At 45.1% G+C, this 144179-nt stretch overlaps 1 protein-coding gene across 11 annotated transcripts; it reads right to left on the reverse strand.

Moving 5' to 3' along the window:
• Window positions 1-9966: 9966 nt before the first annotated feature.
• Window positions 9967-107372, reverse strand: BCL11A (BAF chromatin remodeling complex subunit BCL11A). Of its 11 annotated transcripts, none has more exons than XM_028515298.2 (5): window positions 105579-106143; window positions 98410-98739; window positions 25842-25943; window positions 18271-20165; window positions 9967-10473 (listed from the first exon to the last, which is right to left on the reverse strand). In XM_028515298.2, exons 1-5 carry the CDS (start codon window positions 105631-105633, stop codon window positions 10372-10374), a joined length of 2484 nt encoding a protein of 827 aa, XP_028371099.1. In that variant the 5' UTR covers window positions 105634-106143; the 3' UTR covers window positions 9967-10371. The 11 variants fall into 11 exon arrangements, with proteins under 11 accessions (XP_028371099.1, XP_028371103.1, XP_028371105.1 ...); XM_028515302.2 differs by having other exon boundaries at window positions 18423-20165; window positions 105579-106142; XM_028515304.2 differs by having other exon boundaries at window positions 20023-20165; window positions 105579-106116.
• Window positions 107373-144179: the final 36807 nt, after the last annotated feature.

Raw genomic sequence — 144179 nt, forward strand, 5'->3', positions numbered from 1 at the left:
GAAGCATGTTTTCCTGGGTGTGTGTGTGCTGGTGGCACACACAAAGTATGAATATGCTTTTGCTGCAAATAGGCGGATACATAAGAAACTACAAGTGCAACTGTGTATATGTATATACTTCCTGAGCATACAGGGAATGCTCAGGAATCCACAATTTTGATTCACAGGGAAGCTACTGGGTTGGCCGAAAAGTTCAATTAGTTTTTTTCTGTATGATGGCTCTAGTAAGGCTTAGTTGTCTTTAACTTCATGTGAAACAATTTTGTTAAATCATATTGTGACAGCTGCCATATCAGTGTGCTTTAAAAAAAAACTTATCCAAATTGGTGAAATTTTGTGCAGCCATTTTAATATTGAAGATGGAAGAAGATAAGCAACATTTTTGGCATATTATGCTTTATTATTTCAAGAAAGGTAAAAACACAACTGAAATGCAAATAAAGATTTGTGCAGTGTATGGAGAAGGTGCTGTGACTGATCAAACATGTCAAAAATCATTTGTGAAGTTTATTGGTACTATTGACATTTTGTCCACGTAATTCTTTGCTGTGGAGCCATCTTATGCATTGGAAGATGTTTAGCAACTTCCCTGGCCTCTACCCACCAGAAGCCAATAGCAGAATATGGCTGACATACTCAAAATATCCAAATCAGTAAAGTTATTGGTGGAAATAAAAAGTGTGTCTTCTATTTTACGAAAAAAGCTAAACAAACTTTTTGGCCAACCCAATATTATATTAAACAAATCATATGGACACTCATATTTCCTAACAAAGTATGTATGACTTTCAGTGATTGTCATTTTCCTGTGGTGTGGATTGAACCCTGGGCTGACATGGAAGATGGGTGACCAGCTAGAAAAGGGAGCTTTGTCTTCTGCTGCACAGAGGCCTGACTTTCCTCCCTGTCCCCCACCAAGTTCTGTAGGGAACACAGCAGTCCCACCTACCTGGGGTTTTGATTTCTCCCATGTCAGTACTGAGCACCGCGCTGCTCTGAATGGCAGGATGAAATCTCGCGCTGTTTCATCAAGAAGGTGAAGCATCCCTTCGGCCAGGCTTTCTATGCTGTAGAGGTTTCCTATGCTGTGGGTCACTTAGCATCTTAGTTATCACATCAGCTGTTGCACTGCGGCACTGCTTATGTTCAAGTAACCCTGTTTTATGGAATAATGGCCTCGAGGTGCAAGAGTAGTGATGCTGGCAATTTGAACATGCCAATGAGAAGTCATAAAGTGCTTCCTTTATGTGAAATGCTGAGAACAGTACAGTAAGATTTTGCGAGACACCACATTCACATAACTTTTATTACAATATATTGTTTTAGTTGTTCTGTTTTCAGTTATTGCTAATCTTCTCCTGTGCCTAATTTATAAATTAAACTACCATACATATATATGAATAGGAAAACAACAGGATATACAGAGTTTGGTACTATTTACAGTTTCAGGCATCCACTGGGGTCTCGGAATGTACCCCCCACAGATAAGGGGGGACTTCCATACTTAACTTTTTCAGTTGTACTTTACTGTATTTCAGTGGAAAGGAAAACATGGGCCATGCTATTACAGTGTTTTCACACCTCAGGGAGCATCTCCACTTGTGTTGAAACCCCTGGGCAGTTCCCAGCCATCTGCTGATGACTGATCCTTAGCATGTATTCGTGTCCTACACAGTCCTCCTAATGGGTAGGGCCAGTGCTGAGGTTTGTGGCTGTGGACATCACAGGAATAAGGAACGGGGCTCTAGGAGAAACTCAAAAAGTAATTCTTAATGCGCCTTAAATGTTCTGACTTATGACACTGGACAGTCGTAGACCAGAATTCCTTCCAGGAGAAAGAGGGTGATGGGCAGGGAGAAGGAAGGTATAGAAGGGTACCAGGTGACATGGCTGCAATGCAAAAATCCGAAGATCTCTATTTTTTAAACAAAAGCTCCAAGAGAGGGAACCCAGGTATGCTCAGCCTTATTTTGTGCATGGAATCTTTCTCTAATACAGTATAAACATGATAACTTACTTTCAGTTCATGCTTTCATTATGTAATTAATCTGATGCTGTGGCCAAATGACACTAAAATTGTGTTATAGGACCTGGAATGTATCAATAAGTATACAACAAAGAAGAAAGCAACATGACATAACTTTTACAAATAATCAAGAGAATAAAAAAATTCTTAAATCTCCCCCTACCCCAAGAAAAAAACAGGAATCCTTGGAGCCCATTGACCTACAAAGCTCTAGTAGTTTAATGTTCTTTTGCCAGTTAAGTTTATCATTATGCTTGAGACTTGATGCTAAAGTGTTAAAGGCTTGATGAGACATGATGTTTTCCTCTGTACTATAAAAATAGTCAATCTCTGGAACTAACTGACCTGTTTGGGCCTCAAGGTTTTTATCTTTAAGCTCTTCATTGTGTGGGCTTCTAACAACAGTCAATATGTAAGGAAGACCTTTTGTTGGCTTCCATAGACTGTCTGGGGTTGGATGTGGACCAGGGCAAATGGGGAATTTAGACATACCATCGAACAATGGAATCATTGTCTGCTTGAATGTGGTAAGGGTGACTACATAGTCTGACCCAAATATTCATAGCAGAACCCTTTCTGCAGGAAATTGCTAACACCTGCCAGGGGCAGCCTCCTATTGGTCTCGGTCTCTTTTGAGTTTGCCTTCAATCCATTGCAGACCCTGTTATGTTCTTCCTAAAACTTTTCTACTGACATGACTTTGAAAAACTATTTGGCTTATAATCCCAGCCCATTAGCTCATCATTAAAGGACCTCCATAATATGTCTCCAAATTAGTTTTCAGCCTTACCTTCTGTGTAGACAACCCTTTTTTTCCTGCTACACTGGGTTGGCTGTTGCCCTCCAAAACCACGGCACTGCCTTGCACCGGGTTTGTCCTCATGCTTTCTCTTTATCATCTAAATCTTGGCCTGCCTTGGGTAACCAATTAAAAGTCCAAGACTTGGACCCCTGAGTAATTACCTTCCTTCACATTCCTGCAGCTTGTGCTTCTCACTTCTGAATTAATCTATTACATCTTTCTTTGTTAATTATCCACTTCTATGCTTATAATCTTACTTCACCCCATGTGGACCAAATGTAATCCCTACGAGGACAGGGGTTGGGTCTCACATTTCTTTACAGTTGCCCACAGTCCCTAGAATAGGACCTTTTTGCACACTGTAGGTGGGGAAGACAAACCTGGCTTATGCCGATGATCTGAGAGAGATCACAGGACTGCACATAGAAAAAGTAAAGTTTTTTTGTCATGTCCCATTTAGATTAAATTGGCAGCAGGTAACCAGTTACAGATCAGGTCAGGGGGTTGAAATACATGGGTTTACCCCATATGTACATCACTTAGTTCAAACATAGGACAAGAACTGTGTTTTTGTTACTACCCTCCTTCTAAATCGTCTGCTGTTGTTTTTTAAAAGGACTGGGCCAAATGCATGAGGAAACATCAATGTATACTCATCCCCACCATTTGAGAAACAGCTTTTAAGTGTGAGTCCTATGGATAAGATATAAAGAATAACATCCCCATTCATTCAGTAGCTCCAAAGGCCCTTGCCTGAGACAGCTATGTACATTGGCAAAGTGAATTATATATTAGCATTTTAGAGGGCCCACTGTTCTCACCACATCAGCTTAACTGAGACTAGTTATTTAGGAGGATTCTAATTAATTTAATTCTCCACTGGTGGCAATTTCTGATGGGCAATGACTGTGCCTTTTACCTCTTTGCATTCCTTCCCCAGTACTTAGCTCAGTAGGTTACATATAGCATAGACCTAATAAATATTTGTTGATTGAACAAATGAAGGAGCCTTACTGCCGATGGAGAAGATGCAGGAGTGAACTCAGACACGCCTCACAAAATCAAACTCCCAGCACCGAGGATGCACAGAAATGCAAGCACTCTGGGAAATACTGACTCCAGACTTGCTCAATAGCTGACAAGAGCAGAACCCTCAAAGCCAAGCCAGCTTGAGTATGCTTCCTAATCTACTTAATTAGCACTGTTGTCATTGTTTTCACATGGTACCGCCAACCTTGACAATACATATGGTGACAAAATTCTTGAGTGAGAACAACCCTGGAAGTCAATATGTAGAAGTTAATAGAGAGAATTCTGGAGTCACATTATAGTGGTAGTACCAGTTGTATAACCTTGGACATGTTGCTAAGTCTCTCCAAGCTTCAGTGAAATGGGAATAATCATAGTACCTACCCCACAAGATGGTTACAAAGAAGAAATAAGAACAAACATGGAAAACTCTTACCACTGTGCCTAGAATATAGTAAATTCTCAGTAAACATTAGCTGATATTATTATTTCTACTTTAACCTATACCTTGCTCTTTACCAAGCTCTAGGCAGTCTAGCAGCTAAGGATGGGAAGGGTTAGGTGTTCAATCAGAGATCACATTTCAGACACCTGCTGACCCTCGCATCTCCAGGCAGCAGATGTGTGTTTTGCCACTCCTAGTGAAATGCGTGAGGTGGGGCTCTGTGGGAAAGGGCCATCCCCCAGGGCTACCCTCCAGCAGAGGGAGGGGTAGAGAGGGACCTCCAACCTGAAAGTGCATCACAGTGATAAAATGTACCCTACTGAAGATGCAATGTTTTAAAAAAAAAGTGAGCCTTTTTAAAACATGATGACAACATTAGATGCCAAACAAAAATCACTACAGCTTTTTTATTCTATGACTCAAACTTATAAAGAAAATGGGCATACTGACCAAAAGCAAAGGAAAGCTCACTGTTAAGATGGGCCACAACCTCACTTGCCCACGGCCATCAGGGCTGGATGTCAATGCCCTCAAATCCTATGTGAGGTCCTGGGCATTCGAAGGGCGCATGCTGTTTTGACTGTTGTGTGCTGCTAGTTACTAGGTAGGCAGGAAGGAGGGTATGTCCTTCCATTCTCAGAGGGAGTGAGGGCCTTGAATGGGATCTACTACCGACAGAGGGGCATGAGGTGGATGAGCATGCATTACAACCCCAAGCTGCCGGCTCAGACACAGCACCATTTCCTAGTCGAGACTAAAAAGCCTCGGAGTCCACCCCCAGCACAACCTGTCAGAGGAAAAGAAAGTGTAACCTCAAAAAGGCTAAAAAATAAAAAGCACTCCACAAAGAAGGCAATGTGGCTACAGGCAAATCCACACAAAGGGGTGCGCTTGAAAGGCAACTGTCTCGAGCTCCTGAGTTCTGAGCTGTGGGTGAGTTTCTGAAGAGGAATATTTGCATTTTGGTTTCTCTCCTTTGTGCGGTGAAGTAAGCAACAGGTGAAATAGGGCACTCTGAAACAGGGGTGTGAGCAACTCTGCCAGTCTTAAAGCCGAAAGGCAGATAATCTCCACGTGCTTCTTCACAGGGTTTCAAGGTATCTGAGCAGAGAGGACACATCAGCAGGGACAAAGGAGCAGAAGAGACAGCGAAGGCAGCAGGCACTGCCTGTTTGCATTGCTGTCTCAGGAAATTCAGGGAACTATCACTAGGGGGGAAAATCAGGCAAATGACTTCCTCTCAGACCATCCTCAACAGGAATATTTGATTTGCTGTTGCTGTAGGAAGCTTCTCGCTGCCCTGCTCCTATTTCAGGAATGACTTCGCCCGTGCAGGCTCTAAACAACTGCTACACGCAGCAACTACAGCCCTGTGCAGCCCCAAGATATTAAAAGTCAGCCCATGTCCATACAAAAAAGTACACGTGAATCAAAGGGTGGCTGGCAAGAAAAGAAATGGCAGCAGAAGAGCTGAACACAGCAGATCTAATAAGGGTGAGGCCAAATCTGTACATTTCTAAACAGAGCCAAGGACCCGATCAAAAGGGAAAATGAGTATGATTTCATTTTGCGCAGAAAAAGACTGTGCAACCTAAATAGGATGTTAAGTGGAATAATTCCCACAACTGAGAGTTGTATACCATTTCGATCAATCCTCCCTTTAGTTCTTTGCTACTCAGCACCCTGGAACTCAGAATTAAATATCTCCAATAACAAGATTCAGGTCATGCTATTGGCTATATGGATTCTCTAACAGGATGTGATACAGCCTCAAAATTCATATTAAGTGGGAGCTCCTCTTAAATCCTGACTAGAGAATGAAGCAGATTGTGAGATCTATTTAAGTCCTTTAAGATAAATTTGGTTTGATGAGTAGCTCTTTTTTTTAATGCCCTTTTAACTTTAAAGTTTGTCTCCCAGCAATCCTGGTCCCTAAGCTTATTTCTACCATCAGAGGAGTGAAAAAAGGAGGAATCCTCCCTGGTAATGACCTAAATGTTTGCTGTCATCAGGATGCTGCTTAGAAACCCTTGAAATACTGGACATGCTTACAGGCTCCCCATTAGGACTATCACCCAAACAAGCTTTTGACTTCATTCTTAAATCTTTCTATAATGCACACCTTTCTGCCATTCCTGCTTCTGAATTTAGTAGGCCACAAGGGAGAGGTCCGCAGCTTGAATTCCTTTGCACAGGAGCCGGAGGCTTGGGTTCCAGTTCTGTATCAACCACTGTGTGGTTCTACACTAGGCTCTCACTCCCCACCCCACCCCCCCAAGCTGTGTGATCTTAGGTTCTTCACTTACTCTTTCTTTGGGTCTCTGTTGTCCTGGCCTGTAAAATGAATGATTGCTGTGTTTCCTTTCAGCTTTAGTCTCTCCTTGTCCCACCTAATTTCTAGAATCACTAGGAAAATTGAGGCTATAGTATCTATAAAAGTGCTCTACAATCTTAAGTATTTCCTGGGAGAATTTTAAAAACATAAAGCAAGAGGAAAGGTAATGTGATTTCACAAAAAGTATCTTAATTACACTGAGATGTGAAGGAAAGCAATTGCTGTTTCTGGATTTTGCTGGAAGTGAGAGGCTCTTTGGCTTAATATAACTCTGGGAAAACTACAACCTGAAGAGTGCCATCTTCACTAAGGAGTTGGAGAAAAGAAACATAACTTATTGTTTCCTGTTGGTTAAGAACTCAGACAAGGTGGATCCATTGAAGGTGTATTTGCAACATTCGTTGTTCATGACCTTCCAGTGGAGCGTCACAGGGACTTTGCAACCAATATGTCAAGTCCTCAAATCTGTTCCCTCACAGTGGAATACCCCTATAGAAGCCAAAACTATAAGTCATGTAAGTAGAACAACAGCCTACAAAATACTTCAATTCTGAACCTCTCTACCTCTACTTTCTGAGGATATTGATTTGTAAAATAAGAATTCTTGACAGTAGTAAACATTAACACTGAGAAAAATGTTAATGTTAATAATCATTTTCTTCAACATTAACCTCACTATCTAGACCTCAAAACAAACAAACAAAACCACATCAGTACATACAAAACTTGAAAGATATTCCTCACCCCTTCAAAAGCTTGGCTCTAATACAAACACTCTTGAAAACTCTAAACAAAAGTGACCAGGAAACATTCTGCCAAGATTGGGACCTCAATTAGGCCTCAGTAGAATCCAAGTTTCCTCTCCTTGCCTAAACTTTTTATTTAAATGACCAACAGTTTTTGGTGCAATCATTTATATTCAAAAGGCTGAGTGCTGAGCACTGCAGAAGCTACTGAGTCACTGTCATTACGAACCCAGAAGCCTAAGAGACCTTTGCATTTAGTGCAGCAATCTGGACAGACCACAAAATTAATGTTCACAGTCCAGGCTTGGTGGGGCAAGGGCAATACCCTGCATTTTGTCCCCACCCTCTCGAGTGCCCGAGACTATGTCCTCTAATCCGTGCTTGGTGCATGCTAGGCAAACAATTAATCTCTCTGCAACGGAAGTTCCAGTCTCAGGAGAGGGCACAGTGAGAACCCCAGCCAGATTTGTCAGTCCCTTCTGCTACTTCCACCATTCACAGATAACCATGACCTTGACATATCACCTGTGAAGACACAGGGAGATGTCTTCAGTGATCATCAGTCCTGTGTGGGTTTTCAAAAGCTCTAGCCCTAGGACACCACCATCATTTCATATGAATTTCACAAATGAATCTTTATTTTCTCTCAACTAAAAAAGGTATGGGGGGAGAGATAGTCCTTTTAAAAAATGACGGATCTTTTTTCTACAAAAGACAAAGGGGAAAAAAAGATATCCTCTACCTACTCTCTTCCCCCATTCCCACCCTCTAAAATCCCACTTCTAGAAATATCCATTTATTTACAAACCGACTCTGAGAAGAAATAAGAGGGGGAAATGGAAACACAGATGAGAAATGAAAGGGTAGTGAACACCCAGTGCATTTGCCAAGGTGAAGTTGTTCCCAAACCCATGTTTATTGTTTCAGTAGGGCCTCCCTTTTAAAGTGGCATCACTCTATTTATCAGGAAGGAGCTTAGCACATTCAGGGAGGAAGTCATCACAGAATCCCTTTCAGTCTTCTGTTTCAACAACACAGGCAGAGTAGGGGTCAGGGAGAGTGTTTCTCCACGAAATAACTTGTCTGGAAATACCCTCTTACCTAGGTTCGGGGAACTCTAAAACACTCATGAAAGCCACTTAGTCAATCAGGGTATTTATATGTCATGGAAAAGCCACTGGGGGGATATGGCAAGAAGGCACCCTTATTCCCAGATCCCTCTTGCAGTACATATAGCTGTTAGCAGGAAGAGACAACTTTGCATGCTCTGACCAAAGGACATCCTTGATCTGTGTGTGCACGTGACAACCATACATGCATGTACTCATGAACACTTAGGGCTTGTGTGCTAACACAGGGAGACACATTCCCTTTGATGATTTACAGAGTTCAGTGGAATTAGCTCTGGACTAGATACCAGAACACCTAGCTTTTCAGCTCTCCCTCAGCTCATTGGCGTGGCCTTGGGCAAGCCCTTAACCTTGGTAAGCCGCACTCTCTTCATCCTAAAGTGGAAGTTGTGAGCTGTCCCAATGAGGATCAGATGAAATAATGTACACAAAAGCACTATATAAAGTATAAGGCAGCACACTACCAGGAGTCATTGTTTATGGTGAATAAATAAGCAGGAAAGAACCCAGATGCCAATTATTTTATCTTCTCACAAGGCTAGGTAATCTAGCCAGAAGGTAAGTGGGTATGATTTTCCCCACTTATGTGCACAGCCAATGTGCAAATCTACAATACACAGGTTTATTATTTATAAACCTATTTTAATATGCTATATTGTTTCTAGTTTTCAGGATCTCCAAGCAATGGAAAACACCCAGTTGAGAAAAGTTCTTTGCAAATTAACTGGGCCAGAAAAAATTATCACCTGTCTGTAGACATAACTTATTTGTGTCACTGATTTCTAAGGAATGGGGCGTTACTATGATTACAGTAGTGTGTTCCGATCTGAACTTCTTTCCTCCTACAATTTCCCCCCTTATAAAATCTGCACCAAATTTCTTGATGTAAGTAATAAAGAAATTTTATGTTTGTTTGTTTGTCTGCATTAAGATATATTTGCCAAAGGTTTGGAAACCTAAAATTAGAATATTTAATAAGCAACTACTGACATTTATCACCTTCCTTGGGATTTACCACTAACCCAGTGATGTTATCTTTCTTGAGCTAAATTAAAAGACAAATTCAAGTCCTGCATGGTAGCCACCAAAAGCATATATTTGAAAAACAGAATTCAACGTGCCATATTATGCATTATTTAATGGTATGCAAATTATCAGTCAGACAGTTAGGAAAGCCACACTTCAGCATTAATAAACAGCAATACTACTACTACATGAATTATGATATTGCTATGATTTATTACCAAGTTTTGCATTTTGATTCTCCTTGAAAATTTATTCCATCTGATAAGCAATAACCTATTTCCCCTCCTACGCCTCCTACTCATTCCTCAGATCTGTCCCTCCGGCCCACCCAATGGGTGTCTGCAGGAAATGGGTACAGAAATACAAAGTCACAAGCAGCTGCATTGTCTTATAAGCATCAATAATTAAAGAACAAGCAAACACCACCTAAAGCTCCAACATTTATTGTGTCAATGTTAAGCACACTTTTTGAAAGACAACATAGAATGTATAGAAACAAGGGGTCGGGGACTCATGCTCATTTCCACAATACGGGTAATTAGGTTGGCTGGTTTCAAAAGGGCCAGGACGTCACTCGGGACAGCGGTGGTCCACGAGCCCTCTCTATGGGACTGATTCACTATTCCAATGTGGGTCTGTTTTTTTGTTTTTACATTTTATTAAAAAATATAAATAAAACGGCACTGCAGGCCCAGGCAGGAAGGACTCTGCAGGACTCTGTCTTCGCACACGGCTTCTTGGAGGCTACTGTCAGAAAACACCACAACTAGCAGGGCGACAGACCACGCAGATGTCGGCCGGGCGGCACGCGTCCACCCCGCCCCTGGGGGCTTCAGATTTTCTCAGAACTTAAGGGCTCTCGAGCTTCCATCCGAAAACTGCCACACATCTTGAGCTCTCTGGGTACTACGCCGAATGGGGGTGTGTGAAGAACCTAGAAAGAGAATGGAGACAGAGGAGGGGGGAAAAAAAAGTACAGGTGTGACTTGGCCCAGTGATTTTCTGTTCTCTAACTAGCTTTTTACAATTATAACTTAAATCAACCACAGGTTGAGCCACTGGCATCTTAAACATGAATTCAAACTTAACCTCCCCCCAAAATCTCTGACCTCTGAGTGCCTTTCCCATGAGCTCCCTCCCTGCCTTCCCCCAAAGGCCCCAGGCCCTCTACCGGATCATATGATAGTCCTAAGAAACTCGGGACACACCTGGAAGGAAACACTTTCCCTTATGACTGAGAAAACTTGAGTAGGAAACAGTCCTTTGGTTGAGGAGAACAGGGGAGGGAGGAGGGAAGGGGGACATTTCCTTAAAATAATAATAAAATTATAAAGAAACAAAAAATCAAAATTGATGTAAAAGCAGCACAACAAAAACATGAAATGTCATCAAGTTCAACGTCAAAGCAGCCAACGATTTACAAGAGGCGAACAAATCTCTGAAGAGGAAAACCAGAACCCAAAATAGTTGCTCCCAAATTGCACCAAAAACTGCCTGCAGTCTCTTTCAAACATGCAGTTTTCTTTTCTTTTTTTCTCTTTTGTAAGGGGGAAAGGCAATGGTGAAGGGAAGAAGGGAGTGGTTATTTTCCTCCGGGGCTCCTCCCTTGCTGTGTGTACAGACTTGAAGCAGCAGAACTGGGAGTCCGGATGTGCCGAGGAAGAGGGCTACCACTGTGGCATTCCAGGCCTCGTTGCCATGGTGACCTGAAGCAGGGGCCTGGGGCCTCCTCTCCCCTGACTTGGCTCCGCAGGAGGCCCAGGGTCTGGAGCTCAGCTGCTCTCAGGAATCCCCCCCTGAGCAGTGGAGACCTGGGCTGAGGGGCCTGCTGTGTCCAGGTGGGCTCTGGGAATCCCGTTCCCAGTCCAGCCCTAAGTCATTGTCGTTGAGGCCCCGTTGGATGATATCCCATCAAATCCCTTTGTGAGACCTGCTACCAATACTGAAAAGCCTAACAGACAAAGCATAGCATGGGCATGTACCACGTACATTGTTATTTAAAAGCACAGCCCCCTGTGGGTTTGGGGGGGGGTCCTGATTTAAAGGATAGACTTTGGAAAAATCACTTACATTGCCTTTTCTGCGGTCTGGTAAAGACCTGATATATACTCCCTTTAAGTAGTCTTTGCCATTTTACAGAAAGGAAAACCAGTATTCGTTTCAGCCATCGAGTCGTGTTCAGCCGAGTTTCAGTTTTGAGCACAATGACCCATGTGAACTACACTGGTCTCCTTCCCCATTCGAAAGGGAGAATGAATCGCATCCTATGACCATAGATGACACTGGGAAATAGAGAGAGAGAGAGAAACAGGCCCATCCCCCTAAAGGCTGATTCACTGGCCATGTTTTACTAAATGAAACAATGCGCTAATGGGATGACGAGACGACAGCACGCAAACGTGCGCCCCAACAATCCACGTCTATGGTTGACAGCTGTAGCAGTCCTGGAGTAAACGTATGTAACCCCAACTCTGCCTGTGTGTTCTCATGTCCATTTCTCTAAAAGTGAGCTAATTTACTCTTAATTGGGAAAGCTGCAGGGTCTTAGGAGACACTTAGGAAAATTTGCTAAGTGGCTCATGCCCTTTAAAAGTTAACAGTCTTTTTAAAAAAACATTTCTCCAAGCAGGTTTAAAGAACACTGCCAATCCCATCCTCATACCGGCAAAATTCCCAGCATTTTTCTTTTTTAAATGGGAAGTTGTCTGGAAAAAAAAAAAAGAGAGAACAGGATAGGTACATTCTTGAACACACCAGGCCCGGGGACAATGGAGCAACAGAACCATCATGAAGACACAAGTACAACACAGTCCTAAGAAATCACGTTTGTGTGTATGTATGGAGCAGGGGAAGGAGATTTAAAGAAAAGAAAATACTGTATTTCCTCCCTCACTCTCTCTGAGTGAAGTGTTTGAAAAAGGACAGACTGGGGCCTGAGGCTTCTCCGATCCTTTTCAAGAAGGCTTGCAATACCCCAGTACCTTTTAACAAACTTTGAGTGTCTGTGAATAAACCACCTCATTTCCGTATTTCTCCAAATGAAATGATATCTAACCCTCACCGCCACTTCCTTTCAAATTCTCACCTCACGTATTATGAACACACACAGTATATACTTATTACATATACAAAAATGGTATTTAAATAAACAGTGCTGTCACAAAATGCCCTGGGGAAAACTCAACTACTTCACACTTCCTGCCATTGCTGGCACAAATGAAGAACCCGGCGACCACCTCACTTCTTAGCAACCTTTAACACGTGTTCGTCAGTCCTGTAGGTCCTAAACAGACAGACAGTAAGTGGTCTCCAGGCGGAGGCAGTCCTTGCATTGGGAGAGTTTCTGCCAGTCTGTGAGAAATAGCATTTGCTGTATTCCTGTTAAGTTGTTCTCAAAATGAAGATGAAAAGGAACATTTTTAGAAGTGGCAGTTCAGGTATGGAGAGAACATTGCATCGACACATCAGGAAAGTCATAGAACTTTATTTGAAAATTTTGAAAAATGTTAATGTTCTTAGCATTTCCTCATTTTAAAAGGATATCATGAATTCACCCTACTGTTGAAAGTGATTTTTGTTATTTTACATTAATATTTTTAATTTTAGGGTTTTGGATACAAGATGTCATCTATAAGTTATATTCTTGTTGTCCAGGTTTTCATGCTTCCATTGTTCACTCAGCTTCAGAAACAATATTTTATAAGAGGGCTTCAGTAAGCCAGGAGACTAAGTACCCTGAAGAATCTGTCTCCCAATAAATTTATTTAACTTTGGGATCATGTAAATCAAACATAATCTGTGATTTATTACCAAATGTTTGCACCCCTCCCTATTTGCCATTTGATTTAAGAAATGTGAACATACAAGTATACAGTATCCACCATTAATTCTGTCAGGATGGAAAAAACCTAATTACACTAAAAGCATCATATACCAAGAAATTAATATGAATACTGTATATACAATGCACACCGCTGCACGCGAGCTCTTAAAAGAGTAATAGGGACACACAGCGATTTTAAAGACATTTAATATAGTGGAGCAGAAGTCACCATGTCTAAAATTGGCCTGGCACTGGGGAATATTTCTATCCATCTTAAACAGCATTCTAGATTCAGTTGTGAAGTAACCTAATCTAAAACACATATTGCTCCCCTCAGTTCACTGCCAATTATCAAGTTCTACAAGTTACCTCCCCTGCCCCATCCTGTCCCATCCCAGCTCTCCCAAGACCCCTCTTACCAGATTCCTCTCTGCTTCCCACCCAAACGGGCTTAAAAAAATAAAGCCTACTAGATTCTCTTTATTTTAGGAAGATAAAGCTATTCTTGCCTCAGATAAAAGGCTTTATAAAAAGGCCACCTCGTAGGCACCAGGGCATAAGAACTGAGCAACAACAACAACAACAAAAAAAAGCTACCACAAGAAGACAACAGAACAGCTTTTGTTTTGGTTTTTACAAGAATAAAAACAATGTTGTATCCATTCGTCTACACTGGGAACAGGGAGACAGAATCACAGAGGTATGTGTTATAATAAAGCAAAGAGATGCTGCAGCATGCAGTATTTGTAAAACTGACAACACAGATTCTGAGGAGGGGTGTTGAAAATAGACCTAACTTGCTTTTCAAAGATGATGATTCATTTCATAAATCTGTGAATTGGTCAAAAGATAATTAATTGAAGGGATATTCCCACTCTCATTTGCTATCTGCCAAGAAGACCCTATAGAAACATTTAAAAGATCTGTCCTGTCTAGGGTCCCTAGCATGTCCGAATGACAAGGCAAACCACCACACATCTCAGAAATCAGTGGCTGATTCCACAGATTGGCCACATGTAGCTAAACTCCTGGTTATTGCTTGCTTTCTTTTCTCTCTCTCTCTTTTTACCTGATGCCATCATTTCTGGATTTTTAGATCTAGGAGGTATGTTTATTTTTGACATGAGGAAAGACTCTTATATGGAAATGAAAAAGCTGATTACTTTAAAAAAAAACCTTGTTAACATTATGCTATAGGATAGGATGGGGATGTTAGAATAGAGAAGAACTTTTAGACAACAAGAACAGCAAAAAATCCAAAGGAAATAAAAGCTTAAGATGCTATTACCACTAAGTTTTTCATTTATAACCAAATGGATTACTGCTAAGAGATGGAGGGAAAGTTTTTAACATCAAACTGAAAATTATTCTAGAACTATAAAGTCTAAAAACTATTTGCATGATTTGAGATATATATATTTTACTATATAGTAAGTACTTTATGTTCCTTTAGGGTATAATACATACATCAAAATGCCCATAGAGATAATCCTGAAAAAGACTGACTGGCCTTCTCTTAAAAACCTGTTATTTTCTTGAAAGTAATTTACAGAGTGTGTCAAATGAGGACACAAGAAGCTTACATCGTGTACTTTAATTTTTTTATTTTTTTCAATAAAGGGACAAAATGGGTGTATGAACAGGTTAATGCAGACAACTGCCAAAAAAAACACAGACAGTGGTTTTTCCAATAGAACTTAACAAAGACCAGAAACAAATACAATAAAAAGCCAGGTTGTAATGACCTTTGGTCATCCAAATAAAAAAAATAAAAACAAAGAAAAATAAAAGATCAAATTAAGTGCCTCTGTTTTGAACAGGGCACATAAGCAATAATAAATAGTGACTCCCATAGTAAAAGATAAAATTTCAAGTTACGACAAACAGCTTTCATTACAGGAATAGAAAAGGCCAATAACAAAATATTCTGCATTGCCATTTACAAAAAAGTATTGACTAAAGCGGGCTTTCTCTTTAATATGCTTTGCATATGAAATTCTTTCCAATCTAAATATAAAGCACCATTTAGTTTTTGGCAATGAAAAAAACTGCAAAACATTGTGGGTTTTTTTTTCCTTTTTTTCTTTCTTTTACTGCATATGAAGGTAAGATGCTGGAATGTAAGGGTGATAGAAGGAAAGGGACAAAAAGCACACTACATAACAAACCAACGTTATTCGCTTGCAGTACTGCATACAGTATGGCAGCAGGAAAAAGGAACAAAAAAGGATATGTACAACCCCTATGACAGCCATCCGTGTGACATTCTAGCAGGCTCCCCCAAACCGCCATTATATGGCTTCTCATTTGTACAATGTCACACTTGTTTGTTTCTCTCTCTTTTTTTTTGAAGCATACAAATAATTTGCACTATATTATCCTGCCAAATTAAAAAAATATACTGTGGCAGCCTGTCTTTTTTTTTCCACTACCAAAAAAGGTACATTGATACCTTTTAAGAGAACAAGCAACAGTTAAAAATACAAGCTTCAATATAAATACTATAGTGCCTAACACTAGATGAACATTTAATTCAAATACCATTCTAGAAATACAGAAAAAAGACCATAAATGTGTTTTAGCATAGGAATCAACATGAGTGTGCATTTTCCTATATTTAAGTACTATATAATCTTAAACCTTTCCCCAATGTATGTTTTTTTTTTACAACCTGAAGAGCGGTGTGTATCCAAGGCATAGAATTTCCACTACCATTTTTAAATGGATAACAAGTCTTGTAACACCACCAAGACAATAGAACCCTAAAATGCAGTTCCCCCCTAAACATAATGAAGTGTTTTTTAAAAAATTTTTTTCTTAACATTTATATTTAAAAAAGTTTTGTACAAAAAATCCTTGCACTGTAGAAGCGAAAGCAATCATTCATTTCTATGTTAAGTGTATTCTGTTTTCCATTCACAGCGCTTGCAATGTTGAGTCCAAGTAAGTAAGCTCATTAGTCAAGTAAATGGCTGGCAAAGTTTTTTTTGTTTTTTTTTAAATGCTCATCAATGAGATTGTGTTCAATTTTTTTTTCAGCATTCTTGCAACTTTTCCCTTAAGTATAGACCTGTAAACTGGGAAAATTGTACAGTGCACTTAATTGTCCTATCTGAGCAGGTTTATTTTATACTCAACCTCTGTATCTCTGATTAGAGAAAAGATACAGATATTACAGGCAGAGTCAAGTGCTATTTGAACACCAACTGGGGCAGATGCTAGCTTAATAAAAAGAAAAAATTTTAAAAATAAAATAAAGACAATGAATCCTCTTCCATGTTAACACAAATAGCACACAGTGTATGGAAAAGAAATGAAGTACAACTTTTAGGGAGCACAGACATATATACTGCTACTCTTAAAATTCTTTCTCTTCCTTTTTTAAGAATGTCACATTTCAATGCGTCTTAAGAATTCATAGTTAATCATCATTGTATCAATATTAGCTTATACACCTGTTCTAGTTTAAAATGGCAAATAGTACTATGTTGTGCTAACAAATCACTTATTTTTTTCCTCTGTTACCCTCTGTCAAGCCTATTGTCAGCCTCTTCTTTTCAATATGGTATACGAGGTCTTGAAGTTTATCCTCTGATTGTCCCTTTGACAACCAAGTGGATCTGGATCTATTTCTTTTCGTGCCAGAATTTTTTTAAAAGACATTATTTAAAACAAGTATCTTCATGAAATGAATTCCTTCCTCATGTATTTAATCATGTTCCAGGGCTTTTGCACGTTGCACATTCAATGTAATCATCATTTTTTTAAAAAAGCAAAAACAAAAAACTTTGGGCAAAACAGCCCATTTCTTTTAAGCTCTCACCAGGAGCAAAACAGCTTTTATACTGGTATAATCAGTTTTGCTTAGAAGCTTAAACTAAAGGGGAAATGATGATTAACTAGGACATAATGGGTCATATTTTAGGTAGCCATTGTTGTGAGAAATACAATATAGAATTATATGATAGGTCCTAAGGTTTATTACCTTACCCAATGCTGAATTAAGCTACAAGTTTATAACAAGTAGAAAGAACCATCGACGTGGTTTTAATAGATCCAAGGCACTCATTTTAAAACCAAATGATAGAATAAACTTGTTTTGTTTTTCTATTAATTTGTCAATTCAAGGCCTTTTTTCCTCTCCAATTAATACATTTTAACCCTTTAGAGACAGACATTTAGCTCATAGAGATTTTCTTTCAGCACTACCTATTCTGTCTATAGAGGGTTAATCCAAAGACTGTTTTTCCTCCTCATGTTATAAAATAAAACTGTACATGATATGTATTACAGAATGTATGCAGCATGGTCTTTTTCTCTCTCTCTCTCTTTTTCTCTCAGAACGAAACTGGAAACAGCAACATTTTTGCCCAACAACGAATTGGGGACAATTTAAAATAGCCGTAACATACCATACATGCTGTCTAAGTTTAAAAAAAAACATACACAACATGTAAATTATTGCACAAGAGAAAAGGCTCAAAGTTTGCGTAAAATGCAATAGTATTGCCCCATACAGATCATGCATTCAAACGGTGAGAACATAAAGGAAAAAAAGAAAAAGAAAAAAGAAAAAGAAAAAGAAAAAACAGGTGTGCTGGTGACAAGCACTCTCATATTCTTAGCTTCCGATACTTGTTTGTTTGTCTGTCTGTTTGTTTGTTTAAATCACATGGGACTAGAAAAAAATCCTACCAGGAGTGGGGCTGGAGGGCAATGGGGAAGGGGGGTGGTGAAAAAGGAGGTGTCAGGTGGGAGTGAGGGAGGGGTATTAATATACCTCTATTCAGTTTTTATATCATTATTCAACACTCGATCACTGTGCCATTTTTTCATGTGTTTCTCCAGGGTACTGTACACGCTAAAAGGCATCTTACAAATTTCACATTTGTAAACGTCCTTCCCCACCTGGCCATGCGTTTTCATGTGCCTGGTGAGCTTGCTACTCTGGGCACAGGCATAGTTGCACAGCTCGCATTTATAAGGCCTTTCGCCCGTGTGGCTTCTCCTGTGGACAGTGAGATTGCTACAGTTCTTGAAGACTTTCCCACAGTACTCACAAGTGTCGCTGCGTCTGCCCTCTTTTGAGCTGGGCCTGCCCGGGCCCGGACCACTAATATGGGGCGTGCTCCCTCCACTTCCCGTGCCGCTGCGCCCCGAGATCCCTCCGTCCAGCTCCCCGGGCGGTGTGGAGAAGCGCAAGCTCCCGTTCTCCGAGGAATGCTCCGACGAGGAGGCGAAAGGCGATTGTCTGGAGTCTCCGAAGCTAAGGAAGGGATCTTTGAGTTGCCTGGAGGCTGCGTAGCCGGCGAGCCACTGCGAATACACATTCTCAGTGTTGGGCATCGCAGCTGGGGGCAGGTCGAACTCCTTCTCGAGCTTGATGCGCTTGGAGAAGGGGCTCAGCGAGCTAGGGCTGCCCAGTAGTAGCTTTTTGGACAGGCCCCCGGAGGCCGATTCGCCCGGGGAGCAGCCGCGGCCGTTAACAGTGCCATCGTCTATGCGGTCCGACTCGCCGGCCACCGAGTCTTCGTCACAAGTGTCCCTGTGGCCCTCAGCCTCGGCCAGGTGGCCGCGCTTATGCTTCTCGCCCAGGACCTGGTGGAAGGCCTCGCTGAAGTGCTGCATGGAGCTGAGCACCATGCCCTGCATGACATCGGGCAGGGCACGGCCCTCGTCGCCCACGCCCACCACTGCGCCCCGCGAGCTGTTCTCGTGGTGGCGCGCCGCCTCCAGGCTCAGCCCGAAGCCGTAGTCCACCCTCTCACTCTCTGTCAGCTCCTCCTCCTCCTCTTCCTCCTCTTCTTCCTCTTCCTCGTCGTCCTCCTCTTCCTCCTCGTCCCCATTCTCTGGGATCAGGTTGGGATCGTTCTCGCTCTTGAACTTGGCCACCACGGACTTGAGCGCGCTGCTGGCGCTGCCTACCAGGTCGCTGGTGCCGGGTTCCGGGGAGCTGGCGGTGGAGAGGCCGTCGTCGGACTTGACGGTCATGGGGGATGACTTGTGCATGTGCGTCTTCATGTGGCGCTTCAGCTTGCTGGCCTGCGTGCACGCGTGGTCGCACAGGTTGCACTTGTAGGGCTTCTCGCCCGTGTGGCTGCGCCGGTGCACCACCAGGTTGCTCTGAAATTTGAACGTCTTGCCGCAAAATTCGCATGACTTGGACTTGACCGGGGGCTGGGAGGGAGGAGGGGCGGATTGCAGAGGAGGGAGGGGGGGCGTCGCCAGGAAGGGCGGCTTGCTACCTGGCTGGAATGGTTGCAGTAACCTTTGCATAGGGCTGGGCCGGCCTGGGGACAGCGGTGGGCTAGACGTGTTCCCTGCCAGCTCTCTAAGTCTCCTAGAGAAATCCATGGCGGGAGGCTCCATAGCCATTGGGTTCAACCGCAGCACCCTGTCAAAGGCACTCGGGTGATGGGTGGCCAGGGCCATCTCTTCTGCCCCCAGGCGCTCTATGCGGTGGGGGTCCAAGTGATGTCTTGGTGGTGGACTAAACAGGGGGGGAGTGGGTGGAAAGCGCCCTTCTGCCAGGCCGGAAGCCTCTCTGGATACTGATCCTGGTATCCTTAGCAGGTTAAAGGGGTTATTGTCTGCAATATGGATCCCATGGAGAGGTGGCTGGGAAGGACATTCTGCACCTAGTCCTGAAGGGATACCAACCCGCGGGGTCAGGGGACTTCCATGTTCGCTTTCTAAGTAGATTCTTAATCCATGAGTGTTCTGTGCGTGTTGCAAGAGAAACCATGCACTGGTGAATGGCTGTTTGCAAGTTGTACATGTGTAGCTGCTGGGCTCATCTTTACCTGCAAAACAATACAACACCAACATCAATGTTTAATCACCGAGGAGGGCATCAGCAATTGCTTATTTATGTTCTGTCTCCAGCCTGCCCTGCCCCCAGCCCTCAGCCCAAAGGCCTGACCGACCCCTTCCTGACCCATCCCTTGTGCCTGGCACATCCAATTGTTGGTGCCCAATTAATATTTGTCCAATCAGTCTTCCTGACACTTAACTGAGTTCTAAAAATTTTAAATCCAGTCTCCAAAGCAGGAAAATCTAGACCAATTTGAGCTTGAGGATGATAATCCCTACAGTCTAGGGAACCTCAGCAAACATCTTCTGAACTTTCCAGTCTTCCACCAGCTGTCGTATGGGGAAGCCATTTCCTATCTGTGTCTCCGTTTTCTCATTTAAGTAAGAGACCTGGACAAGGAGACCTAAGGGAAACTTTTCTGCTCCCTAAATCCCATCATTCTATTCCCCCCTAGGTGGCAGGTGAACTTTCTAAATAGGCAATCATTTCACAGAGATATCAAAAAAGAGAAGGTCAACTCATTACAATTCTCTGTGGCCCCAGAGATGCTTTTCATCTTAGCCTGAAATACATTAATTGTTGATATTGTTAAAAATGAGAAGGCACTCAAAAACTAATTCCATGGAAGAGAAACTATCAACATTCTCACATCCCGGCCTGTGTGAGCGTCAATGAGTCCCAATTCTAGTTCCACAATGCCCCACGAGGACTCCCATTTTTATCTCAAGGGATGTTGTGAAAAATCTCAAAAGAGACATTTAATTCAGATTTAACCAACTGACCATGTCAAATCTTTAGAAGTTACCCCCAAACAAATGCAAGCCTAGAGTTAGGAGGAGAGGCTGGTGCCAACTTAGGCCAACACCGCATCCTAGCTTAAGAACAGTTAGAGCAGCCAGCGCTGTGACCGGCAGCGGGCTGAGAAATGCCACACTATCCTCCTCCTCATTATTTTGAGAGGCTAACAACGTGAACCAAATTATACAACATCCTGCACCCTCGGCTGCGCCTCAGCTCCAGTTGAGAAAGAAACAGAAAGATACAGTTCAGCTAGTCAACTCTTTGGCTAGTAGCCAAGCCGTCTGGAGAGAGGCCCTGCTTAAGTCACATTATTTCTCTCTCGTTGAAAAGAACCCGAGAGTGGTAAATGCCACTTTGGCAAAGTGGGGCCAGCTTGACTTTACAATCATTCATATTTGGAGATAGCTAAATTAAAAAAATCATATATACGCCAAGGGAGTAACTAACAGTTTACCAGTCAACTGCAGCATTAAAGAGGGTGCAACTGTTGGTGGCCAAAGGACAGGAGGAAGAAAATAGACAACTTCCCAGGCATTCCCAAAAAGACAGTGTACAAAACACAGATGAGAAATAAACTTTAGCCCCTCTCTTAAAAGAGGGGCCAGAAAAGTTCCTGAAAGCCTTAGCTAGTAACTTTTTTAAAAAGGAAAAAAATTCACCATGAGCTACAGTGGGAATGAGGAACTAACTCAATTATGATCCCTCTATTTAGCAAGCCTGAAAGAAAAGCTAGCAGGGTCTCTTCTCAGGATCCCCAAACACTCATATTCCAAAACAAGCCAGCCTCACTCAAGCACTTGTCTGAATAATGGACTCCCTGCCCTGACCTTGTAATTTACTTTACAATGCATTTATAATCTCACTCAATATATCCCACTCATGGGTAAATCTCTTTAACAAGATTAGATGATAAAATACCAAAATTAGGTTTTAAACATTTGCCTAATGTGGAGGGGGGGAAAAAGGCAGAAAGACTTTGAAAGAAAATGCTGACATGAGTATCACATTATCTGCCTATTTTTGTTTGCCTCCTCTCTTCCAAAGGAAATAGAAAGCATCATTGAGAGTATTTTCATAATTTTTTTTTTACCTGGGTCCTAAATAGGCAGGAAAAAAACTATCTGGTTCCAACTACGGTGACCCTCCATGGCTTTCTCCTTTGCCTCTCTAGGACTCTGTGTTATTATCATACATTTAGCCTGACAATCTGAATTGGGTAAGTGAAAAAGGAGATTTGCAGCTGAAGCAAGTCCTTAACACTTTCATCACTCCAAATGCCTTAAAATCATATTTCACCTTACAATATTCTGTTGAAACCCAGCACTGGACCCATGGCCATGAACGTGGCCATTGATAAATGCTGAGATCTGCAGAGAGCTACATCAAGGACCTCGTCTGTACCCTTTGCTTAGCAGAGAAAAGTCCATTTTATTTTGCTGCCCTGAGCTCCCTAAAATTTTGTTTTCGGAGCCCACATAATCACGCTACAGTATGTGAACACTGTGCTGTTACCCTCCCCTCTCTCCCATACATCAGGTCAGAGAAAATGGCATTTCATCTTCTAATGAGCGCACAACATACAGTTTTCACTATCGCGTTTTAGTGTTCCCATCAACTAGATATTCTGGACCGTGAGGGCAGCTAGTGTAATCATAATGTCAATGAGAAGGGCTGTTACGATTGAGACTAAAGATTACATGGAAAGAGCTGCTTTGAAACTGGTAATTATTACCAGTCCACTAATAGCAAATGATGCATTACAGTTTCCCCATATAATCTGTATTCACTCAGCTCATGCCAGTGTACCATATTATATTACAGTGCTCACAGATTCTAAATTCCTAAACTGCAGTCATCAATAAATGTGTTGCTTGCCATAATTTGTGAAATTACTTTGTTCATAACATCTTTGATGGTTTAGAAAGACCAGAATTGATTTCCTGCATGGCAAAATTAGGGCTACATTGATTTATTGACTTGTAAAATATAATAATATTCTTCATTTACTCTGATGAAAATCAACTTCTCAATTCGAGAGCCTCATTGGGCAATCACAGGGCTTGTTTTGATTTAGAGCAATAAGCTGAGACCTGGCCCCAAACACAGGAACTCGAGGCATGAGAACGGTTCAAATGCACTATTAGCTCACCTACTGGCTTTTATTTTATTTCACTTTATTGTATGGGAAGGAATGACCCCAGTTCTAGTTTGTCAGGTGATTAAAAAGTCACATGATCAAAGCCTCGGGATTTAAAAAAACAAGGAGATCTGATGCTGGACCCCGGGCTCTATGATGTACTAGTTTGTGGCTCTGGAACAGTCATTTAATTTCCCTGAGCCTTAGGTTTCCTATCTGTAAAACGAGCATAAAAACAGTACCTTAAAGAATTGTGAGGCTCAAATGACAGGCATATATAAAAGCCCTCTGTAAACTATCAGGTCCAACATGAATGTGAGTTTTCATTACTACCAGGCTTGACTGGTTACCTAGCATGATGACTAACCACATTACACACCCAGAAGGCACCCAGGGGAAAGTTGGAGTCTAAAATCCAGAATCCAGGTCTTACTGCAGGCCAAGGGGAAGCCAGATTAGAGGAAGGCTGGAGGGGGCTGTTTTAAGGACCATGACTGTGCCCACCAGAAGGGAGGCCTCAAGGGAAGTGCTAAGTGGTCTGAAATCCTGGTGAAGGCCACTGAGTGGCATGGGAGTCAGCTTGGCTCTAGAGCTTTCCAAAGCCCCACAACCCATTTCCACATACCTTGTTCTGGTCACTCCTAAACTCGTCCTGCCAGCATGGGCTCCAGCAAACTGGGCGCCCTCCCTTTACAGGGAACACAGGGGTTCCATATGAGGCTCCTACTTTCCCACCCCAGAGAGAACTAAACTGATTCCCAGGTCAGCAGCCCTTGGCTACTCAGCTCCACCCTCATCTCTACTGCCCTACTTCCCCACCTTCCTCTTCCCTCCAAGGGTGGCTCTGTTCCCACAGTCAAGTGTGGGGCCCCGGGCACCCCCAGCCAAACAAGAAGCACTCTCCCCACCCAGGACTTAGTTAGCATGTAGGGACTCGCAATCATGAATCTAACCTCCCAAATCTGCAATCTGCGACCTAAGCAGGCTTAGGCCGAGCTTGGTGTGGAGGGGATAAGGCAGGGGGTGAAACAGCCAGAGGAGGAGATTTTAGCCCCTGCACCACCCAACCCCCAGGACCCAAAGGCTCATGAAAGTCACTCAATAAATCTTTGTTTCCTAGGATGACCTAAGAGTTAACAAAAATAAACAACTGGCTGTGAGTCTGGTCTCAGGGTGCATGCCTGCCCTGCAGACCCCATTCATTGGTCAGTTTGCCTCCTGTCTAAAGTCCAGGTCCCTTTTGTAGCCTCGACTCCTGTGTCTTGCTCTTTGGTATTCTCTCCTATGACACTTTTCTTTTTTTCTTTCCACAACAGGTTACTTTTCATTTACTTTCAAAATAAAAATACATTCACACTTGCTTTTTTCTTGAACCTGCTTTTTCATGTGTTTGAGGTAGAATTGGCACCCCCCCATCCACCTTTTTAGCCCTGCATGACTCATACCATTTATTCCCACATAGAGAAGCAAGCTATGTGACCCTCAGAAACAATATCTTCCAAAAATATTTTATAAAGATACAAACCTAAATTTCATAAAAAGGTCTCCACTATAAAATTTAGCTTGAACAAGTAGTGGTGGTGGTGGTGGTGGTGGTGGTGATGGTGATGGTGATGGTAGTGGTGGTGGTGGTGGCAGTGTAGTAGTGGTGGGAATGGTGGTAGTAGTGGTGGTAGTAGTGGTGGTAGTGGTGGTGGTGGTGATTGTGGTTGTGATGGTGGTGATAGTGTAGTAGTGGTGGGAATGTTGGTTGTAGTTGTGGTTGAGGTAGTGGTAGTGGTGGTGGTAATAGTGGTATTAGTGATGGTGGTGGTGGTGACAGTGATGGAGGTGGCAGTGGTGGTGGTGGTGGTGGTTGTGGTTTTGGTGTGGTGGAGGTGGCATGGTGGTTGTGGTTTTGATAGTGGTGGTGACAGTGATGGCAGTGGTGGTGATGGTGGTGATAGTGTGGTAGTGGTGGGAATCTTGGTAGTAGTTGTGGTTGAGGTGGTGGTGGTGACAGTGATGGTGGTGGTGGTGATGGTACTGGTGGTGGTGGTGGTGGTGGTGACAGTGATGGTTGTGGTGGTGGTTGTGGTGTGAAGGTGGTGATGGTGGTGGTCCTAGTTGTGATGGTGATGGTGGTGGTGACTGTGATTGTATCTTTGAATTTTAGCCACAGTGCTGTGAATTTTCCCTAAAACTAGGAGAAAAACAAGTAGAAATTACATATGTATGCACATATATAATACACCACATATATATATATATAAATATACCATTTTAAATACACATGTAAATGCATATATAACATGCATGAAAATAACTTTGGAGTAACTCTAAACTGACTCCCTTCAGTTCCGGCCTCTGCTAAAAATGGATGCCCTGGAATAATTCAGTCTTAAATGAGGCCACGAGAGTGACTGTCCAGCAAGAAATGGACTCTGACCACGTAGACACAGGCAGTCACCAGCCATAGAGGCAGGCAAGACCCTGGGGAGGAGCCCCGCAGGGACAGGCTGCTCTGTGCTCCCTCATGCCCTCAGTATGGAAGGAAAGAAAAAAGGGGAGGGAGAAGCTGAGTGGAATGGCGGACTGGGTGCCAAGTGAGTAATGGAATAATACATATGCGGATGCCAGTCTATTTTGGAAGTAACTCCTTTCAGTATTTAAAAAGTAAGGGCAATTTCCAGAAACTCTCATTTCTATACACAAGTACATTTGAAAAAGAAATAATGCTCAACTTACAAATACCCTGCGGGGCATATTCTGCACTCATCCCGGGCGTGGGGATTAGAGCTCCATGTGCAGAACGAGGGGAGGAGAGGCCCCTCCAGTGCAGAAGTTTATCTGTGAAAGAAACCCAAAATCAAGCATGAAAGCTATAAACGATATGCACCGTAAACCACAGGATATCACATTTCAATTCCATTCAAATAAATGCACATCATTACAACAGCCTTGCAGATAGTTAGCAGGCCCAACGCCTGTATCCAAAGAATAGTGATGACTTATTTCCCACAGTTTTGTTTTATTGTTAATTTTGGTTTTTTTGACAAAGGGGAAGAAAGAGTTCTGTTCTTTTATTTTGGGGGCTTTTGTAGGTATCAGGGGTGGTTATTTCATTCATTTGCTTGTGGTTATTGCTTGATGACTGTTTTGTAATAAGACGTGAAGACAGCAAGGGGAAATTGGTAATATTATGGTTCTATTACCATAGGCTGGTAAAACGGGGGGTTTATCTGCAAGGCTGGTTTACATGCATACATTCACTTTACTTTAAAGACAAGCCCAAGCAAAAACAACTTACTAATAGGAAACAAGTGGGTTCATAAATCATTCCTTCTTAAAACAGAGTCCCACTCTCCCTTCCGTGTCCCACTGCCCCCTCTGCCTAGGTTGTAGTTATGACAGCACCTTCAGTGACAGGGAAACCTTAAGCATGTCAGGCCTAAATTGAGCTGCACTCCAGGCTTCCCATACAGGCACAAAGCAGTGGAGGACAGAGATTAGACTTCTGAAGTTAAAATAACTTCGGCCAATTCTCACCATGAGGGTGAGGAGTCCTCCCATTAAACGACAGGAGGAGAGAACCAGTTTTCCGATATAGAGGAACCTAGAAAAAGCGGCCGACCTTCTCCATTCTACTACCTTGTTGCACTCTGGTGAGGAAAAAGACTTCTCCCGCTAATAAAACATAAATCTAGCAGTAAATCAAGCATTTCAAGCACTGAAATTTTTGTGAGAAAAGAAATATTTGGTTTGTGCAACCTGGGGATTATATGGTTGATGTGGTAAATTCCTGGCTTTTCTAAGTCCACCTTGAGCTAACCAGGCATGCAGAGGTCAGCCCTCAGACAGAACGGAGGGCAAATGGAGCAGGAGGTGCTCAATGTGTTCTCGAGGTTTGGAGTTTGTGATGGTTGGGGAAGGCAGGAGAGAAGAAAAACCGACTTTGATGGTGAGTAAACAGAGTATGTTCTCCACTAGCTTACTACTAAGAGCACTTAAAGGTGTTGTTGGGCTCTCGGACAGCAGGTCTCAAGTGTAAAATGCACCCTGTTCTCCTTGCACAGATCACATCACTGAGGGCGGCCCAGGCAGGTGGCATGAGGTTTCCCTTCATGAGGACCTGGTGGCTAACAATGGCGTGGGGCTCATGGAAGCTCTTCCACAGATGAGACGGCAGAAGTCGGTTGTTCCCAAGGCTGCAAAAGGAGCCTGCTGCGGAGGCTCCACCCAGCCCAGGACCATCTATAGAGGCACATCTTCCCTGCCGTGCTGAACAAGATAAATGCCGCAAAATGAGCCAGCAGAAGTAGGATGACTGGACTCAAATAAGTATGTCTCCGTTTGACTGTTTGTGTTGAATGAATTGAAAGTATAGGGTAGAATTAACCACAGATTTTGTCATAGTGTTTTCGATGAGAAATCTGAGAATTCATTTTTCCACTTGTTCTTGCCTCGGCTACTTAATAACCATTTGTCACCAAGACTAAAACCCTTCTCTTAGGCAACAACTGAGGTACCTCTGTGACCCCAGCATGAAAGCATCAAGGTATCTGAACCCTGTATGGAAATTAGGGAGAGTCTAATTTCAAATTCCCTGTCCCTCACTCTGGGAAGAGACCCTGAGCTGACTCAAAAGGCCTCTACCCGGAAATGGGAGAACTGTGAACCTAATCCAGGCCTGACTGCTTGCACGTCTCTGGCTGGCAAACCTGCCCACAAGCCCAGTGGCCCTATTCTCCACAGCATCAGGCCACGAAGCGCCGTGGGGCTCATCACGGAGAGTGCCGAGTATCTGGCACCATGGTTTGGTTTGGTTTGGTTTGGTTTGGTGTGGTGTGGGTTTTCTGAGTTGTAAAAAGCCTGAGAGATCATCAAATCCATGCCTTTGTGTTACAGATGGGGAAACTAAGACCCTGAAAATCTAAGTGACTGGCCCATGGCTATACCGGTGTCACAAAGCAAAGATGAGAATTAGCCCCCTGATTCCTCGTCCAGTGCTCTTTCCTGGGATGTCCATCTATTTCCTCCCCTCTGCCGTTCCTGCCCAGATCTTCACTAACATGGGCCAGTGAGGAGGGCTCTCCTTCTCCTGACCCATTAGGAGAGACAACCTCTTGGGTGAGAGTAGCCCAAAGGTATCGAGTGGGCCTTTCAAAGGGTCCTAGTGAACTGACTTGGTTTCAGAACTGGACAATAACACCTGATCTGCTGCCTGCAACTCTTGGCTCACCCCCACTGCTTCCACCCTCGGCCTCTGCTTCCCCTGTAGCCAGCTGAAGAGAAACAGCCAATCCCGTCAGCCTAAGGAGCCTCTGGCATTGTCTTTGTAAGACAGACTCATACTGGAGTTTCTCTTCCTCCAGAACGTGTCCAAGCACAGGCAGCGGGGAAACCCAGCTGATTCTGCCGCCTCCCCCACTGAACATCACGGCCACAGCACTCTCCTTGGTAAAGGGAATCGATGTTCCCACAGGAACTAGAAATGCTAAACTGTTAACAGCCTCCCTAGGGTTTAACTTCTTGCTATGATGCTTTCAATTATTTCATCACAGTTTAGGTAAAGTCTCACAATTAATGCTTCTAAGCATCACCCTCGAAGTGCAGCTCTGCCTTCCCAGCCCACCCTTGACTGAAGGCTCTTCTCCCACCTGCACTGCCATTCTTCCCAGGCAAAGGTGGGCTCAGGCAGATGGCTAGGAAGTGGGTGGTCCAGCTATGCTGTCTGTTTCCTTGGTGGTACTCTTAGGGCAGAGGTTCTCAAAGTGCAGACCCAGGCCCAGCATCAGCATCGCCCGGAACTTGTTGCAAGTGCACATTCTCAGGCCCCACCTCAGACCTACTGAATCAGAAACAGTGCATAGGGTCAGAGGGCAGCACTCTGTGCTTAGCAAGCCCTCCAGGTGATTCAGATGCACAACCCAGCCTAACAGGCACCATCTCCGGGTAAAAGGAGGCATGGAAGCTGGAAGCTCCAATGTTCCTCTGGCAGAGACCCAAACTGGGAAGCTCTGTCTCTTCTGTCTGGGAATCACCTCCCTGGGCTGACCAGCACAGAAAAGAGGCCCTGGCTCTCTCCATCAAGCAGGGAATGCTCTTTGCATAAGACAACATCCCAACCAGCTCACTCCAGGCAGGTGGAGTCCCCACGGCTTCCATAAAAGCTGAAATGTTGGAAGCTGTGGCTCCTGCATGGATGGAGCAGGAACTGGACTCCAGTTTCCCTGCCTGGGCTCTCAGAGGTAGCGTGGCTCTCTTCTGAATCAACCTTTTAAATGCCTTGACTCCTCTGGTGAAAGGTGTTTTAACCTGCTCTGTTTCATAAAGGTCTCTTCAGACCCGGCATATCTGCCTGGGGCCTCAGAACTGCCTTATGCACTGTCAGGCTGCAGTGTTTCCTTATGGCTGAATAAAAAATTGTGAATGTTTTTTCAGGTCTCATTAAAAATATGCAACAAATTGGGTAGGATTTTTATTTAATGTTACACTTTGGTCCCTCTACATTTCTATATACACTGAGTCCCAACTTTTGATGCAGAGCTCTCTAAGCCCCATTGGATGTCCCTGGAATTTAAGGTTACTAAATCAAGTTTTAGGTTTCCTCGAGAACATCTCGAAGATCCCTTTATTATTGGCATACTATTCATTTTGGAAATTGATCACTGGGTGTGTAATACACCTAATGACTCTACTAATCACCACATAATACTGCTCACCTACAAATGTGCCTGAACAGTGAAGCATGAGCATCATTTTCCATACTAACAGCTGCCCTGGGTGCCCAGCTCTCAGCAGGCGGTAGAGCCCCAGGCCTCTCTAGGAGCACAGAGACATACAGAAGATTGCTCTTTACGAAAATGTACATGTATATACACATATTTTTTTCTTAAGCTTATATTTTTAAATAACTTCCCTATTTTTACAATGAAACAGGGCACAAAAGAAGTCAAGCTATCCCCAAGAGGAATGGCTACCTTCTGAAGCTGTGACTTCCTTTCCACCCCGGATCTTCAAGAAGAGAAGGGTACCAACCCACCATGATAGAGAGGGATCTCTACACTGGGGACAGGCCAAAATAAAGGACCATCGCCAGCCCTTCCAGCTCCTAGATTCTCAAGTCTTCTCCCCACCCAGCCAGGAACTAACTTCTAAACTGCACTTAAAATGCATCCTGAAAGTTTGTAAAGTTCCCTGAAAGAACCCATTCCAGTTCTAGCAATATCATTGGATGCAAGTCACAAAAATAACAACAGTGCAACTAGTCTGGATGAGAGAGGCTTCTTTAACCAAAAGCAAATCCACCGAACATCTTTCTAGCTCTTGACCCTCAGTTTACAATGGATGGCAGCTCTCCTTTCTCAGATGCGGTGACTCACCAAAGTCCTAGAGAGCACACACACACACGAGCTACGCCTGTACCTTGAGTCGTGTGTTGGTCTCAACTGAGCATGTGCCAGCTTTATGACTGCTAACAGACTTCTCAATCAACCTTCCATTATAATCAAAATCACTTTCCCTTTTGTCCTACACATGAACATTCCCATGAGCATTTTTTCTATCACTGCTTCTTACTAGCTAAGGTTTTACCAAATCATGGTGCTCTTTAAAAAGTGCATCCTGTACAAATGAAAGCGAGAAAGAACTCTAGAGACACCACACTGCAGAATTTCTGCACTGAAATGTGGCCATGGTTCTTATATTCCTTGATACTTACTTCATCAGTAACTGTAATTTCATCAACCACTCGTCCTCTCTTTGCCCAATTCTGTCCTCTCGGAGCCTTCATTATCTGAACAACACGTACTACCCTCACCTCAAGAGTTCTCACCCTACGCATTCACTCTATGAGGCGGGATGGAGAGACGACATCTTTCATGCCCCTTTATCTATAAAAATGCAAAAAATGCACGCCACCAATCTGTCAGGCCTAAACAAAATTTTCTGCAATCTGTGTCTTTAACATAAGCAAAGCATATAATTCAAAAAAAAAAAAAGCTTGCTTTTCTGAAGAATAACTAAGCCAGAGACATTGTGTTCCATCTTTGTGTTGAAATGCAGATTTCCCACTAAAAGGCAAATCCTTCATTTCAAAAGGTTGAATAGGATGCTACTTAAAAAAAGAATTCCAGCTGGTTAAATTTAGGGTGTTGAAAAAAGTTCACTCCAATAATATTCTTTGGCTCTGGGCCCAAAGTATTTTCACTTGATCGTGAATTAGATAAATTTTTATTACACATTACATGTTTGCCTTAGAATGGTAGAACTTATTGAGGAGACTGGAAGGGCAGCTGCATAGAAAGACAAATTGTCTTAAGACAATTTTTTTTCCTTTGTTTAACTGTTACTTTACTATGCAAAACATATGTACCCAGGATAAATTCCATTCGTTCATTCTTTCAAGCATACATCCAACAATTATTTACCAAATGCCTATACTGCCCAAAGCAGTGCGCCAGCCCCTGTGGTTAGTGCCAGGGAAACTCAAACCCAAACTACGGGAGCCTTCACCTCTCAGAGAAGATAAGGCCTGGACAGAACTCTCTCTACTCCAATGTAGAAAGTGTCACCAGAGAGGTACAGATAAACTGCTGAGCAAATTCAAAGGAAGAAAAATTACTTCCATTTGCAAGAGAGGAGAGTGGATATAGGGACGTGGTACCTTAGGAACCAGACCTGGAGAGTCAAGAGGAAGGACGCTCTAAACAGAAGAAAACGCAGGTATGGATGCCCAGAGGGAAGCAGAGCCCAGAGTGCGCACAAAGCCAGTGGGGCCCAACAGGTAGTGACACTTCAATCAGAATACTGTGCATTGATTCATTCAGTTGACAACAGAGGACGTGGCCATCTACATGGCCCTCCGAGGACTTCTGTGACATCTTCAGCTTTCTCAAGCTGCTAGTTTCAAATACCACGTTTTTCTTAAAATCAGGGACACAGCCATGTGGACTCTTGTGAAACTCCATGAAAGTTCGTCTGTCCTGCTTGGTCTTCCCCGACCTCGGTTTTCTTCCCCTGATGAACAGTGGTATCCAAAGGCGCAGTTCACTGTGTTTTATCCCTCTGAGTCAGACAAACAAGTGTTGATAGCCATGCTCTTCTTTGCAATACTGCCTCCCTGGCTTAAATAATCTATTTCAGATGTATCATTGCAAGTTTAGGATGGGCTTGTACTTGCTGACACATTTTCAACAAATGACTGTGCAAGAAATGTGGAGATTTTTCCTATACTGCTTTGTCTCTTCAATCATCAACTTGACCTTCCCTCCAAAATCTCCCTCTTCCTTCTTTCTTCTCTTCTCCTTGAGAGTGTGGGGCGGAGGGAGGGGAGAGGTGGTCACCTCACTGCTGCTGAGTCTTTATTTCAGGATTTTGTTTGTGTATGATGAAGTGTGCATGTGTGCACAGGCTTGCCTCTACCTGAGTTATTTTTCAGGTTATTTGTGGGGAAGGGAATTGGAGAACTACTTTTAAAGACGCCCTTGCCCAGTGCATTCCCCCATGAGTCCCATTGAACCTCACTCTCCAGATTCTTCTCTTCCTTTAGGATGCCAGGGACTCATTCCTCTGGAGAGACTGCTGGAGCAAAGTCAGGAATCCAGTTCTTCAGCCCCAGCTCTGCCACTCACTGGCTGGCTGTTCGTGACCTTGAGTAAATCTCTTCCCCTTTCTGGCCCTAAGTTTTCTCATCTTTAAAAAGAGAAGATTGGCTGAGGTGAATGACTTCTCTTTTCTGTTCCCCATACCAGTTACAATCTCCCTGGGACCAGATTGAGGGCAAGAGACTTGGACGATGTTAAGAGACTTACTATGGGCCATTCCAGAAGCAGGCCCAGATGGGCCTGTGCACCCTTGTGAACCTGCAGAGGTCATGAAGGGCCTACAGACATGTTTGGGCTGCGGTCTGCCCCCAGGTTCATTCTCAGATTCACAGCGTAAACCTGGTTGTGGACTTCGGGCACCGTCTTGAAAAGTTCACCTGTCTGGGTGTCAAGGAGGAAACAAACCTAAGTGGGTCCGGAGCCAAAGAGGCTGAAGGTCAGAGAGAACCAGGAAGAAACTTCCCACAAACTCAGGATAAATGTCAAGGGGAAAGGTGTCTGCTGCTCGTGCCCGAAGGCCAGTGGCAGAGCTCGGCCTCATGCCAGAGCCTGATACCCACTGCTCACGAGGGTACATGCTGGACTCTAAGAAAAGCCAAGAGTGCTGACCCAGCCACCTCAAACCAGGGAGCCAGGTCCCGGCATCATGTGGTCCTTGTCCTCAACCAACGTGCAGGGTTCCTGGAAAGTCAGGTGTGAAATGGGTGTCTATAAAGTGAATCACGTTGGCTAACTGACGTGATTTCAGAGATGTTTCATCACCCTTCCAAGCTCATCGAAAATTGGCAGGGCTTCTAACAGTTCACCTTTTAAGAGCTTCTTCCTCCACCCCCTCCCCAACCTCTCTGTCAAGTAGTTAATGATCTGTAAACAAACACTTTAAATTCAGTGGGGGAGCTCACTATTTAAAGAAACCCTGTGGCGAAACCTTTTGAAAAGTTAACAATCTTTCTGTAATGTGAAAAGTCACCCTCTAATTTACCAGTTTCCATTGGTGAGATTTTTGTGTGTATTGGGCTTTCTTCAGGTGGGGCTCAACTTGGAGGACCTCTGTGGTTAGGAGAAGGGGTGAGGGATGAAAGAAGTTGGCTGGGATGGGGTTTTTCACCCGAAATGTCCAGCCTCACACAAACATTCAAAGACTCCACACACGCCTCTCTACCCTGCCTGAGAAATGAAGAGAATGGTGGAAAATTATAGTCCTGGACACCTGGGAAGCTGTGAAAACCACACGAGTGTCTCCTGATTTAAGTATTATTAGATGCCTGTGGAATGAGCACTGTCAACTGGGGCTGAAAAGGCACTCGGGCTGTTAAGATGGGCCCCATGAGACTGACCATTGGCTCAGCAAACGTTTAGTTCTGATAACACCACCCAGGGCAGTGAAGGACTTTGTCTATCAAAGCCAACAGAACATGCAACTCCCAAATTCCTCTGAAGAGGCCACCCCGAGCCTTTTTATCAGCATCCACTCCCAACAAACGTAATTAATGCCTCTGTCTCACCATTTTCATCAGTCTCGAGAAAATACCAGAATAAGCTTCAGAGAGCCACGCTCAGCCCTTATAAAAAGACCCTTGATATTTCCAGGTGTTCTTGGTATTATGGGAGGCCATCGGCCAGGTGGGGACACTGGTGCTGCTGGAGTGAGTAGAGACAGGGAGGCGTGGTTGGAAGAGGGGAGCAGACCCAGGTGGCCCTGCCACCCTGTGAGCCGCGGGGTTTTCTGCTCTCATTTCCCAGAATGAACGGTCTGTGCAACCCATCCACAGCGAAGGGCCCAGGAGTCTGGGCAGCCTCAGGAAGGCTCTGTCAGGCCTCCAAGCCTGGCCCCTGTGGGAGGCTCTACCTGCTGCTTCCCAAAGCCTTTTCCTCACATTCTGGCACCACAGCAATCCTGTGGGGTGACGTAAGGTGTTATCCTCACCTCTCCAGCCATGAAGTGGAAGTTCTCAGGAATGTCCTACAGATGTCGTGAGGGCAGGGCTGGAACTCGGTGTCCTGCCCACCTTCCTGGGGAGCAAGCTTTGCCCCTCGTTGCCACTCCCCTCAGGTCCCTTGGGGTGGGCCACAGCAGAGTGAGCTGCCTGGGTGGCACTAGTCTCACAGACACTCATTTGCCTTCCTGGGACTATAAAGTGGTGTGTGTGCACCGGGGCGCATGGGGAAGGCACAGTCTACCGGCCTAACGCTCTGTGACAAGCTTAGCCAAGAGATTCTTAGAACTAGCACTGGCCATTTTCCAGAATGAAAATCTATTATGTCCTATGGTTAACACAGAACTGCTCAGAAATTATGAGAACTAATTTAAGGCTTCAAAGCTCTACACACTTTAAAAAAATGGTCTAGCAGGTCAGGCTCTGACATTTCTTCAGGAACAAAACTAGGCTGCCCTCTCGCCCGAGGTGCGATTGAATCAAGGAGGGTTTTGGTGATGTGAGGCCAGGCCTTGTCCCAAGGCAGCGGAGTGCTTCTTTCAGAAACAGGCCTCTGCCCGCCCACAAGCCCCCCCCCAGCTCTGCCTCCGTCCCCTCAGTCCCTCGGCACCTTCCCCCCTCCCGGGTACACAGCAGCCAGCTCCGGCCTCAGTCCTAACCTCTCTGACAGAGTCCCACAGAACAAAGGCGAGGCAGAGACAGCCTATTTATTTGAGGCCTATTTTCTTGGCTTCATAGTTATTTTCCTGGCTTTTCACCCCATTCCTAATCCTTCAAGTATACCACTGACCAACCTGGAAAGAGTTTCCTGACTAAAAAAGAAATGCCTACACACATAATCTGTAATCATTCAAGAGGCCCCAACCCAGCCACAGAATGGGTGCTGCTGGCTGTTCTCAGGTTCACTAATTCTGTTGATTCAATGGGGATAACCCCCTGAAGTTATCAGACACCCATCCCCCCAAGGTCCTCCAAAAGAGAACTCAGCTCCTTTCCGAGTACTGGCCAGGTCCACTGCCAACTCAGCTCACGGAGACCTGGCCTCACGGCACAAAGGGTCCGCATTTCCCCCTCTTCCTTCTCCACAGGCATCAAGGGGGCTGAAGGAACCCCACACTACAGAGGAGAGCCCAGGATCGTTTTCCATTTTGAGTCTCGCCAAGATTCAATGAGATTCTTCAATCAAGAGCTCTCACATCTACTAGGAACGGGAGACACTGCACTCTCCCTAACAAGCCCCTCAGGCTGAAATCCTTTTGCTTCCAGAACCTCAACTTTCGACTGCTGGGTAGAAAGGCCCGTCTGTCACCGGCCCCCAGATCTCCGCCGCCACCGCTCCAACCCTGTCAGGCAGTGGGGAGTGTGGACAGCAGGGCTGACACTGTTTCAAAGAGGCCGACCAGGCAAGAACCGTCCTGTACTCCTGCCCCGGCTCTAATGCAATAAAATGTCTTTTATCAGTGTAATTCAAGGCAAAAAGTCAAGGGTCTGTCACCATTTTAAAGAGGCTTATTACATGGCCACAAAAATTTGCCTCAGGCTCAAACCTGGCATGTAAGGTATCAGCGTGGGACAGGTTCTTTTGATTTGATTTTATTTTCTTACAAAATCCGAAAATGAAACGCTTCTGTCCCTCCCTTCCACCAACCGTTTTTTGATTTATGGAGAGGAGGAAAGAAATCTGAAGTTGACAGGTTGGGACAACTCCACTCAGCTTTCTTACTCAAAAGCTGCTTTTGTTAAACCATACTTTGCATTTATGGCCTGCGGCTCTTGGCCGACGCTGGGGCAGCTCCTCCAGTGTGGAGCAGGCTTCGGACTTCCCCCGAAGGAGGCCCCGCTGAGGTTCCTGGGGAGCAATGCAGCTCAGGGGGCTGGGGACGCGAAGGCTCCCGGTTAGACAATAGCTAGGCTGGCGAGGACATGCCACTATCTGTTTCCCACTCTCCACTACGTTTCTCTTGGGTCCGGGACTGCATGTGATCACCTTGCATCCGCCAGCACCAGTCCCCCCAGCTGAAGTCCAAGCCTTCTAAGAACCAAGACTGTACTGCCTACTTTTTAACTCCCGGCACCATTCTGGGCAAAGAGCCTTCAGTAAATACGCAGAAATGGAGGGCTGCTCAGTGGACTTTTCTTCCCACTAAAGAGCTGTTTATTCTAAGTGACCCAGCTGGAAGAGCGGCCACGCAGCCAGCAGTGACCAGGGGAACCTTCCTTTCCTGAAGTCGTTGAGGTCTCTTCAGTAAATGATTCACTAACCAAGGAACCTCCAGATCAGCCTTGACCCAAGATGTGATTACAACCCCTTGAAAGTGGCTGCTGGCCCGTCAGTTCACTGCACAGTTTTGGCACTCTGTAATTGTATGTGTACTCAATGGTTGTTATGGACAATCGGGTTGTTAATAATTCACTTTCCAAATGCTATGTAATTACACAGTTAGGAGAGTTACACTAGATGTCAAATTTCCTTGTCTTCTGATGAATTGGTCCCAGATTACCTACCTAGTCTGGTTCCCTTTCCTCTGACTCTTTCAAATTTTTTTAGAGTCCCTCATGCTTTTTCCTCTGTTCTTACACCCCACTACAACCCCACCTTTCTGCCCCAAGAGGAAGAATAATGTGAGGTCCTTCAGTTCAAAAATCCTATATAGAACTCATAGTTTTGCTCCACTAAATAGGCTTTAAAACAAGGCTAGAACACTATCCATGGCAGGTACACTAAAGGCTGGCTGGGTGGTCTCACCTGTCGCACTGCCTCAGTTGCAGGAGAACACCTGAGCCACCCACACCTCATCACCCAGGTTGCACCAGATGCCAGCACTGCCCAGCGGAGGCCCAAGGAGAAGGAATGGAAAGCCCTGCTGTGCTCTCTCTGTGAGGCCGGGGCATCCCAGCCAGGTCACTAGCAAGGGCCCTGGAATATAAAACCACATGGGCTTAGGAGACAACCCCAGCAGAGAATCTACCTCTGCTTGGGACACTCTGAAAACAATGGGGCAGGGATCCTAGGAAAAGTATGAACAGCTGGAGCCCAGGGCCTCCTGTCAGTCAGTCTCCCAAGGGTCCTTTGCACCTCTGCCCTGTGGTTTTAACACACACCCACCAGAAGCATACAACCTGCTTCCAAGGGTTAAAGCAATTTCTGCTCCCCAGTAGGGTAGTGTGGTCAGCTGACCTGGCTCAGTGCAGACTGGAAGTGAAGCCACCAGGCCACAAGTTGCAGGGCCTGGCAGGGAAACCCAGGCAAGACAAGGGTCCTTGAGCACAACTGCTACATGAGGAGAGGGAACAAAGGTGACAGGGTTGTCCCCACCCAGCTCCTGGCTAAGAATCATTGTAGCTAAGACAGTGTTTCTTCTCCATGCTAATAGGTTGCTATTTTTTTACCCCATTTTTACTTCCACCCTCTACATCTTTCTCTCTCCCACATCCTCCAGCACACATAACCCAGGGCTCTAGTAGTTTTAAAGGTGCTGGGATTTCCCACCTGCCCCCGCAGGTTAGATTAATTTTCTGACAGGCCCCCATGTATTTTTTATTGTGGTGGGAAGCAAATTGGGAAAAGCCTGGACAAGGAGCCAGCCACACAGAAAATTCTTGAACTCATGAAATCCATCAACATAGAATGTCTCCTGAACCTACAGTCCATCCTAAGCTCTGTGTCAAAGAACATGAAGGAACTCACATTTCCCAGCTGAAGGCTCGGCCGTCACTCTCACGTCTCCCAACCCCACTCACCAGGGGCACTCCTGTTGCCCAGAGTGGGGACAGGCTGGTTATGAGGGGATTTCTACATGTTTAGAAGATTTGGGACCATTCTCTCCAGGGCTTAGTTTGGTTGGCATTTTTGCATTGTTTACCCAGATTGTGCTTTCTTTTCCTCCACAAGAAAAATAAATGGGGAGCTGTATTTGTTTCCTGTCTGCACACAGAAGGAGGGAGAGCAGTGGAGGAGGTGTGTGGGGAGCAAGCTGATATGGAGCAGGGACAAGAATATCCGGAATTGGAGAAAAGTGAGAAATGGAGCTTTTTCTTGGCTTCCAAACAGTTGTAATTTCTACTGCCACTGCTTAGATCCTGGGCGGGCACCAGGCATGGAGAGTGGGAAAGGGGGCATGTGACAACGTCGCAACAATTCAGGATTTGGCATTTAAATCCACAGGAAAAAGAAAAATAGAGGGACATCTTATTTATAGATTTGCAGATGAGTTGAATGAGATAACCAAAATGCACTTCTCGTGTATGTGAGGAGCAAATTCCATTTTCAGACTTGGAAAGTTTCCCATAATTGAGTATCACCCAACCCTGGCAGCACGCTGCATCCCAAGGTTAAGATCAGCTTCCTCAAAATCGGGCAGAAGGCTGCTGCTGCGGTGGTAGCTCAAGAATTCTCCTTTGAAGGACAGGTTGGTACCATACTACATTTAACTGGATTCAGTTCATCTGATTATACAGTCCCTTGCTTTCTAGAATATGTAATCATCTCTTTCTGATGACATTTTAAATGTCCAAGTAGACAAATAATTGCAGCAATAATTGATAGCAGAGTCAAGCAGGAAGATCACTGATTGGCAGAGTCCCCACCGAAACAAATCTTTCTTTCAAACGTTATAGGAATGATGCTTAAATCTAACTTTTGCTAATAAATGCCCAAAATCTGATTTACTGATAAAGGCACTGAAAGAAAACCTGCACTCCAGCCTGTGATTACTTTGTGAGCTGTTGGAGAAGGATCAGGCAGCGTGATTTATATTACCTTCTTTCCCATGAATGATTGTAAGGATAGTGTGTGTAGTTTGAGGATAATCAACACGGGCAAGAGTAGCGTGTCTCCTGATGCTGCACCTCCTGAACAACGCTGAGTAACCATCAGGTTTATAGCTCTTTCTCCTTGCATGCATCCCTGGGAGAGAAATGGTCTGAGGTGGGAGCGAGGGTTACAAAGAAAGGAAGACACACAAGTGATCAGCTCAGCTCAGGTCTTCGAAAACTGGTTTCAATCCATACCTCAAACCAGGACTCAAATTCCCCTGCCCTGGACAAAGAGCCCTGGACATGGTCAGGGGGCCCTAGCTCAGACAAAGGCCCAAGTGATCTCGGGCAAGTCCTGGCAAACAGCCTCCACCTGCTTCAGCCCCGGGTCTGTTTCTACACCCAAGGTAGAACCCAAGTCGCTTGTCTCCATCATGTGTTTTGATTGTAATATTCAAGTTGTTAACAGTTTGGGGGACTGCTTTCAACAACTTAGACCCTGAGGATGCTTGTCTCTGGGAAACATCAAATGAACAAGCTGGCGTATTCGCAGGCATAGATTACAGGAGGAAAATCTGAGACAGGAGGTGTATCTGAATGCTTCAACTGGCAACAAAGGCAAGAATTCAGAGAAGGGGGGCTCAGCATTTGCCCAAAGCACTGGAATGAGGATATCCTTCCACTTTTCTCCTTTTTTCTTTTTTATTTCCTTCCCTCCCTTCTTCCTTTCTTTTTTTCCCTTCCCGCCTTTCTTTTTATCGAGGTGGAATGCTTTTTTCCCCCTTGAATCTGAACCATTATAGGTGAGTTCGTCTCATAGCTTCTGTTAAAAATCAGAAGCTTGTTAGATGTAATGATTATCTGCAGTGTGACACTTACCACATACAAGGGGGCTTGTCAAACAGCTTTACTCTAATTTAGAGCTCCTCCGTTAATTAGAAAGCCCTCAGATTTTCTGCAAATGCAGGTCACTATCGACAGCTCGTGCTTTTGATGCTTTGCCTGTGACAGTTGTTGGGTTGCCCTTCTAGGGGCTGGCAGCGTTGTCCAAGCTCTGACAGTGTCAGAAAATCTGGTCACCACGGCCGCTTCGCAGGAAGTTACATGCAAGGTGACTGTCCACACACAGTCTGTTTCTCCACAGCCAACAAACCTGATGAAATTTGCATTCACATTCAGCTAAAAATAGCTCCCACTTCAATACTCTCTCCCTTCTGTCTTCTCCTTTTTCTTCTCCTTCTCACCTCACTCTTCTCCCTTCTTCCCATCTTTTGAGCATCTCCCTTTTCTCACCTTCCTTCCCCCACCCTTCCCAGCCATCGGGGCCCTCTGCTAATGAAAATGGTCGTATTCACCAGAAAGGGAAGTAGGTCTCACAGATAAACCAAGTTGCTTTTTATTGAAACAGCAGTGATTGTGGAACAGAAACTGCCCCCCTCCTGTAAAAAAACACATTTCCTATTTTTTGTGCCAGTCAGCTGCTGCACCTGGTGAGGTGGAGGTCAAGTCTACACTTCCAGCAATGCTCATGTGTTTTTCTCTTAAGGGAAGGGGGACCTTGAAGGGGGTAAAAAAGGAGGAGGAAGGAGGGAAAGGTTGACAACTCAGGCTGAGGTTGTCCACTCTTATCACTCTTTCAATGTAAGACCTTAAAATTATAGGAATTCTCACTTAGGAATAACTTATTATGAGATACATGCTGGGAGGAGGGGACAGTGGTGATGTGTCCATGACCATATGTGTGAGTAAACTTGTGTTTATTTCATCAAGTTCAAGCCAGAAAGGAAATCCTCCGTGGCACTTGACTAAGACTTGTCCAAAATAGAGACCAGTATTTAAATCAAAATAAGAAATGGAAGCACTATTTGCACACTGCCCGCCCCCCACCCCCGCATAATTCCCAAGTTGACTCATCTCACCAAGCCAAATCCCAAGGCCCCTAGCAGACCCAATTCTTCCTTGAGGTCTCTGCGAACAAATGCAGGAGGCTGTAGCTAACGGGAGCCTGGCCTGGCAGTTGCTGGCCTATGAGATGAAATAGGCTGGGGTGGGGAGGGATGCCACAGGCTACAATTCACACAAACCCAGATTAGCTAAAGTCACAGCAACTGGGCAGGGTGGAGCAAAGTGACCCTAACAAGAATCACAACGACAGCATCCTCAACAAGGGGCCGCTAACCCCACCTCCAGCCACGTCTTGCTACTGACAGCTTGGTCATCAGCCTCCAGACATCAGTCCCAGGAGAGTCCTCGGTATCATTAAGCTAACTGAAAAAACAAAACAAACAAAAAACAGGATTATTTAGATCCTGCTTGTAAGGCAAGAATAAGAAAAAACCTAGACCCAGAAAATAATCTGAAAAGTGGCAAAAGCCGATCAACTCATTTCAAAAGAAAAACCCTCCATCCATCGACAAACTGCCAACTGTTAGGTTCCTGGGAAGCAGCTCCAGCAGCCTAGAGGTGAGAAACTACACTTGCCGCTCTGAGGTGAGAAGTGACCTTTCACTCGGGACTGTCAAACCTGGTCTTAAGTGCAAGTGCTGCCCATTGTGAACAATGGGGTGGCCTCAGCTCAGACAAGGCAAGTGTTCCCTTAACGTCACACAGCAATTCCAGGTCCCCCAGACAAACCACTTCACCAAAGAGATTGCTACAAATATATATTGCTATGCCTGGTCCCCATTATCAATAGGAGGGCTGAGGAGTAAAACTACATTTTAGTGTTTCTCTCCCCTACTTTCTTTCTCCTGCCTTCTGCTCTGGCTCTCTCCTCCCCTCCCCAACCTGCCCCCCCCTACACACACACACACGATCTGTTTAATATATTCAGGGATCTATTTCCATATCTACCCAATATTTCTAACACCCTTGTTTTGTCAGTCAGCCAAGAGTAGAGGACAGCGGCAAGCTGTCCTCCATTCTGAAATGAACTTGACTGAAAGGCAGCTGAAGGGCAAGACATCCTGTGGAGACCGGCACTTGCAGAGGTCATAGCCCTGTGGGTATACCAGGACTCCTTTCCAGAGCATGACTTGTGATTTGTTCTCTCCCCCTCACATCAAATGGAGACACCAATCACAGCTCTGATAGCCCACCTAGCCCCACTTCAATTTAGCCTTCTTCTCACACAATGAGAACAGGGTGGCCCAATGCAAGAGTCCACTTTATGCACATTCATGCAGTCAAGCACTGGGGTAAGTGAGAAATTCAAGAAACCTGTACATCACACACACACACACACACACACACACACACACACATACTTTAATTTTAATTTCTAAAGACCTACCAATCTGCGATATCGAAAGAAAATGGCTCCATCTAGCCCCGGAAAAGCCTTGAAATGGTCCCGTTCTACACATAAGCCCTATGGTAGACCTGGGGTCCTTGGGCTTTGAAATAAATAGTGCACAGAAATAGGCAGCTTGAGGGATTAGCTGGCACATTATGACCAGACACATGGAAACTCCAGCTCAGCATCAGGACTGGGCCTGGAATTTCTTTTAGGAATTAGACAGTTGGTCAAGGCATCAAGGGGTGACAGAGAGGCAGCCCATGCTCTTCACACGAGCACATCCCTTCACAGGACTTTGCACTCGATGTTCTGTGAATGGTGCTCACCCGCAGCCTGAGACCAGTCTCTCACTCGTCTCCCACACCTGCCCACAACCCCTCTCACGTATTATATTCGCCTTCCCCTGCTATCAGAAATGGAATTGGAACAAATTAACATTTAACTTTAAAATTACCATTCTATCAGCATAAAAGACTTGGGTAATTCAAAGCTAAGGCAAACACCCCTCCCATAAATCTAACCCAGCTATGCCTACAGTTCCTAGGTCCACAAACAGTCTTTGGGCCTCCTCAGTCAGTTCTGTGCAGGGGCCTCGGCCACAGGCAGAAGGGGAAGCCTGGCCTGCTACACCTCGAAGTGTGTGAAGTTCTAACCTTTTACCCATGTAATGATCTACTTAATATTTTGTCTTTAATCAGAGAAAGAGTAAGATAATTTGATATCCCATAAAACTCCCTAACCTATATTTTGCAAGTCAATTACCCAGCGTTTGCACATTAATGTCAGCACACCCCACAGCTGCACCTCCAGGCAGGCGTTCAGGTGCCTGCGACCCACAAGGCCACACACCACAAGTGTAAGAAGAAAACGCAGAGTGGGGCTGGGGGAGTCCTGCAGTGGGCAGTTACTTTTTTGTCATCTAAATGGAGATTGGGCAATTGTCTTCTCAAATGGAGATTATCTTCCCTTGGGGTCCTTCTGAAGGGCTATAAATACTAGAATATACCAACCAGCATTATATATTTAAAAATGAATACAGAATCAAATTGAATTATAAAACTAAGATATACTGTTATGAAATCCAAAGCAGAGAGGAACATGAAAAAGAACTCTTAGCTAATCCCCTTAAATTTAGCCCTATCCTCTGGCAGGCAATCCATCCTTAATAAGGGTATTCAAAGTAACCATGTCTCACTCCCTTATTTCTGAGCAATAGAATGCAAAAAGCAAGAGCCTTAATTTTAATGCAGTTCCAATCAACCATCCTATCTACAGAAGCTACAGAAAGGTGAAGACCTGAAATCTGGGTAAGAATTTGGTGGAAACCTATGAAGAGCAATGCAGACATGCAGGGCAAACAAAAAACACAGATTTTCCAACCCCAGCTGTCCAATAACGTCTGCTTCTGATGGTTTTATGACTCAGTTTCCCTTCTCTAAAATGGAATCGCTAACCAAATCTGGGGAAACATTTAAAAAATGAACAAAAAAAAGGACATTGCCCTGGCTCATGTGGCTCAGTGGGTTGGGCATCATCCCCACAAACTGAAAGGTCGCCGGGTTCAATTCCTGACCAGGGCCCACGCTTGGTGTTGCTGCCAGTTTCCTGTTGGGGGTGTGTGTGAGAACCAACTGATGTTTCTCTCCCTCCCTTCCCGTCTGTCTCTAAATAATAAATAAGATCTTTTAAAAATGGATGTTACACTCTCTTTCCTGTTACTTTTGACCTGGTTTTAAAAACAATAATAATACTTATACCACATTTTCATTATGCAGAAACATTAGCGTTTTTCCAGAAGAGTCTGTCTGACTGGCTGTTAAAAGAGAATGTTTCTTTCATTCTAGGAACATGAGTAAATCTGGCTACTTCATCAACGCTTGTAAAAGATACCTGAGTCATCGCTTTAACTGAACAACTCCAAGAATTCCACCTATGCGAGAAGGAAGAAGACCATCTCTGCAGTGTGTTGGGAAACACCACTGATGCCTCTCCTCTGTCCTTGGCAATCCAGTTACGATCTGACAGCATTTAAAGATGACAGTACTTGGGGTAATAGGACAATGCCATAACAGGATTACAGCAAATGTGAAAGAAAGGACACACGTAGGTATTGTCATTTAGGTAATGTCATCTATGATCAGTTTTTGTTTCACTTTTTGCTGACACAGAAGTCAGTATCACTTATACAATTCATTGTAAACCCTGTTATGGCTGTAAATAGTTTGCTTCTCCGATGAAAGGAAACATTTATTATACTGCAGGGGGATTTGGTGAAACTTTCTAGCTTGGCTGATGTAAAAATAATAACAAAATAATTTTCAAACCAATAACCAAAAATTCAATAATAGCCTGAAGTCACTACCACCCAAAATAAATTTACCTTCAAAGAAAGAAGAAAAATTTCTGTTGGTTGTAAACAGCAGGGGGCCAAGAGGGTTCTGAACAATGGCTGAGACCCCAATGAAACTGCTGCCTTAGAGACGCTGGGGAAGATCAGGTGGAAACACCAACTAAATTCACACTCGGGGCACCGGCCAACCCTGGTCTGCCCCCCAGCGGGGGCTCTGTCAGTCACTGACACCGCTCCTCGTCCACTTCCTTCATGTGATTTTGCTCACAGCACATCCAAATCCATAAAATACGAGCTTTTGGAAGTCAAGTCTATTCTCTCTCATTAATTTCTGCCACTGTTAGTTTTTCCCAAATCCACCACATCCCTAGCAACTGTTCTTCCTTTGCAGCGAACGCAAGGCTGCCCTGCATTCGGATGGCTTCCTCCGTGTCCGGGACAAGGCGTCTGCTGGCTGGAGGAGGGAGGGCCATGAAGGAGGCTGAAGGGAGGTTCTGACCGCTTCACATCCTGAGGGAGACTCGTTCCCTAGAACACGCTGGGCTCACTAAGGCTTTCCACTGACCTTCTGACTTTGTCTGCATCCCTGGCTGATCTCCTAAGCTCCCAGACCTCTCCTCTCCAAATGCCTATCTACCAGCCCTTTTTATCAACCTTTCTCCTACCCCATCTAAAAAAAGTTCATTCAAATTCGGGCTAGATTAATAACCTCCAGGGTAGGAGGGTTCTGTTAAAGAGCATTCATGAGGATATGAATTTCGGTGCCTGCCTCGTTTCATCACATGCCATCAGAATAACAAATGCCATCATTAAGCACTGTCCACACCCTGAACAATTCCCCGACACGCATGATCTGGAAGACAGGAGCAGAGGACAATGTGGAACTTGATCGACTCTTGCTTCCAAAATTCCCTGTCCACTCCCCAGTGAAAACTTTGCAAGACTTAAAATTCCCTCTGCATTCATAACAGACCCATTTGCTAGTCCCCTACAATGTTTGGCTCCATTCTACTTGTGAAAAGAAACCCTAAGGTCAATTAACTCCACTCTCTAGAATGTGTATTTCAACAGAAGGGCAAACTTGGCATGAAGGACATTAGGATCCCAATAGGCCACCCCATCCTGCCCCTGGAGAGACACTCCTTGATTTACATCTGCGAGAATGCTGCCTCGTTCTCTGCTCAGCACATGTCCACAGACTCCCATGGCCGGCAGGCTACAGTCCAAGCCCTTCACGCATCATTCCGGAGCTCTGTGATCCAGTCCCAAATTTCTATTCTAGGCTTAGTTTCTACCATCCACAAATGAAAATACTCTGCTCAATTAAAAATCCCTTCCATTCTCATTTCTGTTCTGGCTTTTCTTCTTCCTGCCTCACTTCCCGGGATCCTGTTCATGTTGAAGGCCCAACTAAAGGTCTCCTAGTCCCCTCCAAATGCTGACTCGATTTCTCGCTGTTCCAGCCTCGTAGAGTACTCATCCCCTGCACGGAGCTAGCCTCATAGCCCCAACTGCACTCACCACTTACCTCTTTCAGCCTCTACTCAATTCCATGACTTCCCCATGTACTTAAGAGCAGGCACTCTGTTTTCTACTTATTTTTATTTTACTTCGAAGTACCAGCATAGGATGTGATATGACACACACATCTCCTAAAAATCCAACAAAGAACGGTTGCATGAGTGCTTCAGCTTCCTAATTTTGGGGAAGTCATTTTGCCAAATATCACTTCTGTTCAAAATGGTAACTTAAACCATCTCTGTACCCACAAACAGTTCTGATACCCTTCTGATATCTGCTTGAACTTCTAGATAAAAAAGGCAAGTGGCAGAAACATGTTATGCTACCCAAAGATTAGCATTCCTATCCACCCTCTTTAAACAGCCACCCTACACCCTGGAGAAGAACAGTACATGCGCCAACCAGAACGTGTGCCAAGTAGATCAAGTCTGGGTGTCAGAGTTACCAAAAAAAAATAATATCTCTATGTGAAACCCAACTTCGAGGTTGAGCAACTCTCTTGCTGTACTCCAGTCATCTGCAAAGAAGTTAGGCTCAAGCAGGAGCAAATTCTGAAAGCAAAGGCTAGGTTCTGAAAACTATTTTCCATACGCTTTGAAATCTAGCACCACAGAAAAGGACTGCATTTTGATGCCAGAGAGCAGTGAACACGGATGGTGCTGGCTCCCTTCAGCTACTGGGTGTGGTAAAGGAAGGCCTCGCAAGAACTAAGGCAGCAGTTAATGTAACTACCATTTGACATGTTGCCTGCAACTCTCCAGGCTGGGCCGGCTGTTCCTATCAAAGCGCCCTGGGTAGAGTGGGGCGAGGCCATGCAGCCAGGTAGGACCCTACACTACGGGTGCATGAAGCCTTCCATGGTGAAGACCCAAGTCTACACAGCCTTACCACTGAGCTGGGTCAGAAAAGGCACTCCACGAGAGTCCACCAAATAAATGAGCAAAGTTCAGATATCATATTTATGCTGACTGAACTCTGCATGAAAGACAATTTGGAGAGAAAGATGTATGTTGAAAACAAACACAAACTCTCACTTTACAGGAATTCACCAGGCAGTGACACAGTTGGGATCTCCACACAAAAAGATGCATCAATGAATAAGACTACGCTGGGCATCCTCTCCCCTTTTTATTTTTTAAAGTCCCCTGGGCCTCTATGAAATCAAACCCCTCCCTTTACTTCCTCATGCCCTCACACACTTTCAGGCACTCGCACGTTTCTCACTCGGAGATGCATGCTCCGGTCATGGTGGACAACGCCACGTCAGTCTGCTTCTGCCTCTCTCCCAGTCATGACCAACTTCTACGAAATCTCCTAAAAATCCAAAGAGCATTCCAATGTCCCTGAAATGTACTTTGGTGCCCCCCAAACCTAGCACCCTCAGAAACAGCTGGAGTCTTGAGAAGTCGCAAACAGTTAAAGGCTAGAGATGGACACACAGACTTCCGTGATGGTCCACCCAGGTGGTTGGTTTTTATTTTTACTTTTTTAGCTTTATTGAGGCATAATTTGCATACAATAAATGCCATTTATTTAAAGTGTACAGTTTGATGAATTTTGCTAATTCTATACAATTGTATAACCTTGACCAAAATCAAAATATAGAACATTTCCATCGCTCTAAAAAGTTTTCTCACACCCCTTTGCAGCCAATGCCCTCCCCATCCCCTGACCCATTAGTAAATTGATCTTCCCATCACCACAGTTTTGATTTTTCTAGAATTTTATATGTATGGATTCATAAGGCATGTCCCATTTTATGTTCAATTTCTTTTACTGAGCAGGATGATTTGGAGATCCACCCATGTTGTTGAGCATACTATTTCATTCTTATATTGAGTATCCATCCCACTGTATGGCTGTACTACAATTTGTTTAAACATTCACCTACTGATTGACATCATGGTTGTTACCACTTTTCAGTGATTGTGAACAATGATACAAGGAATATTTGTGTACATGTGTTTATAAGAATGCATGTCTTAATTTCTCTTAGATAAATATCTAGGGCAACAAGTTTTGGGAACCCAGAAAGTGTTTTCAGTTTGAGAGTTCAGGGGTGCCCCATTCTGTCACTCTCCAGTCTGCCCCTGGGAGTTTGATACCAAAGCCTGTATACACCAGCCACCTGTTTGGCTCAATTATCAAATGTCATGTTACTCCACAGAAATTTCTCCATTACTCTAAGGAAATGATGGGAAGGGACCCCAAAGCTTTAGGATGGGAATTCAGTTGGACTGAGGCCCCTTCAGAGCCATGGGTAACTAAATGTGTTTTGAGAGCCCTAAGAGCCCCCACTGGGTTGGAAAGGGGGGTGGTGAACCTCTCCCATTAGCATACAGTTGAATAGCAGCCAAGGGCCCTGGAGATAACTGCTACTTTGCCAAAAGGCCTTGGGAAGAAAGACAACATCAAGGTCTCTCAGACAATCCCCCCACGGGGTGGGGGTGGGCTGGGGGGACAGCTGCTGTTCAGGGCTGTAGACAGCAGAGAATCAGGGAAAGAAATGAAGATTCCCCCTCTTTCCACCCAAGCCCCAACCTCAGGCCTGGAAGACAACAAGAGAAGAGGCAGCAAGAAGGAGCCAGAGCTGGTGACTGGAGCTGCAGGGGCAGAAGGGGAGTAAGGAAAGGCATGGGGAGGGGAAGGGAAGTGGACCAAAGAGGGGGCCTCCATCTTAAATGAAAAAACAGTAGCTCAAGGGGAAGAAGCTGAAGAAAACAGAACAGAGACTGCTATGGGTAATAAACTAAGAAAAAGAAAGTAAAGCCCCATGAGAGAGGCACACCTACATTACTTAAGACACCTGAGCAGATTCTGACTCCTGGGGCAATAGATCCTTTGGCTAAACAGACTGGGGAAGCACGGAGCAGGGAGAGGACGGTGCTGACGGAGTGGCATGGGAGTGTGGGAGGATATGGGGCTGGGAGCCCCGGCTTCCTGTCTGCATTGCTCCTAACTGGCTGGGTGACCACACCAGGCCTTAGCACCCTTCTGGACCTCAGTCGCCCCACTGAACACAAGCAGGTTGGAATAAATGGTCTCTAACACCCTAACGTCTCAGAAGCCTTGTGCCAATTTCGAAGGTCGTGTGTATGGGACAGAGGAGCAGGGGTGGCTCGGAGGCCGCTGAGATGAAATACTGAAGTGCTCCTCGCAACTGCCCAACCCCCTGGTTGGGGACGCCAGACTTGGGGAGACGTGGACCCACATCTCTGTGAGGTCAAATGACTGCTGCCTCACCCCTAATGTTTTGCCACCAAACTTTACCCCTTCAGCTAAAATTTTAAAAAAATGGACTTGTCTGTAAAATGGGAATAATAATAGTGTCTGCCTTGTAGGGTTATTATGAAAGGAAAACGAGTTAATATTTGTAAAGTACTTAGAACAGTGTAAGTGCTCTGTTTGTGAAATAAAACACATACTGCCTGGTATTTATTAATTATACCTCAGCAGAAATGAGGTCATCAGCTCCTTTCCCAAGAGTTCAAATCAATAGAAAAAGGAAGAGGGAGAGAAGGGAGGTAACGAATGTGAGGCTTGGGTGGGGAGGGGTGGGTGAGGAGGGTCAACTGGGAATACAGACTCGAGCACGGTAGCTGGGACCGGATAGACGCCTCTGTGTGACAGAGGGACAGTAGATAAAGGATGGCGGGTGGAGAGTGACGAGGTGGGGGCAGTGCAGATGGGGGAGCTTCCACCTCCTTCATAGTTTGGGGAGAGATGATCCAGTCCACCTGACATGGTGTACAACTTCATTTCTATTGAAAAGTAAAATCAAATTCACTGCTGACCAGAGACACTTCTGAAACAGGCCACCTGAGCGAACAGCCACAGACCTGGAGACCTGCCACTCCCCTCCCACCTACCCCAATCGGAGGCCAAACCTTTCATGGAGCCTTTGATAAAAGCAACTGTTAGCCTGCATCAGACCAACGTGGTGACCCTGGTGTGTCACGTCTGGGAGTGAATGTCACATCTCTTCTCTGGCCAGTGTTGGGGCGCTTCCCTGGAATCAGCTACCTGCTCTTACTTGTACACACCTGGGGCACAGACCCGGCCCTATCACTCTAGGTAGCTCCCAACTTCCTGCCCAGCCTCCCTTCTTCTCACAGGGACGGTGCCTCAGCACCTCAGGCCAGAACCCCGAGGAATGAGTCCAGTCAGTCAGTGGGGCAGTCGGGCTGTTGTCCTGGATGGGCTGCAGACATTATGTTGTAGTCCCTGTGGTTTGAAGAGTTTGGGGCCTTCCTGAAAGTTAAAATGTTCCACAGGAACCCTCAATCCGAACATATACATATAAAAGGTGTTTGGCAAACTCCAATTCCCTTCCTGATCAGAGATGGGCAATTCAAGACTCCTCCCCTCACCCAGATCCCCTGCCACCGTGAGGCTGGGGCACAGACGGCACACCCGGGGCACACTGGAACTGCGGGCTCTGAATGATGCTGCATGTCTCTGAGAGTCCGAATTACAAGAATGCTTCGTTCTTCTTTGAATACTTTTAAAAACACCTAAGAAACATACAACAGATCTTGGAAAGAGTGCCAGAAAAGAGATGGGGACACACTAAAAAGGAAGAGGCCAGGGTCACCCTCATAAGCGAAAACTCAAATAACAATGCAGGCTTTCACGATAACAAGAAGAGAGACAGTGGGAAGCTATCCATATAGAGAGGAAATGGATTAGGGGAACATGGACTTGCTCATGAAATCCCAGAATGCTAGGACCAAGGAAGATCCCTGGGAGCCTGGAAAACAAATTCTGACCCATACAATTAAAGCCCAGCAAATGCATCTACAGAATGCCTTGCCTGGGGAGGTGGTGCAGGCTGCCACGGCAGGGAGTGGGTGGCGGGACCATCCCAAAGGTGTTACTAAAGGGGCAAGGGCTAGCCCTCTGAGGCAGGTGTCCAGGCCAGAAGCAGGAGCTTTTTTAATCCATTTCCCAGGCAGACACAGGGCTGGTGCTGACCACAAGATGATAGGCCATTGTGCCCTGGTCAGCCCTGGACACAGGGCAAAAGTGAGCCCAGAACAGCAGCCCGAAGAAGAGCAGGAAGACAGAAGGGTGACATTCATCTTCCCCTTCGCCGCTGGTTTGAGAACAGACTTGAGCCAGTCTCCCCTTCTGGAAGAGCCGGCAAGTGCATCTTTCCCATCTTATACAGCCCTCTCTCCTCACCAGCTTCACTGTCCCAGTAGCCCGGGGACCTGGGCCATTTCTGGAGTACAAACCCCGATCCCACCAAATAAAATTCCAGGAGAGCCAGCCCTGCAGTCCATGCTCCCAAAAGGAGTCTCAGGACAACTCCTTCCTCAAATCCTCCTCACTTTATGCAAATAGCAGACAGGGAAGCATACTGAAAAGCATTATGTCAACTGAATTTTTGTAAAGCAGACACCGTTTCTCCATCAATCACCCTAAGAGATGAGTGAACACAACATAGCACCTAATTTCTGTCTTCACAATACCGTCTTCAAGATTACAAGAAACATGGATTCCAAAGGGACCGTAAGTTCTCTGAAGGAAGGTAGTTCTCTCCCCGCCTCTCTTCTTCCAGCGCTGAGCACGTGTAGGGTTCAGTAGACACCTGTTGTCTGACAGACTCTAATTCTCTTTAACTAGCATCCTCTAAGCTGAAGCTGCAAGTCTATTTTCCTGCAGCCTTCCTTGCTTCTATCAAAGCCCTTCCATGGAGTAGTTAATGACCTGTAAACACTTAGGGAGCTAAAGAAACATTCCATCAAATAGGAATAGCACTGTGGATACTTTGGTAGAGTAAAAAAAAAAAAATCTCCAGTAAAATGAAGCATCACCCTTTTACTGCTGTTTGGTAAATTCAAGGTTTTTCACAATAGGAATAACTAGTATTCAAGAATATGTAAGTTGTCTTCAAGTCAAACCCTTGAAACTAGCCATCAATTTAGTAAGCCAGGGAACTATCAGAGAGCTGTGAAGTCTAGACTTACATGCCGGCTCTTGAACTGAAGTGGAATGTTCCAGGTAGACTAATTCATGACCTCTAACAACAGGAATCAGCTGGAAACTCGATCAGTGCTCGCCAGTTACCACCTACCTCATTGCCATTACCTATAATGGTGATGATAATGACCATTACAACAATGATGATGATGATGATAGTAATAATAATAGCTTCCACTGAATGGCCCTTTGCAGCTTACAGAGCAATTTAACAACTTTACTTCCTTTGAAGGCCTCCCAGGCCAGTCTTGACTCCCACTGTCTCTGCTCTACCACCTGATCTTCAGCAGTGACCCCAGAGGACTCAGTGGCCTCTTTTGTCCCACTGTTTCCTTCGCCAGTGACAAGGCAATGGTCTAGTGTGGAAATGCTCGAAAGGGTCCTATGAATTGTCCTAAATGAAACCTCATCCTCACTCAAGGGCCACCATGAGAACCCACAAAGTTCTGGGTGTTGCAGAGATTGTTGTGCACAAAACCAGCAGGCCCAAGGAGGTAAGACACTGGGGCGCCCACAGGCAAGGAAGCACCTAGAGAATAGGGTCTGGTCCTTTGGGGGAAGGCATTGCTCTGAGCAGGGCTGGGCTGATCAACTGTCCCTGGGGGAAGTTGGTAGAGGGGTGGGGAGGGGGGTTGGGTCAGACTCTAAGCAAAAGGGGCCTCTTGGTAGATGGGTGTGGGGCTCTTCATGGGGATACCACAGCCCTGGGTGCAGAGGTGGTGGGTGGAGATAATGCCCACAGCGATAACCAGCAGGGCCCTGGCAGAAGAGGTCCTGGACACTGCAGGCCGGGCACAGCCTCAGGGACAGCTCATGGGACGTGTGGCGGTGTGCTCCACGGAGAACTCCTCCCCACCAGGGACCTCTATCAGTGCGAACCAAGCACACAAGATGCACACCCAGGCTGGGCTGGATGCAGGGGTCCCCACAAGGTTGCAGGGTGTATACCAAGGAGGCAGGGAGGTGACAGCGTCCAAGCGTTGCATCAGCCCACTACCAGAAACACTGAGCTGCCCTGTACTCATGTCCCTTCCCACAAGTGGCCTGGGATATTCATGACATAGCCACCTCTGGGAGAGCATTCATTTTTAATTTTAATAACAAATACATTTAGCATACCGAAAAAAATGGGCAGGGGTGATCTGATCTATCCAGCTATACTCACTGACACCTACAGCCAGGAAAGAGAGGGAAGCAGGCAGATGAGGGAGAAGGAGCCCAAAGCCAATAGGGCTGCTGAAGTCATCTGCAGGTTCAAGGTTGTCCCAGACCCACCCCATTGTTGGCCAGGCTGCTGACGTTCCAAGGAGCCTGTACACTTTGTTGCTAAGAGAAGCCCCTTGGGTTTATATACTAATGTATATGTACCTTAAACATACATTCAAAACACCCATAAACCTCGACTAGACTCAGATGACTGTCCAGCTCATGCAGAAACTGCATTTCTCTAACAGAACAGGAAGCAGGTGGGTGAGGGGTATGAGGCAGGAGCAGACTCTGCTCCCCACTTTCCCTTCCTCTGACTCTCTCGCACAGACCAGCAAAGGGGAAGAATGCTACAGTGACAAAACATTTATCTTTGCCTTTTCTGAGAGGATGACCCTATGGCATGTCCTCTGGAACTTGGGTTCCTAGGGTTGCCATCATCTTGTCCCATCTTTGGGCCCAAGCCAATGAGCTGAAGAATAATGTCTGGCCACAGAGCCAGGGAGGCCAGGGCAGCTCAGACTGGTCACACATGCAGCACAGGTCAGCAGACAGTGCCCCTCGGTGGGCTGCCAGGGGCCCCAGCACACGTCTTACCCCACCACAAAGTCTTCCCCCACCACAAAGTTCCAGCCACAGTGCTTCAGGCTAAAGTCAAAAGCCCCCCATTCCTTGTGCCTCCAGAACAATACCCCTGGAGAAGATGCCCATTCTGTAACACCTCTGAGTGGCAGTCAAGCAGAACATTTCTTCCCAGTGGACAGGAAAGGTAATTAGCTCCATTCTACAGTTAAGGAGCCTGAGGCTCAGTAGGGTTGATCAACTGGTTTCAGCCCACCCAGGGAGCAGGTGAAGGAACTCATGTACCTGGCTTTGGAGCCCAAGCTCCTTCAAAGTGCTGCCTTCTCAAGACAATGTTTGCCAACCACCCTGCACCACCTCCCACCAGCCCCAGGTACAGGTGTCAGTAAGCCAGAGGAGCCAATGGGCCCCGGGAACTGAAGGGTGGACTGCAATGAAGAAACCTGCTCAGCCCCGAGGACAGTGGATGTCGTGAAACAGGTCTAAGGCAACACCTGGCCACGGGCGTGGTGGAAAAGATGCATACCCAAGTTGTTTGGTGCTCTGCTATCTTGGTTCTTTCTTCTCTTCTCCTCCCAACTCATAACCTTCGAGACTCCCAGACCCTGTGCTCATGGCCCCACACACAGCACCAGCAAGGCTCAGCCAGAGAGAGCAGGCACCGGCCTGCCTCCTCCAGGGCAGGCCAGCCCGGGCCGGCCCTTCCAGCCGGGGCACCCACCCCACTGCCAGGCTGTTTGCTCCTGAGCTAGCTTTTGTCTCTCGTCTAGTCTGCTGCAGCTCTCCTTCTTCCCCTCCTTTCGGTCCCCTGCCCAGGCCTGCCTGAGGCTGCTTGCCAGAGCGATTGCATGTCAGGGCTCTGCCCAGGGCACTGGGGGTTGGGACTCCCACAGTCTTGCTGCTCTGCCCAGGATGGAAAAGCCAGATGGCGAGAAAGGTCTGGGGTAGACCTGAGGGCAGAGTGGCTGTGGGCTCAAGGGGTGGTCCTGAGAGTAAAACTCCCCAAGTCCAGTCTGGGCAGGGAGGAGAAAGGAGGGCAGGTGAGGTTCCCGGAGACCAGTTCCCTCAGGCCAGCCACCTCTGACTTCTCTGCCCCGTGAACCACACCCCTGTGGGCTGACAGACGTGCCTTCAGAGTGGGATGGGGTGCGGCCATGGCCTGGCCAGAGAAATAATCCCCGACAGGAATGCACGTGGGAGCCGGTGGCCTACCCCAGAGCCAGGCAGACAGTCTCTGCGGTAGGGAAGAAAGGTGAGGCCCTGTGAAAGACGGGGAAAGAGTGGAAAAAACGAGGTGTGCTAAGGAGGCCCCACTCCTCCCAATCCTTCAGGACCAAGTCCAGGGCCAGCCTGCCAGCTGCCGCCTCTAAAAACAGCACCTGCCAGCAGTCAGGATGTAAGGCCTGGGACATCAAACCCAGAGCGCATGGGTTCAAGCCCTGGCGGTCTGTAGGATGAGCACTCTGACTCCCAAATTAGATTCTGAATCTTCATCTACCATCACTTCCTGTCTGTGCAACCCAGACCAGCCCATTCACCTCTCTGAGCCTCAGAGTTCCCATCACTAAAATGCACCTGACAGTACTATATAGCCAGTCTCCTGGTGTAGCTGTGCAAACTGATTCCAGTAGTGTCTGTGAAGCACCGAGCCCAGAGCAGGAGAGCTCAGGACCTGCTGGAACTCAGGTGCCTTGCTGGGTGGGCTTGCAAGTACTTCTGGGGCTTCACTTCCTCATATGTAACGTGGGGAAACCTGAACTGCTTGACTAAAGTCACAGTTGACTAAATCAACAACAGAGGGTTCCAACTACCATGTGAGCCCATCCCAAATGGCAAAAAAACTACCTTCTTCTTTTGGAAGAAGCCCTTGGCCTGTCTTCCAAAACAAGACTTGTTTCTGCAAAGGTGTCAGTAAATATCCAATTCTGCACTTATTTATGACATCATTCCAGAAAGACTGCCTTCGCTCCCCTTGGTAGTCAACAGCAGCCAATTTCTTTCATCTGTTCCAAACACATTAATGGTAAGGACACAAAGAAATAAGCCCCACTCCTTGCCCTTAGGGAGCTCACAGTCTAGCAGCTCTAATCCTTAATAATCTATAGATGGACATGGAGGTGTCCCCTCAGGAAAATGAGGGACACTTTTGTAACGTGATGAGTCCCTCCCGAATGGTTTATAAATTCTTTCAGGTATTCACCTGAGTGGCAGGAGATAAAGGCCTTTCAAAAGTACTGCTCTGCTTCCTTCACAGCAGCCACGTGCTCACCTTACATGAGGCGTTAAGAAGGGGGAGCAGGGAGACACGTGCTGAGCCATTACAGCAGCCGCTCTGCATTCCAGAATGGCCTCCTCCTCTAGTTATTTTACTAGCTAAAGATAGAACGAACCAGGTAATACTATGTTTCTCTCTACACAACTTCTGTTTCTTGAGGTGAAATCTCAGGCTAATGGAGTTTCAGGGAGCAAAGGCCAGACCAAAAGTGATCCCTATGCCACTGGGAAGCCTTACCCCTGGAAGTCCTGGAAACTGACAGCTTTGCGCATTGGTAACGATGCAACTCAAAGACGATCAGAATCATATAAATATTTGTACAGATACCTATCAAAGCAACAATCAGGTCCCTCAAAGTGAGTGAAGGTATTTACAGTTTATTGTCCTGATTTGTAAAAGTCGGTGCAACAAAGCGACCCACAGCAGACTGGCTGAGCCCCCAAGTCAGTGAGCAGGTGAACCAGGCAAATGTGTTGCCCCCCAACCCCCAACCCCAGGCTCTCTTCTACGGGCTGTGTGCAAGTGGAAAAATCAGCCACTGGAACAGTGCTGGCCCAACAGAATTGCACAGACAGAGTAACTCCTTCGTGGAATTCAGAAGAGTAGCCCAGTGGGTTCGTGCTGGCACTTTTTTTTTTATTCTTCCATTGTAGGCTTTTCACATAGAAAGCCAGATCTCAGGTATTGTTCTGGAATTGTCCACACTCAACTAACTTCCTCCCCTTCTCTTCCTCCTACATCAAAATATTATTTATACCCAGTCCCGTGCTTTCTTATATTAAAATATGTGTTTAAGAAATACCAATAGAAAAAAACACATTTAGCTCTGATCATGGCAAATACAGTAGAGCAGAAAAAGGACTCCACTGGTAATCAAGAAAACATCAATTCTAGTCCTGTCACGAAGAAGCTGTGTGACCAGGAGGAGGCACTTACTCTCCAAGAGAGTCAAGTTTCTCATGGGTAAAATGAGACAGGGGAAGGTGTGTGCGAGACAGGGAATGCTCAGCCATCAGGGACATCCAGAAAAAAACAGCACTGGGTGTTGCTTACTCTCTTCTAAACACCCACCTGTCTTTAGGGCCTGGGGCCCATCTAGGACAGACAGCTACTTGCTTGGAGCAAAACCAATGTGTCTGTCATCTTAATATGCATGGAATGTGTCTAAAATAAGGATCAAAGGCAGTCATGAAGGTATCTGTGGGGAAGGGAGCCCCAGGTCCACTCATTGCATTTACGTTGAGGGTGGGAACAAGGGTGAAGGCCACCTCCCCCAAACCCAGTTATCCTCAGTGCCAGGAGGAGGGCCACATCCCCTAGGGCCTGTCAGCCCCATTCAAAAGCCACATCCAAGCAGGTAGAAGAGATGGAGTCCAACCAGGAGACCCAAGAGAGAAAAGGGGAGCAGCAGCACAGGAACCTCACTTCTCCAAGGATTTGACTTATTAAAATCTTTACCCATCCTCCCACCCCCCCAGCCTGGGCAGCCATTCCATGACCCAGACCTCTCTCCCTGGGAGACAGCTGATTCTTGCTTCCTGCGAGCACCGTAACAATTTCCTCTGTGCCTTCTCCCCCATCTATTCCTGGGATGGGGAATAAGGCTCCCACCTACCAAGTGGATTTGCCGTGCACTGCCCAAGGCCAGAAAAGGAATCTGTAGAACTCGTGTCTGAGTATGATCCAAGTTCCCACACTAGTGGCTGTTTTGGGGTTTCCAACTGGTAGCTCCTACCTGGGACTGAAAAGGCTTCATTAAGCACTCGGATGGCTCTGCCAGGAAAGGGTGACATTTTACAAGGACTAACTTAACCTAACTAGAAGATTTGAGATAACAGATGCAAACCCAATGCCCATTGAGAGGGACAATATTTTGGACCTTTTGTCAGAGTTTAATCCTTCTTATAAAGTTTTTCAATTAAACAATAATTTGCATTCATCTATACCTCCTGCAAAATTGATTATTGACTGTTTATTAATTCAAAATTAAAGGAGTAAAAAGAAGGGAAGAGGGAGGGAGAAAAGGAAGAAGAGACTGAAAGATAATGAGTGTCAAGACCCAATCAAACCAAGGAAGGAAGGAAGGAAGGAAAGGAGGAAGGGAGGGAGGAAGGAAGGAAGGAAGGAAAGGAGGAAGGGAGGGAGGGGAAGGGACATTGAGTGTTAAGGCCCAACCAGACCAAAAACCCGCATTTCCCACAGCCTGCTGGCTTTGGGTGGCATATTCTGCAAACTCTGAAAAGGACCATTCATCCTACACCACTCTTGTGCCACAGGGCCCTGGTCTCCTTTTCAACTTCCACTTGCCTGGCAGGACTCCCGCACCAGACAGAGATGCTCACTGAGCCTTCACCTGAGAGAACAAGGCCAGGGCTCCCCCTGCACAGCAGTCTCCCCAGTCGCCCATGCACAGCTGCCTGCCAGCATGCATGCAGGAGCGATGATGAAGAGACGCTCAGTCTTCCAGAGGTCTGCCTGGTCTACCCTTCCCTTTGAAATCTGCCTCGGGGCTTCACCCAACCCAGCCACCCACTGCAAAGGTAGAGGAGGCCACCAATCTGAATGCCAGCATATTACACACCCTTGCACCTTCCACCCTGCCAGCCCGCTCTCCCCAAGAGGAAAGCATAATAAAACAAACAAGTCAACCTCTGACTACCTGTGGTTTTTATATTTACACTAATGTTCTCCTTGAAATGGGAGCTCAGCATCCAGGAACCCAGGAAAAGTCAAGTCTAAAGCAAAATGCAATCGGAAGGCCAAGTGTGCTAAAGCAGCCAACTCCGAGAGTGTCCCTGCAAACCCTCCTTTTTGGAGCAGTCTCTCAGCATTGCAGCAAGCCAGGAATAAGCCCAAGGAGCGGGGCTGCTGCTCACCAGGAAATGTACCTGCGATATTTACTGAGAAGCCTCTCCACGTTAACATGTCCCCTGCTGCTTAGGGACTAGGCAGTACCTTCTTGAAATTATATAGAAAGGCTGAAGGTCAGGCACAGTTCTGTCCCTGCAAACCCTAAAAGGATAAAACTAATTCCTGTCACTGCCTCCCATACCAGTGAGCACCCCCAGCAACTCCCCTGCTCCAAACTGTTCAAACTGTCTTCTGCCAAAAACCAGCCTCCCGCAAGCCCCGCCAGTCAGCCCCGTGGGTGGGCTGTGGAATGGGTGGAGGTGCGGACTGAGGAGTCCCAGGTCCTGGGACTGTGAGACCAGGCCTGCCCTTCACCTCTCTGGGCTTCAGATACCACCTCTCCCGCCTCTTCACAGGGTTACTCATGAGGTGAGGCTCAAATCTGACAATGCCCATCAAAGGGCTTATTCAAGAGCCATATAAACACACTGTGATTTTATTTCTATCCTCATTATTAATAGCACAATGGATGTTTGAAAGGGATGGGCCTAATTTTTCAGAAACCGAAAAAGCTAGAGGGTTGGCAGGATGGGAAGGAGCAGATATTCAGAGATTGCTTCCAGGTTGTCCTTTGGGGCCCCATTCTTCCAGATTCTTCCAAATGCCTGCTGCAGTAATAGCCCCAAAAGAACACACCACCTTGTCAGGACTTGCAGGTGAAACGTGTTGGAGCAGCTGTCAGCTCAGGGAAAATCACTCATCAGGTAGTCAGCCGAGTGGGGCTGCTCTCAGCTGGACAAACACCGAACCCGCACACCGGGAGTGAGGGCTTTCCTGTCCTTCCCTGGGGGGCCAAGCCAGCCCTCCTGTGCTTTCTTGTCCCAACCAGCAGGCCTCCTTCCCCTCAGAGGCACACCTCCCCACCCTTCCTTTCCGCTCCAAGGAACAGAGACCTTCAGGCCACCAAGGTGAGCAGGTTGTGTAACAGTCCCGCCCACCTGTCCCCACACCCAGAAGCAGGGGACAAGAGCTGACTGCTCTGTGAGGAGGAGGGGTAATCCTTCCTCCGGGTCTTTAATTTTAGCCAAAGTCATCCCTGCGTGACTGCGAAAGGGAAGGGCTGATTACAGAGGTCACCGGGAACAACTCTACCTGAGGGAGGGGGCAGTATCCCCTAAAACAATGGTGGGCAGAAAAATTCACATCCAGGAGTGACTGCAGACCCACCTGATGTACTGGCCAGACGTGATGGGAGAGGTGCCGTGCCACTTGGTAAGTGACCCACATGGGTGCTGCAAGGTACGGGATACCCCACTGGGCTTGCAGCCCTGGTGAAACCAGACGGCGTCGGAAGGCAAGGAGTTACTCATAGGCAAAGGATCTGTCGTTAGCACACCTAAAAATCCCTATTTTCTAGCCATCATTTGATGCCCACCACACTGAATCCTAAAGAAGTGGGAAAGAACTTCTTTAGGATTTAGAAGGACACAAAACAGGGTGTTGTCTTATCCAAAGGTGGGCACTCCCATTCTGTCCCAGGGCATCAGCAAAAGGCAGGCGAGCAGAGCTGGGGCTCTGGCCTCTTGCTTAACTCCTTCTGCATCGGAGGAAAGCTGACTCACCTCACCTTATATCCCAGGGTTCTGCTAGTGGCTTCCACCCTGGTCCATACAACCTCTAGGAACCCTGAGATAGCCCTCCTCCAATTCCGGACGGAGCTGCCTTGGAGGGCCACAGAGATACACCCAAGTGTGCCAAGCCTTTGACCCTCCAAGGTGACAAAGTAGACTGTGTCTCATCATTTCAGGCTCAGCGAGCCAGCCCAAACTGGCAGGCTGCCTCCCAGGAAAGCCCTGGCTGTACAAAACACACTCAAGTGCCTTTGTGTGTCTCTGCTCCCAGGACGAAAGATAAAGGCCGCTCACAAGGCGATGGCCGTGCCCAGCAGCCTCCTAAACTGCAAAGGCAGCACTCACCACTGATGAGAGAAACCCCTCACGTCTCCCTCTAAACACCTGATGTATATCCATTTTTCTGTCGGCAACCTCAAATAATGTCTATAATGCTGAGATTTATACATGGGTCCTTATAAATGTTATTTCGTAATAGCCTCTGCAAAACTACCTTTCCACCTAAACATTCAATTAATGTAATTAAATTGCTACCTGATGGCATTATCTAATTTAACTTCGGATCCAAACTATTGAAAAGCGTGTGCCTTTTAATACCCTGACTGGTAAGGCATGTGATGAACAGAGCTATAAACATGTTGGCATAACTGAGCTGTTTAAAAATAAATTAGCAAACTATAAAAATAAACAGTTACATACATATGTACTCAATTATGAACTAACTCTAATTTTTGTTCTGAAATACTGTCTTTGACCTTAGTCATAAACAAGCACTATTAAAAAAACATAATATCTCAACAGACAGGAGGCCAAGGATTAAGTGCTCTCCAGTACAGCAGAATGCAAAACAAGGCAAAGGAAGGAAGGGAGGGAGGGAGGAAGGGGAAAAGGAAGGACAAGACGAAAAGAAAGGGAAAAAGGAAAGAAGGGGGTTGCCTTTCTTTGAAAGCTGGGAATGTATACAAAACGTACAAAGACTGCTGCACTCTTACTGATTCGAAGCAGCTTCTGTTTGAGCCAGAAAAGTTAAAAACCTAAAGTGCTTCTGCATTTTCAGATGTTTTGAGTCTCTCAAGAAAAGAGGGCAGGCAGGAGAGAAGCTCTGTTCCCACGTGCAGCTGTTTCAACAGCTCCCCGTCCCACAGCAGCCTCTGCCGCACTGTCACACAGGGCGGCCTCCCCACCTGAACTGAGCTCGCTGTCCTGAGTCTGCCACCACCTGAGTGCCGAGCTTCTCTAAGACACATGGCAGAAATGTGGGGACTGTCTTCCCAATAGCACAGGACAGAAAGGGGGTGGGGCGGGGCGGGGGGAGGTGGGCAGGGAGCAAAATGAAGCCGGTGAAACTGTATACAGGACACGTTTTCACACTAATCCAGTGCTCCTGTAACAAAGGACAGCATACTATGGGATAATTACTATGGATTATTATTACAGTTTCTACAGCAAAAGAACAAAAAAAATTCACAAAAGACATATTATACACACAGATTTCTAAAGCTTTAAAATCATATGGTCTTCAGTGTTGGGTCGCACGGGGCTTCGGGCAATGCCCAAAGTGAGCAGGGCAGATGCAAACACAAAAAACAAAATCACAATAAACCTGAAATTCTCTCCTGTCATGGTGCTTATTGCCCTTTATTTCACAAACAAAAGTAGTGGAGCAACAGCTCAGTAGTTATTCATCTCAAAGAGCCAACCTAAAACGCTGACTGCCCCAGGGCTATCTACCCCTTCCTCCCACCCCCTCACCCCCACAAACAGCCACAAAAATTATATAAATAAAAAATGAGAAGAAACTCAAACTCCGCCACACTTGTTTTAGAATGTGGCAGAGAAGGCTTGCCATGAAAGAGGAGCCAGAGAATAGCTTCCTGGGACCCAGAATCACGCCCCAGGCCACTCTCCCTGCAGTGGGGAGAGGGGCCAGCACGGCAGCCCAGTCTGACATTTACAGAAACAAGACATTTGCCAGTTGCTGCGAGAAAAACATCCCCAAACACATTTTTAAAGAGATGTGGCTATAAGGTTATGGAACAGCCAGTGTGAAATTGTGTTGGACTTCTCCCTTTCCGAAGAAGATTGTATTTTCCTCCAGGATGGGAAGGATATGATTGGTGGCTGAAGGATAGATACTGTTCTCGGGCACTTTGGCAAACTGGTCAAGGAGGCTGTAGCTATGAGAATGAAGACGTCAGGAACCCAGCTCTGCTTGGTCCAGGGAGAGGCTGGTGCTTGCATGCCTGGGACCATGGCAATGGCTGGAGGCCCTGGGACTTCCCTGAAGGTCTCTCAGACTACAAGGCTGGACCTTTGAGCTGACAGCCTAGACTATTCTATGGGCTCTCCTTTAAATTACCTATGATTCCAGAATAATTTGTTCTATGTGTGGCAAAGCCAACACTACAGAGACTGAAAACACTAAGTCCTAACTCGAGGGATGTTAAACTCTCACTCTGTAAATGCTGTTGTTTTAAGGTCTTTATTGAGACTCGAGGACAAAGGAGCCCCCCCTGTAATAAGGAGCCTGTAGCTGGTTCACCTGTGAGCCCTAAACCCTAGAAGACCTCTTAAAACCAAAGCACTCAGACAGAAACAACTGACTCCTGTTTCTCATCAGGCTCCCAAAATCACCAGTTTCTGATCTAAAGATTTGGGCTCAGGTCAGGGCAACAAAGCAATTTGTTTGACTCGGCCCCCTGCAAATTACCCCCAAATAATTTACTTGGTCTCAGCTTTGGCTGGCTTGGGTGTTATGTGGATTCCAAGAATTATTTTACTTTTCCATTAGAGGGCTCTCCACTCTCCTTCAAGGAAAAACACTCTATTTGCCAGCCAACTTCTTTCCAGGAATGGGAAAGGGAGGAGGAGGGAAAGTAGGACAACGGATTTCCATAAGGAATTCCAAACCCCAGAGTGACCGGCAGGTCAGAGAACAGCACAGCCACAGCCACATCTGCAGAAACAGACTCTCTGGAGGGACGAGACAGTGGACTTCTGAGGAGCGGCAGGCACCGGGAGAGGGCAGAGTCCAGGGGAGACACAGCATATACACCCACTTCTGGAACCTGTGGTTCACCAGCAGCCCCGTAGGGTCTACCTGAGCTCTGAGAAAACAAGCTAAGGAAGCCCTGGCGGGGTAACTTGGTTGGATGTCGTCCTGATATGCCAAGGTCAGGGGAGCAATCCCCAGTCAGGGCACATACAAGAATCAACCAATGGATGTGTAAATAAGTAGAACAACAAGTCAATATTTCCCTCTCTCAATAAAAAAAAACAACAGCTAAGAAAAAATGCAAGACACAAAGCACATATTTCTCTGTCTTTGGTATCTAAAGAACAACAGCAGGAAGCTGAATAAAACAGTTCAGAAACACACCTTCCCTAAAGAACTACAAGTTAGAGTTTGACTTACATCATCTCAGCTATGAGCAGTCTACTAGGACCCTCCTAACTGCCCCATCCAAGGGCCCTGCCCCTAGGGGGCTCCTGCCCTGCCAAACCTCCCTGAACAGGGCAATCTAACCCCCAGTCTTGGCCTTAAACAGAGGAGGGGCCCACAGCCTGGGCTGAGCACTCCCATCCCCTTGAGCACCTCCAAGTGCCATGCCCAGCCCAGAACACAGCAAGCCCATCCTCCCAGGCACCAAGCCAGCCATCTTGGGTCTACCTTGACTACTCGCTTCCCCTCATACCCCACATCTAATCGGTCAGCAAACCCTGTCGGTCTTTCTTCAAAATATGTCCCAAATCCAGTCCCTCACCCTATCCCCACCTCCCTGAACCAAGCTGCCATCAACTGGCCTAGATTTTGGCAACAGACTCCTAACCGATTCTGCCTTATCTCCCCACACTCAAGTCCCAAAAAGGAGCCAAGGTGACCTTCTGGAAACCAAGGTCACATAACGTCACTGCTCCTGAGGCTTCCATCTCTCTTGGAGTCAAAGTCAAAGTCTGCGCTGGCCTCCTCTCCTTGGACCTCAGCTCCTTTCCACCTCTCAGCTACTTCCACCTGGACCACAGGGGCCATCACTCCTCCTCCTCCTCCAACAACCAGACAGATTACGCATTTTCTATCCGCTCTGCTCAGAACCCTCTTCCCCCAGAAACCCACACAGCCGACTGTCACTTCCTGGGAGCCTTTGCTGTCAGTGGGGCCCTCCCTCACCATTCTACTTAAAGCATGCCCACCACACAGCTCCTCTCCCTCGGCCCTGCCTTATCTTTCTCCTAAGCAGTCTGATCATCTTCTGGAACACTATATAATTCACGTAAGGTCAGAGATTTTTTAATGCTTTGATCATCACTATATGCCCAATACCAAGCACAGTTCCTGGCACAGGGCACTTGTTCAAAAAAATGTGTTGAAAATGAATGAGAGAACCTCTGGAATCCCTAACCGTCAAGAGGCTACTCAACACCATATCTATAAAACAGTCCAGCAGCCAGACCTGGGGTCACTTTGGCTTTGGAATTTGAGTTTCAGCCAAATTCCATTTTCCCCATGAGCCCTGAGGTCCAGAAAGAAGAGCAATGAGCATTATAATAGAAATGGAAGGGTCTGGATAGTTTGGAGAAAGGAAGAAGAATAAGGGGCTCCTGAGCAGGGCCAGTCAAGACCAAATTAGAGCTCTTATCCCTAAGGCTTAGGTGGGAGCCTGTAGAAGGGGCTAAGAGCCTGGGGAGGTGCCATCTACCAGCTGCTCTTCAGAGCTCCTCCCCTTCAGCGGACACACACACACACACACACGCACGCACACACACTCACAGTTGCAGTCAGCTCGAGTCCAGGCAAACCGAGATGTGATGCGCACACTGACTCCGGGCTGTGTAAGGGCGCTGGGCAGCCACTAAGCCCCGGGATGCCAGCCTCCCCCAGGCACCACTCTTCCTCCTTGTCAGCTTTCAGACTCCCCCTCCTCCTGGTGGGAGGGGCATAGGAGGTTCTTGGGAAGAGACGGATCCCTTACACCTGAGATCTCGGGATCCACCAGAAAAGCCCAAGTACCTTTCCCCACCCTGGCATACATTTTGACAAGCAAATAAATGCTCCCCAGTAGGCAATCACAAGGAGAAGTCTGAATTAAAAGAACTTGCCAATTTGAAAAGAAATGCCGTTCTATGTGACTCCACTCTATTCTGTTCCCAATAAAACACTTAAAGATGCTATTCATGCAGACATAAAGTGCTAATGGCCACTTGTTAACATGTTCCATAATGCTAATATTCCCCTCTGATTTCCGACAGTTCTCTTTTTTTCTTTCTTCTTTTTTTGGGGGGCCATTTTAAGTTAACAGAGCACTAATCTGATTTGAAAGTGAAGGCTTAAAAAGCCACACTCTACATAACTGCAATATTAATGACAACCATTGCTTTACATGCTGCACCGTTTCATGAAAACAATCATCACTCAGTCAACGGACTTTCCAAACCATAGAAACGCTGTAATAAAGTTGAAAATGCAGCAGGCACAGAAGCAGCTCCTAATGGAAGACAACGGTCAGGGGGCGGGTGCCATCGATTCTTCTCTAAGCTGTGTACACTCTACTGCCATGAAGGCCAGAAGAAAAGGAATGGTAAAGCAAGTGGGAATTTTTTTCTTTCAAAAACAAACAAATAAATGTGGTAGCTTTATCTGCTACACCCAACTCACTAAGCTGGCCTTCTAGGAAGTAACTGGGATCAGAGTTCAAAGGCAAAGAAAGCATATGGCTCAGTGCTTAGTACTAACTGGGCCAGAGATACAGTAACACTTCCCAGGAAATACGGAGTCTCGATGCCTCTAAAACAACTGTGTACGCAGACCTGGACCTGCAACTTTATCCAAATAACGTGGGAGGCTAAGAAAGTGGAGTGGGAAACAGCAAAGGAAGCTTTGTGCTCACCTTCCCTGGAGTGCTGTCCAAAGAGGAAGCCTGCTCACCTAGGATGCTTTAAAGGGGGCAATTCAGCAGGCCCCTAGGGGTCCACCTGTAACTCTGCTGAGGTGCTAAAGGTGGCTGCTGGATGTGCTAAGAAATGCATGGGTTTGGGGCTCAGAAAAACCTATTTGGTTTTGTGGCTAAGCTCTTCTAGGTAGCTTGGTAGCCCAGGCAAGTCACTTCACCTCTTCCAGACTGTGTACCTCAGATTTTCTGGCTCTCGGGTATAAGGACTTGCCCCCGAATACTGTCCTCCCCTCACGGACCCATCTCCCAGATAAGAAAGTCGGCTTCACCAGAGAGAACGTGCCGGGTCTTGTTCGCCTCTGCCTCCTGTACCTAACACTGTGCTGGGCACAGAGTACGGACGCACTCAGTAAACACAAGCTGAATAAAACAATGAGATTATATGTCACCTGCTTCTCATCTCAGCTCTAGTACTTTGGTTCTATGAACATGAAAGCCCCCAATCACTTCACGTTGCAAGTTTAATTTAAGAGGCTTCATTAACACAGGCATCTGGGCAGCCCTGGGTTACTTGAATTGGTTCAGAGCCTGCAGAGGATCACCGTCTGTCAAAGACAGTTTATTTCCTTTCAGTTTCTCAACTGACACCCCTTTCGGGACGGGGAGGAGAATGGGCAGGTTTGACGGCAATACACATCTCACGTAAAGAAATAAACTTGCCTGTGTTGCCCACCCACATGGCATCCATTTGGATGGTTCCAGGAGAAAGGAGTTTTACCTATTAGCCATCTTAGAGATGAATGTCACCCAAATACAAACCCCCAGGGCACAGCTGACAATGGACCTGACAATGGAGTGGTCACATTTGACCACTCCAGCACCTCTGGTTATCTCTAAAAGAAGCAGAGAGAGTCAGACCCACAGACCAGTCACCTTTGGGGAGAGTTTCGGGGATAGTGAGGACTCACGGCCCCCAGCCCCCACAGGGCTGTAAAGGCTCTCTCCTGGGAGGGTGGCCAGAGTGAAGGGAGGTGGATGTTACATATACATACACCAGACAGAGAGAGAATGAATCACCATTTAAATAAACCCAACCCAGCGTCAGCCAGAGCTCCCGGAAGGAAAGTAGTACTCAGTCCCTTCTGGAATGTACCGGGCTGACTGCAGGATGCTGCTCCCAGGTTCCCACACCCCCAGGGGATCCCCTAGCTGCCCTCCCCGGTGTTTGCCCAGGCCCAGGTCTAAGGAGCCTCCCCCACACTGACTGCCGCGTGAGAAGGGGCAGAAGCTGAGAGCAGAGAGCACACTGCTTGGCCAAGAGAAAAAGGCCAAGAGTGAAGTCCACAAGGAGGCCATCCCCATCCCAACCCCAACCCCTTCTCATCTTGTCCACAGGGAGGAAGCAGGGAAATACACTTCCCAGCCACGGCACCTTTCCACCACAGGGAGCTGAGGAATCGGGTGCAAAGCCTAGCCTCTTAATTTTCCATCAATCAGCCTGAACGAAAGTATGAACTAAATAGCATATATGAACCGGCATTATTTGGGGCATGAAAATACAAAAAGTAAAACGTTATCCCTGTCCTCAAGAAGTTTCTAGTTTTGGGAGGAGAAAATACCAACACCCAGGAAGCAACGTGAATGCTCCTGACGCTAACCCGGAGCAGTATTGCCAGCACAGGGAGTGGAGGCGCGGCAGCCACTGCTGACGGAGTCAGCCTTTGCCAGGCCCCGCTCAGAATTCTTAGGGACCTGGAGAAATGGTCCTGGAGATCCAGCCCAGGGGAAGGCACTACCAGAAACAAGCACTCAGTACATGGGAACAAGCTACCTCGTTCTTCCTTGAAACACAGCCCCCTGCTTTTGGGCAAGGAGAACGTGGAGGGTGAAGGCGGGGCAGATGGAAGCAGGTCTGACAGACACAGGGATTTCCAACCGACTCCTGACCCCCCAACTTCCCAGCTTCCGCATTTCCCCTCCCTACGTGAGAGGGGAGGCAGAAGTTCCCAGGCCACTCAGCCCACTGTGAGGTCATACCGTGGGGATTACCGAGTCACCTCCGGGCAGGGCAGAACAGAAAGTGAGCAAGTCGGTCTGACCAAGTTCCATCAGGAGGGTGTTCTCTGGGCCCCACGGGGCCAACGCCCATGCAGGGTCCTGAGCTACAAAATACCCTGGAGTCTGAAGGGCAGGCGGCCCCTCTTCTCACCACACCATTCACGTCTTACCTGGTGGGACCGGGGTACAGAAGAAGGCAGGGACTGAAAATCTGGTCTCATGGCTATAAGCCTGCTATTACTCATGCCATGTTTGTGTGCCCTGAAATGCTTTCCCATGTCTGTAATGCTTCCCCTGTCATCCTACACACTCACGGTCACCTCTCCTCACCCCAGCACACAGAGATGTGCTTCCCATGTGCAGTTAGGTTTTGTTTTACTATGAGACACAATGACCAGCTCCTATTATTATTAACACAGGTTGTGCAGGAAACTCAAAAAAGATTTGGCTTGGCTGGCTTGCGGGAATCTGGGTTCTGTGTCTCCAAAACCTATGTTCTCCAGATGTCAGCGGAAAGTTTTGAGCAGCTCTCTCCCCAGCAATAAAGTGAGGCAAGAATGGCCACTCACTGTATTTCTCGGCCCCTGTGAAGTTGTCACTGGGAGAGGAGCCAAGAGGGAGGAGGCACCTTCAGAGACACAATCATAACTCTCCATCACCTGGTGAGGCGGAGAGGTGGTCAGGGACCTTGGGATAGGAATGGAGAACTGAGTTCAGTATGAACAAGGACAGAGAGGCCGGTCTGGGAAGGGAGAGATGTGGCATCAACACGGTTGTGAGTGGAGGTTTAACGGCCCTCAAAGATGGCTGGCAGAGATCTAGGAATCCCAGTGGACATCGAGCTGAGCAGGAGGCAGCGATGAAGCCCTGGTTTTTAACAAGGCAAGCAAGACAGCTGAGTACAGATCCAAGAGTAAGGAATGTGGACAACATAGAGGTGCCTTGCCATGGTACCCTGCAGTAGCATTTGAATGAAAGATCTGGGAAAGCAGGAGGTTCTAAAAAGAGGTACAAAAATAATAAATGGGTTAGAAGATACTCAATCTAGTGTTCAAGTTCAGTGAATCAGGATTATTGAGGGACAGAGGCAGGGAAGTGAGAAAAGAATTCTAAAAAATGAGGGGTTTTAGCCCAAAGCTGGTGACCAGATACTCTGTCTTCTCTGGAATGAAGAAGGAATGGGTATAATGGGTATAAACTGAAGCATAAGGGATTTAAGGTAGAATGGAAGGACTTCCTGCCATGGAGAGAGGTCTTTAAACCCAGAACCCATGTAGTAGAGGAAGAGGCTGGGGCTCGCCAATTCTCAAGACCCATGTGCCCCCGAGGGCAGGGGTTCCACCACCACCTAACTCCGCCGACCCTGTATGTCCAACAATCTGGATAAAGACGCCAAGCTGTCCCATGGGCACACGGTGCAAACTTCCAAACTGCCACACTGTGGGAGCCCTGTCAAGAAACAGGGCTGAGGACATAGACAAGAAAGGAGGTGTGACCACCAGGCAAAGCAACAAAACCATTCTCTCCTGCGGCCAGTTGGGCGTGTTGCTGTGTGGACTTCACCTCTGGGTCCCTGGGTTAGTGCTGCCCAGAGAGCTCTGGAGTCTACACCAGCAATGCTCCGGTTCTGGAGAGCAACACAGCCGCCATGAGAAAAGTGCGAGAGTAGCACTGGTTTCTCTGCAGGAGCACAGGGAGCCGCCCCTGGGCCCTGTTGGGCAAGCAGAGGCTGTCACGTCGCCCCAGCGAGCCAGGGTGAGAGAGAGTGTGAGGTCTGGGCTGCGGGCCATTTCTGCCCCCGCCCAGTGAGTGGCCACAGGGACACAGCCACCCTCCCATCCTCAGCCTCCTTCATCTGTAACATGAGAGGGTGGCTGACGGCCTTCACAAACCCATGTCTGCCCAGAAGACACTCGGCACACATGGCCCCCCCACCCCCTACACCCACCCCATCTGTGAAGGAAGATGCCTGAGCTGGAGGACCCGTCACTGTCCGCCTGCTGGGACTCCTCAGAGACACTGGTCAGCAGGGAGCAAGAGCCTTGCCCAAAACATCAATTTTAGGGGAAAAGAGAAAGTCTTTAAAAATACTTTAAAGTAACAACTAGGATCTCTAGCTCTCTCAATTTAAGAAAATAAGAAAATTAAACCCAGTTATTCTCTCTCCAGACTAACTCTGAAAAGCTGGGCCTGAAGTCGCTGGGCCTCGGGGTTCCTCCTGACCAGCTGCTGCTCCCGGACTCAGAAATGAAGGTGACGCAGCGCAGGCCTTCAGTCCACTTAGGTGTGTGGCAGCCCCTCATGAAGGGAGGCCAGGGAATTTTGTTCCCATTTAGTGCTAATAAAATGTGCTGTTTAAGCATCTGTCTTAGAGTAGACCCACAGAGCAACAGACCCTTAGAGCAACATTGTGCCTGTAAAATAACGTCCCCACTCACCTGAATTTCAATGTACTGACTCGGGTGGCGAGTAAGAGGGAGGGTCCAGCCAGAAACTGCAGGTGGCAGGGCATCCAATATGACAATGTCACTTTCTCACATGCACAGACGTGGCTGGACAAGGCCAGAAGCATCTAGGACAGTCTGAGAATGACCACACACTGGGGAGGGGAGGGGCATGCCCATCAAAGTGTGTTGAAGAAATTTTAGGAGCCTGCTTATCATTACAGAGTTCCATAGAAAGTCCATCTAGAACCAGATTGTAAAGGGAGTGTCCCAGAGCTTCCAGAGAATGAAGCAACTAGTATTCGGGCTCAAGGAGAGCTGGACAGACCCCATCAATATGTTGCTGTTTGATAGGCAAAGATGAAGACCTGGGAGCTCATGGGGCTGCTTGTTACCTGCATGTTATCATTCACATTGAGACCCAAAGCCACAGGCTGCACCAAGCCTGCCTCCCTACAATCCACAGCAAAAGGAAAGTCCATTCTTTGAACGAGCTCCAGTACACACTGCTCAATCCATGAAAGAACACAAAAAGTGGGATTTCTCAATCCTCATAGGTTATGAGGACCAAGATGAGGAACGTACCAAGCCAAGATGTTTCTGGTCTCCCAAGCACACCAAGGGCCCCTTTCGAATACAGGCTACCAAAAAAAAAAAGTAGGTGTGAAACTGGGGCAAGAAAGGGAACCTAAGGACTGTGTATGGTTGGTATATGGGGATCACATCTTTAAGTCATCTTGTAGCTTCTTTGATTCTATAACCTCCATATTGAAAGACATAAAACACCAGACATTACACCTGTCAGGTGCTGTGCCCTGAACTATCTCCGGGCAGCTAAGAGTCAGTACATCAGCCTTTTAAAGATGTAAAAGTTAAAGATTAAAAACATGTTGGAACGCTGACTCTATGCAGTGCCAAAAATGTGTCTATAACCTGTTAGGGGAGATGGGTGTGGAATATCGTTTGAGAAAGAGGACGACACTCACACCACAGAGAAAAAACAAGGTCCCCTCCCACTTACTTTCTTCCCTTCCTTCTATCCAAGGGGAGTTCCTCCTGCAATATGACATGCTTTCCAACAGCAGTAAGTCAGCAGCTCCAGAGAGTGAGGTTGGAACCGGTGGGATCTGGGCACATTGCTGAGGCCAATTCTGTTCTGACACGTGAGGTCAAAACCACTGGTTTAGACATTCACGTGGGCATGGGAACGTGCTCATTCAGACAAGGGCTCCAGGTCACATTCTGCATTCTCCTGAATTACTCCAATGACAATAAACTCACTGAAAGCAAAGAGATACTTTTCATAGCACACCATTTGCCAATCTATAACTTAAGCATTCATGTCTGTGCTTAGTTAACTCTCTCTTGACATGAAGTATTAAAAGTCTGCATCGACTTATTCTCCTTTGGCAGAAAAATCATGCCGCTCATAAGCAATTATTGTACCCCCTTCAAATAACTCAGCTTAAATTTTCATTTATGGCTGTATGTATATATGCACAAATGTGTATTCAATGTAGTGTTAAGGCTTCCTTTTTCCAAAAATTTAAAAATTCAGGAAGCCAAAGATAACATAATATACCTTGAATGGCATGTCCTATGGGTAGAAGCAAAAGAAATAAGAAAAAAGGAAAAAAAATCTTACAAAATTATGCAGGAGTATTAAAAATTTCCTCAAAAGTTTCCTGGCAAGTGGGTGCCTCTTTAATTTTCACCCTTACAATAAACTCTTCTGCAGGTTTTGTTTATTTTGAGGAAACATTTCACTTTTTTTTCCAAGACATGAGGTGTGAATGATGCAAAACAGTATTTGGATATGTAAACTGAATTATTTGCATAATGTATTACTAATCAGCGAGTATAAATTCTGGAGTCTGAGGAACTAAAATCAAGTGCCACCGAATTTTAAAATCTAGATGAAAAAGTAGAGAGCATTGCCCTTTGGTGGAATAATGTGCACATTTGCATTCCGTTTATAAGAAGGAGGAGTTATCCCCACAGAATTTCCTGAAGAATTTTAAGTAAGCGATGTTGATGTACACTGTTGTGCTCTGACTCAACGGGGTGAGGAATAAATACAAAGGTCCTAAATTCACAGGCAGCCCCACACCAAGTACCAAGCACCAAGGACCAAGGAAAGCAAAGCTAGTTGCATCTGAAAAAGCAGAGCTCAGCCCCTGTCCCCATGACGGTCTGCCTGCTGAACCTACAGGAGTCAGAGATTTAAGCAGGACGGGGGGGGGGGGGGGGGGGGGGGGGGGGGGGGGGGCGGGGGGGGGGGCAGCCAGGAGTTCGGCCTACAACACCTGTCAGATCAACCCAATCGAGTAGCAGTGAGACCCAAATCATCTACACCCTTCTCCTGTTGGTTTCCATTGGTATTTTTAGGCGAGCTTAGCCCCTTCTTTGCGGATGTGCAAACAGTAGGAAGAATGTTGAAACTTCACACACTCCCTCTGTCAATCAAGCACAGCAAAACCAAGTTGGAGAAACTATTGGTCTGAACACAGACTTTTGGGGGGAAGAGACGAAAGTAGAGAAGACAAGAAGGGGTAGCGCTGCAGTCAGCTTCAGGCAGTAGCACCTTCTCCGTTCCCACAACGGTGGCCGTCATGTCCCAAATTGCCCAAGAGTCACCTGCATGCTCAGAACTCCCAGAGGTGCACATGTGAGCACGCATGTACACATGCACACACTCACATACACTCTAGTCCTTGAGGGTGCCAGGTTACATCTCTACAACAGCTGGTCCCATTGTTTACTGCCAGTGAAGCCAAACCAGCCTAAAATTTAATTTAATCTGCTGTAAACCCAAGTGTCACGCACTTAGGTGGCAGCTAAAAGCGCCACTCTCAGATAACTGAGTGACACTTGCTAATAATAGCCTCTGCAGGAAACAAGCAGGAGCCGACATTTTGTAAAACCAGAGGGACCTGTGCCTGGGAACGGCTCCGTGAGGCTGGTCTCAGCTCAAGGCAGATACAGCAGACGCAGGCCGACCATAGCTCCCACGAGACTGGCTGCGCTAAGACCACCGACGACCTTGTTTTCAAGCTACTCGGCGACAGCCCTGGTTTTTGCTAAAGAGAACCAAGTGCCCTGTGCAGCCGTGCCATCGCTGCACTGCTCCCTCGTGCCCCCCAGAGGCTGCACCCCAGGTCCGCCCTTGACCGCGGTCTGGTCCCCTTCTTTCTTAGCATGTGGTCAGCCTCCACTCAGGCAAACCACCTTACTCAAATAGCCAGGGCTCAAGTAGACACCGGAAGGTCCAACAGCTTTGTCTTCCTCGACACTGGCAGGTAAGTGGGCACTGCCCGCCTGCTCCTTCCCCACATCCACCTGAGGAAGAGGCACAGGTGCTGAATGAAGCACAATCAAACTCCACCTCCAACTCTTCTTCATGCACTGAAAGAAACCAGAGGATCTCTCTCTGTCCAGAATGTTGCATGGTGCCCTGTGCAGACTCTCAGGTGATCTCTTATGGCAAACTTCCTGGATACTAGACTTGTACTCACTCACAGGTACTTCTGTCCCTGGTACAACCGCCCCCTCACTACCTCTGGGCCAAACTGTGGGTGGAGACATAACACCCACTGACCAAGGCCATTTTCATCTTTCCCAGTCGGGTAGCACCTTTACCTGTCAGGAAAATCTCACATATTCAAAAGTAGAGAGAACGGTATAAATCAAACCCCAGGTAGGAGTCATCTAGCTCCCACCTCTAGCCACTCACAGCCAGTCTCGCTTTTTCCAGAACCCTGTCGCCAGCCCTGCCCACCAGGTCACTTATGTTGATTGCAGACATCCTGTCATTTCATCAATAACTACTTTGGCATGTACTTTTCAAAAATAAAGACTTTTTCCTTTAACCACAAAACCATTATCACACCTAAAACAATAAAGTGGCAATGATTTCTTATCATTAAACAGGGGAGTTCTTTTAGACTCAGAAATGCTTGTTTCCATCTAGGTCATGCTTTGGAGGATCCCTTCCACCCAGGCTCAGGACTGAAGCCACCAAGAGAAGGCTTCAAAGAATCACACTTTCTAAACAGTGTCATGAACCTTGTTTAAAGTCACAGTGCACTTTGGCCCAAATCCTTCCCCTTGCAGTCCCTTGCCCTATGTGGGGTCCAGTGCACCACCCCCTGGAGTCCTCTGTGAGAGTTCTCACTCCTCTCAAAGTTCCCCTGGTCCCGGAGTCTCCCTCGCTCCCCAGCACGTGTCCCATCACCCCATCAGGCAAGCAGGTGCACTCCCAGTGTTCAGGACTGGTATTTATGTTTCTTCGAAGAAAGTATTCTCTTGGCCAGTTCTGCACAGAATTCATTCACAGAGCATGTCTTGGATATACAGCTGACTAGATATGTCAGTTATGTTCCAAATGGGTTTTCACAGGTCAAGGTTCTGCAGGCAAGAGCAAATGCTATTTTTAGACAGGATAAGGTCACAATGCTTTTAGAGACAGTGAAGTCTACAATAAAACCTATTGATCAGCCTCTGGAACTGGTACTCCAGAGAGACACGAAGATTGAAACAAAAATTGCCTGGCCGTTTTCTCTGTAGACTTGGTGAGTAAAAGCTTGTTGAACTTAATATCTTTCAGGATATAAAATAAGTAAGAAGTAACTGGGTACAGATTACTGAAGTCTATTTAACCAGATGTGGAGGCGGGTCACAGGAAATATACTTGTGGCAGAACTCTGAAGAAAGAGTTTTCAAGACAAGTGTTATTTACAGCCCCCATCCCCCCCGAGAGAGTTCAAGACCAGCCTCCACCACTCAGTGAAGGCAAGGGCACAGGCTGCATCCCTGCTTTCACCTTCAGACTGTGGTCCCTACACTGGTAACACTGCCTCTCAGTCAGGGATACGTAAAAAACAGACCCTCGGAGACAAACAGCCTGCTGAGAACAGGCACTCACATCAATGATTTTTAAAACTTCTATACTGAGAATGGACTCTTGGTAAATCCAAAGATCTTCCTACTCAATCAATCTCTCTTTCACTCTCTCTTTCACTCTCTCTCTATATATACACATTATGTAGAGAGAGAATACATTATATTTATAGTGTGTGTATATATACACTATACATGTGATATATGTTTGTGTGTAGACGTGTGTGTATGCTGTATCTTATGACAATAGTGTTGCTGCGCATCAGAATTTTTTTAAAAGAGATAAGTTTTTGTGGGTGTACCCCAAAAGACTCTAATAAGAAAAATCATTTCTTGCCAGTGAAACTTGAGGAATAAATTTAGAAATCATCCAAACACATAGGCGCCCAAGCAAATGAATCCTCAAGGCACAGAAAGCCATTGGAATGTTATTTAACTAGCCTGAAGGTTCGTGAATTCACCGAGGTTTCAGCAGCAAACCCTAAATAATTCATTTAAGTCAAATAGGAGCTTTAAGTAAAGGCATGAATGTAATGGACTATCTTAAACTTCAGCCAGAGACCTAAAACTTTGAAATCAATTACGTCTCCATAAATACCTCTCCACTATCAGTGGTGCTTGATTGTTTGGGAGACTCAGGACCACAGGAACTAGTGTGAAAACCGTAGGGTATCTTCATTTATCATCTGCTCTCATCTCCCAGCCCAGCTCGCAAACAAAATGTGCCGTGGTAAACATAATCCATATATCACATTGTGACACCACCGACCCCATTAGTGAGCCTAGACTGTCCGAGAAGCGACCTCCTATCACACATTAACAATACAACGGCTCAAGCATTTGCACAGTGCAATGAGGGGCGGGGCGGGGGGGTGGGAAGAAGAGAGACGGTGGGCCTACGAAATCCTAAACTTCCCATCTGAATACACATTTGGTCGCCTATCTCTTTGGCAGGAATGTTATGGTGCGTTCTCTTCAGGTAATCACCGGAGGGGAAGGTTGTGCTGCTGGGTGGCTGCCATTCATTCGCTCTTTCCATTACCTTCCTTTGGTTCGGGTTAAACTTTTTCTTTTCCCTGTTTTTTTTTAACTTGTTTTTTGGTTTTTACCAGAAGCAAAAACCATGCAAACTCTGAAAGAGCTGATTATCACTGCACTCCTAATAAAAATGACCACAACGTTACAAAGTAAAAAGGCAATAATCTTAAAAGTTACATTTTTATTGAAGCTACAGATCTCAAAGAATGCCTCTATCCTGTAGGGAACACAGATTTCCTGACTGGTTCATTTCCCCCTCATTCTCAGCCCATGAGATAACAAAAGAAAGTTTTAGATAATCATTATCAAAAAAGTAACTCTGTTGTTTTTCAGCATGCTTCTGAAAACAATTTTCTATCGGCTTTAATGCCACACACAAATGGTACCTGCTGGACAGTGTGGGAAAGAGAAGCATCCATGCTAAAAGTCAATGGTAGACACCAAGTTAAGAAAAGACTGCAAAGATCACGTGTCCCAGAACAGGCCATTTGTTTTTACCTACATCAGGAATAAAAAAAGAGCACTTTCCCTCAATTTATGCTGTCTGCAACCCTAACAGAGGGAGAGTTCTTCTAAACATGTTGCATCAGATGCCTTTAACAAGCAAGAATTTGTAACTCCAAGAACTCAGCATATGTAGGCTACGTCCATACAGAGAAACCAGCTTTGGGGGGGAGGAAAAAGGAAAATATCACTGAATTCAGTCAGTTAATTTAATTTAAAATACCTGGGTTTTTTAATTCAACTGATTTCTTTGTCAAACATATTTCTATTTTGACACAGCTAGCCATTGCCCAAAAAAGCAAGCTTGGAGAAAATACACATTACACTACTTAGAGTTGTTTTTTTAAACTTGCAACAATTACAACAATTAAAAGATAAAGAAATCTTATAAGGCTGGAAACTTCTGTGAATTGTTACCATTCCATTGTACCCTGCTTCAGTTTTGCTTCCAGCAATGTGAAAGTTGCTCTTGAGCTTTCTGCCACAGGATCAGGAGCCCAAGCCTTACTATCCACCACAGCTTCCATCTCTGAGGAAAAGCAAGAAAATATTCTGCCCGCTTTGCAGGTGAGCCCTTTCAGCAACTGGATTCCAAAGAGCAGGGAATCTGCCTGCCTGGGTGTTCAGTTAGCTGGAGTGTAGCAGACCTTAGAGACCCACCCAATCCAAACTACCTATTTTACAGATGAGGAAATGAAAATGCCAGGAGTTGAAGGAAACCCAAGGCTGTACAGCTCGGGGTCAGAAACTGGTTTCTAGACTAGTGTCTGTCCATAATCATTAAACATCAAGGTTTGGTTCTAGAAAAATCCCCAAAGACCTCAATCCTTCCCCCAAAAAACAGTCTTGGTAATTTCCCCCTGCCTTCATGGAAGAGTAAATTGTCTAAGTTAATAAGGCCTTTACACATTTTAATTTTATCGTTTTTATTTTTTTTTTTACTTTATAGTTTGGTAACCAAAAATACTTTATCATAACGCTCTCAAATAGATTGTCTTCCTCTTACAGGCAGATACTGTAATTTCCTAGTAGAGAAGGGTAGCAAGGATAGAAATAAAATGCCGTTTTTATTAAACATTACAGTTTTTTCTGTAACAATGACTTCCCATTCTAGGTGCAAAACAGGTATGGTTTCTCTGATCCTTCTGCAAAATCTAGCCTGGTTCAGATTCAGAATCTGCTGAAAATCCTACATTTTAGGACAATGTGTTCTAGCAGAAAGCTCTTGGTTGGCTATATTTTGCTTTTTCCTCCCCAACAGATTTTTAAATAGTTTTCATTTTTAAAAGGATTTCAACTTCGGATTGTGCCGATGCCAAAGTCTCTATACATCTAATCAATCAATAAATAAGACAGACAAAGCAGCATATGTTTACCCTTTACCACTGGGGAAGTGTACATTAATTACCGCAGATTGTCTCCTATGCTTCTCCCCCCATCGCAGACAGCAGTGCTCAAAAGGGTCCGCGAAATAAAATGTATGGGGTAATTAAATGGATATTTATAATTAGAACTTAATAATTTGCATCAGGGACAAATGAGCTCTGATTTTAATCTGCAGCGCATTTAGATTAGCCTGAAGATAGTGTAATTTGAGGGTTTATAGGCCTCCTCTTGGATTATGAAATAATACCAAGCCTTCCAAGACAGCGCGTCTGTGTCAGGAGTGTGTTAAAGAAGATGCAATGAAAATGTTTGACAACGTGAAAGCAGCCATAAATTACATGACAACTGTGTAAAAGTCATGATGAAACAAATAAAGGGCTGACCTATAATGCGTCTGATTCATTGTGACACACACAACTCCCTGCACTAATCTCTGCCCAGCCAACGCATTCTTAAGCGGGGAACTACTTAGCACCGGGAACGTTGTAAATTATCACTAGTCAACAGCATTGATTTTTAGTCGACATTTCAATCAGGTTGAAGTAGAAATACTACCCAGCTCATCCAACAGCCTCTTCACCAGTCCGCTGCCCCTCTGCGGTCTGCTCAGTTATGGCTTTGTTAAATTTCCATTCTCTCGCCATTCAATATTTATTATAGCATTGCCACATCCAGGCACTTGGCCTGAAGGGTCACCAGCCTGCCTCTTGGGACATTAAATTCGTGCTTACCTTAAGGAAAGCAGAACCAAAATAGAAAAAGAAACAAAAGGCCACTATCAGAGAGCCGGCCTGATTTTCAAGGGAACGGAGAGAACACTGGGGTGGGGTCTGGTGGAGAGGGGCTCTAAAACAATGGTATTCCTTCTATCATCTCAGCTTCGCAGACAAAACTCAGAACTTCTCTTCTGGGGTGATCAGAGGATACCCTTACAAGTCCTGACCGGGACGTGTAGACACTACGTAGAGAACCAGCAGACGAGGCAAGGGGCAAAGAAGCAAGAATGCTAGTCCCAGGGCGGAGGGAGAACTGAAATGGAAGGTATGGGATTCTTCCTGCACGTATTCTCAGCAGCCACCTCCACCCCCACCCACCTGGGTCCATGCCAGCGACAATCTCTTGGTGTTGGTTCTGAAAAGCCTCCCTTGGTTCTAGTGGAAGGACTAACCAAGTGAGCTGAGCTCCCAGCTAACGCTTCTCAAGGCTGAGGTCAACTCTTCAGCTCCTCCATGGGACCTCTGCACACAGTAGGTGCCTCCTAACTACCAACTGGCTGAAATTATGTAAATGGGGGTCTATAGTGAACCAGCCAGTTCGAAAGAATGGGTAATAAAAGGAAAACACTGACATTTGGTTTCGGAATACATTACGTAATCCCCCTGCAACGAACCTCAGGTCTTGCTTCAGCAAATATTAATGGTGTCAGAGCAGCCTGCGGAGTGACTGGGGGAGGCCACCATGCAGTTGAAAACTTGCCTCAGGGAAAGCCACATGTGGATCATATGGAGTTGTTGACTGTAGTTTCCATTCAAATATTCCCTCAAGTCTCCTCGCATGCCTTCCGGACTCGCCTCACCACAGCGCTGGTGTGGCCAGAAATGAAAACCTCCTTGAAGCAGATTACTACCCCCAGCACCCGTCATCCCCAGCACCCCTACACACACAGATACACACGCAGACACACTCATACACACACACACACACCCCTCTCTCTCCCTCACTGTGTAATTCTGCTTCTCCCTCCCCACCCTTTGAAGGTGTGGTCAGCGAAGAGAATGCCAAAGAGACAATAGAAGAGAACTGCTAAAAGCCAGACTTCACCAGCCCTTAGAAGTCCTAGTTTGCTTTTGTGGTCGGCCTACTGCTGTCTCCTAATCAAGTCAAACACAAACTGTAAAGCCTCCTCCCTCGTCTTTGCAGGACCCTGACCCCGTTTCCAGCTCTCTCCGGACACATGGAGAAGTGACCACTTGCAAAGCAGAATTCCTTACATTGCAACTCTTTCCAACAGCTCCAAGGCTCCTCCAATGTGCCCAGGACAGCCGCCCAGGGACTGGATGGGAACATTCCTCTCTTTCTCAGAAGACTGAAAAACTTGACCACAGAACCCACAGGAGGGCCAACCGTCCAGCACCAGAGATTCCCACCCAACTGCTGCCCAGCCCCACTGCAGACAGCTGCAAACCTTTTGAGGAGGTGGCTGAGGGTAAGGACTAGAAGCCAAAGGACTGAATCCTTAATAACTGTGAGCCCTCAGGGAAGTTATTTAACCCTTGGTGAGCCTCTATTTCCTCCTCCACCAAACGGGGCTATTAGGACTTCCCTTCTGGGGTGGCTGTGGGAAGAAGTAACAATAGGTCGGATATATAGCATGGCAATAAAAACTCTTGGAGTGCATCCTTTGTGGCAAATAGTTTATGTCCTTTCTCTCATTGATTCCTTGCATCCACGCTATAAGGAAGGTACTTTGGTTCGTCTCCCCTTCACAGAGGTTTGAATGGTGAACTCTCTCAACTCTCCCAAACTCTCCCAACCAGTCAGTGGGTGAAGTAGAAATGTGAACCCCAAGTGACCACGTCACACACCCAGGCGCACGCTCCTGATGAGGCAGCACATGGGGGAGATGGCCAGCCTGCGGGAGCTCCCACTGGAGAGAAGCACCCAGTCAGCTCCCCTCACCAGATCTGCCAAGGCTCCTGAACGTCTCCACCCAGGGACCCCGCCCCACAGGCTCCCATGGGAGCCCAATCAATGGGAGGCAGACAGAGTGTCTCAGGGCTTTAGAACCCTCCCTGCCCTGTCCTCCTCTCCTCCAGCCTGCTCACCCCACCCAGGCAGGAGCTACGGGGACCCCAGTTCTGACAGGAGAAAGACGTTCCTAGCCACGAGTCATAACCACAATAGTAACTAGCTTCCTCTAGTGCTGACCACGCGCCGGGCAAGAGTTCTCATTTAACGCTCCCTACGTGCACGAGGCGGGTCCTAGGGCTGCCCCACGATACAGATGGGGAGGCCGAAGCTTAGTGATGGAGAAAGTGGCCCAAGCTCACACAGCTAGAAATGGCACCATTCCTTCGCCATTTTATTTCATGTGCTCACTGAGCCTGAAGAGGACAAAAAATGGAGACAAAACATTTTTAAGGGCCTATTTCCCCTCTTTTCAGCCCGGCTTCCTTTCCTTACCACTCGGGTTACAGAGACACCTCAGTGGGAGAGAAGACGGCACCTGAGGGCTTGGCTGAGTTTTTTGGGTGGTTTGTGGGATGAGCCGAGAGGCCTCCATGTTTTCCCAGTTTCCACTGGCTACTAGATGAAGAGGGAGAAAAATTCATCTGCCTTGTGAGGCTTCCACCCAGGGCAGTGACCATGATTTTATCATGTGTTATATGGATGGTCACATTGGTGCCTTGTTAAGGCCACGGTGGGGAAAAACAGACTTCATTGTGTGAACTGCACTTTAGACAGGCCCCCAAACCACTTGGAAGTGTCCCCCAGGTGAAACTCTATGAGCCCCGCTTTAGCCCCAGCTTCTGGTGTGAACCAGAACATGCCTCCTGCCAGTAAGTAAGAGGGAAATTCAATGACCTCGCCACTTGTGGCAGGAGGGCAAAGACTGCTCATCAAAAGAGCTAAAAATGTCAGGAAGTTATTGGGCTGATGGATCTTGTTTGCCAACCCTCATAAGTGAATGCATAATGTCACCAAAAAAAGAAAACAAAACAAAACAGAAACAGACCAAAGAAGATAAGACATTCGAGAACAAAACAAGCCTAGTCACACGGGTTTGCCATCAGCCCTACGTAGGAAATGCTGCGCTTCCAACGCCAGCCCTTTCTCCCCACCCCTGGCCTTTCCTGGGCCTAGCTTTTGTATTATCATTCTCAGCCACCAACAGTTCAGTCCACAGGACCTTTCCAGCAAGTTTAACTTCAGCCATCAAAAAAAGAAAAATAGTTTCTACTGATTTCCTGCATGCACATGCAGGCCCATCCACCACACCCCACCCGGCTTCACACACTTACACCCCACTACACGCACTCACACGTGCTGGTCTGCTCACACCAAACCCTTCCAATCCTGGGCCCTCAGGTTACTGGCGTTATCACAACTCTTTTTCTTCCCAACTGGCAAGCCCGGGAAGATGATAGAACCCATGCCTGTAGCCAAAAGACTGGCCTCAACTGGTTCAGAGGGGAAAATACTGAGCTGTGTGCCTTTTTTTTCTCTTGCTGTTAGCCAAAGACCTGGCAACATCTGATGTACAGTCAGCAGAAAGAAAGAAAGAAAGAAAGAAAGAAAGAAAGAAAGAAAGAAAGAAAGAAAGAAAAAGAAAGAAAGAAAGAAAGAAAAGAACCCCTGAAAAGGCTTGGCTGCACTGGGGCCCTGACACGCTCTCATCTAAAGCTTGGCCCTCGGCCAAGTTCATCTGTTAATGGACAGCCACAACCAAGGGCCTGCACCTCCCCCACCACCCCGACTCTTCTCTGTTCTCCTACCTCTTTCTAGCTCCTAAACACTAGACATCGATTATGTCTGTGCTTTTCCCTTTCTATTCAAGATAAACAAAGTGCTTCAAGTTCAGGGCACACCCTGGGACCCTTGACAAAACAATCTATCATTCTGTCTGCTAAACCAGTCTGGCTACACCGCGGCCCGGGGAGCAACGCTCCCGATGTACAATTTTCCCTTTGTGCTCCTTCCCTCTTGCCACTAACCTCTTTTCTTTACCACCTTCTCCAGAGCAGATGGACTTGACCACTTTGCTTAAGCCTCCCCGCCTTGCAACCTCAGACATTAAAGAAAAGAACAGAGATCCTGGCCACCCCTCCTCCTGCCCAGGTTTTCCGCCTCCTCCCGTGGGCCCCCACACCCTTGGGACACACACAAACCCTGTCAGACCCCGGCAACCCTTTTGGCCCTCTCAGGCCCTCTCATCACGGACACTCACCTAGAAAACAAATTGAATGCAGGCACTGCCCCCTTTTTCGCTCCCTGCAAGAATATTTTAAGTGAGTTTTGTTTTAAATCATATCCATTAATTTATTCTGACTTGCAATTAAATGCGAGTACACTTTTTACAACCAGCACGGAATGTATTAATTATTACTACAAATGGTCAAATGAGAGCACAGTCCCTCCTAAAAATATTAATAAAATACATAATAAATAATATTAATGAAACAAAAATAGATTCATAAGCCTTGGCCAGGGCTTTTATTATTTCGCACAAGGGAAAATCCAGCCAGTGAAACTTGCTATACATACTTTGGCAGGACTCTAGCCAACCACCACCACTGAACTCCGAAGAGTGAGTTTGTGGGGGGTCAGGGAGGGTGGTGCCCTAGGTGTCAGGGGCTCAGTGCAGATACCCCCCTGGGAAGTTGATGGGTGATGGCCACAGTGCACAGGCAGAGCCCACAACGTCTCACACAGTCTTCCCATGTGGGAGGGGAAAGTTACCCACAGGCCGCTTCCCCTTCCTAAGGCAGTTCAGGCTCTCGTTTCAGTGCTTAGCCCTCCGCTGCAGGAACAAGTAACATCTCCTAGACCCAGAGGGCAGGGTGCCCACCTAAAATTAAGGGCTCAGGATTCAGGCCCCATCAGCACCACTTGCTGCACTGCACCAGCGCTGGAAGCCACCTTCTGGCCGCACCACCAGGCCCCCACTAACCTGTCTCCACATCACGCAGCCCCTCACATCACCCCCAGCACCCCTGCCCCCTCCCCTCCCCCCAAATCCAACACACCCACAGCACAATCGAATCTAATTAAGATAGAGAAGAAATTTGCATTTTCTTTTCACTGTACCCCCAGTAATCACAGAAGTTCTTCAAATTTTGAGAATTTTGTTCCTCTGCTAATTATTTCCCTCATTTTGCATTTCAAGGCACAAAGACAGTCTATTTCTCTGGTGGTCTATTAATAGTTTGAAGTTTTGAGCATCAGAGGTGGGGTGATTGGTTGTTTTTTTTTTTATCTTTTAAAACCATTCTGTCATTTCCAGTTTTGAAAAAAGGTATTTTGTTGTTGTTGTTGTGAGTGGTGGTGATGTTAACGTTTCTTCCAAAAGATAGCTTAGCTGTGCTGTTCTGTGTATTATGATTTAGTCCCCTCCACAACAGTCACTCTCGGCCTGGTTTACTGATTTACAGAACCTTGGTATGTGAATGGCAAAAAAAAAAAAAAAAGAAAAGAAAGAAAGAAAGAAAATTCCTTGGCATAAGTATATGTTTGCTGATCAAATTTCAGATCATGTGTTGTTCATTATTATGACTTTACTTGAAAAACAGTTTGCCACAGTGAGATGGATTCACTTTATATGCTTTCTACCCCTCCAATCCCTTTAAATATTTTGAAAAAAACAGTACAATTTTTTTAAGGTACATTTAAAGCATGAACTGGTTTGGATTAAAACAATGTTTCAATGTCCACAAATTCCCTCAAAATATATTTTTAGAAGACTTATGTGAAGCCACACATGGTTTGAAGGGAGCAAATGAGATTGTCGCACCAAGAAAATTTAATGGTGATTTAAAAAATTCTAATATTTTTCGTTTACTTCCTATAGAATCATTTGTGCACTTGACATTTATACAGTTTCTCCATTATATAACAATCTACTCTGGGTACACTAGATTATGCCAACCTATTAAGAATGAAATTTGTGCTCCATATAAGCAGAAGTTTCCAGTCGGTTTTGACTCACCATTATGTTTCAATGTAAAGTGTTATTATATCCGAGTATAAAGCACAGCTACTCCCTGCTCACGGTTTTTAACTCTAATACTGTAATCTTTCTTGCTGCTTCTAGGGCTGTGTCAGTGTTTACATTCCTGGAAGTTAAATAAACCTACATGGCAAAACTCCTGGATAGACTGAATAATAAGGCTTGTGATGACTAAATTGTTTACTTTTTACCTTGTTAGGATCCCTTTCTTGTAAAGTTTGAGGAAGAGACAGAGCAAGAAGGAATGAAGGGGGGTGATATGAGATGGAAAGAGAAATTTACACACTGGCTTCCATATGTCACAAAGCCCTTCCTACCCACAACCAGCATGAGTGAAACAGCGTGTCTAAGTTAGTTTCGCCTTTTTCATTTTCTTTTGTTTTCTTCCATACCAGGTCATCTGAATACCCCCTTTCTCAGCTACCCCCCCAATAAAAAGTATGAAACTTTTTTGCCCATTTTCAAATAGCAAATTATCCATTAGATTTCATCATATCTTAGTAAAGCAATTACATCAAGAAAATGATAGCGCGTGTGGAATCAATTATGCATGCAGTTGGCCGGAGACCAAAGGCTGTGAAGTCGGAGAGGGCAGAATCGCTCGACACACACAAATAAAAAGCCCCTGGATCTCACAGATGGACCCCATCAGTTCATCTTACTGCCTAAAAAGTTCATGCACTTAATAATTTATTTGTGTTCTGGATACTGTTTCCCAGCTGAATATTAACAACTTTGAACTGAAGCATGCTTTTAGCATGGTATGGATGGAAGTCACGGTAGGGCAGTGCTAGGGTCCCTCAGAGGTTAAAATTGTAGTTATGTTTCTTACACACTGTTCATTTTCCATCACCATTTATTTTCTTTCATTACACATTCCTTTTAATCAGAATATCAGTTTCAGTGTTCTGATTCTGCTTGTTAACTGGTGATAAACTCATAAACCAAAGATGAACATCAATAACGCAGCACAAACGATTCAACAGCAAGGCAAACACCAAAATCACAGGCTCTCAAAACTCGGAAACCGTTAGTTAGCACCTTGTTTTCACAACCAGGGCACTTGTGTACCTTGAGGGAGGCACCGGGGGCCCAAAGACCACGGTTTACTTTAGTGACTGGGAAGGACACGAAGGGAGCAGCTTGAGAGCGGCCGCTGAACAAGGCCACAGGGAAACTTACTTGAGCTAAAAGATAAAGAAGCCAGCCAAATCCAGGCCCAAGACCTGTAGGTGCCAGCCGTATATTCAAAGAAGAAATCTGAAGCATTGTTAGAAAGATCTGTAGTTTGCAGTCTCTCTTCCAAAGGAAGAGCCTGATGTCTTAATCCACTGGAATATTCAAGTCTCCCTGCCATCAAACTAACAATAAAACTGCCGACAACTTTCGTGGGGGAACTAGGCAATACATATTTCTGCACATATCTGGATGTGCCTCCATCACACACTCAAATTTTACAGTCTTCTCTCCAAATGAGAAGGATTTCCAGCCAACACTTCTACAAACTGTACTTAACATTCAAAGAAAACGGATAAAACATATGTAATTACTCAAGGTTAGACTTCTAATTCCTCAATTCACTAAAGGAAACTTGGCAAGAAGATGCATCATTTTGCTCCTTTCTACTGGGGCATCTGAGGAGGAGAGCCACTGAGGCAGCTAATACACAAAACATGATCAAAAGTGATTAACAACAGCTTCATATGCAAATTGCATTAATGAAGGAGTGCAAAGTCATCATGTAAATTAAATATGTCAAATCTCTTGGTGAACTTTCAATCTTGAGAAGAAAAAACACTGCTTTAATTTTTTTACATCATCAATTTTGCAAGATTGAAAATCTAAGAATCTTGGTGCTATAAACAATTTTCACCTTTTTTTTCTCCTTCAGCGGCTGACAGGCCAGCCTGATGTGCACCGAATGTACATGTTAATAGGCCAATCAAAAATGCAAAACAATTCGCAATTACTGGAAGGACCTAATGGTCATTAGAATTTACAACTAGGTAATGAACTGAAGTCTGCCCACACCATGCATATTCATAAAGCAATTTAGCCTTTGAAGATTAAAGAAGTGCTTAAAATTCAAATGAGCTTTAGCAAATTATCAGTAAGATTCATCCAAAAAGCAAAGGGTTTTTCTTCCTATGATTTCCTCATTTTTTTAATGCAAAATTGTTATATCTTCCAGACTGAGCTTAAACTAAACATTGAGCTTCTAGTGAAGCCGAAGGGGCTGCGAGACAAACAGAGGCAGCAAACATCGTTACGGACTTTGTTCATAAAACTAAGCCCTGAAGAGCCAAACCTATCTCTAAACATGGTAATTTATCAAAAACAGCCCAGAGTTGCTCATGGGCAGCACCGCACAGTCCTCCAACAAAACAGATTAACATGAGTCCCACCACCCTCCCAAAAAAGCCTTTTCCCCCTCAAGTTCAGTCTCCTGTGTAAACATCCACTATGGTATAAAAACAGCTTTTTCATCGGCTTGGAGTGGCATTCATTTTAGAAGTTTCTGCTTCCAAAGGGAAAAGAGCAAGAAAGGAGAGCATATGAGGCAGGGGAGGGAGATCTGGTTTACTTCTGAAGAGTGAAAATCCTGTCGGTGTATATTTATCTTCCTGGGGGTTCCCCCATCCTGCCCTGGCAGTTTTTACATCAGCTGACATTCAAAAAGTTGTGGTGTCCACCCACCACCACCGCCACCCCACCCATCCCAGTTATTAGAGTGTCGTGGGAATTTGAATTTTCCTGCTTCCCAATTACCAGTCTAGAGAAGAATCTAACTCACCCCTGGAATGCTAACTCATACCTAATAACCTCATGACATTTAAGAAATTATCTAGTGATAGAATTCGCAGGAAAGGCCTCCTCTTCCCCTATCCCAAACACCCAATGCAGGTGAAAGCCCCACAGTGCATGTCCGTCCTCTCTGTGCAAGTGTACAAGTCAGACAGGGAGCAACAGCCCTGAAAGGACCACATGCCTGTGCTTACTGCTCCGCTGCTGGACCCAAACGGCTCTCTGCTTTGGTGACTGTGTTTGAACCCCTATTGAAAATATTCCAGTGACTTCTCTCTGCCGCCCCTCTCCTGCTCCACCCCCACCCCACTCAGCCTCAGATGTCATTCTAGAGTTGATTTCACCTGCAATACAGGTCTATGGAGGAAATAGGAAAGAGGAGGGAAAGGGGAAGAAAAAACGCAGGTACTTCTCTGACTCCTTGACTCTCTTATCCGTGGGCCCTTCTCGGAAACGTGCCACATTTTAACATTTATTAGAAAGAATAGGATGCAGAGCTGCATGTAACCCATATCCACAACCATCTGTATGAGCCACAGGTCCACGGTCCTGCCCAATTCCGTTTGACACTAATGTTACTCTACATGAGCAGAGTTCAATGAGGGTTGATATGGGATGTGACAGAGTAAATCAGAATTAGATTAAAAACAAAAGTTTAGAAACCGATGCTACACTGCAGAGCAAATGGGACTTGAAGGCCAAATTTCCCCTAACTGCCTTCAAGTCATTTTCCCTATTAGAACCGTTTGCCTGCCACCCCCCTGCTGGCAAGGCTGCAGTCACATCAGAAAGTAGAGTGTGATGCATATAGGAAGGTCTGAGATATTCCTCTTTAGATACAATACCTATATTTTTAATATATAGCAATTAACTTCTGGTCAGGAGTCTGCAGGCAGCAAGCTGCCCCAAGCAGATAGGAGGGGAGGGGGTCCAGAGCCGGGACGGGCACAAAAGACAGGTCCAACAACAATGCCTGCTGTCAGCAGCTGAATTATTTTTATACAGGAATTTTTATCTCTATTGTACAAACAAGTACATGTCTGTGCAGACTTGTTAAGCAATCCACTTGTATGTAGAATAAGATTTTTTTTTCTTTCTTGCTACCAGTCACACAGCTCTAAGATCAGAAGAAATACATAGTCTTTGAAGCTGCTCAAATGTTTTAGTTAAAAGGACAGCAGTTGTTTTCAAAGATCCAAGAGTATCTTTATCAGAATTAAATTTTTCCTTATTGATTTTTCCCCTTAACATAACAAAAACATAACATGAGAAGGTTACGATTTATTATTAAAATTTTTCTCAGGCTTTAAATCATTCTTCAGTAGCCAATGTTCACTTTTAAATGTAAAAGAATAATTTTTTTAATCTTAGGACAGGTTGGAATAGGAGAGAGAAAAATCATGAGATTTAAATTTAACATTGGTTAGTGCATTGTTTTAACTGTGAACTCAAAACCTTGGGGCGGGGGCCAAAATGAGCAGTCAGTGCCTCATTGCAAGCTGCCCCTTCAGTATAAATAAATCATGAAATCGTGGTATCACCTGAGCAGGTAAAAGGAAATGCTTCAGGTTTTGTTTGTTTGTTTGTTTGTTTTCTGGCCCAAAGAGAAATTCCACATTTGAAATGTGAAAGATAAGACGTGACATATATAGTGCCTTGTGCTCTGGCTAAGGTAAGAATCCAAGCTACACCTTATTTCCCTAAAAATTACCAGATCTCATTTCTTTTGCAGTTTTTATGCATCAGTACATACCAAGAAAATGAACAACTGATGAATATAAATTTAAATGCCCTGATGCTTTAGCAGAAGGCTTCCTTGTGTTTTTCAGAAAGTTCAAAAAGAAAATAGAAGGGGGGATGGGACACAACAGCACCTGTGTTCTTTTCAAAAGCACCTTTGCAGGTTTCACAATAATTCCATTCTTCATTTTAATGGGATTTTTTAATCAGTGGACTTGCCTCTATCTAAAACTAAGATCAAATTGTAGGTGTAATTGTTCATTGCCAATGCTAACAAGAGGGAAGATACAAACAGAAACTCATTGTGAGTGACCAAAGGTCCCCAGGTATCCCCTTCATCAACATGCCTGCTCCAGGCTCCCCCTGGGAATTCCCTGGCGGCCGACTCAACCCTGCATAACAGGCTGCCAACCCTATCTGGAAAAGGGTGTGCGGGGCGCCTTCTCGCCTCCTTTATAGGAAGTTTAAACCTGATCGTCTCACCTTTAGTGGATATAATTTGTTGTTGAGCACTCTAAGAACTTGGTATTTTATCTTTCTAAAGAGATCAAAAAGGAAAAGGGAGGGCAGCAGAGGGAGTGAGCCCGGTCCTTGTGCTCAGCACACTAGCTCAGAGCAGCAACCTGTTCAGGTAGAGCTTCCAGCGGCATTGCATCAGATCCGCTCTGATAGGTCTCTAGGGTAAGCCCAGAGATGAAACACTCCGGTTCCCTGTCTGCAAACTTCTCATTCGCCAGTTCTTGGCAGCTTATTTTTCCAAGTGTTTTGTTTCAGGAAATGTGTGTATTTTTCTTTGTACATTTTGTGGATTTACCACAACTGGTTCTGACAGCTGTTGATTCTGTTAAATGAACACATTACAAAAATCCTCTTTAAAACCTCAAGCAAGAGTGAGCTCAAAAATAATGGTAAAATATTTTAAGGGAGTTCCAGTTGAGAGTTGGTTTCAAAAAAATACAGATGAAGGTACAGAAGTCCGGCAAGTCAGCAGTCGATTTAAACTGAGTGTGTGCGCATGTGCCTGTGTGTGTTTAATGGGGTAAGAGGGGTGCTGCAAATCACCACAAATATTTACACTGTACACCCTTTGTTCAAATCACATACTTTTAACAGGAAAAGCTGGAACTGTGGCTATTTAAAATTTTTAAATATTCAAACGCCTGTAATTAACCATATGAAACAAATTATGTTGCATTTCTCCATACGAGCACACGCAAAAAAAAATTCTGGTGGTGGATTGGGAGGTGGCAGAGTTGGGGAGACAACTCCAAGAGGAGGAAAGGATGATGTTTTCATTTTGCTATAGATCAAAGAACAAGAATGAACACTGTGCCATATAGACCATTTTTACATCGCTGTCTTTCACACTGGGCTATCTAAGTTTACACAATTCCCCAGACTAGCTGCATATTAAGCTGGCTGTGTACAGCTTTATTATGGTTCGGTGGTGGAAGAAGCATTAATATTCTAGCTCCGCTTCTGACAGGGCATTTACATGCGCCCATCTGAGCGGCACCTGAGAGCTCCTCCAAGGTGCAGTAACTGTGTGCCTATTGTAAAGGCAAATGAAGCTCACCTATTCCCTGCTGGGGTCAGAAGTGACCTCACCACCCCCCATGGCCTCAAATCCTTCCCTTGCCAACCTAACTCAATGCCATCGCAGAATGACGGATGAGCTCAGAAATAGACCCCAAGTTACGAACCCTGCTAAGAACAGCAAAAGCCTTTGCTGAAATGTTTTAAAAATGCATAGGGAGTGCAGCTGGCCAGTAAAAACGCAGGAAGACAAATTCCAGTGAACCCAATATGGACTACGTTACATTCTAAAACTGATTAGAAATACAGTCTGATGTTTACTGGCTTCAAATTGAGTTTGGCATCAAGCATACTGGCTTTAATAATGCTGGCATTTTTTTATGATTATTATTTTAAATCTGCCTCTGGTCTCCAGGAGCACATGTGGAGAGCTAGAGCATTCTTATTCGTCAGGTTACATTTCCTGGAAATTAAGTTTGTGACAGAAAATGACTCTAGTAGCAATAATATGGTTCATGCTCAAATTAATTAGGTCATTGTTGTAAAAACTACATGGCAAATTACAAAGGTAAATTTACTGATATTGGCCAGAGCGATATACCCCAGAAGGAGAGGGGAGAAGTAGCTGGGGGGTGCTGATCTACCTGGGTAGAAGGAAAGAACAGAGGAGTGAGGGATATGATGGCCAATTTTCTATTTGCATTACAAATAAAAATACTAGTCATTACCCATTAAATTATATAGTCTGAACATATTTTATGAACTTTATTAATGTCCTCCAAATTGACACATAAAATAAAAACCTGCTTGATTTGAGATATTAAAAATGGGCACTAAGTTTTTTTTAAAAATTTGTTTAATCCTTGTAATAACAACAGTGCTGACATAACCATGACCCAAATGAAATCTGAACAAGCAGAAAGGTACTAAAGATCCTTGGTGATTAAATCTCTTGCTAAAAAAGTGGCAAGGTGCCAGGCTGGGTCCAGCTTGATGCTAAGTGCTTTTTATTGCACAAAGCTGGTACTACTGTCTGTAAAAACAGACTTGGGCTTGGGGTAAATTTTGTCAAATGATTTCTTTGTGCAATAAAGGGAGTGAACAGACCAACCACAGTAGATTAAATTAACATCGAATGACACAATCTCGTTGCATCTCCCTCGCTGCGCTACTTCAGTTAAATTTCAGATTTTCCCCCAAAGAAAAGCCAAACTTTCTTCCTTTCTCCCTGACTAATGTGGGAAGCTACCATTCAACTATTTTCCTTTATTAAACACTTTCACGAAGAAATCATGAAATTCTGAGAAATGCTTCCCTAGGATTTGCATGTTTGTTATGTACTCCAATTAGGCCTCCCACATTAGTCAAACTACGTTGACGCTGCAGTGTGAAATTAATGATTTTCCAGGACTCTAAAATGTGCCATTAGTATGCATCCAACTCGCCTCTTCCCTGAGCCTTAAGGTTTGCTGTCCTGACGGTGCCTGTCCGTTTCCACACCCAGTAGCATTCTTCCAGCCCATGGGCAGCTCCACTATTAAATGCTACATTCAGCAGGAGAAAGGTGTGCAAAACACATTTCAGATCCTTTAAATTAAAAGTCACAACTTGCAACACAAGGAATGGGGTGATTTAAGAAATTACAGCACTGTTTTTTTAAGTTTTCACTGAATAAACACAGAGAATGGGAGGGAAACTTTCTCCCTCTGCTCCTGTTCTTGAAGTGAATACATATTTGTGTTTCCAATAAAAGGCCATTTTTACATTAACTGTCTGTAACAGCAGGAGACAGAAAAACTAACACAATCGCCACATCACACACAGGATGATCTTCATATCACGTGGCCCTATTCTCAAAACGATTATTTATAAAAGACAACTAGGAAAATACACAATGCATCTTTTCTGTGTCACGGAAAGGATACTGTCTGAAGAACTTGGGATCTTTGGGATCTTCCACCTTTTAGGTTTTTTTTTTCTTTTTGGCTTTCCGAAGTAAATTTAGCAGCCATGTGGGCCACTGTGTTTAATTAAGCTTTCAAAAGTCCTCTGACAATGCCAACAATTGTAAGACACTTCTGCAGCTCAATCATGCAATCACTGTGACAGTTCTATTTACAATTTGTCTTAGAAAGAGTTTCTCTGACATTGCACTTTGACAAAACATCCAAGCTGCCAGTTCACAACCTTTCTCTGTCTTATTTACAAATACAGCTTGTACATAGGACTCCTAGTCTCATGAACATGAGTCTTTGGGTAGTGGTCTCACAAACACAGGCTGCCAATGGAAATCCTAGGAATTTACCAGGAAACAATATTCTCTGGTCCGTGGGTTCTGAAGGTAAATAAAATGTTAATCAGTATATTGGAGAGGGGATGTTGTTGTTGCTGCTTTTTTAGCTGCCATACTAAAAATTCACTTCAGCAGTCAGTAGTTTTTATTCAGAATCACACAAATAAAGAAAAGTGAAAAATAAGGAATCATAAGAGGATACTGTAATTTATGGTCTCATTTACAATTATACTGTAAAGCATACAAGTACATCCTCCTGTTCAGTCTGAACTAGGAAAGAGCTAGAATGGGCACAAAGAGAAAAGGCATGTTGATTTTCTAAATTCTGAAAAGCATAAGTATATTATACTCGATTTACCTTTAAGAAACATGCTAGTGTATTTCTGTTCTGAATTAATAATTCTCCCTTCATTAGATATCTCTCTGTCTTACATGTTATTATTACCTAGATATGAGTGTGTTGTCTAGGCAAATAATTTTTAAATACCCTGATATAAATATGTCTGTTCATGATTTTAAGGAGGGGAAAAAATTGTAGTAGTAGATTTTACTAAATTTTATAGAACTTATTATATTTTCTCCCATTTTCTCAAAAATCCTAATTTATGACAGCCCAATCCGAATTTAAAGATTTCTATGTGCAATAACCCAAACCCTCAAATCTGATACTGTGGGATGATATTTTTTGGCCTTTTCTACAAGTGAACAGCAGTTTTACATTCTCTAATCTCCAATGACTATTTCCCCCATCATAAAATATGAGAGTAGAAAACAAAACTGAACCCCTATTAAAAGACCTAGCTGCCAGTCAGAAGCTGCTGATATCTGATGGTTGATATTTGACACACAAATTGATGAACTGGGCCCCACGCAGGGTAACCTGCTCGTTTCCAGTTAAATTAACACTATTGCAATGGTCTCAATGAATCTCAGTCATATAATATTTTGGCTACTTGAATAAAGTGACAAAAGCAACCTGATCATTGTGTGTGTGTAGTTAACATGTGTACATGGGTGAAGTGATGGGCACATATCCATCTATCTGCCAGGTAAAAATCATCCTTTCTAAAAAATACTCAGCTTCAAGAGGCCTATGTACAGTCAAAATGCATATCATTTACTGAAGATTTAAAGATCTCTACCTTATATTCCTATTTGAAAGCCCCAAATTCTAGGCTTTATTTATCTAAGGAAGATCTGTCACTGTTTTATTCCTGCTTCCTGCCTATAAAATGGCACAGAGCACACAGTGAGCTCAAACCCAACTTACATCACTTTAATAAAGCCTTTCCTACACAGCGCACTTAAATGACTACCTTTTATGTGGTTGCCAAACATATTCTGCTAGAGATTCATCAATATATCTCCTTCCTAATACAGGGCATTGCTTCTCCTTTCTTTTTGTGACACAATTCAAATATCTACTGAATGATTACTCTTATTGTTTCCTTCCTCACCATAAAGAGAAAAGCAGACTTCGAATTCTGAAGACGTGCTTGAGAGAAATGGGCTGGGAGTACACAGCCGTCTTCCAGAACTTCGCTTCAGAGGCACCTGAGGACCAGGGCATCTTAATTTACGTGCAATGGTAGAATGTTAATTTCACCATAGGAAACTCTTAATTCATTAATGTAAATTATGAGAAGTCATGACGCTAGTTACTGACATCTCGCTTTGAGATGTGACCATGCTATTTACGTTCAGCCAATTCCATGGTGGGAACAGTTGATTAAACACAATGAAAGGAATCAAGGCTTTGTAATTATTCATGCATGCAAGGTTTACCTCACCTGGGTTGAAGCACTTGTGCACCCATTGAATATCTTAGAAACCTTACTTAGCTTTTTATCTCATTGAGATTATTTCATGTTAGCCTTATAAAACATATTTTAAAGTTGCCCTTTGTTTTGGCTTCTCTGGCTCTGGTATTGTACTGGTTCTTTAAAAAACAATAATACAACCTTTATGACAAGCAGAGGGTTAAGGGAAATATCTTTTCTTTCCCTACATAGATTCACAACTGCAACAGTAAAAAGCCTTTACTATCGGGCCTTCCCTCAGCTTTTAGATTCTTCCTCTAAGTACAGAAGCACAGAATTTCCAAGCTGCTTAATCTGAGACTGAATAACCTATCTGGGACCTCAGTAAGAAGTGTGGTTTTAATTCTTGCTTGACAGACACTGTGTTTTGTCTTTTAAACAGGCAGCTCGATATGTAAATACGATGTTACATCACGCAAGTGTTACTCCATATTTGGTGATTTAGAAAGGCTTTGGATCTCCAAAGATGACAAATCCCCTTCCGCTTGCTCTTGCTTCATTAATCATGCCTTACACTTCTGTTCATTTTCCTTCCAGTCACAAGACAGCACATGGAAATGGTCATTGCCATATCCTACTGGGGGGTGGGAGGAAGGGGGGACATAGAATCTTAACCTACACGTCACATAAGCTAAATGTGGTGGGTTCGAGAAAAATGTTTTGTAAATGCAGCTTGCCTGGGAGCAGATTTTTCATTTCACTGAAGGAAAAGTATCTGAATACTATTGCAGGAAGCATTTAAAAATAAAAGAAAGAAAGAAATGCCACGTTTGAGTTTAATGATCAAATTCCAGAGGGAGAGAAAAGAAATAATATGACATTTAATCCCCCCTGGACCACTGACCTACTACAGTTCAACTTTGTGGTCAAACTAGGTCAGAGACACAAGTTCCAGTGAATCAATTGATTATAGGCACTATCTTCTCTAAAACTGAACAAATCTCCTGTCTTTGGGGGAGGGGATAAGGGAAAATAGAGGAAAGTGATCCACCAACAGGCAAGCCGTTTCTGTCACCAGAGAATCTGCATTCACTTTGTCTTATGTGTTAAACCACTGTTGTTTCATAAAAAGTGTGTTAAGGACCACTACATTGTGTTGCTGTTTATCACTTAGAGTAGGGATTTAAGTCCCTCTGTTAGCCGTTAATTCCTTTTCCCTGGAGCTGCTGAAAAACCCACACACCTAGCTACCTCTCTGCTAAAACTAACCAAATGAAGGAGAGCTATTGAATGTATTGTATTTTTCCAAGAGAATTTTTACATTGTGTTATAGCAGAAAGAGTGGAAGTCTGGACTGGACATTTGTAAGGGTGACATGTGGTTGTGTAAACCACAAACAAAATCAAGATACATCTGTCAAAACCACATCAGAGACAAGAGAGAGCACAGAGAAGCATTTATCATTTAGCTGAGGAGGCAGGCTGCAGGGAGCAGCCGTTCCTGTCAAACCAACCTTTTGAAATTTCCAACATGCCCTTAAACTTTTCGAGTAAGCATGTCTGTGCGCTTCAGCAACTGCCCTCTCTACTCTGGCCTGGCCAGTCGAAATGGCATCTTAAAGTCAAGGTCACGGTGTCATCCCAACACGGGGCTGTGTTTAATTACAGCCCCATACGGGCTGACAGCCAATATGGATCCAAGGCTAGACCTGAAGCTCACTTAACTCTTTCCACCCTTTCCAAAATGCCTGCCAGCCCAGCCCACTTCACAGAAGCATGCAGAACTAACTGCACCCCTAAGGAGGCTTGGCCAGGTATTCTGACTCAAAACAGGTCATTGGCCAAATTATAAATGCCTATATGGCCACTTAGTCTCTGACTTGTCCCCCAGGCTAGAAATGAACATTGGAAATTTGGCTAGGTGTAGTAAGGTTCAACGCTTAAAAATGAGAAGGGGCAAAAAAAGGAAAGAAACTCAGAATCAGCAGATCCAGAGAGAGGGTATCAGGTGTGTGTACCTATTCTGCCTACATCTGACTCAGTGAAGTGGAAAATATTTATTTTTATATTGTGTTCTGGACATAAGCAATAGGAACGATTATTTTAACATTACAGAGCTGTCACGGACAGTCACATGGAGAAATACAGAAAGCACTTCACCACTCCTTAGTGCTTGGCTACAGCGCCTCTGAAAATGAAAAGAAAACATGCAAACAGCTTTTCTCCTTGCTTCTCATTTACCTGCTATATGTTCCTGTTTGGGGCAAATTCCTCTAGATGACGTTGATAAACAATCGTCATCCTCTGGCGTGACCTGGATGCCAACCTCCACGGGATTGGATGCTTTTTTCATCTCGATTGGTGAAGGGGAAGGTGGCTTATCCACAGCTTTTTCTAAGCAGAGGCTGCCATTGCATTGTTTCCGTTTGTGCTCGATAAAAATAAGAATGTCCCCCAATGGGAAGTTCATCTGGCACTGCCCACACGTGAGGAGGTCATGGTCCCCTTCTGGAGCTCCCAAAGGGCCGTGGTCTGGTTCATCATCTGTAAGAATGGCTTCAAGAGGTTCGGCTGTGGTTGGAGAAACAAAAGCACAATTATTAGATTGCTGGAAAGGAGAGAAAAGGGGGTATCAACCCCATTCCATCCCACCACATTATATAAAGTATTTCTAGGCTCCTCCATCTAATCCCCAGAAAATGTGAACACCTAAAATGTACAAAGCTGTGGAGGTGGTCAGCAAGAAAGCAAATTTATCAATGAGACAAATCATCATATCTTTAAAGAAATTATCATGTATTTCAAGTCTAACTTTCAAAACTCCAGAAATATGCACCAACACATATACACATAATACAGATGTGTCTGGCTTATGAGTTTGGGAAGAATGTGTTCAATAAAGTTAATGCAGGGGACATAAAGAACATTTAAATAATAACTAACCCCCCAAAAATATTTTTATAAAAACACAGATGGAAACCAAGTTTCTTTTTTCCTATAGAGTAAGTTGTCTATTATGCCAAATAAAAGGAGAGGTGAAGAAACACACACACCCTTTGTGTGTGAACGTATATACTCCTAAGTTATACAGAGACATAGCTTTATAAATTAGAAAGCTACTACATCACACAGAAAATGTGCCACACGTTTACACTGCGGTAATAAGAAAACGACTGCATTCACCCGTGAAACGGATCTAAATAATAATCATAACACAGCGTAACTCACACTGCCAAAAACCCTTCTGGTCTCTCTCTCAGCAGTGCCACAAAAATCAAAGAAATCCCAAATTCACTGGCAATTCTTCTCAGACACATTAGCTAAATGGGATACTTTTGAGTACTTAAGGAAATAAGCCAATTAGTCATTTTTTCATTCTGAAGAAAGAAAGCTTAAAATATTCTAAACATGTTTGCACTTGGTGGCCCCCATCACATAAAAATCAGAATGGTCAAGCAAATGCTACATTTCAGAACAAGGTTGAGAAGTCCTTTCTTTTAGACTTGAAATACTCTGCCTAATGTTGTCAAAGTTGACTAATTTTCTGAATGAGCTCTAAAACACTTCATTATAGGGCTATTTCTGCACACATAATCACCAGCGATGGTATAACAAGGTAGATATGTCTTTCATTCCTGCTTCCTTTTTAAAAAAAAACTTTGCACCAAAATATTTCAGCATCTATTTGAGCAGTTTCTGTCATTGTTTAACCTTACAAAAGGGAAAAGAGAATTGGTAAGTCTCTGCTCCTGAAACCTTAAGCTTACTCTATTAAAAAAAATCACAAAATACAAAACACATCCAGGATGCTGCCAGTTTATAAAACTGAAGCAGAAAATGTACAAGTCTTAAACAGTTAATCAGTCTGACCTTCTTTAGCAAGCTGCCAATTTCACATTTAATGAACTTAAAGCCACAGAGAATCAAAAAATAGATTTTAATTTGAGTGTAGAATATTGGAACAGATTTTGATAAACTGCAAAAATCCAGTGAACTCAGGTTAAATTTATTTCAACCCTACCCAGGCTGAATATTGAGGGGGAAGATCTGGAGTAACTCCCAGATGTGCTGGGTGAAATAATATTGAGAGAGCCCTGCCTAGCTGCACCTGTGCTCAAGTAGGACATGTCATAATTTCTAGCCTCTGGTACTCCTCCTAATTTAACATAAGGTCACCACAGGAATATGAAGGTTATACTCCTACTAATAAAGACAGTAAGGTAAGCACTTACGTTTCTTTGCCCAATACACTGACCAAAAGATAAATGCAATAGAGAATCTACAGGAATACTTTTCAAATAAAAGGACACGAACGGAAGTGCTTATGCATTGTGCCTCTATGTCATTTTTCTCTTACATTTGCTTTCATTTTGACCAAGTGAGGAACTGAATAGGGAAGTCATCCTCCCGGATCCCTGCTATGTGAATTAAGGATTTTAAGTAAACACCAACAAATGTGTTTTTGTTGTTGTTGTTGTTTTCCAGCATTAACTAAAAGTTCTGAGGTTTACAGACTGAAGAAAGATACAGGACAAATATTTTATTTTACTAAAGTTAGTAGTACACAGACTCTGCAAAAAACATTTTTTAAAAACACCATGGTTAAGATTCGTTTTTTTAATCCCAAGCTCTGAAAGTGAAAATATTTAGAACTAAATGGAAATATTCTCCTAGGTATCAAACAGTTAAAGGTAGTGTGGTACAGAATAGACTTGGTTAAAGTCTTCTAAATGTAGTGACTGAACTGATTTACAATCAAAACCAGGAAATGAAGTGGTAATTCAGAGGTTGCTGATTACACCTCCACATTTCACCTAATTAATTTTATAGAAGGCAAAGTTCTTGAAAATAACAAGATGATCAAATGTACAGATATAAAACCTGTAACCTCAACATTTTCTATGCTCTTAAGGTAAATTATTGCTAATTAACAAGAATTATATCCTAATGTATGAAATATGTTTAACATTGGGCTCCCTGCAAAACATTTGGCTGGGGATGTTCAGAGATATACCAAAACGTGTTCTTATTATTGCTGTCACATTATTAAAAATCGGACGAAGTAGGGCACAAAGAAAATATGAAAATACAATTTTCTTGGTGTAGTCTACTGATTTGCATTGACATCTTTTCTCAGTGGTAATCAACATTTTCTTTCTGGGCATCAGATAATTTCTCTGTATTTTAATGCAAATTCCTCTTTCCCTAAAAATATTCCTAACCTCAGCCATTTTACCCCCTCCTTCAATTCAACTCCATCCTCTTTCGCCCCCCACAATACCATCGTTTCTAAGCTCCGGCCTAAGCAGCGGCTACAAAGCGGGGAGTTCAGGATTGAAGTGGAAGGGAGTGGGCAAATAATCATAATAATTAGCCGCAAATTCTCTACAAGAAAAAGAAATACAAAATAAAACGCTTCTGCGCTGAAACAGCAAGACAGACTGAAATGTCTCAATGCCCCAGCGGCTGACTGAGATCTCTTTCCTCTCTGCTGTTGCAAAGGAATAAATTTAAAAAGGAAAAAAAAATCCTTAGAAGAAATGTAGGGAAGGAGCAAGGGAAACAAGGCTGGAGGGGGAGGGGGAGGGGAAAAGAGGTCTGCCTTCAAGTTTGCTTTCCAAGTCTTTCCCTTTGATTATCTTAACAAGGTAAGGAAGCAAACCAAGACTGAAACGCTGAGAGGAAAAGCAAAGAAACAAAAGCGGAGGCAGGGGCGACAGGCCCGGAGCAGGGGGCCCGGCAGGGGCGGGCTGTGTAGAAAGTGAAGTTGGGCACCGGGACTCCGAGGCACAAAGCGAGCAGCGTGCTGGCTGCAGGCTCCGGCCGCGCTCGCTGCGAACACGTGCAGCAAGCGGCTGCGGGGCCGAGGGGCCGGGAACCGGGGGCCGGGAGGTGGTGGGCGGCCCGGGGCCCCGACTGCCGCCTCCACGCCGGTCCAGCTCGCCCGCCGAGTGATGAGGTTCCTGGGGCCCGCCAGTTAGGAGAAATAGCACGTGAGGCTTAAAAATCTCGGCTGGTTAACCTGGTGTAGTCTCTGTATCACCGCATACACCACAAGCCCGGCTCCTGAAATACATTTCATGTCCTCTGGCTCACACTTTTACTTTGGGAGATCTCTGCAAAAGCATTTCTCCCGCAATTCCGGGCACCGATGTGCGCAGCGCCACGGCGGCTGCGGTTACTCATTATTAATGACGCTGCTTGCCCGCATCATTATGATGATAACTATTACTATTGTTGTGATTTCGGGCTCCGAAGCGAACCCTGTAGGAGGCGGGGGAACCAGGGGTCGGGCTGCCGAGTCGCTCTGAAAGCCCGCGGTGGCCGCAGCGATCCGTGCTTTGAGCCAGGGGTGAGGGGGTGGAAGAAGTGAACCTGGAGCCTAAGAGCAAACTTGCCCGATCCTGCCCTTTGGCCTTGCCCCGAAGCCGGAGAGCGCGCACTCCCCTTGCCGCTCTATCAAAAATGCCCGCCCCGAAAGAAAAACGAGAACTGCACCCCGCTCCGCTCGCGGCGGCCGGGGGTGTCAACGCACTGGGGTGCTTCTCCGCAGCCCTGGCCTGAAGCATTTTTAAAGTCAAAATGAAGAACAAAGACATAAGGGGTGATGGGGGGAGATAGGGAATTCTGCCTAACCGTCCGGTTCCCCCCACCCCCACCCCTGCAAAGCTCTTCCCTCCCCGGTAGAGAAACGCTGGGCGGGGGAGGGGGGGGGTGAATGTGGTACAGGTTCAAGTTCGCTGAGCTTTCTTGATCTTGTTCTGCCTCCTAGCGACCGAACGTCTCTCATTCAGCCCCAGGAGCGGAAGATGGGGGAAGGGGGGCGTCCAGAAGAACGGAATGGCTCCCGCCCCCTCTTCGCACCCAGTAAAAAGAGTGACCCCCGCACCCCCTTCCAAGCTAGTCCAGTAGCCTAAGGCCCTTGCTGAAACGGGGGTAGAGGGAGGTTAACCCACCCAGCCAGGAATATCCCGAGATGGACTCGGGAAGGGGGGGAAGGTGCAGCCAGGACTGCAGGTCTCAGTCCGTCCTTTGAGCCCCCAATGCATCCTTCCAAAGGAGGGCCCGGCTTTCCCGAGTCCTGCGAAGACTGCCCTTCCTCCCCGCCGGTACCTGGCCGGGCTGTAACTTCACACCGCCGCGCGCCGCGTCTGCTCCGCATCCGGCGCAGCCGGGGGAGTGGGGGGCGGGGGAGAGCGACGAGCGAGGGATGCGCGGGGGTGGGGAGAGGGAGGGCCCCGCAACGTGCCGGGGCGGGGGAGCTTCCAAAGTGTGTGACAAGTTCCAGGGCCCAGTGAAAAATTCAATTCACTGTGCGCAGCACTCCCACCCCTTTAAAAAAAATACAGAACTGGGTTTAGGTGGTCCTTTAAAATTGCATCAAAAATTAAAATAAGGGTCATGAGTGAGGAGGGGAAAGGATATGAGCCCTTCTCACGTCTTTCTCTCCCTAACAAACTTTCTTTCCTAAGTGCCCACAGCCCGCCTTTCCAGACGCACTCTTCTAGCCAGGAGACAGCTACCCACCCACCCGTTAGAGAGGTTCACAAGGATTCCAACCCCCCAACCCCGAACCGAGCCAGGCCCCGGATAGAGGGCATGGGGTCCCGGGATCCAGGACTCAAACAACGCATATTCGAATATACTACTCCCCTGCCGACCCCCGCCCATCTACCCCACCCACCACTACCTGGCTTAAGTGTTCGGGTGCTGGGGGACTGGTGGCCAGACCCCGTGGGAGGGAGGCAGGGAAAGCACGAGGTGACCTCCTCACCGTCCCAAGCTGTGGACAGGAGACACGGGGGCCGGGGAGGGGACCAGAACACACTTTTCCAGTAGCTTTGCAAGATAAAAATGCTTTGCAAAGCCGAGTTTTTCCCCTGCCAATTTCGAAGTCGGGTTGGCTAGGAAGAGAGGTCTGGGCATTGTACTGAGGACGAGAGGGCACTGTGGACCCTGCCCGCGCCGAATGTGTACGGCCTGCCGCAGTGCCGGCGGGCGGGCGCCGGGAGCCCGGTGGGCGATCTCGGACCGGCGGGGGCTCGGCGAGGCTCCACGAGGCCCCGGCGAGGCCCTGCCGCCGCCACCGCCGGCTCCCAGGCTGCCGCGCCGCGCTCGGTCCTCTGTCTGTTTGTTGGCAGGAGGCTCCCGCACACGCGGTGCTTGTAAACATTCAGACACGAGATTTTTCCCAATCAAAATCCACTTCCACTTTTTTTGAAAATCTTCCAAAAAATAGTAAGAGGAGGGAGTTCCTCGCTCCCTCTCCGTGCCGCTACTGCTCTACTAAAGGGGTTTTGGGAAAGGGGTAATTGTAATTTTTTTCCCCACTACCTAAAGAGTGTGAGATTTTTGCTGGGGGGCGGGGGGAGTACTGGGGGGAGTCAAAGAGGAGAGCGTTGCAGAAAAAGGCCAGCGGAGGGTTTGGCTTCTCTGTTTTGGGGGCAAGAAATTTTACATTTTCTTGCCCTGTTTTATTTAATTTTTAATCTAATTTTATTTCATTTTGCACGTCTTCTCGCCGCCGCTAAGGTTTGGCCGCGAGGGGCGGGCAGCCTCAGCCTCCGCGGCGGCGCCCGGGGCGCCCGCCCTCCCCCTTCAGCGCGCCCCCGGCCCTAGCTCCTGCCCTTCGGCGGCGGCGGCGGCGCGGGAGGGCCAGCGCGAGGAGCCGGCACAAAAGGCTGCGGGACAAACACCCACCTCGGGCCGGAACAAAAGGCGGCAGCGCCGACCGCGTCTTCGGTCCTTCCCCGTCGCCCGGCTTTCCCTGCCGACGCGACCCCTCTCCACACTCGGCAGACTCCAGAGTGCCCGGGGCCCCCTCCCACAATCCCACTTTCTCACTATTGTGGAGATGACTACTTTCCTCCCTGTGCACACTTTACCGTGAGCGCGCCGATGTCCGAGGGCCAGTCTCACCTCTTTTCTCCCTGGGAATATATTTTTAGGCTTGGGTTCCCTATTATGCCCCCACACACACCGTTTTCCTCCTTCGATGAGTGGAAGCAACCCCCCTTTCCCTTCCAGTTCCCTCCCCTAGGTTTGCATGAGTTGTTCGCATCCATACATAGCATTGTTCATTATTTTGCAAAATTAGAGGGGAAATCATTACATTCCTTTTCGAAAAGCGAAATAAAGCAGCGGAAAGCAGGAAAAGGGAGTCAATTTTTGTAAAATTAAATAAAATTAAAAGGTGCGTGCTATCCCAAAAGTACGTACGGCCACGGTTCGGGATGGAATTAGGTTTTTTTCCTCCCTTTAATCTCTTTCATCCCGACTCTCGGAGATTTTTCTTGAGAAAAAATTTTTAAACGCATGCACACACCCCTCTCTCCCCCTCGCTCTTGCTTCTCGTCCTGCGCGCCCTCGTGATTATTAATAATTATTATTACTATTATTGGGTTACTTACGCGAGAATTCCCGTTTGCTTAAGTGCTGGGGTTTGCCTTGCTTGCGGCGAGACATGGTGGGCTGCGGGGCGGGCGGCGGCGGCGGCGGGCGGCGGCGGGCGGACGACGGCTCGGTTCACATCGGGAGAGCCGGGTTAGAAAGGAGACTCCAGAGAAAATATCTTCATCAGTGCCTTTTGACATCCAAAATAAATTAGAAATAATACAAAGATGGCGCAGGGAAGATGAATTGTGGGAGAGCCGTCATGGCTTTTTTTTTTTAAGCAAAAAAAAAAAAAAAGAGAGAGAGAGAGAGAGAGAGGAGAGATAGAGGGAGAGAGAGAGAGAGATGAAAAAAATGGCAAAAAGCCCCCCTGAGCTGCAAGTTCAAGTGCGGACGTGACGTCCCTGCGAACTTGAACGTCAGGAGTCTGGATGGACAGAGACACACAAAACATGGGCAGGGCGAGCAGGAGAGAAGGGGAGGAGGGAAGGGGAAGCTCACACCAATGGACACACATCAGGGGCTGGACATGAAAAAGAGACCAGGACAAGCCAATGGCCAGTGCGGGGCGGGGGAGGTGTGGGGCGGGGGGCTCCGCAGACTCCAGACGCGGCCCCCGGGGGAGGGGCAGACGGAGGGGAGGGGGCGCTGGGGCCGCAGGCTCACCAGTGGCCGCAGCGAGCGCCGAAGCAGTGGCGTGGCCGGGGGAGAAAAATGCGGCGGCGGGGGTAGGGGTGGAGGGAGCAAAACGTGCTCCCTCCCCCCCCCCACCCGCACGTGCACCCCAAAGTGAAAGATTTTTTTTGAGCTGAAGTGTACCGGGAGGCTGCAGCCTGGGGCCGGGGAAGCGCGGGCGGAGGGAAGCCAGGTAGAGTTGCTCCCGGACACCCTCCTCTATGCGCACACCCACTTCCCCTCACCGCCGCCGCGCTTGCTCCCCGCGTGTGGACGTCCGGGGCCGAAGTGAAAGCCCTGAGCCTGCGGCTGCGCTCAGGAAACTTTGCCTAAAGAGAGGATAGCAAAGAAAAATCACCCGAAGTTGAGAGCGGAGCCTCCCAAGTTACAGCTACGCAGCGGGCGAGGGGAGGTGGGAGTGAGCGCGCGGCGAAGCGGAGTCCAGCCCAAGTTTGGAGGGTGGCAGGTCCGGAAGGGCAGCGCTGGGGCCTCCTGGATCCCAGGCAGCCTGGAGAGAGGGGGCAAGGGCGAAGGAGGCGGTGCAGGCCTGGGCTGGAGGGTCGGGAGGGCGCCCCCAAGGCCGAGCAGGGGGGCCTGGGTATTGAGCGCCCCGACAAGGGATTGGGTATTGATGCAGCTAGAAGCCCTGAGTCGAGGCTCCCAAGGGTTGGGAAAAGAGAGGCCGAGAAATAAGAACGAGCAGCCAACCTCGGAGCACGTCCCGGCACCCGGAGGGGAGCTCCGGGTCCCGGGCGAGGGAGGAGCCGAAGCGTCCACCCCTCCGAGCGGCCGCGGGCCAGAGGACAAAGCACGGGTAGTCCGAAGAGTTCCAATCCCTGGGAACGTGGTCCGGGCTCCGCGGGAGGTCCGGGAGCCTGGTCCTAAGGATGGACACACCCCCTCCCACTCCAGAGCAACTGCAAAAGCACAGAGGAATGAAAAGAAAATGTTTCTTGGGGACAGAGCACAACTATTCCTGTGCGTTACCCGGGGTGAGAAAATGGGGAATGGAGGGAGAGCGACTGGCTCGCAAGAGCAGCAGGGAGGCCATGGCGGTGGGGTGACCGCCTCGGGTCAGGGCTGCATTCCCCCTGCTACCCCGGCCAAGGCGCACACCCTGAAGCCCACAGCCCACCCCCACCCCCATCCCGGCCTTTCTGCAGACGTTCTCAGGAAATTAGGGAAGACCTGTTGGAAATAAACCCCTGTCTCTTTAATGCACACGCGCGCGCGCGCACACACACACACACACACACACACACACGCTGCCGCTGTCAAAAAGCTGGCTTCACTCTGGCGTGGGATACTTTCAGTTTTACGTAAAATGTACAGCAACAGCACCCCCTGCGATTGGAAAGTTTATTCGGAAACGTGCCTACAAAGTCCCCCGGCGTCTCCCGCCTCTCAGCCTCCCTGCCGGCCTGCGCCACCGTGCAGCCTAGGCGGCCACCGCCGCCCACACCGCCGCCGCCGCGGAGAACACGCTGCAATTGCAAATCCGGAAGGGCAGGGTGCGAGGAAAAGGGGCTCAAGTCCGAGGGAGGCGCGGAGCGTGCAGGGTGGAAGCGGGTGGCCGCGGCCCGCGAGACTCCGAGCTGCAGGTGGACGCGTGTGAGTGTGTGTCTGCGGAGCAAGGAGCCGCCTTCCCTCTCCTCCAAGGGGCTCCACACCCCGTCGTTGCTTCTATTCCCCCTCCTCAGTCTAAGGGCCGTCGTTTTCGTAAATTCGCCCACCCGGTGGGGGGCTTTATTGTTTTAAGCAAGGGACCCGGCTCGCGCGGGCGCACCCACGTCCCAGCCGCGCAGGGATGTGGCTGTTTATTCATGTGCTGTCTTAGTAAAAGTTTCAAACCTATTAGAAAATGACTGGCTTGCCTAGCTCGGCGAAGCTTCGGGTTCCTCTAAGGAAGAAAAAGAGGTTTTGATGCTTAACATGAAGAGAGATGTGGGCTGGACTGCATTTGTGTAAATGTGGTTTGTTGTTGTTTCTTTCCAGTTTGGAGGTGGGGGGAGGGACTCAAATCCTGTTCAAGAAGCAGGAAGATTCACTTTCAGTAAAGCTCTGTACCGTGTACGTTACACCATTTCCCCTTTTTCATGAGTTCTTCGGAGCAGGTCAGCATCTTTCTTCCACTACTGTCTTTTTTTTTTTTTTTTTTTTCCGGTCGTGTTAAACTAGACTTAGAGCGACCAGAAGAATATCCTGGCGGGGGGGCGGGGGGGAGGGGGGAGCAAGACAAGGAGAAGAATAGTTGGAAGGAAGGTGAGGAGAAGAAAGAAGAAAGTGCAACTGGGAGGCCTTTGAATAATAAGTAAATTAAATAAAAGCCCTTTCAGGTAACAATAGTGAGTCAGATTCTTTCGGAACCGAGCTTTTCAAATTTAAATATTTTCCCATCCATCCATAAAAGTCCATATATAGAGAATGTATATAAATGGGCGAACGTGTGTTGTGGAAATATATATGCATGATTTATATATAATGGTGTGTATAAAGCTTTTCAGGGTTGACTGCAGTGTAAAAAGTAATGACTTTATTACCTCTGAAAGGTTCTGTGGTTCACATTTAACAGTCTTCTGAATTACAATTCATTACCCAGTTGTATGCTCTCTAAAACCGGGACCCTATCAGTGCCGCTATCTGTGGTTATTTCCAATAAATAACTGGCAACATTTTATTGATTTTCTTTTTTAAAAAAAAATAGGAAATTAAGCACTTAGTTACAAGTAGGTCTGCTATGTTATTGCACTTGTTTCAGATTCTAGGGGGTTCCTTCTGAAACCACATCTTAAAACATACATTAAAAACCCTATTTTGCAGCTGCTTTCCCTGGGTGCCGATGGAAGGGTCAGCAGCGACGTTTCCACCATTAACATATATTTAATTTCACCATCATAAAATGCCTACAGTGAAATAGGAACTGCCTTCCACGCCTGCCCCTCCCCCAGCCTGATTTCACCCAGTCCAGAAAACTAGGGTTGTGTATAGGTATTTGGTCCCTTCTGGTCTCAGACCCTTACTCACAGTACCTCGCGGTCACCCCTAAGAGTGACGCCTTCTCCCTGACTGCGGCTGGACCGCTGGGTGCTCGCTAAAGCGCCCAAAAGTGGGGGGTGGGGAGGGTTTGAACGTGTGTTTAAAGAAATAATGTGTTGTTTTAAGAGGCTTTAAAATATTACATAAGTATTGATTAATGATGCAGGTGGTTTTGTAAAGGAGTGAAAGGTCACTTTAAACGAGCACGCTTGGATACACAATAAGTGTATTTACCTTTCCAAAAGTGGCTTTTAGAAAGTAATAAATTATGACAATGTTAAAATTATTTTCTGACTGTTCAGTTAAGTTCATTTGGAGCTGCAGAACCTTTGCTGGTTTCACTAAGGGGGTAACACGCTCCATGGGCTCTTTACCAAACCTTTGGTGACGACATTGCGAGTTAACTCCCGGCCAACAGACGACCCCTCCCCTCCCCTCCGCCCCCTTTTTATCTTGCCCGCGGAGGAGACTCCCCAGGACTTCCTGCAGTATATATTCTGCCTCTGATCTCCCTACTTAATAGCCAAGTCCTGGTTTATGCTTTATAATGTGTTGACAAGTTTCCTAACAGACTTTCTGAAATAATGCACATATATTCACGTCGGTTAGAAACCCACTGTATTTTTAGAGTCGAATAGATCTACACCCTAATGCAGTGAGAGAGTGTAAATCATAGAGGATTTCATAGTCTTTTCAGTAGTTTTCGGTATGAAGTATGAGCCGCGTGGCCTCCAGACGTAACCTTTTAGAAAAAAAGACAGTGCTTTTATTTTATGGTGTAAAGTGCTTTTAGCTCCAGGGCTCTGAACGTGAATGTGGTCAACAAACAGCTCCAAGAGGGAGACTTAATATAGTCCCAGCCCTCGTGCCATGGATCGCCTGGCGCGGGGAACTCCGGCTGAGCCAGAAAATGAAGGGTTAAAGTGTCTGTCTCGATGCAAACTACAAGATTAAAATAAAATATTCACTGTCTGCCTTTAGGAGGGAAATACCTTTACAGACTTAAAGATAAAGAAATGAATGAATGAATGGTTAAAAATACAGTGGATCCCACCTTGCTTTTCACTTTTTTTTCCCCCTAAAGGCAGTTCAGAAAACAGAGAATGGTCAGTTATCTTCATAGGAATAAAACCCAGATATGTATTCTGCACTTAGCATAGGCTTGCACTTGGGGTTCTTGCAGGTGGAAGTGCTAGGGTGTGTTAGGATGATGGAAAATTAGTTACAAAGAGGAAGGGGATTGTGTGTGAGGAAGGATGTGGGCACCCTAAATTGAAAGGTGAGCAAAAGGGCCACATTTTTTCCTCCTCTCCTTCCAGTGTGATCCAGAGCCTAGGACCTGAGGAGGCCCCTGGAGGGCAGTGTCTACACCTTCTATAAAGGCAGACTCTTGGCCTCCCCCAGGTACCTGGGGTAACAGTTCGTCTGGCATTTCTCCAGGGGCTTCCTGGGCTTTGGGCTGGCTGGCAGGCAGGCCATCTCACATACCTGGATGAACCTACACAAAAAAAATAAAATAGGAAAAGAAAGGGAGGCAAGGAGGAGGAAAAAGCTGAATCCGCTCTAAATAAGTCTATACTTGCCTCTATAATGGGCAGCTGTGTGCTGAGTCAGTAATGTGTGTGGGGTGAGGGGAGCAGTAGTCTCACCACTTAAGAAGGGGCCCCTTTGAAGACAGCAAGGAGCTCTCCTGGAACACTGCTAGGTGCAATACTCGATTTAGCTCCCTAACATTGTCATGAAAGACACACAGCTGCTGGGCAATGAAGCCAGTCCAGTGTACTGTGTTAGAAACGTCCCAGAGCAATACTCAGCACACAGTAAATGCTCAATAAATGGCTTTTGAGTGAATACTGAATAAATACTATCAGTACATAAATGAAACCAACATAACCATCCAAATTCTATTCACCCCCCCCACCCAGAGATCAATAAGGCTTTGATCGGCCAACCCTATTAAGAGTGCATTACAGCCTAAAAGTGATTTCCACCAAGGATGGCAAGATCGAAAAGGTTATCCCAAATATCAGAGCAGCTGAACAATTAAGAACATAATGCAAGATATTTTTATCAACTCAAACAGACTATATTATCAAATACTTTCAAATAAACCAGTATCAGAACCTAGTATCAAAAGATCTGTTTTTATAACATTGCTTTTTGCTATTTAGGTAGGTACTGAAATGAGAGCACTTCCAAAAGAAAGAAACATGATATAAACAAACAAGAATAAAACATATCTCAAACTTCAGTCTCTGTGCACCCCCCCCCTCCATGAATCTTTTGCTTTTAAGAAGGGAATAATTTTTTTCAATACATGTTATTCACACCTAATCTTGAAAACAAGCTTCACCTACTTGCCTCTTGAGGGGGTGGGGGGCATGTAAATAAAAGGAAAAGCAACACCACACACACACACACACACACACACACACACACACACACATCTGGTCTGACATTTTGTACAGTAAATTTCAGCCCAATGTGATTTAAAACAATGTGAGTTTAGAAAACCTCTTAAAATTTGGGTTTTTAATGGAAACGCTGACAGACTCTTAATTAAAGAAACCCTGCCAGACACTGCTATAATGAAATAGTTGTGCTTTCATTACTATAGAGGCACTATAGTTAAGGGTCTGTCAGTATTTCTATTATAAACCCCAACTTTAAGAGGTTTATAACTTGGGCTATTTAAATGGCACTGGGTGGAATTCAAGTTATCAACCCAGATGTGAAGTTGTTTTATAAAAGACAGAATAACTCAGCTGAGGAAGGTGAGATCTCTCTCTCTCCCTCCCTCCCTCCTTTTCCTTCCTCCTACCCTCCCCCTTTCTTTCTAAGAAAACATCACAGAAATTAATTTTAGTTGTTTCAGATAGCCTTATTGCCAACTTCTAGCTATGATTTCACTATCTAAAAAGACATTTTATAGGCAGTCCTTTATTTAGACAAGTATTCTTTGCCATTATTATAAATTTTTATTATTTTATTATCTTGGGAAATATATAAATTAAAAAATATTTTAAATATATATACAGAGATGGACAGAGAGATAGAAACAACTAAAAAATCAAGATTATATGTCAAGAAATGTTGCAACCTCATATACATACACAGAGGTATACATTTCATGTTACATTCCGATGAAAACGTATAAGCTACTGAAAAGGAGAAATAAAACACCTCAGATCTTCTCTATCTTGTCTACCAACAGTATGGTAAAAATGAAAGAGGTATTAATATATTCTTTCAAAAAGTTGTTGCTTTCCTGGTACCACTTTGTTCAGAAAGCAACAGCTAGCACGGTGTGGTCAGCACTGAGCTGCCCAAGTACCATACACAAACGTCATCCTTTCTCTGCTTGACTTTGATCATTGGCAGATGGATGAAGGATTTACTAATCCTTTGGATTATCCAATGCACTGGATTTTTAAAAATATATTCTATGAACCTGGCCTACAACCACCATGATATGTCATTAATGTTTGTTAGTAATGATGTCGCTGATGCTGATTCTGTCATAAGGAAAGCAGGATGGTGATGATGGCGATGACGGTGAAGTTAGCACTGGTGAGGCAGGTGATGATGGTGATGGTAGCATTGGTGATGGAGGTGATGATGGTGGTGATGGTGGTTTCTCTAGTTAACAAGTTCATCAGAGGAGAGTAGAAATAAGGTGAAGATGAAGGTAAAAGGCTCAAACCCTGGCTTCTCCAACAATTCTTGCTTTAGAAAAGCTATTCGATAAATATCAGGTGGTAAGCAAGTTAAAATGGAGTTTCAAATGTATGTCACTCTGTGTCCCTCCCACACACACACTAAGATGTGGCCTTGGTGGGGTTTTGTTGCCAGGCCCTAAGGTCACTGATCTTGTACAGAAAGACCGGCCGAGAACTGTGCAGCAAACCGTTTCTGCATTTAGAAACTTTTCACTTCCAGAAGGAGAGCACTTATTTTCTGTTCTCTCTGATCAGAATCGAACCACCAAATCAGGCCATCAAGTTACCATACAGACCTGATAATTCTCACTTCACAATACCTTTAGTTGGTCTCCTCTAGAATGAGCTAGGTGACAAAAGAGAAGCAGTCATCCAAATATGTCACCAGGCTCAAGTTCCTTCTCCACCAGTTTCTCATAAACCCCCCAAAATATCTAGCACGACAACCACTTCAAATGTGTGCCAACCGTTCCCAGAGATCGCTGAATAGCTGGGACTATTCTGGTTCCTTTTCCAGAAATTAAGGCACTTTTTTTTCCTGATAGTTAATCATCAGCATTTTTTTTCCTGCCAAATTTAGCAAAGAGATCTTTTCTGGTAGAAAAATGCCTATTCCCATTTCATCTTTCTTTGGCAGCATGGTAGTGGATAAATCTCTCTAGCCCCCCATTCCTGGTTGTATACAATTTGGCTATTTTCTCTCTCTCTTTAAAAAAAATCCCTGTACAAGGTCAGCTATCTAATCCTCCAGGTTCCTATAAAATGGAGAATCTGGTCCTAAGAATTGTTATTCTTTCTTTCTTTCTTTCTTTCTTTATGGAGCACTGCTCTGGGCAGACATGAGACGCTGCTCTTGGATGGTATTTCTTTTTAAGACATTAAGATACACCTACGCAAGCACAAGCCTTTATGTCACATAAAGCTCACGAGTCACACATGCCACAGCCACACAGATAGATGCACATTATTATCTCTGCTTTATAGAGACCCAGCTTCACATTGCTGATTTCCAGCCTTTAGCAAGGACCTGTTTGAAGGAACACAGCTCTGGTCACTTCCAAAAACAGATTTTTACTTTCTAGAGAAAGAGCTTGATTGACCAGAAATTAGAATGGTAAATTAATAAGCTATCTGTGATCATCTGTTGGGTTTTTTAAAAGGGTTTTTTTTTTGATGTTCTTAAATAGCTTAACCAGTTACTTTTGAGAAATGAGCTTTCTATACATTTGTTTTGTAGGCAATATTATGGAGTATTTCTAGCATGCATTTGTGAATATATTATTTTTTAATGACATTGTGTCACTCCCCTAACATACAGTAGGCATTTAATACACTTGTTGAATCAAGGGATGAACTCCACATATGTGTTTCCAGTTGTTCCTGCAGGTGAAAAATACACATGTATTTGTGCCTGCTCACTAATAAATTAAGTATGCGTATGGTGGAAAATTATATTATTTCACTTTTTAAATAGTTAAGTAAGGGTCACTTAAACTGCTGTCTAACCCAAACATTATAAACTGCAAGCCCATTTGTGTCAGGTGGAAACAATTGCATGTTTTTCTGTGTGTGTGTTCTATAATAACTGACATCATGAAAGCCACCACATGGCTCAAGTCCTGGGTCATCAGTGCTTAAAAGGTAGAGCCTCAGTCATATTCATCTTTTTCCTCTCTCCACACAGAGTAGGGCTCTAGGAAATATCTGGTATGTGAATAAAAGACTTACAAAGTAGACCACTTAGATTCCCAGAAACTTCAAACTCCTATATACCATAGATAAGATGTCCTTTTGATTATTCTCAGTTCTCAAATTTTGAAATGCAATACAATATTTAAACAGCCAAAATCCAAGTGCCTTGCAACACAGAGGAACTCTGAGAAATTAATTCTGGAGCCTGATTCTCCAGATTCTCCCTTCTTTAAATATCGAAGCCTGTTCTGGCTGGTTCTAATTTGAAAGGGGCAAGGCTCACAGAGCCTTATATGGGCAATTGCCCCCTACCCATCCTCAACTGGCGATTTTTGTGGCCTTGCTCAGGGAGTAAGGGAAATATCAGTGTGTGCTCTTCAAATATAATGGGAAAGGAATCATGACCCTCTCTTTTCAAAATAGTCAATCTTGAACTCCAAGCTTAATTAGTAGAAGAACACACAAGATTAGTGAATTTTTAAAATAAACTCGGTTTCGGGCAGTAAATTAACTATTTACGTATTATGCACATAAGGGATTCTGCTAAAGATTTTAGATCTTTTGGATGTGTTGATTTAAAGATTCTAGAAAGTTAATACTCATTTTAAAATAGATGCTTTACAGGAAGCTAACTCTCCTTAATGGGAACTTGCAACTCTCAATATTTTTCTTTTATTTGAGCATAAATAAATCAAAGTGAGAAGCAGTCTCAAACCAAAAAGGAACTACTTTACAAAAAAAATTATATGATTTCAGCGTTAGTAATATCTTTAGAATTCCAACCTGGATTATTTTATTTCCACTGATCTTTAAATTTAAAGCTTTCAATCTCTTGAAATGAATGTGACAAAGAGAAAATTTTAAGTACTGAACTCAGGCTTGTGTTTTCGGCTGTTTTACCCTCAGTAAGAATGACACAATACCCAGTTTGTAGAAATATTCAAAATTAGTCCATTTCTGGCCATGGTAAAAAGTTATAATTCATTACTTTCAATTCTAAATATTCTACAAGGAAGAAGCTTTTTACTATGGGAGCTGAAAGGGACCTAACAGCCCCCAGTGTCAGGGGATATATTTTCTTCATTTTTTAGGAACCAGAGACTGACCAGCAGCAAGGAAATAACTATTAACAGTGAAATATATATATTTTTTCAACCTAACATGCCCAAACATTGTGGATAAACTCACACTGAAATAATAAGGTGATGGTAGTAATTATTTTAATGAGAATTTCCCTAGCCAGAATAACAAGCAGCTATGTCGCCCAGTGTCACACTCAAAGGTAGTGCGTACACACACATACTGCTGTGGTGACGAATGTGTGATAAGAGAACCCTTCTGCTGGCAGTTTGGACATTTATGTCCCCACGTATTATTGATAGCACATATTATTTTTACTACATGGTGTCTTTATTGTGTAAAGTCTAATTGCAGGAAAAATTATTTTCATCCCCTCAATTTTGATAGGAATTTCTAGAGAAAGCATAGGATATAGAGAAGGCTGTATACTGTGGAATTCCACCAGCAGTAAGGATGTTTGCTGATGATGGCTGATAACAGTTCTATGAGCCCTTCAAGCTGGCCTTTTAAGAAGGAAGGAAATTAAATGCAATAGATGTGATAAAATAAGGATGAGGTTCTGATGAAGATACATGAAAACTGGACAACTGAGAATCGAAGCTTCAGCCCACCCCCCATATTCCTGTGTTCAAGGATTGCCAACTGAAGAGTGCACGAAACCTCCCCATGAACTGAAACCCTGATAAAATATCACATTAACCACACCTTGGTCCTAAGGTGGAGATAAGATTAGATTTTCCTGGGTTAATTTCAATTATGATGCTTACTTTGGCGGAATGCTTTTCAAGAGAGCAAGCAGAGTGACAGAAAGCTGGCATCCAGAACCAAACAAGCCCGAGTGCCTGGCCCATGCACAGTTTCCACAAAGAAGGTCAAAAAGGGCTGAAAGAAAAGGTGTATCGAAGGTATCCTTGGAACTCAGAGCCAATAAAAACGAAACTATTCTCTTCTGAGACCCAATTAAGTTTTATATCCAAAGCTACACTGCACATTTGTTCATTGCTGATGACTAGGACTAAAAAAATATATGTGCCATGAAACTAGGCTTTTAAATGATCTATCTGGTGCCTTTTTTTCTGTCTGTAAGACATTTTCTGTTCTTTAGAGGTACTCATTCAATGAATAAGTAAGCCTATGCTAATCTTTTTTCTCAAAATGTTAAGTAGTTTCCAATATCTATTTTCAAGGAATCAGAGACTTAGGCCCTGGAACTTCTAAAATATTCCCTTCAAATCCTAAAACAAAACCAAAACAAAAATGTTCCAGGAACAAATTTCATGCTAGAGGCTTTGCAAGGATTAGTCTCCTATTAGAGTCACTGTTCCTATATGATCCTTTTTCATGTTTTAAAGGAGGGTATATATTTTTCTGTTACCTTTCCTGACTGTAAAGCAATCACAGGAACCTGCAGGAGGCACCATAAATATGCAAATTTCTGAGAGATAACTGTTTTCAGTGGTTATGCCTCCAAGTAGTAGGGGAAACAGGAGAGGCAGAGCTTCCTACTTCCAAGTAATTCGTATGTTGGTGGTGCCCCCTGCTGCAATCACAGGTTGTCCAAGAAAGGGAGGATAAAATTCGGAAGCATTTAGATCTGGTTAATACGTGAAATAAAGGTCCACTCCCCCTGCTCCAGGAACAGCCATGCCTGAATCCAGGGTTCCTCCTGCCAGTTACAAATTCACTTTAAACACTTTCCTCAGCCTAAAATTTGGAGGATTTGCTTTTATCTCAAAACCTTTAAATATGCAGGTTACACAGAGATAGATTTTACTTTTCCAAAAAACATAGCACATCAAGATGTGAAACAGCATTTTTAAGGAATGAAATATTTTTAGAATTTTCTAGAGGTTATCTAACAGTAACAAATTCTGAATTAGAAGAATATCGTGCTACCCACTAGGACATTAAGGCTAGAAGAAAAAAGTTGAAGTGTTAACAGCGTGTTAGAGCTATTATTCAGTTTTAGATGGCTTTATTTATTAAAGGAAAATTTTGTGGGCCATTAGCTCATCGTGTGGACTGGGCAGTCTGATATTCAAAAATAAAATGAAATGAAATAAATAAGTGAAACAACCAAGTTAGAACATTGGAAACCTGATTGCCATAGCTCTATAGTCATTCTATTACAGATTTTCATATTAAGACTTGGGGAGGGGGGACTGATAGAAGAGAATAACATGATATAATTCAGACCTGTGCCGGTCTATTGAATACATAATATGCATTTTTAAATTGCCCAAATATATATTCACACAACAGAATCTAATGGGTTTAGAAGGAGCCCTTGCTCTTGATCAAATCATGAAAACTGTTATAAACATGTCCATCACATCAGGTCACATACGCTTCTATGAAGATAGTCCTTGTCTTGTTTAAATACTAGAGTTGGAACAGATGAAGGGAATTATACCTTTTGTTAAAAAAAAAAAAGCTCAGTTAGGTATTAGAAACTCCAGCTAGAGCCATCAGGCTAAGCCTTGATGACACAGATACTCAACTTTTTCTGTTGAATCTACCTCAATCTTCCAATGCCCAGGCCCCCACTTTATTCACATCAGTTCCAGAAAGTGAGCTCTCCCCTAGTGTAAACACCTCACAGTGGCTATGTACTGGAGTTGGAATTTCAACTCAGTATCTCATTTCCATCTCCAGGCCTTCACAGCTAAAGCAAAGTAGAGGACTGAGGAAATTACCTATATAATTTCAGCAATGACCCTGCCTTCATCTGCATCATCCAGGAATCTTGTACCCTGTCTGTCTGCAGAGCCCTGACTGTGAGGAGAAAGAGGGAGACTGGTGAATATTAGTTGCCACGCAGAACTAATTAGAAATAGATCTTGATATTAAAGGTATCCATCTTCTCCTTACTCAAAACTTAAACAAGCTCCCATTACTCTACATGATGAGGAGAATTTTTAAGCCCCTGCTCTGGGTTTTATTGCCACAGAAGGTGAACTGTGAGAAAAAGAAAACCAGTGCACAAAGCAGTTGGGACTCGAAGCTTCTCTTTACCAGAACCCCTGCCATATATGTCCTGTCACTCACCTTCTAGACACTCAGTACAACCATTCAATCTATTGAATCAAGAGACTGTTTGATCTTATCTGCATCTGTGAGCTGACTGTCAACCTGCTTAGGCTGCATATTAAATCATCTATAGTAGCTGTATCAAGCTGGGATGATCTGTTAATTCTAAATTTATTAACCCTTGGAGTGCAGTCATCATGTTTAATCTAGTGTAGCCCACATTTATTTTACAAGACTAAATCCTTCTTTAAGATATGGCTATGCTGTAGGTTAAAAACAGCTAATGTGGGTTTCCTTATGATAATTGGGGGGAAGAGACTGTCTGAAAAATACTAGTGTGGCTACCCCAACAGGCTAGGTATGTCTTGTCCCAGGCACTCTCCTAGGCTGCCTAGGCTTGCCTGTGAGGGGAAGACACACTTCTGTCTCCAAAAAGAATGCAAATGCAAAAGAAGAAGGGGAAAAGAGAGAGAGGAGGAAGACCTCTGATGGATTTCCAGTGGTCCAAAGCCAGAAAGACTGATTTCCACAGCAGTGTTAACTGAATGCCTGAGGAACAACTATCCAAAGGCACACACCTGGGCAAAGATGCTAACAAAATTCCTTAAGTGAATCAAACTTCTTGAATCAATAAAGATCACCTTTTTCTGGACTGAATGATTTCTTTCACACATACTTGCCCTACCTGCCAAAGATAAATTCCAAGGTTGTCCTACGAAAAAGAGAGAAAAAAATGTTCATTTAATATGTTAATCTGGTCTTCAGACAAAAATAAATAAATAAAAGATACTCATCTCTTCTACTTGCTTATTACTGATGTTATCAACATATTCATAGCTTTTCTTTCAGACACAAACTGCCAGGCATGCTCCCTTTTTTGGTAACCACGTGCCTGATATCTCTCTAATGTAGCCTAATAACAATTTTAGCATTCAGATGAAGCGATTTCATTCTGTGACTGCCTTTTCTATTAGATTTGATTTTGAGAAGCCCCAGTGGGTGCCTTCGAGGCAGAGATCTATCTGTGAGGCTGCTACCGACTCAATAGCAGCCTGGGCTAACCTTGACCTTTCCCGAGACCCCGCTCCATCTGGTGCCAGCCTGCTTTCCACCCCCACCTCCCTCCTTTCTTGCTTCATAGTCAACATTGATCAAGGCAGAACCGAGCGCCTCCTCTCTTGGAAGGGCTGGGCAGGCTCAGGAGGACAGCACATTTCAGTATATGGAAATGATCAAGCTTCTTATGCAATCATAAATCTACATAGGAGTCTTGTGATTTGATATTTCATTCACCTCCAAAGATTTTTTTTCTCCCTCCCAACAGGGATTTATAAGCCCTGTAAGAACTCCCGGACAACGGCTTTCCTCAACACCTGGAAATTATCAAGCTTGCTGCTTGCTGAATGATGCTAACAGCTCTAATGCTGCAAATTCATTTTTTAACAACTCACTGGCTTTTATCTAGGATTTCTGTGTGTGTGTGTGTGTGCCCGCGCGCGCGTGTGCGCGCGCACGTAGGTTTTTTTTTTTAAGACAAATCTACCAAAGCAACGGAGAGTATCAAAGACACCCAAATGAAATCTGATTTGAATATCCTATATCTCCACACCCATCCCCATTATGTATTTGTATACAGATTTCTGTATCTTTGCATTCTGTCCCTTTTCTTAATGGCTTAAGAGGGGAGAAGAAAAGAAGAGTGAAGAAAAAGAGAGAGAAGAGAGAAAAAGATGGAAAGATTCCTGAGGGAGGGAACTGGATATAACACTTGGATGGAGCAGGGAACCTGCCTCTCGCGTCCCCAGGCCACGCTCCTCCTTTCCCAAAGACCCACACAAACGTCTCCTGCACATCATCCACAACAGTACACAGATGCCCCCTCTGCCTCACTCTCTTTCTTTCCTCCTCTTCTGTCTGTTTCAGGGGCCGGGTGGTAAAGAGGCTGACTGCGGGGGAGTCACGTGGGCAGCCCGTGGGCAGCAGCAGCAGCAGCTCAAAAGAAATTGACTGACTGGCCGCTTGGGCGCATTTCAATATATGGAAATGACCAGAGGCTTCTGCAATAAATCAGCACTCAACACTTTGTCATTTTTGTAGTTCTGCTTCATTTTCCTATTTTTCCTCTTCTCCTCACGGAAGCCTCATTTCTTGCATTTTACCCTGCTGCGTCTCTTCCCACCTCCAACCCCCACCCTCTCCAAATCTTGCCCCATCCATGTCAAACGCCCACCCCCTTTCTGTTCTCCGGCTCCCCTGTAATTGGAAACATCCGGTCCACGATTCTTTTCTTTCCTTTTACATTTTTTCTACTAACAAAATCGGGCAATGTTTGCTGTCGTGCCTCAGATTTCCTTCGACCAGAGGCGCCCGGGTTGCTCTCTATTAATCCCCAGGACGGGTACCTCAAGTCCCTTGTGATGAAGAAAAAAGAAAAAGACCACGGTCCTCGGTTCACCTTTCCCTATTCCAGCTGCCGCTCCCACCCTCCAGGAGTTCCCTTAGCAAACTTAAAAGAATTATCAGAAGCAACTTGAGCCATGAAATGCCCGGGATAGCGCCGGGTGGGTAGGGAGAAGAAAAGAGCGGGGTGTAGTGGGAATCTTAGTGGGTTTGCAGGTTCCCGCTTTTCTTGTGCAGATCCTCTGCTGCCCTCCACCTAACCCTGCCCCTTGTGCCTCGGGTCTTTTTCGAACCAAAGCTGCGCGTCCTCGCAATCTGCAATACTCTGGATGTTTCTCCGGAGCTCAACGCAGCCTGAATTTCTTGGCGCGTGCAAAAGCGAAATTAACAAAACCCCCATCACGGCGCTGGGTGGGTTTTTTTCTTTCTTTTTTTAAGTTCGTTGCAGAAGCAAACATTACCTAGCTTCCCCCACCCCCTCTTCCAGCTCCTACTTGAGATTCCTAATCTTTCAACTTGAGTCTCTCTCTTGTCGACTGGGCAGGCTCTCTCTTTTCTTTCGCTCGGATCTGGGAACAATAGGCATGTAAAGGGTCAGTGGGCATCACCCTATAAAGCTCAGAACCTAATTAATTTTATTAAAGGAGGATCTGTTTATGCAATATGACAGCCTCGGGGAATTAACCATTTGAGGATGCAGGCGCTGTTCAGACACCAGAGATTCCCCCTTCACATCCTAAGCTTCTACTTCCTGCCCCATTTGATTCTGGGCGGCACCGTGATCCGGGTCTGATTTTGTGTTTGACCTTGTGAAGAGCTTGTCTAAATCCTGGAGTCCTACAAAATTTGAGAGACACACACAAAGTCCATATATTCCCCTTGCCAGATGACAGTTGAAGTGCCCACCCATTCACAGTTTGTTGCGGTGACAGCTCATAAGGTCTCACTATTGGGAATGGGGGTGGGGGGCAGCTAAGGTGTCCTACAGTGGATATTTGATGCTTGGAAATATTCTACTTGGAAATCACCTTGTAGGAAATCCAATATGCTTTCTCAAGAGCAAAGGAAAATGTAACTGTTTTAAAATTATTATTTTTTATTTTTTCCTGCCACTCTGGTAATTTGAAATACATTTTTAATAACCTCCTGGAAAAAAACAATTTAATAGTTCAGACATATTGTTCTTTGACTTAATATCTCTGTGTATTCCTTAATTGCCAAAACAAAGTTTATTACATTTACAAAGGCTAACTTTATATCTCCTAGGAATTCTAATGTCATAGGTTTTTTGTTGTTGTTGTTTTGTTTTTTTTTTATCATCACCTTGGATTTTGTTCAACAGGGATCTAGAAATGTATAGCATATGTATAGAAATAGATATGATAAAATATTCAAGAGCTCTCTGAAGGAAAATGTGCTTGAAAATAACCCCCTCTTTTATGGAATTTGTTTTGATTTAGATCTATAGATAGTAGAAAGAATGAAAGAAACTGTGAATTACACTGAATATAAGATGTTTATCACTTTAATATTGCACTTCCTAGCTTCCATATTACAGAGCTTTAGAATACTCCCCAAACTTTCAGATTGAAGCTCTGCCTTGTACCGTCTGAGGTCTGTCTGGAAAGACCTGCCAGCACATGCCAGCTAAGAATGAGTGTCAATTAATAATAATAAAAAAGCTCCCTTATTTCCACACTCATGCAATTTAACAGGCTTGCAGAGGACACAGGATGACAACAGTTGTGAGAACATTCCAATATATGCAGTTCTAACAGCTTTCGTTCCGAGACGCCAAACCTTCCTAAAATAGAATGGCTTAACATTTCTTTTTTATATTAAAAGTCCAATCTACACTTCACATAAAATGTTTTTTATCACAAAAATATTTGTCTCTAACAAAATGCACTTTTTGTTCTACCAAAAAAAAGCAAACATTTTGAAACAGATTCTCCCAGCTTTTTACAGCTCCCCATTGCAATTTTCTGTACTATTTCAGCTGCCCCCCATCCCCATGTGAGATACTCTGAACACAGGACTGAAAGTAATCACAGTTGAAATACTGAACTACAATGCCCTCTTTCCCAATATTGTTAACAAAATCTCTAATTCTTAAACTGCTCTCTGATGGAACTAGGCAAATTGGGGGACTTACACTGATATTTCTAAGTGCAGTTTGTTGTTTTAAAAACATATTGTACTGATTAATAAAAATGTGAAATAATTTGAGTTACAAATTTTGAACTACAAATCGCCATCTGCTCAAATGGGGGAAAACCAAAAATTGCCGAATATATTTTCTCACCTCTTTTTTTCATGATAACATAAACAACATTCCTGAATAATTAAAAAAAGAAACTGACTACACTTCATGCATTTTTATAGTTCAACAACTGCTTGGTGAGTCCACCTTCTCAAACGTGCAATTATTTTTTTTCTTAATTACTTACATATGTTCTATCAGAAGAGGCAGGTTCTAGTGCTTTTCCCCTGTATTGTGCAAAACTGTTCAGCTCTGTCTACTAGACTCTTAGCCCCCTGAGTTGATATGATAAAATAGACTGTAGTGTGCAGTAACCCCAACTTGGTCATAGGTGTCAACTATGTCAGGGACATATGAGAACATTCAGAGTATCCTCTGGAGGTGGAGAAAAAAGTCTTTTTTAAAATTTCATGAGCCCAGGCTTGGAGGGAAAAGCACAACCCATCAAATGGATGCATAGATACAAAGTATGATAAACAACACAGTTTATCATTTGCGAGAAAGTACGTACAGAGGCAGATCTGCCATCCTTGGCTACTAAAAGCAGTTGTTGATGGCCTGGCAAACAGGATCCTATGGTATTTACTATTCTACCAACAGAAACAGTGAAAAGTCATCTAGGAGATACCAGGTTGTCGGCATTCAAGCAAGGAAGAGGCCAAGCCAGGAACCACCCGCGCAAGGAGTCCAACAGGAGACCTGATGCGGTGTTGAAGGACAGAGGAGCACATTGATTTTTAATCATCCTATGAATAAGAATTCCAATTCTATTCATTTCATCATAGACTAATATGATGCATCTTTTTCTTTCCTTTCATTTTTTTTTAAGCTTGACTGTTCCCAGGGGCGCAAGCTCCCTGTACTTTTGTAGAGAGACATTTGCACTATGATCAAAAAGCTGAAACTTCTTAAGACATGTCTGCATTGATCAGGCTGTGCCAAAGATAGGGAAGAGTGGGCCAAGTCAGGCCAAACTCGCACGTCCACCACCATCCCAGTCCAGTCTCAGTGCAAGTGAAGTCAGGGTACAGACCCCCAGGGCCTGGGAAGGATGCGAAAGTGGCTTTCATCATGTTGGAATGGGGAAGAAGGGAATGAAGACCTACCTGAAAAATGCTTCCGGAAGACCCTAAACATGAACTGCTTTCACTCTCTTTCTACTCAAAGGGTAATTCTTTGAATATGGCAGCTCTTGCTTTTGTTTTGCTTTTAATTCATAACCAATCTCTCCAACTTATAGAATATTGAATACTGTGTATAATGTGAAGTAGGAAGACCCCATATTTAGAGCCAGTGTAATTCCAGGTGCCTCAGAGTGTCTACCACACCCAGGGACCTGTGCCAGATGTGGAAGAGACTGAAGGTTTTAAAAAAGTTCCATTGTCCCTATGTCAAGAAGATGTGTCCCTATGTCACACACCTGGCTACAGAACAAGTCAGACTGGGTATAGAAAAAAAAGAAGAAGAGATCAAGGAGGCACCCCAAAGCAGATTCCTCAACTGCTGGGGAAGGATGAGAAGAGCTTTGCTGGGTGGGGAGATGGGGCAAGAGCACTCAGGGTGGAAGAACTTGCCTGAGCCAAGATCAGACACACAAATGGGCTTGGTGAGTTTGACGGCTGCAGGTCGCCTGGTGTAGCTACAGCATAGAGTGAAGTGGCAGGAAGATGTCTGGAAAGAATTTGGGGCAAGTTTGGAAAGGGCATCAAATGCCATGCTCCACAGCCTTGACCAAATTCTGTAAGCGGTGAATAAACATTTGAGGCTTTCAGTGGCGGGGGTGGGGGCGGGTAGGATAACGTGCTCCTTTTTAAAAATGGAAACTGGAGGCAACTTTGAGGATGAATGGAAGCCAGTGGTTCCCTGCCATTGAACCTATTTTTCTGCTCTCCATTCTGCAGAAGCTGTCTCTAGGCAAATGATGCAACTCAAACCTACCCAGAATGCTTTTCCTTCATAACTGAAGATGATATTACCAACAGTGATTTCTATTTACATGCACAGGATGACTGGCTTTTAGAATTTTCTTTTCTTTTAAGATTTTATTTCTTTATTTTTTAGAGAAAGGGGAAGGGAAGGAGAAAGAGAGGGAGAGAAGCATCAATGTGTGGTTGCCTCTCATGAGCCCCTACCAGGGACCTGGCCCGCAACCCAGGCATGTGCCCTGATTGGGAATCTAACTTGCAACCTTTTAGTTTGCAAGCCCACACTCAATCCCCTGAGCAACACCAGCCAGGGCAGAATTTTCACATATTTAAAGAAATAGGTTCTTTGAATGTTTCTATATTCAAAATCTTATGTCCAAGAATCTAATATGTCTTTCCCTGTGTGAATCCCAGTGAATTTTACCCCCAACCCTTCCCCCTTCCCCTGACCCAATCTCTCAGAAGGTAAAACCCAAACTCAGGAAGGAAACCCCTCTTCTCTACTTCTAAGAATGGATAGTTGAAGATAGCTAAGCCTTCTAACCATACAATCATATTTATTCAGCATCCACCATATGCACAGCCCATGCTGAATCTGCTAAAAAAAAAATGAACCTAAAAACAGGTATTAAGGAAACAAGGATGGTAATAATGATGAATAATACAAGGATGAAATTATAAATTTAAAAAACCTGAAATCAAATAACTGAAGGGTAGCAATTGTGATTTGTTAAGTGGTTGGGTGGTGATTTGGTTTTTAGCACAGCCCTCCTAGTGCGGCAAATCTAACTTCTATAAATTAAAAACGCTTTAAAATTAGATTCTGTCTTTACAGGGCTGGAGAGACCAATTTATAGAACTTTGACTAGAAGGCTTCATGGCTTTTGTTTTAGTTTTCTAGTTCTACCCAGTAGAAAATAACAGTACGAAAAATGGGACACCATGCTGCATTTCAAATAGCCTTCTGCTAATTAGAAAATTACCCTGTATCATCATAAGGGTTGCCAGCATTGTTTTAATGTGGATCTGCTAATACTCCAGTCTGAAGGCCCCAATTTAAAAATCTTGTATCTTGGCTGCTAAAATCACTGCAGGCTGAATCTTGTCAAACAGGAGGAGACTTTGCTTTCCAGTCCTGGACGTGGAGCATAATGGTGTCATTTTAAAATGCCTGGAATGTGTGCGTGCGCAAGTAGGGGGAGAGACAAGAAAATTGTCTTTAAATGCTTTCCTCTCAGCGCACCTGAGCTGTGGTCTCGGATCAGAACCCGGCTCTCTTGAGAGTGAAGACTGAGACTGCTTTGGCACTTTCAGTTGAGGAAAATCCCAAGTAACACATCTGGATTTCTCACACAGGATTTAGCAAAATATATATTTATATGAGGTTTAAACACCAGTAGTTCCTATTGTAACACTAACAATCACTATGTTGCTTTGTTACATTATTTGGGGGTTTAAATTAAACCTACTCTCAATAAGAATGAGCAAAAGGTAGATCCCAGTTATGGGAATGCATGTTCACATAAGTATTAGCAAATTTAGCATAATGCGTAGAAATATACAGTTGGTCCACTTTAACCAACATCACAAGCAAACACTTATGGTCTTACGTTAGAAAAATGTTAAGAAAATCAGATTTACACCCATAATTCCATTCTTAACTAATCCATTGTGACTTGATACTATCTTTATATGGTTCCCTACTTCAAATATCAGATAGCAAAAGACTTCATTCTTCTTACATTATCATATATACCACAGCATCAAGGCCAAATGCAAAAAAGTAGACATGAGAAAGCATTCAGCTTGAACCCTAAAACATCAGGTTTCACTTTATCTGTGTAGGGTATTATTGTAAAGTAGATTGGTGTATGGGCATGATAGTATTCAAAGGAAGTGATACTTATGAAAAAAAAAAAAGCTATATCCCTTGGTGACAATTTAACAGAGAAAATTAGTCTTGGTCTTTTTTTCTTTTTCTTTTCCTAGCTGTACCTTCAAAACGTGTTATATATTTTAAGCAACTTCTATTTAAATGTAAAAAAATGATTAAACCCTTGAGTTATTCTTATTTAAATTACAGGCTCATAAGTGTTGCTTTTCATCCTTGGCAAAAATTAAAAAGTATCAACTTAAAATTTAAACGCATCTCTATCTAAGAAACAAGTTTAATAGTTTATAGTACATGGCAATTTGAGTGTGCTGACTACTTCTGAGCTCCGTAAGCATTCATTAGCTGAGTTCCTCCCCTTAGTTTGCAATAAAAGTAATATTTGCCATTTAGTAGGGGCTTTTCACCCACAAAGTGCTTTACAAGCATCAACTGATTTATTTATTAATAATCTATGTTTCTGCTTAATAAACTAGATTTCTATTTACAATCAAAGGGAAAATTGGAAAATGTTCTGCATGCAGTAAATAAACGAATTGCTAACGGACTATCAAATTACATGTTTATTTTGCCCTGCCCATTATTTTTAAATAACTTTCTGCTAGCCAATTAAAAAATTCAAGGTCCTAGGTAATGAAATATGGAAGTCTGTTTCATGTCTGTTTGTTTTTCTGATTTGGGAGGAAGTAGGTTGTTTTCAAAGTTTTAACCTTCAATTTATTTATGCAAAAGGAAACTTGGTTTCAGATACTACAGATTAGACGCCAAAGAGATTTCACTTGTGTTTATAAGAACAGAGCAGCAGCTCCGTGCTGGAGTGGGGGGCGCGGCTAGAGCTCCTAGGGCATCAGCTCAGAGACCCTTGGTTGGGTTCTGTCTCATCCAGAGTAGGAATTGCAAGCAAACATTTTAAAGACCCAAGGTCTCAGGACCTTTGGATATTGCCTCCTGGGCTCCAGCTTCATTCAAGGCAAGGGTTAGCATAGCTCCTCCATAGGTGACCTCTACAGGGGAAATCATATTAACGGGCCTGGGGTGATTTGGGGGTTTAAATGATATCCACAGACTAAGACACAATGCACCCCTAACACACCTCCACCCTGTTTTTCAAACTGACCTCCTCATCTCAAGATGGGCTATTCCCTAAAAACAAGCATTTACTTGGAACTGCTTATGTTTCTGTTTTGACTTGACTGTCCAGAGCCCTCAAGAGGAACATCGGAAATGTTTGCAGGTTTCTGGAAAAGCCTTTGAGAAGGAACAGAAAAAAAACAAACAAAAAAAAAACCGAAGGTACAAATGGGTTTCCAAAGAGGATTAAATGGCTCACTGTCCTGCAACTTAAGTGTATAAATACAGCGAACATCAGACGGCTTCAGCGCCTTCAGAAGGAGGCTTGTTCGAGTTGTGCTGTGTCTTGAGGCTTAGAGATCATTATAATAGGATATTGCTTCATGTGTGCTGATACTTTACAAGTTTTTCACAGTATTGTCACATATATTCTCTTTTACAATTAAGCATACTTTCATTTCTCTTCACACTGATTTTGTCTCTCTTGCTCCTTGATATTTTGTTGTGTTTCTTCTACCTACCAAGAATGGGGTACTGTAAACACCATCTTACCGTGTTTGCACAATGCTGCCTTGTTATAATTAAGTGTATTTTTTCAAAGGTTTCTAAAGCCAGCCATAAAAATTTGCTCAGAGCTGAACTTAGAATGCTAGAGTCTGATCCTGCAAGTGAATTTTTTCCAATGCTGTGATAACCTGAATTTTGGTCATTTAAAAACAAAGACACAAGAAATGAACTCTCTGAGAGGGGTTCTCTTCGACAAAGCAATTTGGTGTGCCTCTCACTCTTGTCTGTGCAAAGGGTGTGTCTAAAAGTCGGTGTTGGCCTCTTGAAACGGTTGAACAAAAGCGCTTGAGGCAGAAGTAGGCCTTGTGATTCACCTTCAGTTCAAAAGCACCAATTTCTGCCTTCTGGGTGCCTTTAGAATAACTTGTCCCAATCTTTGGTGTCAGAAAACAACTTTCCAGGGAGAGGAGAGGAGAGAGCCATCCCCCTTAACTGGTAGACAGGTCTTCCCTCTCACACTCTCCCTGACAGAAGCAGAGAAAAGCCAATGGCAAAGTCTCCACAGGCAAGCTGGAAGTGAGGGTGCCCGCCACTTAACACTCCTCCTGAGGGACACCCAGGGAGACTCTCTCCTCTCACAGGAGGGTCTCAGCTCGCCTTTACCAGCCCTGGAGAAACGGAAGACTTGTGAAGAGGACTCACCTCTCTCTATAAAAAGCTATTTGCTGTTTGATTCCTCATCCCTTCCCCAACGCAGCAGTCACATGAAACAGAATTGCAGAGCTGGCCTCGAGTGGGAACAAAATTGCAATTCAAATGCTTTTTTACATTTTGCAAAATAATGGCAATAAATTAAATAATCAAAATATTTAGCTGTGTAAACTGGCTCCTGCCACTTGTTCGGCTACTTCTTTTCATGGGGAAGGTTGCTTTACATACCAATAGGTGTTTGTAAAATTATCTCAATGTCTATTTAGACATGCTGCTCCAGGAAGGTCTTCTGGTTTTTTCAGTTGAAATTAATATTTGCTAATAAAAGAACTGTCAGGACTTCGAAGCAAACATTCATTTATGTACCCAAATGAACGGAACGTTTCCAGAGTGTTCACATGCCTGGTGGCCCCTGCCCCAGGGAGTAATCCAGCATGGCGGCAGTGCCGGTCACAGCTGGACATCACGCCCAAGACCAGGGAGAGCCACCCCCTTGAACAAGAGGCACAGAATATTAAATTATTTCATTTTACCAGCCTTGTGTGCTCCTGGCAAAAACAAAGGCAGTGTGTGGGCTGGATTCTGCATTTACTCATAAAATGGAAAGTGTTGGCTCTGAGAGTGACTGTCAAAAGGCTATTGTACCATAACCCATGAGGATACAGGGGGAGACTCCAGAGGAAAAGCTCAATCTCACACCTACTAAATTTTCATATCTGTTTCGGGCACAAATGGATTTTAAAATTTTGTGGCTTAAAAAAAGTTCAGTGAATGCAGCAGAAACTGCAGAGCTGAGACATTTCAGTGTGGAGTGTGGACGCACAGGTCGGACTGCAGGGCCAGCCGGGATCCCGATCAAGCACCAGACAGCTCATCAGCCAGGGTGGCACCCCAGAGGAGCCTGTACCTCCAGTTCTCTTCCCAGGCCTTCTCTTCTGCCCCTGCCTTCCTTCCTTGGGAAGGCCCACGCAATAATTGAAAAAAAACGGAGATTCTGTAATACTTTCCAAGGATTACCAAGTCAATTACTGGGAGGAAGAAAAATAAAAGGGAAATAGTTGAGCCTCGCAAGCTACGGCACATTCAATTCAAACAGCTCCCAGGGAGTTAAAATTCTCTCTATATGGTGAACAGTGGGTGCCTACATGTCCCCGGCAAGCCCATGGCCGTTTAAGGTAATATCTGGTCAGCAGGTGTAGACCCCAAATGAACAGTGGTTTAAGACCTGGATTGCGACAGGCAGACATGTGCTGAAATTAGAAAAGCATTCTTGGGCTATTATTTAACATTCTACATATGTGAGATATGGAATGAAAGAATGAGAATTATCTTAAAATCCCTGCTAAGGCAGGGCCTGCTTTCTCAAGGCAATCTCAAGCTTTAGTAGTTCAGACAGATTCTCTGGCTGACAATTAATATTAATGGGTAGATTTCACAATGTGGCATTATCACACGGGAGATGGGTGGGCACACCATCTGGGTTTTGGCAGGTATTAGATGTAATCAAAGGGATTACTTGGCTCAGGGAGAAATAGAAAACCTTGGGTTTGTTTAGTCTCTTCCCTCTTTTGTTTGGACGCAGCTCTAGGTGTGCTTAACTATTTTCCCCCTTGTTCTTTATTTGTGGTTGGGAACATCTCCAAGGGAAAACAAAACAAAACAAAACAAAACGGTATGGACAACCCGTAAAGATAGTTTGGAAGTGAGATCACGGCCCATCCCCTTCTCACTAAAAATTTACTAAATATTTATTGAATGCTGACTATGGGCAAGGAGCCCTGCTGGGACACCCCGGTCAGCTGGAGCAGCCTGAGCTGAAGACGTCAGTGTTCACAGGTCTGTTCCTGGGTGCTTTAGAACAGGCTGAAGGACACGCTGAATCTTTAAAGTTAGTACAAGATTTCTTGGTCCATCTTTGCCCCTTTCCCACACTATTTACTACTACCACCACCACCACCACCACCACACGTTATTTAAAAAGGCTAAAGGGGGCATGCACCTCGGTTTTTAGAAAATAGTCACATAATTGAATTGGAAACATTCAGTAAACTAGACCTACAAAAGCATACATGTTTATCTTCAATAAAAATAAATGGACGTTGCTGGTTGGTTTACACTCTTGCAAGAGATAGGTGATAAGCAATCTTGGAGTACCAGAACCCTGCTGATTTCTGCTATAGGAAACATGTGTATTTTAACTGTGTTCTGATGATGAGCAAGAGGTCATTTGCTAAGACACTCTGGCCCCGGAGGAAACTCCTCCAATCCTCTGGTGTCCCTACCCAGAATTGTCCGGAACCCCACAACTACATGCCCTCCTAACCCACAACCATACTGTCTTTGCTTAGTATTTATCCTACTGTCAGGAAGACAGCAGTGGCATAATCCCACCTTCCTTCCACCCTCCAGGGATGCAGACAGGCCTCCTCCATGCCCTGTCAAAAGCACACAGAACCTCAGAAGAGCCCAAGTTCTGCCCGGGTGTTTCTGGGTCTGATTATCTTGACCTGGCATGTGTGATATGTATACTTAATCACTTAAGAGATTATGGTGATTGTGCCCCCAGATTTTCTCTGAACATAAATTAAAGCTGGACAGTCTGGTTTGCAAGAGTAGCAAGACATTACAAGGACCCATTTCCTCTTTGCCCTCTTTCCCATGCCACCTAACCCCGTCCATAGTTCACCCACTGCACTCATCTCCCCCAAACAGCCAAAATAAACTCAGTTGACACCACTTCTTTCTCTCCATAAACTACTTGCAGGCATCTTTGCAAGTGCAACAGGCACATGCTCCAATGCTTTGTGTGGATCTTTATAAAATGTTACTGTTAACAATGTAACTATGCATTCAACTGCCCAGACCAACTTGAGCCCTTAAATCTGCATGGTCCAAGAGGACCGTGGACCTACATGCTTGCAAACACATGTGGCTACTTAAAATTCGTTAGAATTAAATACAATTAAGAATTTGGTTCTTCAGCCACACTTCAAGAACTCAATAGTTACCTGTGGCTAATGACTAACGAATACTGCACAGTGAAGATTCAGGACATTTCCAGCACCACAGAAAGTTGTGTTGTACCTTAGGACTTGGGGATGTGAGGACAGAAGACAAGTTTCCCTGCGCCCCCGCTGAGATCAGCATGGGAGGGAGAGCCAGGCCCAGGCTCTCACTAGTTCCCCCTCAAGTCTAAAGGCCAGCGGCTTCTCCGCGGGCATGACGCCCGGGCCCCACAGCATTTCAGCTGGGGGGCCAAGCAGTGGTAAAAAACCTCCACGGTGAGGAATTCTACGGTAAATTCTTTGCGAAGGGGTAGAAGGGAAGGAAGCTTCCTGGGCATTTAGAGGCTGTTTCTGTTCCCGCAAGCCCGGCTTCTCGCCTTTAACCGAAGCTCGCGCCCGGCCGAGTTTTGGGGTGTGGGTGGGAGCCGGGTCGGGACTGCGGTGGGGGTGGGGATGCCCTGCTGGCGCCGCCTGCGCCCGGCGTCCTCTCGCCGTGTCCTTTAGTACAAGGGCAGGCCGAGCAGGACAAAGGCTCGGGCGGCAGCTGCTGGGCTCGCGCGCAGGGGCTGCCGCGGCCACCCGGGGCGCCCGCCGCCTCCGCGGCCCCGCGGGGGAGGTCGGGCGCCCGCCTTTGTCTGCGCCGCCGCCGAGGGTCGGGTCCGCAGGAAGCGGGCGCCATCGTGCGGCCTAAGCTGGGCACTGCGCGCCCTGGAGGCGTAGCGCAAACCTCGCTCGGCCAGAGCCTCTAAGCTTGGCCCGAATCTTCTGGGGACCGCGGTGCCATTGTAGCAGCGACTCCTTTAACTGCCACGGTGCATTCCATTATGCATGCTATGTGTTATGAAAACACTTAATATTACCACTTCTAATAAAGGCAACAGAGCCAATACCAGCAGAAAAATCCGAAGTAGGCATACTTGTCTATGTATAATGAACTGAAATATCCACATAACCATGATCTAGAATATTTACTAATATAGCTGCTTGCATGTGTGTGGAATATCTCTGGAACATCACAAAAGAAATTGGTTACAGTACTTTCCCTGGTGACCTACGACACCAGCGTGTGTACTTAGGGGACAGGGTGAGATGGTTGTGAATCTTTGTACTTTTGTACCATTTGCACATATTTTCTGTTCAAAGCTAAAGCATTTAAACTTTAAGGATTTATTTAATAAAATGTACCTGTGGCATGTATCGTGTGTAAATGTTGCTGGAACAAAAGATAAGTACATAGTTAAATGATCCAGGTCCAGCCCTCTGGGGACCCTGCGTCTGCACAGACAACCCAGCAAGTCACAGAAACAGAATGAACCCACACACATTTCCTGTGGTGGTTGGTGGAGTGGGCGTTTTCCAGCTCGAATGACCCTGCACAGCAGGGGAGGCCCTTGCAGTTTTATCAAGGGTGCAGAATGTATCTGCTGTTCTCACTTTGTTGGCCAAACTCCTTATGTAGCTTTCACCTCAGGAAATGCTCTCCTGGGGAAGATGCACAGCAAAGAGCATTTACCCTTTGGCTCACTTTAAAAGGCAGAAGTAGAGTTGAAGCTCTCAGAAATGATGCTCCACCTTGGCTGGTGTGGCTCAGCTGATAGAGTGCCTGCCTGGGAACTGAAAGGTCACAGGTTGGATCCCCAGCCAGGGCACAGGCCTGGGTGGCAGGCCTGTTGGAGGCATGCAAGAGGTAACTGATGGATGTTTCTCGACCTCTCTTTCTCCTTTCCATCCCCTCTCTCTAAAAATAAATAAAATCCTAAAAAAAAAGAAAATAAACGATGCTTCATATCCTTCCAACCTGATCTTCTCTCCTTAACATCCAATCCTACCCTCCAGCATAGATTCCAATGAATTTAGCCTATGAGGCCATTTACCAAGTTAGAATTGATTACAGTTAACCTACTTTGAGTCCACACAGCCTTGATTCTGTGACATGTTTGCAGAATTGGACCTCGTGAGATGGACTGAGTCAGGCCTAACTCCTGAGAGCATTAAATCTGGGCAAGCCAAAGAGTCAAGTCATGTACACCAAGCAGTGGAGCTCCTGCAGGTGGGGACCACACCACCATCCTCTTTGTGATGGCAGGGCCTGGCTCAACTCTGTTGAACTGAACTCCAAACTGGTTATTTACTTACCCTGAAAGTGCTCTGTGTGGTCACAGAAAATAATGGGGCAGGAAAGTCGGGATTATTGGGATTGGGCTGGAAAGAGTATAAACAGCAGGGCAGGCCTTAGGGCCAAGAGGAGAGTCCACATGCTACCTGGGAACAGCTGGAATCCAGAGAGTGGGGAGAATAGAGAGCCTGGGAAGGCCTCCAGAGGGAAGAATCTAGCTGGGCTGGAAGGGTGTGGCCTTCAGATAAGAAGAGGGGAGTGTGTGTGCTTTGCATGTGCATGGGTGTGCACACGTACATGCACACATGTGTATCTGGGCAGTGAGCATTCAGGAACCTTGCTTACCAATCTGCTTGGAGCAGATGGTCTGATTTCGGAAGCAGGTGAGTGAGAGCTTCTTGAGTTGCAGTCTCTACTGCTTTATTTCCATTCCCTAGATACAAGTTCCAAAAATGCAAAACCTAACCTCCATCCTTCTCCTGGAGCTCTGACAAATCTCTGAAGCACAGGCAGGAGAGACTTGGCAGGACAGCAAGAACATGACCAGCATTTTCTTCACAGTGAGGGAAGAAGGCACTACAGGTGTATCCAAGAACTGCACGAGGCATGAGGTAGGTCAGCTGGCTTTCCTGTTCTCTCTTTAGAAATCAGAGTGGGTGCATCCTTCCACATTTTCTGCTCCTGCCGCAAGGTCTCCCTTGCACCTGCCTGAGTCCTGCTGCCAGTAAGGTAGACAAAAGGAAGTAGTAACCATAAGGAGCCCATTGCCTGAAAAATCTGCCCAGCCAACTGGAATGTATTTATAATCTAAACCATCACTTGGGAAAGGGGACCAAGTCAACATGCAGTGGACTCAGACTTAGTGTCCATTTCTTGAATACGCTCAATGTCCTGCAGCGTGCCTAGTGCTTGCAGGCAGGGTATTGCCTTCTTTTTTGTTTTATTGGGATTCTTGTGACACAACAAGGGTGATAGTCGACTCCACTGTCTCCATAGCTCCAGAAAAAACAGCATTTCCACAGCACAGTCAGGGTTTGGATGGACGGTATCCTTGGAAATTGCTTACTGGTCAGGTGTTTGGACTTGGTAAGTGGTTAAGATGCCACTTGCCTCAAATGGGGCTGATTGGACATGTGAGGAGCCAGAGACATCCTCCAGCTTCTTAACCATGCCCATACCACCTCCCCTTCTGTCTTCTCAAAAAAGATGGCTGTTGTTGGTTCCTTGAGGAAGAGCTGGACCTCCCTGCCTGCCTTCCCAGTGGGGAAGCCCTTTGCCCTCTCACTGGGACAGCCATGAGGCTTCCAAACCTTGGTGTGCGCTCCCCTTGGGCTCCCGGCTCGTGGGAGGCAGAGGTTGGTGAGAATTAATTGTAAAGTGCATTGAGAGGCACAAATGAAAACCAGTCCCGTGGCGGAGAGATTATTACTGTTGGTAATTTGGGTTTTCTGAAATAGCTCTTAGGATATGACTGTGGCAGCCCAAACCCCAGAGGTGAGCTCAAGGCTGATGGATTTTCAGAGTGGCCCCATTTCGCAACAGGCTTCACGCTTCCCCTCCCTTCAGGGCCCAGGGTGAGCAAGACCGAGAGAGGCCTGGGCTGGGGAGTGTTGTCTCCTCCAAAGGCTGCAGATGCGAGGGCAGCTGAAGGCTGACCCCCCGTTCTTGAGAGAGGGTCCCCATACTTCCCAGAGTAATTTCCTTCTCACTTCACTGTTCCCTTCCCTGTCTGAAATGGCAGGTGACCTAAGTGGGAGCGGTGTGCAAATTGATTTGGAGGCGATCAATGGCTCGGGGCGCAGCCCTGGCTCGCTGCCGTGTCACTGATCCTCTCCAAATCGATTCACACACCGTTCCTTCTCAGCACACCTGCCATGTCAGATGGAGAGGGATGAGTGAAGTGAGAAGAGAATTACATGTTCGTTAGGCCTCTGCCGCCACCGCCGCAGCCGCCGCCGCCACCCCTGCCACCACTTGCCTTCTTCTCCCTACTCTCCACCAGGTTTCAGGCCGCCACCACTGGCCTTGGAAATCTGAAGAGCTCTTTTCCACTTACATGGAGGAAGAACCCAGGAGGCAAAGGAGCTACAAGGACCCTTGCACTGGCGCCACCGTGGTCAGGACTCTAATCTAGGTGATGAAGAAGTTCGTCCTCTCCCACACACCTGGCTTTTAAGGCATTTGCTCAGAACTTGTTAATTTGTTTACTCTCTTTAGAGACCATTGTGGACCAACTTGTACACAGACCACTTACTTGGTAGGTCCACAGTCATTTAATATTTGAATCCAATTCATTTGAATTCATTCATCCACTCCTCGACTCACCCAGTCATTCAGCAAGCCTCAGTGCACATCTAGCACGGACCAGGGACCAGGCCTGCTCCTCAATATTCTGAATTATCGCCAAGGTGATCTGCCTCGAAGAAGACAACGTATGCTCCCAGGAGCACCCAGGAATAGCCCCCACCAGAGTACATAAAGAGAACAGGTACAATCATGGAAAGGTCCCTGCAGCTATTGAAAACAGACCTCGTCAGTGTACTGCAGTTCTGTCCACCCCTGTTTCTGGTTTGCTGGGAGGCGGGGCAGTGCCACTGGCGTGCAAACACCATGCCATTAAGCACAGTTTCTTCATAGCAAGACTTTCTCAATGAAGGAAGCAGTGCAGTCCTGGTGCAAACTGTTCCTAGACTGGTACTTGGAGTCAAGACCACCTTATCTGTAGTCACAGTAGGCACAGTGCCTCAGACCCTCCACACTTCCAGGGGCTATGGTAGACGGAATGTGCCCCTTCTCCAAGATGTCCCCATTCTGATTCCCACAACCCATGGATGTTACATAGGAAAAGGGACTTAGCAGGTGTGAGTACAGCAAGGATCTTAAGATGGAAAAATTATCCTGGATTATCTGGGTGGGCCCAAGATAATCACAAGGGTCCTTATAAGAGGGAGGCAGGAGAGGGAGGGTCAGAGAAGGAGATGTGATTGTAGAGGCAGAGTTCAGAGAGTTGAGAGAAGTTTGAAGATGTTAATCTGCTGCCTTTGAAGATGGATGAAGGGGCCGTAAGCAAAGGCATGTGAGCAGCCTCGAGCAGCTCAACAAGGTGCTATGGATCCTCCCATAGAGCCTCCGGGACGAACCTGGCCTGCCAACACCTCGAGGTGGACTTTGGACTTCTGACCTTCAGAACGGTCAGATGATAAATTTGTGCTGTTTTAAGCTGCCAACTTTCTGATAATTTGTTAAATAATGCAGTGATAGGAAATTAATGTGAGACCTATAAAATATTTCATTTCAGAAAAATATAAACTTTTAGGTTAATAAAAATGTTTTAACACATCTTAATGTAGCTATTTCTATGTTAATACAGTTATAAAACAGAAGTTTTATTTTGTTCCTGTTTTGGTGGAGCACGGGGCCCGCTGAGGGAAAGTGCCAAGGGCGCACAGAAGTCAGTGAGGCTCGGCCCCAAGAAGGAACGGTCGGGAGGACCTCCCCTCCTCTAGCAGTTCCGGAAGGGTCTAGAAAGCACAGATCTAATGTGGAACTAAACAATCCACTGGACCACCAATCTTGAAACAGCCATTCTGGCTGCTGACTTTAAATCCTTCAAAAAGCAATATTCTTAAAGAGGATTGGAGGGTGGGCTAAATTTATTTGCCAAACTACATCCAATAACTTATTTATAATAAGTTAGGCTGGGCCTGCCTTCCTGTCTCTCATACAGCCTTCTGTGGTGCAGAAATGGGCTTCCCTGATAATTAGCCGTGTTTCCACATTTATGAGTGAGGATTCCTTTGTTTGAAAAACCTCTTTGGAGATTTCTGGGTTACATGGAACTTAAAGTTTAAAAAAATTTTTTTTTTGAATCTTGCTTCTGCCTGTTCTTCAGCCACTGAAATCATGATTCGCCTGCAGGCACAGAACCAAAGTGATTTCTTTCAGCAAACTCTCTGACTTGCTGTCCAGGTTCTGACACATTCCTCTGCCAACAGCAAATAAGGGAGAGCACTTCCAATGAGCCGCAGCACCTCCTCTCATTGGTAGAAGGGAGTGTCAGCCTGAAAGTGGTGGCCAAGTGTTTTGACGCAAAAAACAAGAATTTTGGGCCAACTACAGGCCAAGTGGGCTATTCTTAGATATGCATAGGAGGCTGAGAGGTCTCTGTGTGGGCTGTTGAAAAATGGCTGGGGATTTGTGACTTTTAAGTGGCACTTGAAAATATTTGGAGATGAACAAGCCCCTGCAGATTCCATTCATTGCAGATGTTTTAACTCCACCTGATCTTCAAAGTTCTTCTTGAATATCAACCTGTTTCTGAGGTCTTCCTCAGTAATGCAAGGATCAATGTGGAGTGACCCTCCCTGACCCTTTTATTCAGTACTGTGTACTTGGATGATGTCTTAGTTCGTTCAGGCCGCTATAACAAAGTGCCGCAGACTGGGTAGTCCATAAACAACAGAAACTTACTTCTCACAGTTCTGGAGGCTGGGCTGTCCAAGATCATGGCACCAGCGTGGTTATGTTCCAGTGAAGTCTCTCTTCCTAGCTCACAGCTGGCGCCTCCTCTCTGTCCTCACGTGGTGGAAGCACATAGGGAGGGCTCTCTCCAGAGCCTCTTTGGTAAGGCATTAATCTCATTCCTGAGGGCTCCACTTCATGACTCAAGCATCTCCCACAGGCCCCACCTCCTATTACCATCATCTTTGGGGGTTTGGATTTCAACATATGAATTTGTCAGGGGAGTAGGGGACCATAGCAAATGCCACCCTAAGTAGTGGGGGGGGGGTCCGCCCACAGGGTCCCCTCCCCCACCACCCCAACTGCCACGAATGAGAATAAGTCTACCAAGATGTGATCCACTTGGGGAGGAAAGGTGGCCAGTCTCTCAAAGAAGAAGGTCCAGAGCCTTTTCCTCAATGGGCGTTTATTGGGTTCATTTGCATAGGAATACAGCGCATATATGTAAAGCTCATCAATCATTGTCAGGCAGTAATGATCAAATAATAGATAATATTCAAAGAACTATGAGGACTTATTCTGAGTCAGGGTCAGATAGTTAAAGGGTCATAAAGCTTTGGGGAAACAAACTCATTTCATGCTTGAACCCTTATCATTTAAATTGAAGATATTAGCAAAGCAGGTTTCACAGGATTTTATGCATTCTTTCTTAGGCCTGATTGCCCTGGGGAACCTGCCCTTTTCAGCACAGGGCTGCACCCACCTTTGGCATTGTTTCAGGCTTAGGTTGAGCAGGGGAAGTAAGGCAGCCAAGAAATTAGGAGACTTTTTACAGACAGAATGAGGACTCAGGCTATGTCAAAGCTGAGGAGGGGCAAGGGTCCATCACCCCCTTTTTCTATTAGCCCCCCAAGTCCTTCCCTAAGGGCCCCCTCATGACTGTGCATGTCTTAGGGCATCCCTCCTTTGAGGAATCATACCCGTCATTGGCTAACCGGTCATGTACTGGGGGCCAAGCAGGGTGAAGTAAAGTGGGCAGAGGTGGTGCTCCAGCCAGGGGCTTAAGCTTTGTCTCCTTAGTGGCTTAGGGTCCCAAGGTCTCTCACTCAGCCTTAGCCATGGGGGGTTACAGCTTCTGAAACCAGGCCAGGCAGTTCCCAACAGAGTAGCACTTGGTTCTTACCTTTGCAGTGTCATATTGACACGGTCTTGAGTTTTCAGCAATGTTTGATGTGGTGGACCACTTTCTCCTCTTTTCTTCCCTAGACCTCTGAGCCACCATTCTTCCCAAGTTTTCTTCATACTTCACTGGCTTCCTCTCATTCTCCTTGGCTGACTCCTCTTCCCTTAACAAACCTATAAATGTTGAAGTACATCAGGGCTCTGTTCTTTTCATCCCCTGCCCACATTGTCTCTCTCTCTCTATCCACATCCTTGACTTTATGAGCCATGGCTTTATGGTGAGTGCCAAACACCTACCTCCAGCCTGGACTTCTTCCATGAGTTCCAGGCTCATATTGCAAACCACTCACTCAATAACTGCACATGGATGTTGTGATGGCTTTGTACTGTGTCACCGAGACTAGACTAAGCTCCATTTTCTGGATCAGTGAGGGTGGGCCTCAGAAGAACTTCTTGGAAAGGAGCAATGTCTGTGCTGTAGCTCACAGATATGGTTGCTGACCTGCTGACTCGCTTCCTGGCGTGAAGCAACAGCAGGGTCTGTAGCTGCTCTATCTTCCCCTGGATCTTCCTTCACCATCGGAGTCCTGAGTCAGGTGTGTGTTTCGCTTTGAGACAAAGGGCCCCAGGTTCTGCAGGGTACTCACACTAGACTATACATACACATACATATGTATATTCTAGTGTTTTTGATTTTCTGGTTCACCTCTGAGTGATACTGATGTCTAGAATTCACCTGAAATACCATGTGACACAAACACAATAGTTCCATGACCTCTCTCCAGTCTGTTCCCCACAGTTTTCCCACCCAAGTCAATAGCAAAAGGGAAACCACAAAATGAATTCATTGGCTGGTCCTATTAGCTCTATTTCCAAACTACATTGCCAGTCCAATTGCTTTTTATCACTCTCATTGCTAAAACCCTGGTTCTAGTCAACTCCATCTCTCACCTACAATTGTTCCTCACCTGCACTCTGAGCTCTGTTTATTGCAGTCCATCCTCCACACAATAACCAGAGAATCTTTCTACAGCTTAAATCATAGCCCTTCCTTTCCCTCCTTAAAAACTCCAATAGGTTCTTACTGCAATCAAAATACAAATCCAAAATCCTACAAGACCTTACATATTTTGGGCCCTGTGCTCCTTGGGCCTCATTTTCCCACACTCACCCATTTATTCTCTATCTTTAGGTGCGCACCACTTTCATACATGCTGGTGCGTACCCCTGAGCCTTGGCACTCGCTCTTTCTCCTACTTGGAATGTTCTTTCCCCATATCTTCACACAGCTTCCTCCTTATTGCTCAGGCCTCAACTCTTATGTCACTTTCACAGAGAGATAATCTCCACTCTTTCTTTTGTATTCACAGGACTTCTCTGTACATAGAATTATCTTATTGGTGATGTATTACTGGCTATATGAGGCCTGTCCAGAAAAATGTCCAACCATTGTTAATATAACAAGAATGGTTTGCATGACATCAATGTACCCTGGTAGCCAAAGAGAGGACTGGAATGCACATGCGTGAACAGTGATGACTTCACTGTACTAGTCTGTGGGGGTGGTAGATACCATTGAGTGAGCGTGTGTACTGTGTGACCATCACATTCAAATGACTAAGCGAGTAGATTCAAATGACTGAATCTACATCAAATTTTGCATTAAGCTTGAACATTCCTCTGTAGAAACTATTCAGATGATTTAGAAGGCCACAGGTGGCCTTCTGAAAGCAACTGGTGAGCAACTGGTGATAGGCAGCTTCATCACAACAATGCTCATATATCACATCTTGTGCAGAGTTTTCTGGCAAAACATCAAATCACTCAGGTGACTCAGCCCCCCTACTGCCCAGATTTGGTGTCCTGCAACTTCTGGCTTTTCCCAAAACTAAAATCACCTTTGAAAGAGAAGAGATTTCAGACCATCAACGAAACTCAGGAAAATATGATGGGGCAGCTGATGGACATTAGGAAAACTATGTGAGGTCCCAAGGTGCCTAATTTGAAAGGGATTGAGGCATCATTGTCCTATGTAAAATGTTTCTTGTATCTTTGTCTTCTTCAATAAATATCTCTATTTTTTTCATGTTATATGGCTAGACACCTTCTGGACAGATTTTGTATATTTCTGGAGCATCATCCCTCTCTGAAATGTAAGGTCTCTGGAGGCTGGCTCTCTCTGTCTGGTTCACTGATGCACTCTGAAGACCAGAAGTAGACCTCACATAGGAGCACAACAAATACCTGTTGGCTGACTATATCTTAAGTTGTTCTCTAACTGGTTCAATCTTTTTACCTCTCCAGTGATAGTTCATGTACCTTGGGAATGAAAACCATCTTCAGTATCCTCCATAGACCTTAGCACAGGGCTCGGAACATGGGTGGCTTGTTCCCAAAAGAGCTTGGCAGAGAAAGACTGGGGGTAACAACAGAAATCATTGTGGGTAGCCCTCTCCATGCCATGCCTCCATGTAATTCTTCCTTTCTCTTGGCTTTGCCTTCCTTGTGTGTTAAAAGTGTCTAAGAACAATGACCAGAAAGTCAAAATTCTAGGCTGAGCTCTATTGCTAACTAGCTATGTAACCCTGGGCTAGTGGTCTTTTGTGGACTTCAGGTCCTGTAACTCTAAAATGGATAGAGGCTATTTGGGGCATGTAAGTATAAGTGTAAAACAGTGTCCTTGTATAAATCAACAAGATGTGGAGAGGACCAGTGGACTCCAGAGACTTCCAGTGTGCCCAACTTCCTTTATACCATCTCTTCCATCCATTCTGACTTTTATTTTCTTCCCTCCTTCTGCTTTAACTAGACAGAGCCCTTTTGCCATATCACACTTTAGTTATCTCCTCCAGCAAGATTCTGCCAGTCCCACTTCCTCCCTCATGTTCTCAGGAGCTGCTGGAACCCTCAGTTAATGCCTACTCTTGTGAACGGAGCCAGCACCTGATGTCTGGGCCACCCTTTTGAACACCTGCTTCTCTACTCCCCTGAAATGTGACTTGTGTTCTGGTTTATAAAAGGCAACAGAGGGTGGAGAGCTGAGGACTTGGGCGCTCTCCAGACAACTCAGGGCAAAGGCACCATTATTTCTGACTTAAACTTCTCAAATAATTACTCAACTGCATACTTCAGAATTTAACAGCAGAAGTGTTTTGTCTTACATCCTTCAAGGCATGGCTGTGAGATCATCACAGCTCAAAGTCCTTCAAAACACTATTTGCTGAATAGAGGCAGCAAGCTGAGCAGATTAGGGGTGGGGGGAAGTGCTGCTACCCTATTTTGGGAACTCCTGTGTTCACAAAGAACCAGGTCTCTGAGAAGCGGCTGTAGATCTGATGTCCTGAAGCCTTTGACATCTGAGCAGGAGCTGTTGGAATGCTATCAAACTGAAGAGTCCCTTGAAAAAGGCCTTATGGTTTGGGGATATTGTGCTTTCTTCTACAGTGACTACTTTCAGTCTATCTGAGGTTCATGTTGACATAAGAGCTATCGAGCCCCCTGAAGGTATTTTGTCAGCCTCTCCTGGGACCAGTCCCTAGCAGACTAAGAAGGGAGAAGGGGCAAGTAAATAGGCATAGCAAGTAGCCAACCAAGCTGCTGGTTGATATCTCAACCAAGTTGCTCATCATAAAAATTCTGGAAACTTTCTCTTTGGACAGGCTGGACAGAGCCATGACATCTTTTTTGTGATGGGGGTCACTGAGTAATTCTAAAGTAACAATTTCTGTAATTATGCAGACTAATGCACACTGTTAAGTTCATGATGGGTGTTTACAGTAACATAAGGACAGGAAGATGACCTGGCAAGGATGGCCCATCACATTCTTTGGGGTCCATATCATTCTTACCTGCCA

Source organism: Phyllostomus discolor, chromosome 6, assembly GCF_004126475.2.
Source record: "Phyllostomus discolor isolate MPI-MPIP mPhyDis1 chromosome 6, mPhyDis1.pri.v3, whole genome shotgun sequence".
NCBI classification, from domain to species: Eukaryota; Metazoa; Chordata; class Mammalia; order Chiroptera; family Phyllostomidae; genus Phyllostomus; species Phyllostomus discolor.

Bases quoted from the DNA above. Each gene is read 5' to 3' on its own strand.
- BCL11A (XM_036027998.1), bottom strand. From the start codon at position 105,633: ATGTCTCGCCGCAAGCAAGGCAAACCCCAGCACTTAAGCAAACGGGAA. The intron at 98,740-105,578 runs GTAAGTAACCCA...CTCCAACCACAG, and splicing joins AAGCAAACGGGAATTCTCGC to CCGAACCTCTTGAAGCCATT. The intron at 20,166-25,841 runs GTAAGTTGAGCA...ATTGTTTTGCAG, and splicing joins ATATGCCCCGCAGGGTATTT to GTAAAGATGAGCCCAGCAGC.